We start from the raw sequence: 144,179 nt of genomic DNA, 5'->3' as shown, positions 1-144,179 counted from the left end.
TAAGATTTATTGTATGCTTATCCTTCATCAAATTAAATTGATGACAAGCAATGCATTTGGCATACTACTTATTCCCGTAGAAAGGATTAAGAGAGATATAGCGCAAACTTCAGAAGGTATTGATGGAACCACCGTTGGAATTTGGAAACAACGAATATTTTGATATGATAACGAAGGAAGTGAAATCTTGAACGAACCACCGTAAGAATTGAAAATGAAAGTAGCAAAGGCACAAATCATCGGGAAGAACTGGAAAATGAATGAAGATACTTGACAGTATTTAGATACAAGAGAACGAAGAGATCATGAACTGATTAGAGGATATTTGAACGATGCATGGGTAAGATTTAGAGAACGATAGCTACACGCTGAGAATGAAGAATTTTGAGGTGATGGCTCTGGAGAATCAAACTGAAAAGACTCTTGAAATGCCCCGGATGGGTGAAAAGAATTCTCATAATCGAAAGCAATTATGAGAGGATGGCATAACGCTAGAACCAGGAACCTTCAAGAGAACGGACCAAGATTTAGGAGAAATCCTTCTTCGGTCTTCAAATGTTGAGAATGATGATGAGAACCACCAAGAATTGTTGAGATACTCCGGGAGAATAAAAAAAGGAAGGGTTGAACCAAGGATGAAAAGAATTTGAAAACAATCTTGGAGAAGGCATGTGACTGATGGGATCCATTCTTACGTCACACTTAAAAAGAATTTAAGAATAACTCCGGAATAATTAGAAGAATCAGGTAAGATCCTGGGAAAATACCTGTGGGTTAGGGACCACTCAAAAGAAACATCATTGAAGGATTGCTTGAAATAGAGATTGCACCGCTAGAATTAAATGGCTTGAATGAGATAATAATCTCGAAAATAACTTGAACGGATTGAGAATGGAAACACGAATCTTCCAAGATATCTTTGCACTCCGGAACAAATGAATAGTGAGAGGTGAATGATTAAGAGGTACACCGGCATATGAAAACACTTGAAACAAGGAAGGGAATATGATCAACACTGAAAACTTGACTTGAATCCACCAGAGAAGAAAAAAGAATGAAGAATGATGAACTTGAAACTCCTGGCCAACTTCGTGATAATCACCGGGTAAGAACATTGATTGAAAAGAGTGAAGAGACTTCACATGAATAAATGGATACTTGATTAACATATATGAGTCCTTGAAGAAAAGGGTGGGAGGGTGGGGAAAACAAAGACAACTTGGGATGAACGAAACAAACACCGTTGAGAAAACTTAGAATTGATCTTGCGAATGTTGAAAAGGATCAGAACCACTTGAAGAGAAGCACGCCGGTTGGAAAAGAATTAACAAGACAACCTCGATGATCAAGAAGGATTATTATTCACATAGCAATATGAGAACACCATTTAGGAAAGGTATGGATTCAACATTTGACTTCGAAGCAACTCGAATACCACAAATAAAACAAAACAAAGGATTTGGCTTGCAGAATAAGCCGGAACAAACATATGATAGATATTCCGTCCGAAGTTTTCGTGGTGGGGCCCACACGGGCTCGAGTGTAGAGTACCATCATGTACAAGGCAGTGCACATGACATACGAAGTGTCCTCGAACCAGCATAGCCAAGGGTTCTTTAAGACACAACGAGACCACTGTAAAAACGACCGTGGAAAGGCGGACCACTAGACGTCGAACCCCAATCTCATATCATGCATCTGTCGAAAAGATATTCTAGGAGCTACTTGAATTCCCACCTATAAAACTCCCGAAACTTTCTGGTTATGCAATCTGGTGTTGGGGATACAGGGGAAGCAATATATCTCACCCAAAACTAACAATCCCTACATCCAAGATGTATCCATCCGTCAACACATAACCAAGAAACCTTCGAAAATCGTGTACCTCAACCTTCGAAAAGCATCCGTTATACGAGTTATGGCAATACTCCCGAACTCCCGCCCCAGTACTGGGTGGCGTCGAGGTTATCTCACCAACAATTGCATAAAAGAGATTTTCGATGTCGGCAAAACTCAGGTATTCTAGAACTGCAACGATAAAATTGTGACAACAACACCTCGGAGCTCAACTCCCCGGGTCACTGCCACATAAAAGACAGGAGGCACCAAGAACAATGTTCTCGTCACAAAACCATCGGAACGATTCCAAGATACCCACATGATCCTAAATTTTTTTAGTGAAATTTGAGGAGAGGAAAGTCAAAACATCTACGTCAAGAGACCTCACCAGAGCGACGAAGGGACTGAGGAGTAAAAAGAATCCTACTCTCCGACATATATAATCCTAAGACTCAAAACAGTTTTTTCTAGACTCAACAACGCTAGCAAACAATCAAGCAGGGGGCTCCTAAGTCGGGGATGGCTCTGATTACCAACTTGTAACACCCGCGATGCGGCTATATCTCCCACGTGTCGGAGCACGACTTAGAGGCATAACCGCATTGTGGTTTTGTCGCAAGAAGGGTCATCTTCACACAATCCCATGTAATGAACAACAATGGGATAAAGAGTTGGCTTACAATCGCCACTTCACACAATGAACATATAAATCATATATCATTCAGAGTACACACATAGTCCGACTACGGACGAAGCCAAAAGAAAATAAGATAACCCAACTGCTAGATCCCCGATCGTCCCAACTGGGCTCCACTACTGATCAACATGAAACGAAACATAGAAACGACCAAGGTCTTCGTTGAGCTCCCATCTGAGCTCGGTTGCATCACCTGCACTGGTATCATCGGCACCTACAACTGTTGTGATAGTATCTGGTGAGTCACGAGGACTCAGCAATCTCAAAACCCGCGAGATCAAGACTATTTAAGCTTATGGGAAAGGAAGGGGTAAAGTGGTGAGGTTGCAGCAGCGACTAAGCATATATGGTGGCTAATATGCGCAAATAAGAGCGAGAAGAGAAGCAAAGGAACGGTCGTGAAGCTAGCAATGATCAAGAGGTGATCCTGAACTCCTACTTACGTCAAACATAACCCAAAACCATGTTCACTTCCCAAAATCCGCCAAAAAGAGACCATCACGGCTACACACGCGGTTGATGCGTTTTAAATAAGTCAAGTGTCAAGTTCTCTACAACCGGACATTAACAAATTCCCATCTGCCACATAACCGCGGGCATGGCTCTCGAAAGTTTATACCCTGCCGGGGTGTCCCAACTTAGCCCATCACAAGCTCTCACGGTCAAAGAAGGATATTCCTTCTCCCAGGAAGACCCGATCAGACTCGGAATCCCGGTTTACAAGACATTTCGACAATGGTAAAACAAGACCAGCAAAGCCGCCCGATGTGCCAACAAATCCCGATAGGAGCTACACATATCTCGTTCTCAGGGCACACCGGATGAACACTACGTACCACTAAAACCAGACCTCAAGTTTCCCCGAGGTGGCGCTGCAAGTGGCTCTAGTTCGGACCAACACTCGGAGGAGCACTGGCCCGGGGGGGTAAAATAAAGATGACCCTTGAGTCTGCAGAACCCAAGGGAAAAAGGCTTAGGTAGGCAAATGGTAAAACCAATGTTGGGCCTTGCTGGAGGAGTTTTATTCAAAGCGAACTGTCAAGGGGGTCCCATAAATCACCCAACCGTGTAAGGAACGCAAAATCAAGGAACATAACACCGGTATGACGGAAACTAGGGCAGCAAGAGCGGAACAAAACACCAGGCATAAGGCCGAGTCTTCCACCCTTTACCAAGTATGTAGATGCATTAATTAAATAAGAGATATTGTGATATCCCAACATAATCCTGTCCATCATGGAGCAATCTTCAACTTCACCTGCAACTAACAACGCTATAAGAGGGCCTGAGCAAAGCGGTAACATAGCCAAACAACGGTTTGCTAGGAATGGTGAAAAGATTAGAGGCTGACATGGCAATATGGGAGGCATGGTAAACAAGTGATAGGTAGCGCAGCACAGCGATAGAACGAAGCAACTATCAAGCAAAGATAGAAGTGATATCGAGGGTAATGGTCATCTTGCCTGAGATCCCGCAAGGAAGAAGAACGAGTCCATGAAGAAGACAAACGGATGTAGTCGAACGAATCCTCACAATCGCAACATAACCGAAACTATCAAGGAGAATCGCAACCGGAAAGAAGCAAACATCATGGTGAACACACAAGCATAATCATGGCATGATGCACAATCAAATATGATGCATGTCCGGTTTAATGAGGCATGGCATGGCAAAGTGCAACAAACGATACTACAAGTTAAGTGGAGCTCAATATGCAACGAGTTGCATATTGACGAAACACCACATTCAAATATTTAGTTCTCTCTCGTTTAGGCTAACCAACAATATTAAATGTTGTCAAACATGGCAAGAGGTGAAACATAATTGAACTAACTATTTAGGCAAGTTTAAATGAGGCCGGAAACAACAAACAACAATTCCGGAAAATCCCCATATGTCATTTAGTAGTTTAAAGCAAACACAATTTTAAACATTTTAAATGTTGTTATCATGATGCGGATGACATATGCAAGTTATATGCAATTTTTTATGAAAATGTTGACATGAGCATGTTATGAAGCATTTGGTCACCATGGCGGAACGAAAGGGGTGCCACGGCAACGACAACAGAAATGGTGCCACGGCAACATTCCGGTCCCGATAACTTGGTTGAGATACCGATGTAAAAGAGAAGTGTGCGGATGTGTAGAACACGCAACAGATGGTGGGGTGCTCCCGACTACTGGGTTCCTATGGGTTAGTGGCATGGAAAAGAGTGACAAATCGGACACGGCACAAACACGGGCATCTCATACAACATGCAATCGTACACGGGCGATCGTCTCGGCGTTATACCTTTGAAGCATGCATTTCGAAGCGGATCGAGTTCGTCGAGGGAAGTAGTGGTACATGGGCCATAGTGGAAGTAGTCGTTCTCGTGGTGGTAGTGGAAGTAGTGGTTCACGGACATCGTGGAAGTAGTCGTTCATGGTGACGGTAGAGGTACTCGCGATCTTGGCGACGGTAGTTGTTCACGGGTCGTAGACGTTCGGGTTGAGGTACTTGGCGCATCTCGTTCTTGCCGATCCAAACAAAGTGAGACAAAAGGGGCTCGGGTAAATAGTGATGGTTGTCGTTCAAGCGTCTGATAAAGTGGTACTTGGCGGTCTTCAAAAAACACTGGTAGTCGCGGCAGGGGTTCTTGACGCATCCACAGAAGGGTCTTGGCGTCCTTGGCGGATGAAGACCGCGATGCGAGGTGGTGGCTTGGGGTCAAATGACCGAGGCAAGGTGGCGCAGGAAAGAGTCGACGGGGCGGCGCTCGCCGGAGTCGGGGCCGAAGGGGATGGATCGAGGGGCTCCTCCCCTGATGACAGAGCTGACGAGGCGGTGGCGCCGGGTAGACTTGGAGGCGGGCGAGGAGGTGACAGAGGCAGGGCTTGCCGGCAGCGTAGCAGCATGAGGACGGTGACGTCGTCCTGTAGGCACCCATGGCGGTTGCGAGCAACAAGGGTGCAGCGGCACGGCGCTGGAGCATGGGCTTGCCGGCTGGAGCGGCGGCGGGGTCGCGGGGCGAGGCGAGGTCGAAGAAGCAGGAGGGAGCAGGCATGACGCAGGGAGGCGCAGTTGGGGGAAGGCGCTCGGGGACGGAAGGAGCGGCACGGCTTTCATGGGAATCGGGCACGGCGCGCGGGAGGAGGTGGCGAGGCAGAGGAGGGGCACGGGTGCAGGCGACGGAGGGCCACCAGAGTTGGCCGCCCTGATGGGGTCAAGAGAGAGAGGCTGCGAGGGAGATGGGGATCGAACGAGGAGGTGGGGGGATCGAGCGTTGCGGGTGTGGCGGCGGGCACGGGAACGAGAGGGAGAGATGGGGAGGGGGGCTCGGGGCTAGGGTTATAGGTTTAGGTGGGCTGGATGGGCATGACGCAAATGGGCCGGCCTGGCTGCACGTTGCGGCTGGTCTCTCTCTCACTACTAAAAGAAAAGAAAAAAAAGCAGAGATTAAGAAAGAAAAGAAAGAGGGGTTAGGGGAAGAAGTTGGACGCAGATAGTTTTTTTCCGGACTCACAAAAATGTGCTTGTTCCGAGAAAATAGAAAAGGCCAGGATTGAAAGATTTGAATTCAACTCATTTGATTTAAAATTCAAATGATTTGAATAGGAAGTGAGGGTAGGGAAGGTCCAAAAATGTTCGGATTTTTGGTGGAGCTCCGGAATATGATGAAAGAATATATGGTAAGGTTGGAGACCAAGAATTAAGATAACAACGACATTGGGATAATTTGCAAGTGTGTTATGGTGATTTCCAAATTCAAGAAATATTTAATATAGCTCCCTAATATTGGGAGGATATGTTATAAAGAGAAGTCACCATTGTGAATATCCCTCGATTTAAATGGACCGAGGATCCATACAATTTATTTAGATGAGTTTTAAAATTAATGATATGATGGCATGATGACATGATGCAATGCAAATGAAGCTAAGAAAAATGCAACAAACAAAACAAATAACACGATGAAACTCATAGTAGCTGGAAGTCTTCTGGAGCGTCGGTCTCGGGGCGTTACACCCGGGTGCATATAGACAAGACCTACAGCTAGGGCTGGTTCTTCAGGAATATGCGAGCTAAGTGGGATCTTGCACAACCGGTGAATTTCAGGCCGCTAGAAGCTAATATGTACACTTTATAGTTTAATTGTTTGGGAGATTGGGAAATAGTCATGCAAGAGGGACCCTGGAATTTCCGGGGGAACGCTGTCATCATCTAACGACCCGAATCTGATAGCATTCGATGTCTCTGTGCTCACTATGCCCGTCCCTGGATCAACTTGCTAGCACACACAATACATATGAATATCAAACAACAAGTGCATCATTTACTATAACATATGATCTAGAAGTTAAAAAGTATTACAAACTCATAGTACATAACTAGCTTTACTCAATAATAACAGCGAAAATGTAGCATAAGCAAACGATGAGTCCCATCAAGGCCCACTGGCGAAATGCTGAGTGAAGACTCGCGACCCTACTATATCTCACTGATCATTTCAAAATCCTGCAACATGATAAGTTGCAACCACAAGGGTCAATACATTGAATGTATTGGCAAATCACACAATATGATATAGCAAACCAAAATCCACAAGCAAATTATGACAAACAAAACACTCAAGTTAGTTTGGAGAAGAAAGTCTTCACCTACCTCCACTACCTGAACTCACAACCATCTCTACTTTACTCGCCCAAGATAACCCAAAGATTCTAAATAAACATGACAAGAACTTTAGAAGTATCTCTCAAGTGCACTCTGTCAATGGCGCATTCTCTAGGAAGAATAGAGCGCTCTGCCAAGGATGCATTCACATGATTTAAGTTCCGAAAACTATACCTCGCCCCAAGTGCACTCTGTCAGTGGTGCATTCTCTAGGGACAATAGAGCGCTCTGCCAATGACGCATTCACCTGGTTAATAATCCCGAGCCTACGGATATAAACACTCACCACTTCCATGGATCACTCGACACATGTCCATGTCTACCATAGGAAGTAGATCACACCATCACATAACACAATTAATACCAAAACATGCCAACATGGGATACACATATCAGGCCAAATATATATCATAGCATAACCACACCTGCATAGCAGAATATAAGATGAGCATAATCAAAAATTGCAACTTGCCTTGAACGTTGTTGAAGTACTCTAACGCTCAATTCTGATCCGCTTCACACTCCGGACAATCTATACGTTTAATGAATGCACCGATAAATAAACATCGCTCACATAACACTAAAAATAAAGTCAGCAACAACAAATTCAAATCAAAACTTAAATAACAGGAGATAACATTAGGTATATCGTATCTACATGCTAGTAGGATCACAATGCAAAAAAGAATCAACTAATTTGGATCAACGGTTTGAAAAATATGGCCTCCAAAAGGTTAAATTAAAAATTGACAAAATTAAAATTTAAAAGTTTCAAAAATTTGATTGGATATGTGTTCCAGATATAGGGGATCATGATAAAGAATTTGGCATTGGTTTCATCAAATTTGGACAAACTACGCAAAAGTTATGAACGTTTGAAAAACAGGAACAAATCCACCCTTTTCTTATTTAAAACAAAATCATCGCCACATGGTGGGTTTCTACTCGTTTGGTTGTGTTCGCTACCGGGCCTAAACATCGAACGGTCACAAGATAAAGAAGAACCGTTCGGGAAACAAAAACAGATTATCTAATCTTGGTCGTTTAAAGAAGATCAAACGGACGACAGGGACTCATCGGAGAACAGAGGCTGGGGCGGCTAGAGTTGGATAAAACGGCGGTGTGGCGGCTCGGGCGGCGATGGTGGCGCCTGCTCCGGTGGTATCCAGACTCCTGCGGGTAGCGTACGGGACACTAAGCTCTTCTGCAGTCTCGAAGAAATCCTCAGCGGCGTCGGTGGCAAACGGGGTTGACGGCAGAGGATGGCTAGAGCTCGGGCAGTGGTTGTGATCTTTGGATCGAGGTCCTTGCGCTCGGTTCGGTACTCCCCTCTGCAGTACAGAGGATCAAGGGGATAGAGGAGATCAAGGAAAAATTAATAGGAGCAAGTGGAGGTGCTGGGACCCACTATAGGCGATGGAACTGTAGGGGATGTATCATAGTCCTTTCGATAAGTAAGAGTGTCGAAATCAACGAGGAGAAGAAGGAAATGACAAGCAGTTTTCAGTAAGGTATTCTCAGCAAGCACTGAAATTATCGGTAACAAATAGTTTTGTGATAAGGTAATTCGTAACGGGTAACAAGTAATGAAAGTAAATAAAGTGCAGCAAGGTAGCCCAATCCTTTTTGTAGCAAAGTACAAGCCTAGACAAATTCTTATATAGAGAAAAGCGCTCCCGAGGACACATGGGAATTATTGTCAAGCTAGTTTTCATCATGCTCATATGATTCGTGTTCGTTACTTTGATAATTTGATATGTGGGTGGACTGGTGCTTGGGTACTGCCCTTTCTTGGACAAGCATCCCACTTATGATTAACCCCTATTGCAAGCATCCGCAACTACAAAAGAAGTATTAAGGTAAACCTAACAATAGCATGAAACATGTGGATCCAAATCAGCCCCTTACGAAGCAACGCATAAACTAGGGTTTAAGCTTCTGTCACTCTAGCAACCCATCATCTACGTATTACTTCCCAATGCCTTCCTCTAGGCCCAAACAATGGTGAAGTGTCATGTAGTCGACGTTCACATAACACCACTAGAGGAGAGACAACATACATCTCATCAAAATTTCGAACGAATACCAAATTCACATGACTACTTATAGCAAGACTTCTCTCATGTCCTCAGGAACAAAGGTAACTACTCACAAATCATATTCATGTTCATAATCAGAGGGGTATTAATATGCATATAGGATCTGAACATATGATCTTCCACCGAATAAACCAACTTGCATAAACTACAATGAGTAATCAACACTACTAGCAACCCACGGGTACCAATCTGAGGTTTTGGGACAAAGATTGGATACAAGAGATGAACTAGGGTTTGAGAGGAGATGGTGCTGGTGAAGATGTTGATGGAGGTTGACCCCCTCCCGATGAGAGGATCGATGGTGATGACGATGATGATGATTTCCCCCTCCCGGAGGGATGTTTCCCCAGCAAAATATCTCCACTGAAGCCCTAGATTGGTTGCGCCTTGTGGCGGTGGTGTTTCGTCCCAAAAGCTTGCTTATGATTTTTTTTCCAGGGTAAAAGACTTCATATAGCAGACGATGGTCACCGGAAGGCTGTCAGGGGGCCCACGAGGCAGGGGGCGCGCCCAGGGGATAGGGCGCGCCCCCCACCCTCATGGACGGTGGGTGGCCCCCCTCTGGTATTTCTTTTGCTCAATATTTTTTATTAATTCCAAAAATGACTTTCGTGGAGTTTCAGGACTTTTGGAGTTGTGTAGAATAGGTCTCTAATATTTGCTCCTTTTCCAGCCCAGAATTCCAGCTGCCGGCATTCTCCCTCTTCATGTAAACCTGGTAAAATAAGAGAGAATAGGCATATGTATTGTGACATAACGTGTAATAACTGTCCATAATGCAATAAATATCGATATAAAAGGATGATGCAAAATGGACGTATCAACTCCCCCAAGCTTAGACCTCGCTTGTCCTCAAGCGAAAGTTGAAATCGAAAAATATGTCCACATGTTTAGAGATATAGGTGTCGATAAAATAAAATACAGACATGAGGGCATCATGATCATTCTTATAACAGCAACATACATATATTTTGTCATATGATTTCTTATGCTAAAGTAACAATCTATTCACAATGTCAAGTATGAATCAGAAACTTCATTAAGAACCAACAAACTATGATCTCGGTCATTGAAGCAATTGCAATTTATCATAACATCGGAAAGAGTCAATGTAAGATCTTTTCAGCAAGTCCACGTACTCAACCATCATTTAGCCTTTCACAATTGCTAACACTCACGCAATACTTATGGGTATGGAGTTTTAATCGGACATAGAGAAAGATAGGGGCTTATAGTGTTGCCTCCCAACCTTTTACCTCAATGGTAATGTCAACAATAATAGTTCATGCTAACTTACATCCAATTGGATATATATATATAAGGATCTTTCCAACACGAGGTGCTTGCCAAAGGATGAAATAAAAAGGAAAGGTGAAGATCACCATGACTCTTGCATAATGTATAAGACAAAAAAGTAAAAGATAGGCCTTTCGCAGAGGGAAGCAGAGGTTGTCATGTGCTTTTATGGTTGGATGCACGAAATCTTAATGCAAAAGAACGCCACTTTATATTGCCACTTGTGATACGAACCTTTATTATGCAGTCCGTTGCTTTTATTACTTCCATATCACAAGATCGTATAAAGCTTATTTTCTCCACACTAATAAGTCATACATATTTAGAAATCAATTTTTTATTCCATGCAACATGAGAACTTACTTGAAGGATCTTACTCAATCCATAGGTAGATATGGTGGACTATCATGGCAAAACTGGGTTTAAGGATATTTGGAAGCACAAGTAGTATCTCTACTTAGTGCAAGGAATTTGGCTAGCATGAGAGGGAAAGACAAGCTCAACATGTTGGATGGTCCATGACAATATACTTTATTTTGGATATAAGAAAACATAACCCATTACATTGTCTTCCTTGTCCAACATCAACTCTTTAGCATGTCATGTTTTAATGAGTGCTCAAAATCATAAAAGATGTCCAAGATAGTATATTTATATGTGAGAACCTCTCTTTCTTTATTACTTCCTATTAATTGCAACGATGGCCAAAACTATGTTTGCCAACTCTCAACAACTTTTATTCATCATACTCTTTATATGTGAAGTCATTACTCTCCATAAGATCAATATGATCTCTTTATTTCTTTTTATACTTCTTTTATTTTTATTCCCTCAAGATCATAGCAAGATAGCAAAGCCCTTGACTCAACACTAATCTTTATTATATATAGCTCACGGACTCGATTACATAGAGGGATCATAAAGCAAAACTCAAAACTAAATCAAATCAAAACTTTATTCTACTAGATCAAGATATTACTAAGAGGATCGAGCTAAGAAAAACGGTAAAGATAGGAGGGTGATGGTGATACGATGCCGGGGCACCTCCCCCAAGCTTGGCAGTTGCCAAGGGGAGTGCCCATACCCATGTGATTATGTCTCCTTCTTCGGAGGTAATGATGACGAAGTTGTTGATGATGTAGGTTTGTCGCCCGTCTTCCAAGGCATAGGCTCACCATCATGGAAAGATGATCGAGTCTCCGGGATCCTCAAATCTGCAGCCAAACTCATCCTCTTGAATCTGTATTCATACTCACAGTTTTGGTTTTGCAGGTCATAGATTTGGGCTTGGAGGTGCTCGATTTTCTCATGAATCTTGAAGATGGTCTCCCCAATGTTCTTGGTGTCCAGCTTGTGGTTGTTGGTGAACTCCGCGATCATCATCTGGTTGGCGTTGAGTCCGCGTTCCACCATCCCTTGGCACTTGAAAACTTGTTGTTCCATTGCTTCGAGTCTTGTCTCCATGCTTCTGGTCCTCCTTGGTCCCTCAACATCGCGGATGTGCAGCACCACCTCACACATCTCAATGGTTTGAGGGTGTTGCAGCATCTCCGCGAGGTAGGGGTTGATGACCTTCTCGAAGAACTTATCCTTGGGGGCACTTGAAGACGTCATGGTGATCTAGAGCTATCAGAAAAATAGCTCGAAACAAAGACAGAGGATATTTGCGTGATACGGTGGTCAAAACCTTCAGGAGATTATATAATGAATTTTTACCGACCGAAAGAAATATCATGCAAGAAAACGGAGTCCGGAGAGCACACGAGGTGCCCACGAGGCAGGGGGGCGCACCCAGGGGGTAGGGCGCGCCCTCGACCCTCGTGGATGCCTCACGTCCTTCCCGGACTGCTTCTTATTTTCCTATTTTCTTAAATATTCCAAAACGGAGAAAAAATGCTATTAGAACTGTTTAGGAGTCGGTTTACTTACCGTACCACATACCTATTCCTTTTTGGAGTCTGAAACATTCTGGAAAGTGTCCCTTATGTATTCCTCTGGGGTTACAGTTTTAATAGCATTAGTTTCAACATTTATAGGATTACCTGACATATAATGTTTGATCCTTTGACCGTTCACCACCTTCGGATTGGTGCCTTCGAAGTTGTTGATTTTTATGGCACCAAAACGATAGACCTCCTCAATAACGTAAGGCCCTTCCCATTTAGAGAGAATTTTTCGTGCAAAAAATCTTAAACAAGTGTTGAATAGCAACACATAATCACCTACATTAAACTCACGCTTTTGTATCCTTTTGTCATGCCATCTTTTAACTTTTTCTTTAAACAGTTTGGCATTCTCATAGGCTAGAGTTCTCCATTCATCAAGTGAGCTAATGTCAAATAACCTCTTCTCACTGGCAAGTTTGAAATCATAATTTAGCTCTTTAATGGCCCAATATGCCTTATGTTCAAGTTCGAGAGGTAAGTGACATGCTTTTCCATAAACCGTTTTATATGGAGACATACCCTTAGGATTTTTATATGCAGTTCTATAAGCCCATAATGCATCATCAAGTTTCTTGGACCAATTCTTTCTAGATCTATTAACAGTCTTTTGCAAAACCAATTTGAGCTCTCTATTGCCAAGTTCTACTTGGCCACTAGACTGTGGGTGATATGGAGATGCAATTCTATGATTAACATCATACATAGCAAGCATTTTACGGAAAGCACCGTGAATAAAGTGTGAACCACCATCAGTCATTAGGTATCTAGGGACTCCAAACCTCGGAAAAATAACTTCTTTAAGCATCTTAATAGAGGTGTTATGATCAACACTACTAGTTGGAATAGCTTCTACCCACTTAGTAACGTAATCAATAGCAACTAAAATATGTGTATACCCATTAGAGGAAGGAAACGGTCCCATATAATCAAAGCCCCAAACATCAAAAGGTTCAATAACAAGAGAATAATTCACAGGCATTTCTTGACGTCTACTAAATATTACCAATTCTTTGACATTCATCGCAAGACAAGACAAACTTACGGGCATCCTTGTAGAGAGTAGGCCAATAAAAACTGTATTTCAATACCTTATGTGCAGTTCTATCTCCAACGTGGTGTCCTCCATATGCTGAAAGTGCAACTATCCCTAGGTTGTTTTGGTAATTCATAACAACATATAGCTCATTGAGCTAATGCTATTCCAAGACATATATTTCAGGAAAGCTCAATGAATGGCATGGCATGGATGATGAAAGTGGATCCCTCAAAATATCAAGGATAAAGAATTAGCTCAAGCTCAAAAGCTCAAGACTCTTCTTTTTACATTTTAGTGATCCAAGAACACATTGAGTCTATAGGAAAAGCCAATACTATCAAGGAGGGATGAGGTGTTGCTTAATGAGCCTCTTGCTTCATGTGCTTAGTGATATGCTCAAAAACCCTCAACTACTTTCTAACATCCACATATGACCTAAACCTGAAGCCAAAATCGGTCACACCGATTCTTTCTATCCGGCGCCACCGAGTTCAGATGTCATAGCCACTGCCACAAACCCTAGGCAAATCGGTCTCACCGATAGGGATCTCGGTCTCACCGAGATGGGATTGTAATCTCTCTGTTTCCCTTCGTAACGTTTCGGTCTAACCGAAGTGAGCGATCGGTCCCACCGAGATTGCAATGTAAACTCTCTGTTTCCCTTTTGTCACATTTCGGTCTCACTGAAAAGAGCAAATTGGTCCCACCGAGTTTACCTGACCAACTCTCTGGTTAGCTAATTACCAAAACCGGTCTCACCGAGTTTGTGTAATCGGTCTCAACGAGATTACGTTATGTCCTAACCCTAACCATATCGGTCGTACCGAGTTGCATTTCGGTCCCACCGAAAATCCTAACGGTCACTAGGTTTACTAAATCGGTCTGACCGAGTTTGTTGATTCGGTCCCACCGAGATTGGTAAATTGTGTGTAATGGTTAGATTTTGTGTGGAGGCTATATATACCCCTCCACCTCCTCTTCATTCGTGGAGAGAGCCCTCAGAACAAACCTACACTTCCAACTTACCAGTTCTGAGAGAGAACCACCTACTCATGTGTTGAGACCAAGATATTCCATTCCTACCATATGAATCTTGATCTCTAGACTTCCACAAGTTGCTTTCCACTCAAATCTTCTTTCCACCAGATCCAAATCCTATGAGAGAGAGTTGAGTGTTGGGGAGACTATCATTTGAAGCACAAGAGCAAGGAGTTCATCATCAACGCACCATTTGTTACTTCTTGGAGAGTGGTGTCTCCTAGATTGGCTAGGTGTCACTTGGGAGCCTCCGACAAAGATTGTGGAGTTGAACCAAGGAGTTTGTAAGGGCAAGGAGATCGCCTACTTCGTGATGATCTACCGCTAGTGAGGCAAGTCCTTCGTGGGCGACGGCCATGGTGGGATAGACAAGGTTGCTTCTTCGTGGACCCTTCGTGGTTGGAGCCCTCCGTGGACTCGCGCAACCATTACCCTTCGTGGGTTGAAGTCTCCATCAACGTGGATGTACGATAGCACCACCTATAGGAACCACGCCAAAAACATCCGTGTCTCCAACTGCGTTTGAATCCTCCAAACCCTTCCCTTTACTTTCTTGCAAGTTGCATGCTTTAATTTCCTCTGCCTATATACTCTTTGCATGCTTTCTTGATTTGTGTGATGATTTCTTGACATGTCCAAAGTTGCTAAAATCTATCAAACTCTAAACTTGGGAAAAGGTTAATTTTTTAATTGGTCAAGTAGTCTAATCACCCCCCTCTAGACATACTCAAGGTCCTACAAGTGGTATCAGATCTTTGGTCTCCATTTTCTTTGATTTCCATAGCTTTTGATGGTCATATCCTTGGTTTCACAACCTAGGAGAGTATGGCGTCTAGCAAGGGAAATTATCACCGTAGAGGTCCTTACTTTGATGGAACTACTTTTGCTAGTTGGAATCATAAGATGAAAATGCATATTCTCGGACAAAACCCCGCCGTTTGGGCCATTATTTGTATTGGCTTGCAAGGTGAATTATTTGATGGGAGAGAGCCGAACCATGAAGCTAATGCGGAAGAATTGAAGATGCTGCAATACAACGCTCAAGCTTGTGATATCATCTTCAAAGGATTGTGCCCCGAAGAATTCAACAAAATCAGCCGTCTTGAGAATGCAAAGGAAATTTGGGACACTTTGATTGATATGCATGAAGGTACCGACTCCGTCAAGGAATCCAAGTTGGATGTGCTCCAAAGTCAGCTTGACAAGTTCAAAATGAAGGATGGTGAAGGTGTCGCTGAAATGTACTCTAGGCTTGCTCTTATCACAAATGAGATTGCCGGCTTAGGGAGTGAAGAGATGACCGACGGATTCATCATCAAGAAGATCCTAAGAGCATTGGATGGAAAATATGATACCTGTGCACATTTATTCAAATGATGCCCAATTACAAGAATCTCAAGCCAACGGAGGTCATTGGAAGAATTGTTGCTCATGAGATGTCACTCAAGGATAAGGAGGAACTTCACAACAAGTCAAGTGGTGCTTACAAAAACTCATGTGAAGCCCCCACATCATCAAGTGAGAAACAAACCTTCAATGAAGAATTGAGCTTAATGGTGAAGAATTTCAACAAATTCTACAAGAGTAGAAGCAAAGAAAGAAGCTCTAAGTCAAGGTCCTACAATGACAAAAGATCTTCCAGTCGAGATCGCAACTGCTACAATTGTGGGAGACCCGGACACTATTCCAATGAGTGTACGGCACCCTACAAAAGAAGAGAAGATTCTCCTAAAAGAAGAAGTAGAAGATAAGAATCACCACCAAGAGAGAGAAGGAGTAGAGATGATCGTTATGAACGAAGACCCTCACAGAGAAGCAAAGATTCAGAAAGGAAGGACAAGTCATCAAAGAGCTACACAAAACGAAGACATCAAGCTCATGTTGGTGAATGGGTATCCGGTTCCGACTCTGAACGTCACTCTGAGAGAAGCTATCACTCCGACTCCGAACATACTCAAGATCAAGGTGTTGCCGGTCTAGCACTTGTGGCAACCAACTCCTACGACATATTTGACTCACCAAATGAAGGAATTGGAAGATGCTTCATGGCCAAAGGTCCAAAGGTAACACATCTCGAGTATGTTGATTTCAATAGTGATGAAGATGACTTGTTAGGTGATGATGATTTACTTATTGACAACTCTAGTGATGAATACTATGATGAAACATCAATTAATCATGTTAAACAAGATAAAACGAATGACAATGATAAGGAGAAGATTGAGCTTATAACTAAAGAACTAAACACTCTTAAGTTACCTCATGAAACTATCTTCAAAAATCATCGAGAACTTTTAAGGACTCATGAGAAGTTACGCTTTGAAAAGCTCAATCTTGAGCAAGAGCATGAGTTCTTAAAGGCAATCAATGATGATCTTTGCAAGAAAATTTCTTCTTATATTGACAAGTGTTTACTCTTATCAACTTACATGCCTCAAGTCAAGTCTAGTAACAAGAACAAGAAAGATTCTTCCTCTAGTAATAACAATAACAATGCTAAATCAAATATTGTTGCTTCTAGTAGTTCTCTTGATTCCACTAATGATTCTCTTAGCCAAGTTACACTTGAGCAAGAAAACAACTTATTGAAGGGAATTATAGAGAAAGGTGTATATAAGAGCCTTGCCGGGAGTAAGCAATTCGAGGAAATTGTACGCAAGCAAGGAAGGCATCGGAAGAATCAAGGTGTTGGTTTTGAACGAAAGTTCAATGCCAATGGAGTTGAGTGGGAAGAAGATGAATACCCCAAGACGAAGTTTGCTCCTCAACAAGAGAAGTATGATCCTACTTCTTTCAAGGGAACACAAGCTCAAGATGATCTTCCACCACAAGACCAAAAAGGCAAAGACAAGCTTCAAGAGGAGATTGATGCATTTGAAGAAGCACCTAAGGCCTTGGTCAAGTGGGTTCCCAAGACTATGTCAAGTTCTACTTCATCAAGTACAACTACAACTCCAAGGATTCCCATCAAGATGATGTGGATCCCGAAGAAGAAGAACTAGAGAGTTCTTGAGGGTGACTCCGCCAACATTCTTCACTCATATCTTTATGGCAAGAACAAGTGCAATCAACTTTCACATCTTGCACTAGTTCAAGGAGTCACAAACCCTCATGTTGGCAAGGCAAGGACAAGGTAACCAAATGATTTCATGGACATCATCTTGTGTGTGCATCACTCTATGTCTATGGATATTCTTGTTTTGTTCCTTGTGGGACTAACCCGTGTAGGTATTGAAAGTGCAACTCACTCCAAAGGATTGCTCCAAAAGATCTACATCAACATTGAGCATCCACATCTTCAACACCTACATGAAGTCATCATCGACAAAACCCAAGGTTAGTTCATCCCTCTAAGGGGGGATCTCACATCTAGGGGGAGCTTAACTCTAAGAATTGAGTCAAAGCAACTCTAATGGTGTGAACACATCAATGCATTATGTAAAAGTCGTAACCCCACTTGAGCTTAAACGATGAGTATGACCTATGATCAAATGTTCTCATTTGACTCCTAAGTCAATATACTCATATATAGATGACCTAGTCATCGCCAATTGTTTGATAGATGCTAGAATTGGTTGTGCATGCTTTGCCACATATTTCATTTGTCACTTTATTGTGTGAGCATGCTGGTTGCATATTTTACTCATTCGAGGACATCCACTTGTTGTTTTGATTGATTGGTTTCCTTTTCTTTGGCCAAGTGGATGGACAAGAATGCCTAAGAACCTTCTCTAGGTATCTATGCTTTTCTCGTCTCAAACTCTATTCATGCTACATCACAAAATTTGATCAAGTCAGATTCGAACCACTCTGTGTGAGGAGCACTTGGAGTCCTCGATTCGTCATAGACTTGAACTTCCAAAACTTCTTTGTGATTCTCGGTCTGACCGATTCCTCCATTTCGGTCCCACCTAGATCACTAAGTCGATCTAGGTTTTCAATCTCGATGCAACCGACATGAACTTTTCGGTCACACCGAGTTGCTGTAACTGTTAACAGTTATGCATCTCGGTGCCACTGAGTTGCTCAACTCGGTCACACCGACAGTGTCGGGCTATATATAGTCACGAGCAAAAATTTGGAAATTCCTCCAAACCCCATCGCCCGCACGTAGCTTGCTCTGCCTACTAGGTCTACGGATCATCGACTTCGTCGCCAGCCGCCTCCTGTCGCTGGTCTCCGCCGCCGTCAATGGATTTCTTCTCCGCCGTTGCCGCCGTAGCGAGTTCACCACCGAACTAGGGTATGAACTCAATCACAGTGCTTTCCTCATCCGATTCTCAGCACATTGTGTTTGTAATGCATCTTGCCACAATTGAAACACTCCTATCCAGTCAATGTGATCCTTAGAATAGATGTGATTCGAAAATTTAGGGTTAGGTTTCCGCCGAAACCATCTCGGACCCACCGAGTTGAAAAACTCAGTCCCACCGATTTGGCTAACGCCATTGCACTAGTAAGTCTCAGTCTGACCGAGAATTACAAATCGGTGTGACCGATTTTAGAACTTTGTGAAACCCTAGCAGTCTCGGTGCCACCGAACGGTGACTTGGTCTGACCGAGATCACTAGTTTAGTTTCCAAACCTGCTTCGGTATCACCGAATTTGAAAATCGGTAGATCCGAAATGCTTTCTGTGGAAACTAAAACTAAGTTTTTAAATCATTCTTTTGCAAAAATCTCTGCATTTTGTGATGCTCATCCACTCTGTCTCAACTATAACTATTCACAGGGTCAGCAGTCAGTGATTTGCAGCATGTCAGACCATAGTGACAGTCAAAACAGGAAAGAAGAGCAAATTCACATGAGTGAGGGCACTAGTCCCTCAAGTACTTCAGATGAAGGGAGCAGAAGCACTCCAAGCAAATTGCCCAAAGCAGCCACCAGAGCTAGAAGGAAGAGAACCTCAGACTCAGAGGATGAGGACTATGTGGCAGCAGAAGATGAGGCTACTTCCAAGAAGGTAGTGCTCAAGAAGGTGCTCAGTTCAACTGCAGTAAAGCCAGGCATGAAGATCAAAAGGCCAGCAGGAAGGCAGCCAATGTCAAAAGCCAGAGGATCAACTCAAGTACCTGAGATGCCTGAAGAGCCAGCTACAAAAGGAAAGAAAAGGAAGGAAAGGGTCAAGAAGACCATGGCCAGAGTTGTTGGTCAACCTTCCATGATGGAAGAGGAAGAAGAGGTTGCTGCACCAGCACCAAAGGCACAGAAGCTTATGGGTGATGCAATAAAGTCAGGGGCTGCAACTTCAAAGCCCAAAGAAGCACCCAAAGCTGCCCCCAAGCCCAAGATTGCACCAAAGAGAAATACCAGGAGTATACCAGCAGCTGAGAAGAACAAGGCCCCAATGCCTGAGGTTGTTGCTGAGGAAGATGAAGAAGGGCAGGTCCTACGAAAGCTCAAACCCAAGATTCCAGACCACAATGATGCTCATCATGTGGCTGAGAACATGAAGATCGGGAAAGACTCAGGGTTGAGGCTATGGAGATTGTCTGATCCATATGCCACCAGGAGAAGGACTGCTGTAGATTACAGGTTCCACACCAAGGATCAGCAGGACTTCTATGAGACAATCTTGTTGGACAAGAAGCCTATAGTGTGTGATATGAGATGGGTCGACTGGACCTACATGAAGAAAAATGAAGAACACTATCCTGGAGTGCAAGACAGTTTCATTGCTTGTGGAGTTGTAGATTTTGTTGGGCAGAAGCTCACCCACTGGAATGATGAACTCATTATGCAATTCTACTCCACAGCACACTTCTATCCAGATGGCAGGATAGTTTGGATGTCTGAAGGAACAAGATATTAGTCAACCATAGAGGAATGGGCAAGTCTGATCAAAGCCCCAAAGGAGAGTGAAGATGATTTGGATGTATATGCCAAGAAGAAGATGGGACACAATTCTATGTCACATATGTACAAAGAGATCCCAGACAAAGCCCTTGAGACTTTCTCGTTTGGGTCAGTCCATTTTCTTCTGTCAGGGCTGCCTACGATCAACTGGATCTTAAGGCACACTCTTTTGCCCAAGTCAGGTGACCACAACATGATAAGAGGGCATGCAATTAACATGCTTCACATTTTTGATGTGCCCCAGAAATTCAAGGTCATGAGCCTTATGGTAGAAACCATTAAGAGGACTGCAGCAGATCAGAAGAGAAGTTGTGGATATGCCCCACAGATTCAGGAGTTGATTAACTCAAAGATGGGCACAGGAAAGTATCAATTGGATAAGGAACATTTTCCTCTCTATCCAGACTTTGAGGACAATCAAGTTGTCATGAATGAGAATAATCCATCATCAGTGCAATCTCAAGAGAAGAAGGAGAAAGCAAGGAAAGAGAAGGCTGCCGAGATGCCAACTCAAGAGGAGGCATCTGAGTATTTCTTGAAGAACAAACAGGAGCAGCTTGGTTACTTGATAGCATCAACATTAAGGATTGAGAAGGGGTTAGCCACCCTAACTCAAAACCAGGAGAGCCTGGAAAGGATCATGGAACAAAAATTCTATGATCTTGATGTCAAAGTAACTGAGATTCAGTCAGTTGTGGAGTAGCTGCAGGATGACATGCAGGAGAGGAAGGGCAAGAAAACAACAGATGCATTTGCCAGAGTGCCTAGAGCTCAGAGGTCAGCTGCAGTGCCTGTGACAGACTCAAGAGCTACATCATCTGCACCAGCTACAGCTCCTACAGCTCCAGGGCAACCAGCTCCAACACCAACTCCTCCAGCTCCCTCTACATCAACAGAAGTCTTCGTCCAAGGAGCCATCTCTACACCACCAACTGAATACCAAGCCTGAGAGACGATCTAGCACTATGCATTTTCTATGAACTTTTTGGTAACTTGTTGCCAAAGGGGGAGAAAAGTGTATAGATCATAGGCTTCGAGAGAGAGATTTGATGTTTTTTGTTCTCTCTTGTCTTCTTGGTTGAACTTGTTTGCTTTTGATTGCTTGAGATACTATGCATTACCTGTGAGACATTGATGATCATGTGTTTGATCATAAGCTACACTTATGCTTGATTATATGATATTATCTTACCTATCCCTATATGATCATTCACTTTGCTTGGTGATGAGTGCCTGTATTCAATCTTTATTATTTTGAGTGCTCCACCAAGATGTATGTGACATGGAACAGTAACCCATGAGCCTAATTCCTTGTGCATTTGCAGTCCAAACCAAATCTTAAAATATGCACAAATTTAGGGGGAGCTCTTGCTTATCACATACTTCTCAAAGCGACGATGTTTTTCAATCTTATTATCATTTGTCGAAGCTTTGATCTATATGTTGTCATCAATTACCAAAAAGGGGGAGATTGAAAGTGCAACTATCCCTAGGTGGTTTTGGTAATTCATAACAACATATAGCTCATTGAGCTAATGCTATTCCAAGACATATATTTCAGGAAAGCTCAATGAATGGCATGGCATGGATGATGAAAGTGGATCCCTCAAAATATCAAGGACAAAGGATTGGCTCAAGCTCAAAAGCTCAAGACTCTTCATTTTATATTTCAGTGATCCAAGATCACATTGAGTCTATAGGAAAAGCCAATACTATCAAGGAGGGTTGAGGTGTTGCTTAATGAGCCTCTTACTTCATGTGCTTAGTGATATGCTCCAAAACCCTCAACTACTTTCTCACATCCACATATGACCTAAACCTAAAGCCAAAATCGGTCACACCGATTCTTTCTATCCGGCGCCACCGAGTTCAGATGTCATAGCCACTGCCACAAACCCTAGGCAAATCGGTCTCACCGATAGGGATCTCGGTCTCACCGAGATGGGATTGTAATCTCTCTGTTTCCCTTCGTAACGTTTCGGTCTAACCGAAGTGAGCGATCGGTCCCACCGAGATTGCAATGTAAACTCTCTGTTTCCCTTTTGTAACATTTCGGTCTCACCGAAAAGAGCAAATCGGTCCCACCGAGTTTACCTGACCAACTCTCTGGTTAGCTCATTACCAAAATCGGTCTCACCGAGTTTGTGTAATCGGTCTCACCGAGATTACGTTATGCCCTAACCCTAACCATATCGGTCCTACCGAGTTGCATTTCGGTCCCACTGAAAATCCTAACGGTCACTAGGTTTACTAAATCGGTCTGACCGAGTTTGTTGATTCGGTCCCACCGAGATTGGTAAATTGTGTGTAACGGTTAGATTTTGTGTGGAGGCTATATATACCCCTCCACCTCCTCTTCATTCATGGAGAGAGCCATCAGAACAAACCTACACTTCCAACTTACCAGTTCTGAGAGAGAACCACCTACTCATGTGTTGAGGCCAAGATATTCCATTCCTACCATATGAATCTTGATCTCTAGCCTTCCCCAAGTTGCTTTCCACTCAAATCTTCTTTCCACCAGATCCAAATCCTATGAGAGAGAGTTGAGTGTTGGGGAGACTATCATTTGAAGCACAAGAGCAAGGAGTTCATCATCAACGCACCATTTGTTACTTCTTGGAGAGTGGTGTCTCCTAGATTGGCTAGGTGTCACTTGGGAGCCTCCGACAAAGATTGTGGAGTTGAACCAAGGAGTTTGTAAGGGCAAGGAGATCGCCTACTTCGTGAAGATCTACCGCTAGTGAGGCAAGTCCTTCGTGGGCGACGGCCATGGTGGGATAGACAAGGTTGCTTCTTTGTGGACTCTTCGTGGGTGGAGCCCTCCGTGGACTCGTGCAACCGTTACCCTTCGTGGGTTGAAGTCTCCATCAACGTGGATGTACGATAGCACCACCTATCGGAACCACGCCAAAAACATCCGTGTCTCCAACTGCGTTTGAATCCTCCAAACCCTTCCCTTTACTTTCTTGCAAGTTGCATGCTTTAATTTCCGCTACCTATATACTCTTTGCATGCTTGCTTGATTTATGTGATGATCGCTTGACTTGTCCAAAGTTGCTAAAATATGTCAAACTCTAAAATTGGGAAAAGGTTAAGTTTTTAATTGGTCAAGTAGTCTAATCACCCCCCCTCTAGACATACTTCATGGTCCTACATATGCCTCGGAGTGACACTTGTGTAGGATTTGTTCTGGTTCATGCTCAGGTACACAACGCCTAATTACACCATCTACTCCTTCTTTATAAAGGTGTGGGTCATCCCAGAAGTAATGTCTTAAATCATAGAAAAACTTTTTCTTTTGCTGGTATGTGAAACTAGGTGGTATAAATTTAGCAACAATGTAATTAGCATAATCAGCATACCATGGAGCAGTACGAGAAGCATTTATGACAGCTAATTGTTCATCTGGAAAGCTATCATCAATAGGTAGTGGGTCATCAAGAACATTCTCTAACCTAGACAAGTTGTCTGCAACGGGGTTCTCAGCTCCCTTTCTATCAATAATATGCAAATCAACTTCTTGTAGTAGGAGAACCCATCTAATAAGTCTAGGTTTACCATCTTTCTTTTCCATAAGATATTTAATAGCAGCATGATCAGTGTGAACAGTTACTTTAGAATCAACAATGTAAGGTCTAAACTTATCACAAGCAAATACAACTGCTAAAAATTCTTTTTCAGTAGTAGCATAATTTCTCTGGGCACTGTCTAGAGTTTTACTAGCATATTGAATAACATTTAATTTCTTATCAACTCTTTGTCCTAGAACATCACATACGTCATAATCACTAGCATTGCACATAATTTCAAAGGGTAAATTCCAATCAGGTGGCTGAACAATAGGTGTAGAAATCAAAGGTTTCTTAAGTATTTCAAATGCTTCTACACAATCATCATCCAAGAAAAAAGGGATATATTTTTGTAAGAGATTAGTCAGAGGCCTAGTAATTTTAGAGAAGTCCTTAATAAACCTCCTATAAAAACCGGCATGACCAAGGAAACTTCTTATACCTTTATTGTCCTTGGGACATGGCATCTTTTCAATAGCATCCACTTTAGCTTTATCAACTTCAATACCTCTTTCAGAAATTTTATGCCCCAAAACAATGCCTTCATTAGCCATAAAGTGCACTTTTCCCAATTCAAGACAAGACTAGTATCTTTGCATCTCTACAAAACTCGATCAAGGTTGCTCAAGCAATCATCAAAAGAGGATCGATAAACGGAGAAATCATCCATTAAAACCTCAACAATCTTTTCACAAAAGTCAGAGAATATAGCCATCGTGCATCTTTGAAAGGTAGCAGGTGCATTACATAAACCAAAAGGCATACGTCTATAAGCAAAAGTACTGAAAGGGCAAGTAAAAGTTGTCTTTTCTTGATCCTCTGCGGACACAGGTATTTGAGAGAAACCAGAGTAACCATCTAGAAAGGAAAATGTGTGTGTTTGGATAACCTTTCTAGCATTTGATCAATAAAAGGTAAAGGGTAATGATCTTTTTTAGTAGCTTTATTTAATTTGCGGAAATCAATTACCATCCTCTAACCTGTAACAATTCTTTGCGGGATCAATTCATCTTTATCATTAGGAACGACAGTAATACCTCCCTTCTTAGGGACACAATGGACATGACTTACCCACTGACTATCAGCAATGGGATAAATTATACCTGCCTCCAGGAGCTTTAGTATTTCCTTTCTTACCACTTCTTTCATCTTAGGATTTAACCGTCATTGGTGATCAATAACTGGTTTGACGTCTTTCTCCAATTTTATTTTGTGTTGGCATAGAGTGGGACTAATGCCCTTAAGATCATCAAGAGTATATCCAATAGTAGCACAGTGCTTCTTCAGAGTTTTCAATAATTTCTCTTATTCCTGCTCTGAAAGGTTAGCACTAATAATAACATGATATATCTTCTTTTCATCAAGATAAGCATATTTAAGAGTATCAGGTAATGGTTTAAGCTCAAACACGGGATCACCTTGGGTGGTGGAGGATCCCCTAGAATTTCAACAGGCAAGTTGTGTTTCAAAATAGGTCCCTGTTTAAAGAATACTTCATCCATATCCCTTCTTTCATTCATAAACATATCATTTTCATGGTCTAGCAAATATTGTTCTAAAGGATCATTAGGAGGCATGACAATAGAAGCAAGACCAATAATTTCATCCGTACTAGGCAATTATTTATCATGGGGTTGTCTACGAAATTTAGCAAAATTAAACTCATGAGACATATCCCCTAAACCAATAGTAACAACATACTTTTTGCAGTCTATCTTAGCATTAACAGTATTCAAGAACGGTCTACGAAATATGATGGGACAAAAGTCATTTTGTGGGGAACCAATAACAAGAAAATCAGCAGGATATTTAACTTTCCCACACAAGACTTCAACATCTCTAACAATCCCAATTGGTGAAATAGTATCTCTATTGGCAAGCTTAATTGTAACATCAATTTCTTCTATCTCAGCAGGTGCAATATCATGCATAATTTCTTTGTATAAGGAATGAGGTATTGCACTAGCACTAGCACCCATATCACATAAGCCATGATAACAATGATCTCCTATTTTAACAGAAATAACAGACATGGCTACAACAGGTCTATGTTTATTCTTAGTATCAGGTCTAGCAATTCTAGCAGCTTCATCACAGAAGTAAATAACATGCCCATCAATATTATCAGCCAAGAGATCTTTAACCATAGCAATACTAGCTTCAACTTTAATTTGCTCAGGTGGTGTAGGTGTTTTAGTATTACTCTTACGAACCACAGTTGAAGCTTTAGCATGATCCTTTATCCTAACAGGGAAAGGTGGTTTCCTAATATATGTAGTAGGAACAATAGGATCATTATAAGTGATAGTCTTTTCTTCAACTTTAATAGGTGCAACTACTTTTACTTCAATGGGAGGATTATATTTAAACCACTTCTCCTTAGGGAGGTCAACATGAGTAGCAAATGATTCACAGAAAGAAGCTATTATCTCTGAGTCAAGTCCATATTTAGTGCTAAATTCACGGAAAGCATCGGTATCCATAAAATATTTAACACAATCAAACCTAGATGTCATACCTGACTCCTTACCTTCGTTGAGATCCCAATCTTCGGAGTTGCATTTAATTCTTTCCAATAAATCCCATCTGAATTCAATAGTCTTCATCATAAAAGAACCACTACAAGAAGTATCGAGCATGGAGCGATTGTTAAGAGAAAGCCGAGCATAATTTTTTTGAATAATCATTTCTCTTGAGAGCTCATGATTGGGGCATGAATATAACATCGACTTAAGCCTCTCCCAAGCTTGAGCGATGCTTGTCGGCGTTCTGGGAACGGGGGTCCCCAGACTTGCCTGCATGTGGCCCGCAGCGTGGCTCAACAAGTGGCCCAGTACGGACCGTCTTCATCACCAAACACTCAAGACCCTCGCGAGGGGCCAAGCCTCGCAGGGCGGACGACACAAGGCCTCCTCAGGAGCGGCCTCATCAGGTAGGCTCGCGAGGGAGGCGGAGAGATCAAGGCGAGGGGTACCTCGCGAGGTTCCCATGACGCAAGCCATGACGACCAAGGCCAGGTGGGCGCCAGCCCATGCAGTGTCCTTGTTTCCTCTTTGGTGCCAAGGGGGCAAGCACAGGCGCGGAGTACCGATGCTTCAGGCAAAGGTTTCCATATTGGTGCAACAAGACCAAGACCTGTAGGACGACAGGATGGAGGTCATCGTGGAGCCCAAGACAGCGTCATCACCAGCACCTTTGACAGGCGAAGACCACCTTTAGTCAGGTTAGCTTGTACTAGTTGTCTCCTTTCAAAATGGTCATTGTTGGATCCCTTCCCGCTTGATATTTGGGAAGAGGACCAGGGCCTCTATAAATAGGGCTAGCCACCACAGTACACGGGGATCGAGTCCTTCCCAAGTAGAACACCCCACCAGCTCAAGAACACCTCTCCTCGCGAGGCTGTTCTTCCCTCGTACTGTTCACCATCAGCCCAAGAGGCAATCCACCACACCACACACAGGAGTAGGGTATTGCACCACAACGGTGGCCCGAACTTGTATAAATCTTGTGTCTCTTGTGTTGTGAGTTCATCGAGCTAGCTTAGAGATCGCAGTGGCTGAGGGCGTGTTTCAGTAGGGGGAAATCTTCGTGCGCACCCCAGTGTTCGAACCTTAAGGGTTTTGCTAGAACCCGATATCCGACATTTGGCGCACCAGGTAGGGGTGCGCCGAAATCTTCTTTGTGATGATCCGCGTCCCATCGCTTCGTCGCATCCATGTCGGACGCCCGACGAGCCCGCGCTGAGCGCCGGGCTGCTCTCACCGCTCGCGTCGCCCAGACGGCTCCTGTCAGCGGACCTCTTCGTCGTTCTCCGCCACCTTCCGCCAATGCCGCCACCGGCCCGGTGGGGAACAAGCAGCAAGCATCCTCGCTGCACCCCTCGCTGCGATGGGAAGGTCGCACCGCCACTCCGTCGCTGACCCCAGCTGGCTCGTCGTCCCACGCTCGTCGCGCTCCCACGGACGCGCAGGCCGTGCTGCTCCTGCATTATCGCCCCGTCGACGACCTCTACAAAGAATGCCTCGCTCGTTAGCGCCGTAGTGAGCTCTCCTGCGCCGTCCCTCTCGCTGCCTCGCCCTCAGGGAGCGCCTCCACCACCTCCACCCCAAGACGGCGCCCTGACTTCAAGGCGCGCGGCCCCTAGACGTGACCCACCGCATCCAGCGCCCGCGCAACAAGAAAGAAGCTACCAAGAAATCCCTCGACCTCAAGAAGGCGCCCCTGTGCTCCCTGCACCAACGCGAAAAGATCGCGCCCCTGCACCAGGACGACAAGCCCGCGTGCTGCCTCTAGCAGCGGCATGCGGTACCATCAAGAGCAAGCTTCGCATCAGCAAAGGGCCCCGGTGACCACAGCAGGCTGCCGCGCTTTCACTCCTGAGCTGCGTAGCGTCGCCTGGCCGGGCAAGTTCAAGTCGGACCTGCCTCCTCGCTACGACGGCACCCCCAACCCTGCAGAGTTCTTGTAGCTCTACGAGCTGAGCATCAAGGCGGCCATTGGAGACGAGAAGGTCATGGCGAACTGGTTTCCCATGGCACTCAAGGACGGGGCCCGCTCGTGGCTCCTGAACCTACCTCCTGCCTCAATCTCATCCTGGGACGAGATGCACAGCCGCTTCATCGCCAACTTCCAGGGCACTCGCGACCGCCCTCTGGCCGCGGGTGACCTGCGCTGCATCAGGCAACAACCTGGGGAGACCCTGCTGAAATACATCCAGCGCTTCAACAATGTCCGCCTCAAGATCCCCAAGGTGACGGACGAGGACATCATCTCTACATTCTCTGATGGTGTTCGTGATGTCAAGATGAAGGAGGAGCTCGCCATCCACGAGGAGTTATGCACATCCCTAGAGCTGTTCAATCTGGCGACCAAGTGCGCAAGAGCTGAGGAGGGACGCCTCTTCCTCCTCGAGCTTCCAGCTGCTGATCCGAAAGAAAAGAATACCAAGGCCAAGGACGTGAAGCGCAAGGGAGTAGCCGTGCTCGCGGCAGAGCCAGACATGAAGCGCGACAGGGACCAGCCGAAGTCGTCCAAGGCAGCTGACCATTCTGCGCCTACCACAACCTCCACACCCACAACACCAACGAGTGCCAGGAGCTCAGGGACGTTCGAGAAGGACGCTTTGGTCGACACCCTAAGCGCAACGACCGGGGCTATGACCGAGGAGGAGGACGTGGTGGAGGATGATGGGACGGCCGTGGCCCTCGCCAGGAGTGGCGTGACCGACCTAGTGAGGATCGCTAGCAGGACCAGCCTCGCGAGGGCGCCTGGAGGGATCAACCTCGCGAGGACCGCCCGCGGGGTAACGCAGGTCTTCCTCCTCTACCACCGCCGCCAAGAAGGAATGACGACCATCATCAGGACGAGGGGGCTGGGGGCTTCCAGGAGCCACGTGCTATTGCTTGCATCTTGGGCGGAGCTCAGGCCCCAGCCTCTCAGCGCATCTTCAAGCAGTTTTCTCGCGAGGTGAACGTAGTCCTCCCCAAGCTCAAGGCCACACGCCCGCTCAGCTGGTCCAAGTGCGCCATCACCTTCAGCTCGGCAGATCAACTCAAGTGCGCGGCAACTAGTGGCATCCTCCCGATGCTCTGTTCACCTATCATCAGCAACATGCAAGTCACCAGGACCCTCATCGATGGCGGCGCGGGGCTTAACATCCTGTCCGTGGAGATGTTCGACAACCTTCAAGTGCCATACGATCAACTCCAGCCTACCAAGCCTTTCTCAGGAGTTACTGATGGTTCCACCACTCTGATAGGGCAGGTCCGCCTCCCTGTCACCTTCGGATAGTGCGACAACTACCGCACCGAGCTCATCGACTTCGACGTTGCCCACATCCACCTGCCGTACAAAGCCATCCTCGGGTATCCAGCCCTGGCCAAGTTCATGGCGGTGACCCACCACGGCTACAATGTCCTCAAGATGCCAGGAAGTGGCAGAATCATCACGGTCCCCTGCAAAGAGAGAGATGCGGTGTGCTCCCTCGAGCGTGCCTTCCAAGCTGCATCAATCGAGGACCCGAACAGCAGGGGCGAGAACACTCTTGAGGCCATCCCCAAGAAGAAGAAGCAACCGCTCCGCACAAGGCCTCAGGAGGTCGGCATCTCGGGTGGTGCCACGTCAGGATCAGCGCCCATGCAAGGGGCGCCTCCTTCCATCGCATAGGAAGGCGCGCCCGGCACCCTCCTCGGTCAGGGCTCGGGGGTCTCTTCTGGAGGGCCTCAGACCTCGCCAACATCACAAGGGAGGCGCTCGGGCACCACTTGGAGGCGTGCTTCGTGGCACATTTCCCTCAGGAAGGCACAGGGCGTGGAACGCCCGACGTTCAGGAGTTCATTGCCAAGACCACTCAGGAGCTTCAGGAAGCAAGAGCCATGCGCGGCGACCGCCGCTTGCCTGGCGTGGCTCCCCATCCAGGCGAGGATGGTGGGCTGCGCGTTTGCGTCGATGTCCCAGGGCTCAACTGAGCCGCATCTCAGGAGCGCCTCTGGCCTTCACGCGTGGGATGCTGCGAGGGTCTGCCGCACAGCTACATCCGCATGCCTTTCGGCCTGCCAAACACAGCTACCACCTACCAGCGGGACCTGCGGAGCATTCTAGAGGCTTAGGAGGCCAGGCACCATGCGGTCCTAGCGGAGATGGAGACGGTCCTCAAGGAACAACCTAGACCCCCAGAGCCTCCTGAGGCTTAGGGCCCCGGTGGCTCATGAGGGACGACCTCTTCACCGCGCATCTCCAAGATGCACCAACACCCCCCCCATCTACAACGGTACCAGGTGACATCTCCCAAGTTCATTTCAGCTGGGAGCGCCCTCAGGGCTGCATCATTCCCAGGCCATGTGGGTCCGTCCCTGCGGCATGTATCCTTTTTCTTATATTTTTAGCTTACCTTGCTGGGGGCGCCCCTCGGGCTGCATCATCCCCAAGCCGCTCGGGCCTGACCCAGTGGCAGGTATCCATTCTGTGTTCACCTAAGCCGATTTTCCTTTCATGCCTAATCTGCTTGTGATTATCGCCCGCTCGATTGACGTCTACCACAGGAGCCGCCCACGCCGGCATGGTGCTTGTGCACGGGTCCGTCCCTGAAACGCCGACAAATCTGAGCGATTGAGCTCTGACCCGCGGCAGCCCCGCGCGCGTCACCTCACCTGGCCCTCAGTGCCCTCACCCTCCTCTCGGAGCAACCAAAGGCTAGCCGGCAATTGTAATGGCAACCCGTGCTTTTCTCGTGATGATTTACAGGAACCTCCTGAGGTCCACATCGGACGGCACCACGAGCTCCCTCTCTTTCCCATGCGATTCGCTCGCGCATTAAAAGGGGGGCTCCTAAGGATCGCGACTCAGGAGGTCTTACTGGCTCTCTAGCCCTCACCCCCTAGCCTTGACCACGGCATCACGACCTGGCATACCAGCGGCGGCTGAGCTCGCTCGAGGGCCGGGACCCGAGGACGTAGAGCACGAAGGAGAGTGTGGGGAAGAAAGCGGAGGCTCGCACGGGCCTAGCCTAGCTGCCCCACGGCCGCCGACGCACAAGTCTCGCGCAACGCAAAGGAACGACTCCAGACTACCGAGATAAGTCTTGCGCCTGGAAAAACTAGTCATTGCAATGCAAAATTCTCACTTGATGCGGCTCTGTGGCGGCAACGTTGCCTTCCTTTCTCACCTCTCGGCGGCTGCTTGCACGCTAAAGGGGACCTCTTGAGCATCGCGCCTTAGGGGATCTTACTGGACCTCGGGCCGCTCACCTCCTGGCCTTGACCACGTCATCGCGACCTGACATACCAGCGACTGTTGCAGCCTGCCTGGGGACCGGGACCTGTCAGCATAGAGCACCAAGTCATCGCGAGGTTAGAAAGGGGGAACCAAGCCGAGATAGAATGAGCACTCGCGCGATTTCATAATAACGATAACATCAGCAAAGGACATCGCAGACCCTTCTACATGCCCCCGTAGGGTGTTTTCTCGGTTCCTCACTGGGAACAAAAGACGAGAACTCTGAGGAGCCCTAACTACGCGTGCCTCTGTGGGCGACGCCATCATCAACAGTGGGCCACGGGAGACCGGCGCCAACCCCATCCAAATCAGCGGCGACGACGTCCCAATGCAGCTGCCTTGTGCCGGGCTCGGAGAGAGCTCAGGGGTACGTAGCTGTCGTAGCTCGTCTCCGGAGTCACGAAGGGCTCGAGAGAGTCACTGGACTCCCAAGCGCTGCTGCTGCTGCCGGAAGGGCCGTTGGAGGAGCGAACGGCGGGCTCGGCCCCCACCGCGTCGACCTCGTGACTGCCCCCTCCAGGGAAGCACTCCAGGCGGCAGCCTTCCGCGTCGAAGACCTTGAAGGAGAACAAGGAGGTGCCATCTTATTCAAAATGAATCATGAGGGCGCCCCCCGTTCGGCAGACCCGGGTGACTTCACCCCAGCCTCGGGTCATGAAGATCTTGCCAGTGGAGATGACTTTAACCTCTGCTCCGGTCGCTGGAGCACCACAATCGACATGCTCCAGCCAAAGCTTGAGAGGCCCCCTCGGCGGCATCTCGGTGGAGAAGAATGAAGGGAAGCGGATCCAGGTGCTTGGAGGCATCGCAGCATACAGCACGAGCTCGTGAGTGGAGTCCGCAACATGGACTCCAGGGGCGACGGCGCGCATCACCATGGTTCGACAACCGCTTCTATGGAGCCCTCGGCAGGGGTGCACTGGAGTAGTGGGTACCCAGGAGGTGGCCGATCGCACCAAGGCCTCGTCCTCTCTAGTCCCATGACCTCACCACGATTGTGGACCGGCCTCTTCTTCGGCAGGAGCGGACCGGGTCCATCTTGGGGAGCCTTCCCCTTCTCTTCGGCCGAGAATCTACGAATCAGAGCCATTGGCGTCAAGATTGGAGGTGGAGCGGGGGAGAAGAAGCAGGCGGAGCAAGAAGAGATGGGTGATGAGGGGCTCTCACCCATGCTCATTTCTAGCTCAAGGGAAGCCAACCGTCGACCTCCACGATCATAGGTAATGATAACCCTTTTGCATGCACCAGGGACTCGTCAAATCGGGCAGTTTTCAAGTCATCATGGGGAAGCGAAGATGCCCACGTCCAACAGTCGCCCTTTGGCTTTGCCGCTAAGCCAAGTCCGAGGGCGCCTTCGGCCCGGTGGCTACTGTCGGCGTTCTGGGAATGGGGGTCCCTAGACTTGCCTGCCTGCAGCCCGCGGCATGGCTCAACCAGTGGCCCAGTACGACCCGTCTTCATCAACCAAACACTCAAGACCCTCGCGAGGGGCCAAGCCTCGCGGGGGGACGACACAAGGCCTCCTCAGGAGCGGCCTCATCAGGCAGACTCGCGAGGGAGGCGGAGAGATCAAGGCGAGGGGTACTTCACGAGGTTCCCATGATGCAAGCCATGACGACCAAGGCCAGGCGGGCGCGAGCCCGTGGAGTGTCCTCATTTCCTCTTTGGTGCCAAGGGGGCAAGCGTAGGCACGGAGTACCGAGGCTTCAGGCAAAGGTTTCCTTATCGGTGCAACAAGACCAAGACCAGTAGGACGACATGACGGAGGTCATCATGGATCCCAAGACGGCGTCATCACCAGCACCTTTGACAGGCGAAGACTACCTTTAGTCAGGTTAGCTTGTACTAGTTGTCTTCTTTCAAAATGGTCGTTGTTGGATCCCTTCCCGCTCAATATTTGGGAAGAGGACCAGGGCCTCTATAAATAAGGCTAGCCACCACAGTAGACGGGGATCAAATCCTTCCCAAGTAGAACACCACACCAGCTCAAGAACAACTCTCCTCACGCGGCTGTTCTTCCCTCGTACTATTCACCATCTGCCCAAGAGGCACTCCACCACACCACACACAAGAGTAGGTTATTACACCACAACGGTGGCCCGAACCTGTATAAATCTCGTGTCTCTTGTGTTATGATTTCATCGAGCTAGCTTAGAGATCGTGGCGAGGCTGAGGGCGTGTTTCGGTAGGGGGAAATCTTCGTGCGCACCCAGTTGTTCGAATCTTAAGGGTTTTGCCGGAACCCGATATCCGACAATGCTTTCTCCTTCACGAGGCCAAAAATTATATATAATTACGATCACGATGAACAAGATGCATAGGATAAAACTTCTGATGAAATTCCAATTTCAAATGGTTGTAGTTCCATGATGCCATATCATCACATAACCTAAACCATGTAAATGCCTGTCCCTTCAAAGATAAAGGGAAGACCTTCTTCTTGATAACATCATCGGGCATACCTGCAAGCTTAAATAATCCACAAACTTCATCCACATATATTAGGTGTAAACTGGGATGCAATGTTCCATCTCTTGTAGAGGGATTAGCTAGCAGTTTCTCTATCATACCCGAAGGAATTTCAAAGTAAACATTTTCAGTAGGTTCAGTAGGTTGAGGAGCAACTCTTTGCTCTACTGGTCGGGTGAAGATACCCCGAACAAGCTCCTCAAAGGATTATGTTCCATAGTAACAAGTGACAGTAAATTTCAGCACACTATATAAATTTTTCCTTACCAAGTTCCACTCACCAAAGGCGCTTCACTCCCCGGCAACAGCGCCAGAAAAGAGTCTTGATGACCCACAAGTGTAGGGGGTCTATCGTAGTCCTTTCGATAAGTAAGAGTGTCGAACCCAACAAGGAGCAGAAGGAAATGACAAGCAGTTTTCAGTAAGGTATTCTCTGCAAGCACTAAAATTATCGGTAACAGATAGTTTTGTGACAAGGTAATTCGTAACGGGTAACAAGTAATGAAAAGTAAATAAAGTGCAGCAAGGTGTCCCAATCCTTTTTGTAGCAAAGGACAAGCCTGGACAAATTCTTATATAGAGAAAAGCGCTCCCGAGGACACATGGGAATTATCGTCAAGCTATTTTTCATCACGCTCATATGATTCACGTTCGTTACTTTGATAATTTGATATGTGGGTGGACCGGTGCTTGGGTACTGCCCTTTCTTGGACAAGCATCCCACTTATGATTAACCCCTATTGCAAGCATCCGCAACTACAAAAGAAGTATTAAGGTAAACCTAACCATATCATGAAACATGTGGATCCAAATCAGCCCCTTACGAAGCAACACATAAACTAGGGTTTAAGCTTCTGTCACTCTAGCAACCCATCATCTACTTATTACTTCCCAATGCCTTCCTCTAGGCCCAAACAATGGTGAAGTGTCATGTAGTCGACGTTCACATAACACCACTAGAGGAGAGACAACATACATCTCATCAAAATATCGAACGAATACCAAATTCACATGACTACTTATAGCAAGACTTCTCCCATGTCCTCAGGAACAAACGTAACTACTCACAAATCATATTCATGTTCATAATCAGAGGGGTATTAATATGCATATAGGATCTGAACATATGATCTTCCATCAAATAAACCAACTAGCATCAATTACAAGGAGTAATCAACACTGCTAGCAACCCACAGGTACCAATATGAGGTTTTGGGACAAAGATTGGATACAAGAGATGAACTAGGGTTTGAGAGGAGATGGTGCTGGTGAATATGTTGATGGCGATTGGCCCCCTCCCGATGAGAGGATCGATGGTGATGACGATGATGATGATTTTCCCCTCCCGGAGGGATGTTTCCCCGACAGAACAGCTCCGCCGGAGCCCTAGATTGGTTCCGCCAAGGTTCCGCCACGTGGCGGCGGTGTTTCATCCCGAAAGCTTGCTTATGATTTTTTTAGGGTAAAAGACTTCATATAGTAGAAGATGGTCACCGGAAGGCTGATAGGGGGCCCACGAGGCAGGGGGGCGCGCCCAGGGGGTAGGGTGCGCCCCCACCCTCGTGGATGATGGGTGACCCCCTTTGGTATTTCTTTCGCTCAGTATTTTTTATTAATTCCAAATATGACTTTTGTGGAGTTTCAGGACTTTTGGAGTTGTGCAGAATAGGTCTCTAACATTTGCTCCTTTTCCAGCCCAGAATTCCAGTTGTCGGCATTCTCCCTCTTCATGTAAACCTTGTAAAATAAGAGAGAATAGACATAAGTATTGTGACATAACGTGTAATAACAGTCCATAATGCAATAAATATCGGTATAAAAGTATGATGCAAAATGGACGTATCAGCGGGCGAGGGATAGCTGGGCCGCTGTGCAGCCCGGCCGCACACAGTGCGACTGGGGTTTGTTTTTTTTTAAAAAAAAAATCTACAGAAAGTAAATAAAGCTAAAAAAGTAAATTAAATCCTAGAAAAACACCAACTGCTACTATATAAAGTGAACAATTTTAACAACACAAATGCACTTTTGGAAAATGATTTTATGCAATAAAAGCACATAAAGAGCATTATACTAACAACTATAAAATAATTTTGAGTTTCTATAATTCCCAAAATAGTTTCTGTAAACTCCAGATAATATCATTAACATTTTCTAAATATAATTTATAGGGGAGAAGTCATATTATCTCCACTCCAAATATTTGCCTTAAGTTGGAAAACTCTTGGAATATTCAAAAACTTCAAATATGAATATAAATCATGTTGAAAAAGAATGATTCTATTTATATTCCAAATTTATAAAATTCGGGATGTTACAAATCTACCACTCTTAAAAAATGAATCTCGTACTCGAGATTCGAAGAGGCTAGAAAGAAAAGACTAGGGTTGGGGTATCCTTGAATATCCATTGTTCATCCGAGAGTGTGGAGTACTACCACGCTTAGAATTAGAGTCACCGGTCTTCAAAAATCTTACTTCATTGAGGAAATCCTACAGACATATGTCTTACACTCCTTTGAAATTTTGAATCCTGTATCAAAAGAGCAGTCTTCCCTAAACTGAAACTTCATGGCACACAGGTCTTGCACCAATGCTAAACAAATATCGGCGCTCTCATGGTGGTCATCAATAATGGTATTTGTAGAAAAGAGTCTTGGTTTATTCTCACCGTATAACCTACTATTGGCAACGACTGCCTTCTATAAGGGTCAAACGTCATACCATTCTAAGATTCAGGCTTAAAAACGTTGTGTCTCTACTATAGAAAGTCACTCTAGATTTACCATCCCACATAGCAAAAGCAAATAATAAGAGTAAGTCGGCATGGTGATCAATCCATTCCGCACCCACATCATTACCTTGTACATGGTTTAGTAAATCTCGTATTCTAACACTCGGGCATCCTCACAAACATTACAGAATATTTCTCTTGCTCACGAACTGGGTTTGGATAATTTCATTGGTTCTGCATGCCAAACCAAACAATCTAGCGTTCATTTCAACTATTAGGTTTACGTCAACTACTTTAAAACATATACTAACGAATTATAGCTTCCTCCAGGTTTCTTCCTTCAACAAGATTGTGCTTGCTTCTTGTCGGTTCTTGGCGCATGTGGTAAAACTTGGACTCATCACTGGGTTGCAGCATGTATTAGGATATAGAAAAAATAAAGACCTAGGGGGGAAACACTACCCATATGCTCCTGCTAGCAACAAAAACCAAACACTAAATTCACACAAGTCATACCACACAAACAAAACCTACAGGTAAGGTCATATCCACAAGAGATATGATCTCATCATACTACCGCAAAATCGTTTATCAGACACAAATTAGTAATGATGGTCTGTCAACTAAAACTCCTTAAATGACACTAAGATAATTCCGGTGGTCATATATATATTTGAAAAGTAAAGATATGAGTACAAGAGTATGAACTAATATGTAGACAACAAGTTGTAAAGTAAGTTTTTCACTCATATGGCTTTTCTAATCCATTTTCTAGGGTCACGACCTACAGTCAACACACTGATCTGATACCATCTGGAACGACCTGAATCTGATAAGATTCGATGTCTCTATGCTCATTGTGCTAGTCCCTGGATTGACTCGCTAGCACACACAATACATATGAATATCAAACAACGAGTGCATCATTTACTATAACGTATGATCCAGAAGTTATAAAGCATTACAAACTCATAGTACATAACTAGCTTTACTCAATAACAATAGCGGAAAAGGGTAATGTTTAACACCGGCGCGCCGGCCGAATCTTCGGCCGGTCTCGCGCGCGTCGTGTGATTAGAAGAAAAATCCAGCGCCTTTGTTCGCTCCTGTAGCATGGGACCCACGCACCGCTCTTTGCTCCATCCATCTTATCTCTTTCACCCGAGGTGCTCTCAGCCACTCCTTTTCCCCAGCACGCGGCATCATTTTTTCTCTCGCATCCTCTCTCCCATCGCCTTCTTCAGCTGACCACCGAAGTGCTGCGAGACCACCACCGGTGCCGGCGACGATGACCACCGATATGCGAGCAGAAGCTGGCCTGGTGGAGTTGCAACCGCGGCGACGGGAAGCTACAACCCCTAGTTGGCAGAGCTGCAACCGATGGTGGGTTGAGTTGCATTCGACGACGCCGCATCGACGGGGCAAGCTACAACCGACTGCTATGGGAGCTGCAGCCACCAGTGGCGGAGCTGCAACCATCGTCTGGCCAAGCTGCATCCAGCGGGGCGAAGCTGCGCCCCGCGGGTTCGCCGGTGCCGGAACCGTTGAGCCGTCGGTTGCCTCCAAGGTGTTTTTGCTGGAACCGGCATATTATTTTGCTGGAACTAGCTTGTTTTTTTGCTACAATCAACCTTGGAGCTCTTTCTTGCTAAATTTGTTTTTGCTGGAACTGGTTCATATTTTTGTTGGAAGCTAGTATTTCTTTTGCTACAACTACTGAAGCTTTTTTTCCTATCAAATTTATTTTGCTGGAACTAGAGCTTTTTTTGCTGGAACCTAGTAATATTTTGCTTCAACCGACCACTCGAGGATTTTGTTTGTTTTTCATAATTTTTGTTGTTGGACACCAAGATGCAAACCAACAGCCGCGGCAAGCCAGCGGCGGTGACGTCGGGGCATGCTGCAACCATGGCGAACCGCGAGCTGGAACCAGTCAGGAGGGCTGCAATCCATCATTGACCGCGCGCTGAGGGCCCCACTGGCGGTCATGATGCAATCCCGACGGCCACAGGTGGGGACCCCGCCGGAGCTCGTCGGCCACGGCCCCGACGGCGACAAGTCGAGGGGAGGGGAGGGGGCGATGCTCTGCGTGCGGAAGCATGGGGAACGGGGGGAAGACGACTGCAGGGGGCGTCAATTTTTTTTTGAGAGTGGGGGAGAGGGCGACAGATCTGACGGCTGTTAATGAATGAATCGGACGGGTGCGCTGCGACCGGCCCAAAATTGGGCCGGCGCACCGGCGCCTATCACTGGCCTAGCGGAAATGTAGCATAAGCAAACGATGAGTCCCATCAAGGCCCACTGGCAAAATGCTGAGTAAAGACTTGCGACCCTACTGTATCTCATTGATCATCTGAAAATCCTGCAACATGATAAGTTGCAGCCACAAGGGTCAATACATTGAATGTATTGGCAAATCACACAATATGATATAGCAAACCTACATCCACAAGCAAAGTATGACAAACAAAACACACAAGTTAGTTTGGAGAAGAAAGTCTTCAGCTACCTCCACTACTTGAACTCACAACCGTCTCTACTTTACTCGCCCAAGATAACCCAAAGATTCTAAATAAACTTGACAAGAACTTCAGAAGTATCTCTCAAGTGCGCTCTGTCAATGGTGCATTCTCTAGGAATAATAGAGCGCTTTGCCAAAGACGCATTCACCTGATTTAAGTTCTGAAAATTGTACCTCGCCTCAAGTGCGCTATGTGAGTGGCACATTCTCTAGGACAATAGAGTGCTCTGCCAATGACACATTCACCTGGTTAATAATCCCGAGCCTACAGCTATAAACACTCACCACTTCCATGGATCACTCGACACATGCCCACGTCTACCATAGCAAGTTGATCACACTATCTCATAACACAATTAATACCAAAACATGACAACACGGGATACACATATCAGTCCAAATATATATCATAACATAACCACACCTGCATAGCAGAATATAAGATGAGCATAATCAAAAAGTGCAACTTGCCTTGAACGGTGTTGACGTACTCTAACGCTCAATTCTGATCCGCTTCACACTTCGGACAATCTATACGTTTAATGAATGCACCGATAAATAAACAGTGCTCACATAACACTAAAAATAAATTCAACAACGAGAAATTCAAATCAAAACTTAAATAACAAGAGATAACATTAGGTATATCTTATGTACATGCTAGTAGGACCACAATGCAAAAAGAATCAACTAATTTGGATCGACGTTTGAAAAATATGGCCTCCAAAAAATTTAATTCAAATTAGAGCAAATGAAAAGTTAAAAGTTTCAAAAATTAGATTGGATATGTGTTCCAGATAGAGGGGATCATGATAAATAATTTGACGTTGGTTTCATCAAATTTGGACAAACTATGCAAAAGTTATCAAGGTTTGAAAAACAGGGACAAATCTGCCCTTTTCTTATTTAAAACAAAATCATTGCCACGTGGTGGGTTTCTGCTGTTTCGGTTCTGTTCGCTGCGGGGTCTAAACAGCAAACGGTCACAAGATAAAGAAAAACGGTTTGAAAAAAAAAACAGATTATCTAATCTTGGTCGTTTAGAGAAGATCGGACGGATGACAGGGACTCACCGGAGAACAGAGGCTGGGGCGGCCAGAGTTGGACAAAACGGCGGCGCGGTGGCTCGGGTGGCGATGGTGGCGCCTGCTCCGGTGGTCTCCAGACTCCTGCGGGTAGCGTATAGGACGCGGAGCTCTGCTGCGGTCTCGAAGAAATCCTCAGCGGCGTCGGTGGCGAACGGGGTTGACGGCAGAGGATGGCTGGAGCTCGGGCGGTGGTTGTGATCTTCGGATCGAGGTCCTTGCCCTCGGTTCGGTACTCCCCTGTGCGGTACAGAGGGTCAAGGGGATAGAGAAGATCAAGGCAAAATTAACAGGAGCAAGTGGAGGTGCTGGGATCCACTATAGGCGACGGAAACGACGACGACGGAGGTCAGCAGCGGTGGAACTCCGGCGAGGTCGCGAAATCAACCTAGGGCACGGGAGTCTGTGATTTTGGCAAAATATTCGGACAAGCCGGACGTGGGGAGTATATATATGGAGGTGGGAGTGCAAAGGATCGATCGAATCGATCGATTCGATCTCGGTTTGGTTTCGGTAGCTACAGTGTCCGTGATGAACACGAGTGCGTTGGAGGAGATGACAAGCGGGACCCGAAGTCAGCGGGGGAGAGAAAACAAAATAAAGAAGGAGAGGACTGCGGGATGTGCGCTGCTCACTAAGCCAAAATTGGCCGCCGGCCTGCTAGCGGCTGCGTGCACTGCGCGCGCGGGCGAGGGATAGCTGGGCCGCTGTCCAGCCCGGCTGCACACAGTGCGACTGGGTTTTTTGTTTTTTTAGAAAATTGCTACAGAAAGTAAATAAAGCTAAAAAAAGTAAATTAAATCCTAGAAAAACACCGGAACACACAATAAAACATTACTGCCACAGTATAAAACCGTGAGCATTTTTAACAACACAAATGCATTTTTGGAAAATAATTTATGCTATAAAAGCACATAAAGAGCATTATACTAACAACTATAAAATAATTTTGATTTTCTAAAATCCCAAAATAGTTTCTGTAAACTCCAGATAATATCATTAACATTTTCTAAATATAATTTATAGGGGAGAAGTCGTATTATCTCCACTCCAAATATTTGCCTTAAGTGGGAAAACTCTTTGGATATTCAGAAAATTCAAATATGCATAGAAATCATGTTGGAAAAGAATGATCCTATTTACATTCCAAATTTAGAAACTTCGGGATGTTACACATCATCACACCCTTTGACGGTTTGACCCAACCAACCAAAGTGAAGCTAGACATTATGGATATTTGGATCCAAATCCATGATGTTCCTGAACTTTTTGCACACCTAATTTCATCACTGGCCCCGAGAGTGGGAGACGTGCTTCATGCTAAGAATGCTTATTATGATTTTGCTGGCAACTTTTACCGCGTTTGGGCCATGATCAATGTCTACAAGCCCTTGAAGAACTCAGTCTCGCTAATTAGAGGCGGGAGAGACAAATATACATGGTTAAGTATGAGCCTATCCCGGACTGGTGCACGGTGTGTGGACATTTGGGCCATACATATAAGGAGCATGGGGATGACATCCACCCTAAATCTCCTCTAGTTTTCAGAGATCTCAGGGCTCATGGACGATGAGAGTTGGGCGAGGCCCCGGTGCATGATGCGGTCGTCGTGGAGGCAGAAGAGGCAGCCGTGGTGATAACCGTGATGCTGGAAGAGGAACTTACAGAAGTGAAAAATACAGGGAAGAAGAGATTCAGGTTGAGTCGGAGGATGACATGCTCACTGATGAACTAAGCAGGAAGAGGGTAGAAAGAGCTGAGGCGACTTCAACAGTGAATTTGGGAAAGGACAAGCAAGTCAAAGAGGTCTGGAAAACGAGTTGGTTGTAGTCCCTTTTGATGCCAATGTTGTTAGCCCTCTACCCATGAGAGACCCAAAGCGTACCAAGAGGGGAGGAGATGAAGGAGATGCTTGAAATAATTTGGTGAAAAACTTGGCGGGCTCCTTCGAGGAGCGCCGCCCAGCCGAATGAGTACATTATGTTGGAACTGTCACGGAGTGGGCAGTGCGGCAACATTTCAAGAACTTTGCGAATTCACGAGGAAGTTTGCCCCTACCCTTTTATGTTTTGTTGAAACACAAATAGAAGGGTCCAGGGTAGAATCTTTAGCAAGTACTTTGGGTTACGATAAAGCATATGCAGTGGATAGTCAAGGTAGAAGCGGAGGGTTATGTTTGTTTGGAATAATGAAATAAAAGTTGATGTTTTGGGTTATTCTTGTTATCATCTCGATGTGTCAATCGAGGAACCTGGTCAGGATATGCGGAGAATGACTTGTGTATATGGTGAGGCTCAGACCCACCTGAGACACCAAACATGGACAGTGTTGAAAAATTTAAGCACTTTTAGCTCTCTGTCGTGGTTATGTATCGGTGATTTCAACAAGGTGCTACGTCCGAACAAGCACGAGGGGATCAGCCAACGAAGCAATGCTCAGATACATGATTTTCACGATACGACGGATGTGTGCATGTTGATGGATATTGGTATAAAGGGAGGTTCTGGGCTTTTGAGAAGAAGGTGGACGAGGGAACCTACACTAAGTGCAGACTCGATCGGGCGCTAGTTAACCCCCAGTGGTTAGCTCGTTTTCTGTCGGCAAGCCTGGAACATCAAATGGCGACGACATCTGATCATGGGCCAATCCTTATATATTTTGGCAGAGATATAGACACAAAACCAGCACGTTCGTTTAGGTATGAGGCTATGTGGGAAAAACATGATGGTTTTGGAGCAATGGTGAATACATAATGGCTAGCATCGGGCCCATGTGAGAGCGTCCAACAGTTGCATGATAAGCTAGTTACTGTCTCCAGAGGTATAACCAAATGGAGTAAGAACTCGTTTGGTAGCATCGGGAAGGAAATAAGGGAGCTAAAACAAAAACTTGAGGAACTGCGTGGGGACCAGATGTCTGCTAGAACTACGTCGGTATTTCCTCAAAGAGGAAGGGATGATGCAGTATAGCGACGGTAGGTATTTACTTCAGTGATGAGACCAAGGTTATCGAACCAGTAGGAGAACCTCCTCACACCATGTAAACATCACCTGCACACAAATAACAAATACTCGCAACCCGACGTGTTAAAGGGGTTGTCCATCCCTTTCGGGTACGGAGCCTCAAGTAGGCAAATAACGTGAGGTAAAAAGTGGTAGATAGGATAAATAGATCACAGAACAACTAAATTGCAGCAAGGTATTTTTTTATTTTTAGTTTAATAGATCTGAAAATAAATGCAAGAGGAAATAAATCGCAAAGGCAAATATGATGAAAAGAGACCCAGGGGCCGTAGGTTTCACTAGTGGCTTATCTCGAGAAAAATAGCAAATGGTGGGAAAACAATTACTGTTGGACAATTGATAGAACTTCAAATAATTATGACGATATCTAGGCAACGATCATTATATAGGCATCATGTCCAAGATTAGTAGACCGACTCCTGCCTGCATCTACTATTATTACTCCACACATCGACCGCTATCCAACATGCATCTAGTGTATTAAGTTCATGAGAAAACAGAAGAATGCAATAAGAACGATGACATGATGTAGATGAGATATGTTTATCTATTGCGGCAGATATAGATCTCATCTTGTTATCCTTAATAACAACGATACATACGTGTTGGTTCCCCTTCTGTCACTGGGATCAAGCACCGTAAGATCGAACCCACTACAAAGTACCTATTCACATTGCAAGATAAATAGATCAAGTTGGCCAAACAAAACCCAAATATCGGAGAAGAAATACGAGGCTATAAGCAATCATGCATATAAGAGATCAAAGAAGACTCAAATAACTTTCTTAGATAAAAACATAGATCTGATCATAAACTCAAAGTTCATTGGATCCCAACAAACACACCGTCAAAGGACTTACATCATATGGATCTCCAAGAGACCATTATATTGATAATCAAGAGAGAGAGAGAGAGGAAGCCATCTAGCTACTAACTACGGACCCATAGGTCTACAAAGAACTACTCACGCATCATAGGAGAGGCACCAATGGAAGTGGTGAACCCCTCCAAGACGGTGTCTAGATTGGATCTGGTGGTTCTGGACTTTGCAGCAGCTGGATCAATATTTCGACGACTCCCCTAGGGTTTCTGGAATATTGTGGTATTTATAGAGCAAAGAGGCGGTTCGGAGGGCACCCGAGGTGGGCACAACCCACCAGGGCGCGCCCTGGTGGGTGCTGCTCCCCTTGAGCAGCCCCTCAGGTGCTTCCTTGGCCCATTGGCCTTCTTCTGGCCCAAAAAAGTTCCTCCAGGAGTTGCTTTGTGTTTGGACTCCGTTTGATATTGATTTCCTGTGTAAAAAACATGCAGAAAAAAGCAACTGGCACTGGGCACTATGTCAATAGGTTAGTACCAAAAAATGATATAAAATGACTATAAAATGATTGTAAAACATCCAAGAATGATAATATAACAGCATGGAACAATAAAAAAATTATAGATACGTTGGAGACGTATCAGCATCCCCAAGCTTAATTCCTGCTCGTCCTTGAGTAGGTAAATAATAAAAACAGAATTTTTTATGTGGAATGCTGCCTAACATGTTCATCACATTCTTTTCTTTATAGCATGGACATATGGACTTTTATATGATTCAAAGCAATAGTCTAGTTTTGACATGAAGACTTTAATACTCAAGCATACCAACAAGCAACCATGTCTTTCAAAATATCAACACTAAAGCAAGTTATCCCTAGCCCATCATGCTCAATCACTGATCCATTCATGAAACACACTCGAATATTAGCTACACCCAATGCTCAAATACGATCATAGTGCCCCTTAGTTGGTGCTTTATAAGAGAGGATGTAGACTCAAATCCAAAATAAAAATTGCATAAGTAAAAGAAAGGCCCTCGTGGAGGGAAGTAGTGATTTGTAGAGGTGCCAGAGCTCAAAGCTTAAATTGAGAGATAAAATTATTTTTGAGAGGCATACTTTTCCTACCAACGAAAACGACTTGGAGCATCCCAACACTTTCCATGCTAGATACATCATAGGCGGTTCCCAAACAGAAAATAAAGTTTATTCCTTTTTCCATCATAACTTTCACTTTCCATGGCTAGCCGTATCCACGGCTGCCCTGCATACCAACGCTTTCCAAGGAATTTATTATTTGACAACATAAAGTAAATTTATTTATTCATTTCGGGACTGGGCATCCCTAGTACCTTTGTCGTACTCTCGTGCAATGACAAGTGAATAAACACTCATCGTGAGAATAACACATCTAGTATGGAAAATATTGGCTACCCTTTACCGCCTCGCGAGTAGTAGAGCACACAAAAGAGAAATTTATTTTAAACATTAGAGATGGCACATGCAAATTTGCTTAGAACGACATGGAAATACCGCATATAGGTAGGTATAGTGGACTCATAAGGCAAAATTGGTTTAAAGGGTTTTGGATGCACAAGTAGTAATCATACTTAGTGCAAAATGAAGGCTAGCAAAAAGATTGAGAAGTGACCAACCAAAAAGAAACAATCTCGTACCCAAGCATTAAGCATAAGTAACACCGAATAATGCACCATAAGTAGGATATAAATTTCATTGCATAACTATTGACTTTCGTGCTTGCATAGGGAATCACAAACCTTAACATTAATATTCTTACCAAAGCACAATTACTCATCAACATTACTCACATATTATATCGTCATATCTCAAAACCATTACTAAGAATCAAGTTTATTTTGTCCAATGATCTTCATGAAAGTTTTTATTATATCCTCCTTTGATATCTATCACTTTGGAACTATTTTCATATGCTGCTTTTGATAAGCTCAAACAAATATAAGTTAAGATCATGAGCATAACTTTTTTCATTCTCTCAAAATAATCTAAGTGAAGCAAGAGAGAATTTCTTAAAAATTTACTAACTCCCAAATAAATCTAAGTGAAGCATGAGATCATTTCTTCAAAATTAACAAGCACACCGTACCTACCCAAAAACCCTTAAATCCAAATCTTATTTTCAAGTGTCCACCATACCTACCTAAGGATTGAGCATGATCCTTCAAGTAAGTTGTCATCGGTGCAATAAGGCAATAAAAATTGCTCCTAAAAGTGTTAGATCATTTAGTGTAAGAGAAAACCGAGCGTTGTATGTACTTGTGATAGCAAAGAATAAAAGCGGCAGACTACATAATAAAGGTTGTTATCATAAGGGGCAATATAACATGACATTCTTTTGCACTAAGGGGTTGAGCATATAAACAAATAAGCGCATGGCAACCTCTGCTTCCCTCTGTGAAGGGCCTATCTTTTACTTTTATGTATTTACTTTTATGCAAAGAGTCAAAGTTTTTCTCTCTATTCCTTTTTATTTTTCTCCTTTGGGAAGCATCATGTGGTGTGGAAAGATCTAGGCACATACGTCCAGTTGAATATGGGTAGCATGAGTTATTATTGTTGACATCACCCAAAGGTGAATACGTTGGGAGGCAAAATTATAAGCCCCTATCTTTCAATGTGTCTGGTTGAAACGTTTTGCTCATGCGTATGCGGTGAGTGTTAGCAATCATAGAAGATTATAAGATGGTTGAGTATGTGGAGCTCTTACTTAGACTATGTTGAATAAGTTGAATTGCAATTGCTTCGTGACTGAGAACATATGTTGTTGAGTTTCAAGAGAGTTTACTGTTTGAACCTTAACATGTGAATTGGTTGCTACTATAACATGAGAAGTTTTATAAGAAAGAATTGATGTTATGATGCTAGAAAAAGTGATTGATATTATCATTGATCAAACCTATGCACTTTGCTAGCATTCACACTTCATAAATTATTTCTTTTATCATTTACATACTCGAGGACGAGTAGGAATTAAGCTTGGGGATGTTGATACGTCTCCAACGTATCTATAATTTATGAAGTATTCATGCTAATATATTATCATTCTTGGATGTTTTACAATCATTTTATAGCAACTTTATATCATTTTTTGGGACTAACCTATTGACCCAGTGCCCAGTGACAGTTGCTATCTTTTGCTTGTTTTTACATCGCAGGAAATCAATATCAAATGGAGTCCAAACACCGCGTAACTTTTTGGAGATTTTTTATGGACCAGAAGGAACCCAATGGGCCTGAGCTGCACCTGGGGGGTGCCCCGAGGGGGGCACAACCCACCAGGACACGCTAGGGCCCCCTGGCGTGCCCAGTTGGGTTGTGCCCACCTCGGTGGCCTCCCGCACCCCCTCTTTGCACTATAAATTCCCAAATATTCCAAAACCCTTCGGGGTAGCCCTAAATCAGAAGTTCCGTCACTGCAAAGTCTCTGTATCCGAGAAAACCAATCTAGACCCCATTCTGGCACACTGCCGGAGGGGGGAATCATCTCCGGTGGCCATCTTCATCATCCCGGCGGCCACCACGATGAGGAGGGAGTAGTCCACCCTCGGGGCCGAGGGTTTGTACCAGTAGCTATGTCTTTATCTCTCTCTCTCTCTCTCGTGATCTATATCATGGGCTTTGTTAATATAGTCGGACCATATGATGTTTCTCCCCTCTATACTCTTGATATGATGAATTGAATCTTTACTCTTCAAAGTTTTGTCTTGTCAGATTGAATATTCAGAGATGAGAACACATGATATATGTCTTACAATATGAATACTTGAGGTGACAATGAGGTATCTTATTGATTCACTTGATATGTGTTATGGCATTCAACTCACGGATTCCCGCGGTGATATTGGGGTAATCTATGCATAGGGGTTGATGCACGTTTTTCTCCAACGGAAACTTTGGGGTCTCTTTATAGTTCTTTGTGTGGATTGAGTATTATGAATATGAATTTTCTTTGGTGTTATTCTAGTACGAACTCTAGGATAGATCGAACAGAAAAATAGCTTTGTGTTATTTTAGTACGAACTCTTGAATAGATCGAACGGAAAGAATAGTTTTGAGGTGGTTTTGTGACCTACAAACAATTCCTATCTTTTGTTCTCTGCTAATAGAAACTCAGGAGTGATTCTTTATTGCACTTTGAGAGATAATCATATAATCCAACTATGTTAGCATTGTTGAGAGGTTGCACTAGAGAAAGTACGAACCCTAGGCCTCATTTTTAAGCATTGCAACACCGTTTTTGTGCCCGTTTACTATTTGCTACCTTGCTATTTTTATTTATTCAGATTATAAAAATATATTTCTACCATCCATATTACACTTTTATCACCATCTCTTCGCCGAACTAGTGCACCTATACAATTGGACATTGTATTGGGTGTGTTGGGGACACAAGAGATTTCTTGTATTTGGTTGCAGGGTCATTTGAGAGAGACCATCTTCATCCTACACCTCTCACGGATTGATAAACCTTAGGTCATCCACTTGAGGGAAAATTGCTACTTTCCTACAAAACTCTGCGCTTGGAGGCCCAACACGTGTCTACAAGAATAAAGTTGCGTAGTAGACGTCATTCCCCACTAAGGCACGGGGACCAGATGGATTTCCTGCCCAGTTCTATCAGAAACACTGGGATGTATGGGGAGAGAAGGTGACGAATGTTGTTCTCAGGATTGTGAGAGGGGAGGAGAGTCCTGAATGCATTAATGAAACCATATTAGTTCTTATACTGAAGGTGAACAATACCACTCTACTTTCTCAATTTAGGCCTATCAATTTACGTGCTATACAAAATTGCATCAAAAGTGGTCGCCAATAGGCTGAAGTAGGTATTACTAGACATCATCTCTCAGGAGAGTCGGCTTTTGTTCTAGGAAGGTTGATAACACACAATATTATATGTGCTTACGAGTGCTTACATTTTATGAAACGGAACAAGTCAAAGAACAACATCTTCGGTGCTCTCAAATTGGATATGATGAAAGTCTATGATAGATTAGAGTGGGGCTACTTTGAGGCCATCATGAGTAAGTTGGGTTTTGCACAAGGTTGGATTGACATTGTCATGAATATGATATCCAGCGTTTCTTTCTCAGTACTTTTTAATGGAGTCAGACTTGAAAGTTTCAAACCATCCAGAGGACTTCGGCAGGGATATCCAATCTCCCCTTACCTTTTCTTGATTACAGCAGAGGGCCTTTCATGCCTCCTGAAATCCAGTTCTTAGTCATCATCATTGGCGGGTATCAAGGTGGCACCAACGGCCCCAGCCGCAAACCATATTCTTTTTGCAGATGACAACTTGTTGCTATTCAAGGCTAGTGTGGAGGGTGCAGAGCAAGTATCAAACCTACTGGGCACTTACTGTGGGGCATCTGGACAAAAAGTTAACAATGCAAAGTCATCTATGGTATTCAGCAAGGGATGTCCTCAAATAGTTAGAGATGGAGTCAAGACAAAACTTCAGGTACATAATGAAGCTCTTAGTGATCATTACCTGGGTATGCCAACATAAGTGGGGCATTCGAAAATGGCACCTTCAAATACCTGAGGGATAGAGTATGGGAGAAAGTGAAAGGATGGATGGGAAAACTACTATCTGCAGTAGGTAAGGAGGTATTTATAAAAGCAGTGGCACAAGCCATTCCGGTCTATTCTATGTCTTGTTTCGGGCTCCCTAGAGGTCTGTGTGTGAGTGTCACGTCAATTATCAGTCAGTTTTGGTGGAGGAGCAAGAGAGGGAAGCGCAAGCCGGCATGGGTAGCTTGGGATACAATGACAATGCCTAAATACATGGGAGGCATGGGATTTCGTGACCTAGAGTTATTCAACTTGTCTCTGTACAAGCATGGAGGGTGATGGAAGATCCAGATTCTTTGAGCGCACAAATTCTGAAGGCAGCATACTTCCCTGACCTATCCCTCTTGGAGGCAAAGTTGGGATCCCATCCCTCACAGATTTGGAGAGGCATACTCGACGGGAGAGATATTGTTGCACAAGGAATTATCAGGCGGATAGGAGACAATGAAAATACTGATATCTAGAATCACAATTGGATCCCTAGAGAGGGTTGTAGGAGGTCGATCACATCCTTGATGCCAGACCCGCCTAGGCGAGTTTCAAAACTAATAGAAGCAACAACAACTTCATGGACAGTTGAGCTCGTGAGGGAAGTTTTCACAACCTTTGATGTAGATTCAACTCTTCGTTACCACTGTGCACACGCTGGGTAGCTGATTACTAGGCATGGGCCGAGGAGACTCGTGGGAACTTCTTTGTCAGTTCGACCTACCGTATGCTACTCCGGACCAAGCTCAACCGAGAGGCCTGGCTAGAGGGCCGTGAGGGAACATCCAATGTTGGTGCGGACAGTACTGAATGGAAATCACTATGGAAATTGAAGGTTCCATCAAAACTCAGGGTTTTCTTGTGGTGGTTGGCAAAGAATTCCACCCCGCCGGGTGCAATTTTGCGTCGACGTAACATGGCTACGACACCGGCATGCAATCTCTGCGGAGTCCACAATTCCTGGAAACATGCGTTACTAGACTGTCCAATGTCTAGGAGCACATGGGCGCTATCATCTGAAGCAATTTTGGACCAGCTGAGCATCATCCAAGTTGACAGCGCCGAGGAATGGATCTTTGCTATGGGGAGAGCGTTATCTTCAGATGATTTTTTCAGATTAGTAACGACCCTATGGGCCATATGGGGTGCCCGACGCAAGGGGATTTATGAAGACATCTACAAGAGCCCACATGCCATCCATGGTTTATTTAGTGCTTATCTGGGTGAGCTCCAAGGTTTATCTCAGAAGCATGAGTCTCTACAACCTGCTGCTCCGAGGAGTTCGAGTTGGATTGCACCTCCTAAACATCATATGAAGCTCAACATAGATGCGGCGGTGGGCAATCGAGGCCAATATGGTGCTGTTGGAACCATATGCAGAAGCATCGGCAAAGCTTTCTTGGGCGCGTCAGCTATTGTCTTCGCAAGTTAGGGAAACCCCCTATCACTTGAAGCTTTGGCAATTCGGGAAGTCTTGGCTCTAGCCTAGGACCTGAACTTACAACACATATATCTAACTTCAGATTGCAAGGGAATGGTAGAGGAGTTTCACTCGAGAAGTGGTTCAACTTATGGTGCAATTATTAGGAGATCAAGATGATGTTATCATCTTTTATTTCTTGTAACATAATTTACGAATTTAGGAGCTCTAATGTAGAGGCTCACAATCTAGCGAAGCATGCTTTAAAGTTAGAGTCGGGCCGTCATGTTTGGTTAGGCCAGCCGGTCGACATTCCCTTCGTCCCTGTAAACATTGCGACGGATTAAACAAAGGCCTCGTGAGATTGTCTAAAAAAGTGCAATTTATGAATTTGGACATCTAGTTTTGGGGTTTGTTAAAAAATAGTAACATTTTCAAAAAAAAAATCCTAGATGGAGGCAAGGGAGTGGCTTGCGATCAAGCTATCTGAACTCCATCCGGCTACTTAGTACAGAGACATTCTTTGTGACCCACAATTTGATGATTCAGATCGGGCAAAGATCATTACAGTAATGTGGTCGATATGGACATCTCGGAATAATATCACTCATGAAAAAACTAGTACGGATCCATCCCAGTCCATGAAGATGACCAGGGAAACACTTGCGCTACTTGATATTACAATTGGGCACGCCAAAATCTTACCTGGACATGGGCGGCGTCAACCTGAAGCGGGGTGGAAAAAAATTAATACCGATGCTAGTATTTCTTCTAACGCACATATGGCAGGTATGGGAGGAGTTGCTCGATCCTCGACCACTTCCCCCGGAGCCTAGAGCAAGCCATGTTTGGGTGTCACCGATCATCTGGCAATGGCGATTCGGGAAGGTGTGATATTTGCTCAACTACTGGGCTTTACGCGAGTGGTCATTGAAATTGTAGTTTAGAGGTGGTTAACCTCTGGAACTCAAGCCGTTCTTCGCGCTCAATCATAGCGCCAATTTTGTTAGACATAGAAGGGTTAGCTTCTAGTTTTAATTCCTTTTTGATTCAGCATCTAATGAGACAATCCAATTTTCTAGCTCACCTGTGTGCACAACATGCATGCACTCAGGAGGTGCCTGACTGTTGGATGGACTCCCCTCCGAGCTTCCTGGTTACCAGCCTAATGGCTAATCATGCCGAAGCTATTTTATCCGAATAAAGCCCTTCAATTACTGCCAAAAAATATATCTCATGAAGCGGTTTCTAATCAAATTTTTACGAACATTTTCTTAAAAGATGAATCGTTTTCTAAAACACAAAACAAGCAGTTTTGGAAAATGTGAACATTGTTTGAAATTTTGAACGTGTCTGAAAATTTCAAACATTTTTTAAAAATTGAAAAAATGTTATTTTTCGAAAAATATTGAACACGTGTTTAAAAAAAAGATCAATGTAAATTTAAAAAGGTTCAGCGTATATTGAAAAGAAGTACACCATATGTTAAAAAAGTTCAGTGTGTATTAGAAAAAGTTTATCTTATAATTATTAAAAGTTCATCCTATATGGCGAAATGTTCAATGTATATTACAAAAATATTTCGTGCATATTAAAAAAATTGAACATATATTAATAATTTTTTCATCCTGTATTAAAAAATGTTCACCATGTATTAGAAAAAGTGAAAAAAAGTGTTGACTGTCTATCTAAAAAAAAGTTAAGCGTAGATTGCAAAAGACTATAAAATGAAAATATGCAAAAAGGGAAAAAAAAGGAAACCAGAAGAAATCTGAAAAAAGAAACGGGAAATAAAAATAAAATAAAAACAATCACACGCTGAAAAAAGAAACTGAAAAAATAAACAGAAGAAAAAGGCCGGGGACTGGAGGCTCGCTTCAAGGGTGCTGCGTATTTTTATTTGGGACAACGTATATTTGTTCTCTACAAGTTAGACTACAGGATTTTAATTATGGTGGCTTGATGTCAACAGACACGACCTAGGCGACTAGTGTTTTCGCTGGTCCGCCGCCGGCCGCCTCCTTGGCGGCGGCGCGGGACCGGCATCCGCTGTCCCAGGTCGGCGTCGCGTGGCGTTGTCGCTGGTTTATCTGTCTCCACTACGATATTATGACCGCTTAGGTCGTCGTAGTAGATTAGTTTCTCTGCTCAGCCGGTTTTGATCGGAGGAGCATACCGTGCATTGTTTTTTGAGATTCTGGTGGGGAAGTGGCGCTCTAGCGCTTCATAGATTGGATGCGGTGAATTGTTTAGGTGCTGTGGCAATTTATCTTGGTGGAGTTGGATCGGAGGACCGCCAAGAGCAATGAGACACATAGCCTAGAATTGTCGTGGGATGCTCTCAAACACGGCAATTCGAGAGCTCCTTGAGATGCAGGAGCGAGAGAGAGCAAGTGTGATTTTTTCTGTCTGAGTCACACTTGAATAAAGCTAAGGCAGATGATCTACGGATTCGATTGGGTTTTGATTTCATGTATCAATCTGAAAGTGATGGCAAGGCAGGGGGCCTTGTGTTATTCTATGAAAGATTACGATGTGGTCCTGAATTATAAATCGGCCAATTTTATAGATGTTTTATTTATGGCCGATGATGTGGTAGACTGGAGATTGACATGATTCTATGGTGTTCCGGCATGGGATCAGCGTTCTTTATCTTGGCAGTTCTTGCATGAGCTCCATGCAAAAGGATCACATCCCTGGGTGGTCTATGGAGACTTTAATGAGATCATGTTTGCTTCAGAGAAGGAGGGAGGTAATGCTAGGTCTAATAGTATGATGCAAGCTTTCCGTGATTGCCTCTTGGACTGTGGCCTGGAAGACCTAGGCTACAAGGGTGATTGCTTTACATGGCAAAGAGGAGAGATTCGGGAGAGGTTGGACAGAGCTGTTGCTAACCAAGCATGGCTACAGAAGTTTCCCTTATCTGCAGTTACTAATGCTGAACATGTCCACTCAGATCACCGGCCACTGATTCTTGATACTGAATATGAGGAAGCTATTCGTTTTGTCAGCCCGGCAGGTGTCCGGCATTTTGAGGCGAGATGGGTTCAAGAGGAAACTGTTAATGAGATAGTCAAATCGGCATGGGACCGAGCAAAGGCAGCAGGTATTGGACCCTCTCTTGCTGACAGGACCAAGGCTGTCCATGCGAACCTCCATGATTGGGATCGCAATGTTCTCAAAAGCCCAAAGAAGCGCATAAGGAAGCTAAAGAAAGAACTGGAGAAACTTTGCTCAGGACCAAACACTTCAGAGTCTCGGGCTAGGCTAAGGGAGGTGCAAGTACTGTTGGAAAATCTGATGGATCAAGAGGAATTATATTGGATACAGAGAGGGAGGGCTAATTGGTTATTGCATGGAGACCGTAATACATCATACTTCCACAATGCAGTAAAACTAGGGAAAAAAGAAATCAAATTAAGAAATTATTGGATGAGTTGGGTGTATGGCATGAAGGTACGGATCAGCTCAAATCTCATGTCACTTCCTACTTCGCTAATCTCTTTACATCTGAGGTGTTGGATCCAGATTCGGTGATTTTGTCTCGAGTTAAAAAATGTGTTACCCAGGAGATGAATGATGCCCTCTTGAAACCTTATACAACAGATGAGGTTCGCAAGGCTCTGTTTGATATCGGTGACCTCAAGGCCCCAGGGCCAGATGGTTTTCATGCTATTTTCTATAAGCGATTCTGGCCAATGTTAGGCGATGATCTGGTAATGGAGGTCCTAGTTGCTGTTAATTCTTGTAACATATCGGAAGGATGGAATGACACAACTATCGTTATGATTCCAAAGGTTAAAGATCCATAGAAGGTCACACAATTTAGACCCATAAGCCTATGTAATGTGGTTTATAAGGTAATCTCAAAAATGCTCGCAACCCGTCTTAAACTTATTCTTCCAGAAGTAATCAACCCTACACAGAGTGCCTTTGTACCAGGATGGTTAATTACGGATAATGTGCTTGTTGCATATGAGAGTTTCCATGTTATTAAAACAAACGTGTGGGCAAGGAGGGTCTGTGTGCCGTAAAGTTGGATATGCAAAAGGCATATGACAGAATTGAATGGGTCTTCTTGCATAATATACTGTTAAAACTAGGGTTCCACGCCAATTGGGTTGATTTGGTTATGCAGTGTGTGACCTCGGTTGAGTATCGTATTCGTTTAAATTCTGATGTGACAGAAAGCTTTAAACCCAGTAGAGGTCTGCGACAGGGAGATCCACTTTCCCCATATTTGTTTTTGTTGTGCACTGAACTTACTTCGTTATTTAACCATGCTGAAGAAACAGGTTTGTTGGAAGGGGTCAAAGTGTGCAGGGATGCCCCCACTGTTTCAAATCTGCTTTTTGCTGACGATTCATTGATATTAATGAAGGCAAATTCTTCTAATGCAATTGCGTTGAAGAACATACTAGACACATACTGCACAACATCAGGTCAGAAAGTGAGTGTTGAAAAGTCTAGTATTTATTTTAGTCCAAACACAAGCGTTGAAGAAAGGGTACAAATTTGTAACATCTTGAATATCATGACGGAAGCATTGAACGATAAGTATCTTGGCCTACCAACTCATGTGGGATTGGATAAAATGGATACCTTCCAGTACTTGATTGATCGTATATGGCAAAGAGTAAACGGTTGGAAAGAGAGACAACTCTCAGCAGGTGGAAAAGAGGTGCTCCTTAAAGCAGTTGTTCAGTCTATACCATCGTATGCAATGCCGGTCTTCAAAATTCCCAAACAAATGTGCAAGGGAATAACTGACGTGATGTCGCATTACTGGTGGGGAGATGGGGATGTTCAGAGGAGAATGCATTGGTTTGCATGGTGGAAAATGTGTGTTCCTAAACGACAAGTAGGTATGGGTTTCAGAGACATCCATTGTTTTAATCTTGCTCTTTTGGCAAAGCAGGCCTGGAGACTAATTGAAAACCCGGACTCCCTGTGTGCACGTATTTTGAGAGCAAAGTACTTTCCTGATGGTGATCTGTTAAATTGCAAGTTGAAAAAGAATTCCTCCTACACTTGGCAGAGCATTATGCAAGGGGTGAATACCCTGAAACATGGATACATTTGGAGAGTAGGGGATGGTGAAAAAATAAATATTTGGAGGGATGCATGGATTCCTAACTCACCATCCAGAATGATTATTACCCCAAGGGGTAACCAGTTACTATCAAAGGTGAGTGATTTAATTGATCCAGCTACAGGTCAGTGGGATGTGCCACTTGTGGAGCAAACCTTCTGGCCGATTGATGTGGAACGGGTCCTTTCTTTACCACTACCCACACATGATATGAGTGATTTTGTAGCATGGAGTTTGAATAAACATGGAATTTTTACAGTGAAATCAGCCTACCATGCTCTATGGTACTACCAGCATGGCCGTAAATTGTAGAGGACAGATGGTTTGGGCGCCACTAGTGCTAACCCAACATGGCAAAAGGTTTGGAAACTGAATTGTCCGGCAAAAGTTAAAATTTTTCGTTGGAGAACCTTACATGGAACGCTGCCATGCAATGTGGTTCTTGCTAATAGACACATCCTAGTCCGGCCGACGTGTCCTGCATGTAAGCAAGGAGCAGAAGATGTGTTTCATTTACTCTTTCGATGCCATAAGGCCAGAGAGGTTTGGCAGCAGTTGGGGCTAGAGGATGTTATACGCCATGCATGTTGGGTAGACCGAGCAGGAGAGGAGATTCAATCATACTTAATTAATTTACCAGCACAAGAAGCGGCCGTGCTGGGAGTGAAAAACTTCCATGACTTGATGTCCACTTGCTGCTGGTACCTATGGTGGGAGAGGAGAAAGCTTGTGCACAATGAGCCGGTGCAAGATGCGAAGAGAGTTGCGCTAACGGTATGTGCTTTAGCAGCTAACTATGCTATTTCATGTGATCCAAAGGCCTCGTTAAAGAGGGGAGGTTGGTGCAAACCCCCTAGTGGATATGTCAAGTTAAATGTTGATGCGGCCTTTGATTGGGATTTGCTTCAGGGGGTGATGGGAGCAGTCATCCGAGATGATAGAGGACATATGGTTGTAGCTGGAAACAAGCTCATTGATTCCTGTTATGATGTACTAACTGCTGAGGCAATGGCTCTGAAGTTTGTGTTGAATATAACACTCACAGCTGGGTGCAATAGACTGATTGTCAACTCGGATAATCTGGAACTTATGGAAATAATAAATAAGGATGGCCAATATGCTGGAGATGCCACGGCCATTGTTGATGATTGTTATCATCTGGCTTGTGAATTTAGCTCTATTGTCTTCGAATTTTGCCCCAGAGAGTCGAATGTGGTTGCACATGAACTAGCTAGGATTGCTAAAAGTTCGCTTTGTAATGAGTGGTTAGATAATGCTCCTTCTGAGCTTCTTCCCCTACTACTTAAAGATGTAAGCCTGATCACGAATGAATAGAGGAAGTAAAGTTGTCAAAAAAAATTCTCTACAAGTTAGACCCATCTAATCACATACCATGTGTCTCTACATATCTTGATGCACAACGGCGGAGCTATGTAGCCTTGGGGGGGGGTGCTGTGGCCCCCCCAATATTGAAGCAACTTGTGAAGAAAATATTTACTGTGAGGGTTTAGATGAGAAATATTTTAGCTTTTGCCTCCCCCCCCCCCCCCCCACTCATATTTTACCATTCGCCCCCAGCCAATTCTGTCTAGCTCCGCCACTGTTGATGCACCCATTCTTCTCCGATGCTCCTCACTAGTTTCTTTTGTCAGTGAAATCACCGCCAACCCCTAGCCGGCACCACCCATCTACTTAGTACTCCCGCGCACGACCCGGTCAAAATCATAGACAACCAGCCATCGATCACCACAATCGCCTCTAGGAGTTTCAATCCAAGGAACTTAGAGGCCGTTTGGGAACTCTCCGCTCCATAACTCCGCTGCGAAGCAGAGCGACATCCAGTGAAATTTTGGCGAGCGGCAAAATGGTCGCTCCGCTCCCTAGCGAGGGAGTAGAGTATTATCGAACACATCCTTAGTAAGTACGATATGGTAAAAAAATCAAGGCATATCTAGAAGGAAGAGTAAAAATGCAATACCAGTCCTTCGTTTCCTGATCGATCTACCAGTGCAGTAGTGCTGACACACTTCAAAGAACATTCCAAGTTTGCACATCACATGCATGCCCGACAATTATTGTTGGTGGAGATCACGTCCTCCTGACGCTTCACGCATTCACGGATATATACATGCTAAGAGTATTTTTGATAGATGATGCAAATTTAAAGATGCAAAACTATGAGATGTAAAATTTACATAATCAAAAAATACATTTTACATCTTTAAAAAAGAGAGCTCCAACCGATAATGTATATTTGGTGATGTAAAATTTAATCTAACAGACGATGTAAATTTGAAGATGTAAAACGGCCGGCGGCCGCGCGGCAGAGGCGCATGGATGCGCCGGAGATGGCGGGGCGGGGCCACAGCAGCGGTAGCCCGGCTGACCTTCATCTCGGAGCGCGAGCAGCAGCACGTCATCGTCAGCCATGACCAACGCCAGATCCGGGCGGCAGCAGAGCCCCGTGAGCCGAGCTCGTGCCATGGCGGCCAGCCTTGAGCAGCTGCAGGCCTCCCTGGCGCACCCTTGAGCAGTAGCAGCCCTCCTCAGCGCGCCCTTGAGCAGCTGCAGGCCTCCTCTGCTCGCAATGCGGCGGATGGCCGGATTCGGGCGGCGGGGATGGTTGGTGGCGAACTAGAATGGGTAGTGGAGGCGCCGGAGCTGGCCGGGGCGGCGGGTGGTGCCCGAGCTGGCCGGAATCGGTCAGCAGCGGTGGCGGTGACGGGAAGGGGATTGGGCAGTTGGGAACTTTCATGGTGTCGGTTGGATTGGCGCGCGACTGCCTGTTTTGCATCTGGATTTACATCTCTTGTGCTTGGTAATGTAAATGTGTACCGTGAAATGTTGTATTTTACATCTTTTGAAGGCGGAGGTGTAAAAAAATAATTGCATCTACATCATCTGTTGAAGATCGGGTTTTTGTGCCTCAAAAATGTATAAGTTGATTATTTTTACATCTACATCATCTATTAAAAATGTTCTTACTCATGTACGTGTTCGTCGTCACGCCTGTACATGTTGCCAAAAGTGTGAACATTCAATTGGGAATGCCAGCTAATTAGGGCATCTTCAAGACAGACCCGCAGACCGGCCGCATACTCCAGACCGCGCTGTTCGAATCGCAGAAGCCGTTCAACGCGGGCTTGTACTGAACCGTGCGCGTGTTTGACATATTTTTGTACTTCCTCCGTTCCAAAATAAGTGACTCGACTTTGTACTAGCTTTAGTACAAAGTTAGTACAATATTAAGTCACTTATTTTGGGACGGAGGGAGTACATGATTTAGTAAATGAAATTATTCTGGGAAAAATAATGAATTTCCTAAGTGCACAACCTTCTCCTCATGTGTGTGTTTAGTGATGGAACTATACATACCCCTACGTGCATGCCCTTAGCGCATGTTCACGTACTAATTACTATTGCATGCCCATAGGAGTACGTGTTTACGCACTAGCACTTGTACATACTGCCAGGCCAGGTCTAACGTGGCCGAATACCCGTGCCGGGCTGCCGGGTACATGTGTATGTACTAGAATACTTGCATACACAGGCTGTTGCTCTCGCGCTCCCCAGGTCGCTCCCGTGGGCGGCCAGGGAGCGAACCCTGCCGCCGCCGCTCAGTCTCGGCCGTCCGCTCCTCCCCTCGCCGCCGCCGGCAGACGTTGCCGGGCGAAGCCCGCGCAGCTCGGCGGCGGTGGGGTCTTCCTCACCTCCGGCTCGGGCGGGGGCGGCGCAGGCCGTCCGCTCCGGCGGGAGCTCGACGCGGAGCTCGCGCGGATCTGGCGGGGGTGGCCGTGGTCGGGCGGCGTGGCGTGGGCGCGCAAGGCGCGGCGTGCGGCAGGGCTCTCCTCGTCTGGCGGCAGGCGCTCGAGGTGGGGGAGGCTCGATTCCCTTTCTACTGCGCATCTCGGCGGCTCCAGGCGGGACGGTGGCCTTGGCAGCGGCGCCGGTAGGCCTTCGGGGCTCGGCCCCGTGGCTCTTCTCCGGCTTGCCGATCTATAGCAGCGTCTCTCGCGGGTGGCAGCCGCGGTTTGCTTCGTCGGCGGGCTCCGGTTTCGGCCGGACGCCCATCTTCGGAGCGTCGGGGTGGGTGCGGCCCTCCCCTTCCTGCTACGAGGGGCTCGTCTTCGCAATGGCTGGCAGCGTGCCGGCCTTTGGAGGTCTCTGTGCTGTTGCAGCGGCGGTGGGATGCCAGATCTGGTCGTTTTCTGCCGGACCGGGCTCGGCGGCGTCTTGGCCGTCGGCGAGGTATGTGGTGGCTTCTACTTGATCATGGCGCGATGACTTCGTGGGAGGTGTGCGGGTCAGCGGTGCGGTGCTTCGCGTGTGGGTGTGGTGTTGGGAGGTGCTTCGGGCGAAAGCTTGCCGGATCTTGCCGGTCGGCGGCGTCGGCGTCCGCGGACGTCGTGTCACCTCCTTGGAGGCGCCGCCGTGGAGTCCACCCCCTGCACACCCTCGGTTCCAGCTTTTCGGGTGAAAGCCTAAGGCCATGTCAGGTCGGACGACAGCGTCGACATCGTCGCTTTCTTCTTTGGGGTGTCGTCTTGAAGAGCTTTGGATCCCGTTTGCGCGCTACATGGGCTGGACACTCGCGGCATTGCGGTCGGCAGGTGTGCGTCCGGCAATGGTGATGTGGCGCAACTTCTTGTGTGGCAACGATGGTGGCTTCAGGCGGAGTTGGGCTGTTGCTGGGCTTTGGTAGTCGGTCTCATCCGGCGTGTTCGAGGGGCTGCCGAGCCTCACTTGTCTTCCTGAAGTCGGAGCTGCAGAAGAGGTGCTTCCGCGGTGACGATGACATGAGACGGGTGGTCGGTTCCGGCGCTGGCTCGGCGCAGGTCCAGCGCTTTCCCCCTGCAATGCTCATCGCCAGAGTCGGAGTTGTCTGGTCTTCGGCGCGTGCGGTGGACTGTTTGGTGCTGTCCGGCGCAAGCCTCGACCCTCGTTTATGGTGAGAGCTCCATCGGTGGTCGTTGATGGTGGAGTCGGAGTCGCCCCGGCGGAGGTGTGACGACGATGACACCAGATTGCTACCTCGACGTTTTTCTCCTCGACGGCGTGTGTGCGTTCTTGTGTGGGTTGCCAGGTCGCCCGGGATGTCCTATGTGGGCATGTTGTAACGGTTTTCGCCCGGTTTTCCGTTAAATTAACCGGACAATTCTCTTCTTCTTTATTAATGAGATGAGGCAAAACTTTTGCCTCCGTTTCAAAAAAAGAATACTTGCATACTGGCTGGCCATACGTATATACATATCCAAATGCCTATGTAATGTATGTGTGCATGCGTACCAATGCGTACACGGGTATGCGGCCGGCGGCCAGCGGCGAGCTAGGCTCAGACTTTGCCAAAGTGGTCACATTCCGGTTGCAGACACGTTCAAGCGACCCAAGTACACGAATGTTTTTGTTGTGCTTTGTTACGCAGCTTTGCTGATCGACGAGCCAATTGACTTGGACGAAGGGTTGAAGCACCAGCGTGATTATTTTAAACATATCGTCATCTATATCTCGTCCAAGAAAATCGTAACAAGAAAACGGCTAACTCTCTTGCCTAATAGAGGACTCACGTACGGGCACTAGGGGGGATCGATTTCACGAGCCAGCCACCAGGGAGGCACGCCAAGAGAACTCACGTCGGGATCCGTGAAGGACTCGCGCATTGGGGAAGGGGGACGGGAGAACCATCTCTCTCACGCACTTGCAAGGACTCGGCGACACACGTCGGTAGACTCGGCGCAATCTAGCGCGCCCCCTTCTACCTACACCATCGGCGGCGTCTGAGGGAGACTCCGCCGCATCGTGAGGCCTTACCTGCCCTCGTCTCACCGGTTCATGAAGGCGCCATGGGTTGTCCGGGACTCACCGACATGCATCGTTCGACTCAACGCCATCTAGTGCGCCATCCCTTCTACCTACACTACCGGCGGTGCCTGGGCAAGGCTCCGCCGCATGGCGAGATTTCTCTCCCCGGTCTATGGAGGGGTCATGGGCTGGCCGGGACTCGGAGACATGGTCCGTTCGACATGCTGGCGGCGGCGTGGCGCTCGATGAGTCACGACGACTCGTCGTAGCCATGAAGACGACACGATGCTCGACGAGTCACGATGACTCGTCGTAACTATGGCGGCGAAGGCATCATCCGGTTTGACCCGGGACACGCTTAGGCGCATCTCGCGGCTTCCCTCATTAGTAGAAAAAACCCCATTTGTCCCGGTTCGTGAGGGCCATTTGTCCCGATTCCCGAAACAGGATTAAAGGGTTGTTACTAAAGCCCTGTCCCTTTAGTCCGGTTCGACCAGGAACCAGGACAGATAGGGCTCCACGTGACCGCTGCCGCTTGCCCAGGCAAGGGGGTCTTTTGTCCCGGTTGGTGCCACCAAGCGGGACCAAAAGGCTTCCACTTGTTAGCATTTTAGGAGCTGAATTTTCTGTTTTTTTTCTAAAGAGGGGGGGGGGGGTTGTAGGGTTAATTTAGGGGTTTCATATATTGTGTTAGCTAGCTAATAGAGAGAAGTGCCCTCTCTTATCTCCATGCTTGGTCGACGCTACGTATAGAGATGACTCGACACGCTAGCTAGCTAGTAAGCAAATGAAGGAAACTATTAAGTACAGAAAGATTGTCGTGAACATATACAGAGAGAAGTGATCGACCTCTCCTTCTCTCCGAGAGATTGGTCGAACAACAAGTTTTCGTATATCTTACCGACGGTACTAGCTATATATATGTGTGTGTAAGATCTCTTACAATACCCTAACATATGAACTCAACTTCCACATGCATGGTGGTATTCTCCGGCTTTATTGATGACATGGTCAAGAAAGAATCCAGCCAATTCCTCTTGAATTGCTCGCATGTAATCTTGGGACGAGGCTCCTCTGACGTACTGCAGGGTGCAGTTGGGCCACTGACAGGTGGGCCCGAAAGCAAGTTGGCCCACCTGTCAGTGACCCAACTGCACCCTGCAGTACGTCAGGGGAGCCGAGTCCGTAATCTTGTGGTAGGAGTTCATTCCGCATCTCCCACATCTAATTTGAATAAGGGACTCAATACATATATATGAATGAAACTCAACAGAAATGATGGTAATAAAATAAACTTGTGAATATTTTTGCTTACGCACTTCATATTGTCTTTTAGAGTAGCCCCGCCTATTCTTGGCCGTCGCTTTGTAGATGAACTCGCAGACGTAGTATCCGTAGTAATTATTCCCGGGTTCCTGCCACAAGCACTTTACGAGAAATAGAGGTCAATCAAACTGATAATGAAGCCTTATAAATGGCATTGATGAAAGTACCTAGAATAAATGGGAGATGCGCGGAACTAGCTAGCTAGTAGTACTCACTTTTGGGAATTTCCATCGCAGATCCCGCGGCAGTCCTGAAACTTGTGCGGTGAATACTTTCCAAACCCTCTGAGACAAAGAAAACAATTACTTGATATCATGAAATGAACAAAGTTGCCGATATGGTGTGATAATGATCGATTCAACTTACTTCTCGAGCATTTTAGGCATGTCCGCATATTCCCCGCGATCTTTTCGTCTCGAGTCTAAGACGCTTATGAGTCCCTGGTCAAGCTTAATCTCTAGGAGGATATAGTGGAAACTGCGCATGCATGCATATAACTCATCAATTACATTAATTACTATAACGTCAAGTAATAATTAAGGGAAACTGAATATGCACAAGACAGTAACACTCACTTGAAGTTGTAAGGAAAGAGTATTGTATCTTTGTTTTGATTTATTACCAACGATCATAGCAAGTTCTCCTCGGTTTCTTTGGCATGAAATTTAGCCATAAATTCATCTATGAGATTTGTGTTAATGAACCCAATATCATACATTTCAGCTTTTCTGCATTCGACGATCTTCAATCTGCATAACATAGTGAGGATAATTATATATACATACAATGAAAGAGCTGAGCTATATATAGAGACTTAATGACAGAAGTAGTACTTACAGACAGTAGCAAGTGACCGTTAATTTATCGAGGGCCTTTAAATTGAAAAACTGGAAGAACTCCTCAAATGGAACAGACAACTCCTCAATTCCAATGAGGTCGTGTTGATCCTGTTTTAACTTTCAGCGTCAAAGTATCGATTTTCTTCCGAGCTGACTGCTTTCTGCAGGTTTCCATGTACCAATCATGAAATCTTCGCATCATCGTTGTTAGAGTAGTTCCATCTTTGATGAGAGGCTTCCTGTACTCGTATTTGAATTCATCCACCTCCATTATATCAAAATGTACATCGTCGTAATCTCAAGGATTGGTATCGGGCAAGATCCCCGGATGATTAGCGACGATATCGCTAGAAACCTTGAGCGGGGGCACGGTTGGTTCGCTTGTTCACCGAGCTGGGGAATTTTTTCCCAGTTCTTCGTTCTTGTAACCTTTTGTCACTGCAAGTACTTCCTGACCGCTGTGACGCCCGGGTAATTAAGCTACAGTAATCCCCACTAATGATGCCACATCACCTCGGTTACTGTTGACGAATCTCGCGTTAGTTCGAAACCGATTCAAATTCAAGTTCAAAATCAGGCAAACGATAAAACTTTTCAAATATTAAAACTAAAGTGTTCGGAGTGAACCAAATATTGCATAGATAATTATGATGGGAAAACCGCACATTTATAAAATGTTTAAATACTATGAGATAAATAAAACAGTAGCAAAGAGATTAATTAAATACCTTTTATAATTAATAAAATGTCAAACTAAGTTATTTGGGGTCTAGATTTATTTTTGTGACTATGGACTAAGTTGAAATACTAAGTGTATATTTTACTAAATTAAAATGCAACTAAAATAAATAAAGAAAGAAATAATAAATGAAAACAGCAAACAAACAAAAGAAAAAAAAAAGGGAAAAGAGAGAAAGCCCCCCCCCCCCACTGGGCTTCGGCCCAGCAGGCCGGCCCGTTCGGCCACCAGGAGGCCCACCCCATTCCCCCTTATCTCCCCGAGCGACCGAACCCTAGCCCGGTCCACCCCCACTGCTCCCGCACGAACTCCACTCCCCCTCGATCCCCTTCTCCCCCACCGATCTGGATCGGGATCGGCCCCGACCCCGTCGACCCCGACGCCCAGCGCTCGCCGCCGCCCGACGCCGCCTCGCCGTTGGATGCCGGAGCGCTCCCCCACCGGCCTGCTTCTCCAACGGCGCCCCGACCCCATCGACCCCGATGCCCGCAACTCCCCCGAACGGCGCCGCTTCCCCCGTCGCCGGCAACATTGCCGCCACGACCCCGACGCCAGCGCCACCCGGATCGCCACCTCCCCGACCCCGTTGCTGGACTGGCCCCGTCTTCCTCCCTCGACGGCCCGCCTCCGTCGTCGTCCCCGTCGCCCTCCTCGCGCCTCGCTGCCTCGTTCCCTGCGTTCCCCTGTGAGCCGCCGTCTCCCCTCCTCCCTCTCTGCTTCTGCAGTCCCCGCCGCTCGCCGCATCCGTCCCTGGCCTCGGCGCGCGTCCTCGCCCTCCCCGAGTTGCCTTTTCGCACGCGCGACGCGCCCGCGCTCCCGGCGCTGGGCCCGTCCGGCGCCGTGCTCGTCCGGCCCTGGCCACGCCGTGATGCCCTCGCCTCGCCTTGCTCTTGCACGTGCCCACCACGGCCCCGCACCGGTCACGCCCGCTCCGCTGTCGCCGGCAGCCTGCGGCCTCGCCCCGGCGCGTCCTGCATTCGGGCAACGCCACGCCTGGGGCAACGCCCGCACCCGCTGAGTCCTGGCGCCCGTTACCCGTACCCTTGCGCCCGCTTAGGCCCTTGGGGCCAATGACAGCCGGGGCCCCAAACCCCAGCCCCAGAACGATTATAGAAAAAAAAAGAATTAAAAATATATATATAATAAATAAATAATTAATAATAAAATTAATTAATTAATTAATTAATTAACTAATTAATTAACTTATCTAATCTTGTTTAGTTTAACTAATTAGGATTAATTAACCTAATAAATAGTTACCCTAATTGTTAATTAGCTAAACAATCCCTAACAGGTGGGACCCACCTGTCAGGTTGACCAAGTCAACTGCTGACGTCATGCTGACATCATGCTGACGTCAGCAAATACTGTTTTGGATAATGTTGAATTTAAATAAATAATTAAAATCAGAAAATGATTAAATCTTTAGAAAATCATATCTTTTAATCCGTAACTCGGATTAAAATATTTTCAACACGAAAGTTGCTCAGAACGACGAGACGATTCCGGATACGCAGTCCGTTCGTCCGCCACACACCCCTAACCTATCGAACTCGCAACTTTTCCCCTCCGGCTCCTCTGCCCGAAAACACGAAACACCGGGAATACTTTCCCGGATGTTTTCCCCCTTCACCGGTATCACCTACTACCGCGTTAGGGCACACCGAACACCGCGTATTGCCTTGTTATATTTTGTGATGCTTTGTTTGCTCTGTATTCATTATTTCTTCCCCCTCTTCTCTCCGGTAGACTACGAGATCGACGCTGCTGCTGACCAGTTCGACTACGGAGTTGACGACTCCTCTCTCTTGCCAGAGCAACCAGGCAAGCCCCCCCCTTGATCACCAGATATCGCCTACTCTTCTCTACACTGCTTGCATTAGAGTAGTTTAGCATGTTACTGCTTTCCGTTAATCCTATTCTGATGCATAGCCTGGCATTGTCGCTACATCTGTTGATACCTTACCTGCAATCCTAAATGCTTAGTATAGGATGCTAGTTTATCATCATTGGCCCTACATTCTTGTCAGTCTGCCTTGCTATACTATCGGGCCGTGATCACTTGGGAGGTGATCACGGGTATATACTACATACATACATACTATACAGATGGTGACTAAAGTCGGGTCAGCTCATTGAGTACCCGCAGGTGATTCTGACGAGGGGGCTGAAAGGACAGGTGGCTCCATCCCGGTAGAGGTGGGCCTGGGTTCCCGACGGCCCTCGACTGTTACTTTGTGGCGGAGCGACAGGGCAGGTTGAGACCACCTAGGAGACAGGTGGGCCTGGCCCTGTTCGGCGTTCGCGGATACTTAACACGCTTAACGAGATCTTGGTATTTGATCCGAGTCTGGCTACGAGCCTATACGCACTAACCATCTACGTGGGAGTAGTTATGGGTATCCCGACGTCGTGGTATCAGCCGAAGCACTTCAGACGTCAGCGACGGAGCGGCGCGCGCCGAATTGGACTGGAACGCCACTAGGCTAGGTCTGCTTTCGGCCGCCCACGCAACGTGCAGGTGTGCTCAGGGCGATGGGCCCAGACCCCTGCGCGCTTAGGTTTAGACCGGCGTGCTGGCCTCTCTGTTTTGCCTAGGTGGGGCTGCGACGTGTTGATCTTCCGCGGCCGGGCATGACCCAGGAAAGTGTGTCCGGCCAAATGGGATCGAGCGTGTTGGGCTATGTGGTGCACCCCTGCAGGGAAGTTAATCTATTCGAATAGCCGTGATCTTCGGTAACAGGACGACTTGGAGTTGTACCTTGACCTTATGACAACTAGAACCGGATACATAATAAAACACACCCTTCCAAGTTCCACAGACAACCCGGTGATCGCTTTTCCGCAGGGCGACGAGGAGAGGATCGCCGGGTAGGGTTATGCTATGCGATGCCACTTGGAGATGCTGCTTGGATATGCTACTTGAAGATACTACTTGGAGGACTTCAATCTACTCTCTCCTACATGCTGCAAGACGGAGGCTGCCAGAAGCGTAGTCTTCGACAGGATTAGCTATCCCCCTTTTATTCTGGCATTCTGCAGTTCAGTCCACTGATATGGCCTCCTTACACATATACCCATCCATATGTAGTTTAGTTCCTTGCTTGCGAGTACTTTGGATGAGTACTCACGGTTGCTTTCTCCCCCCTTTTTCCCCCTTTCCTTCTTCCTGGTTGTCGCAACCAGATGCTGGAGTCTAGGAGCCAGACGCCACCGTCGACGACGACCCCTACTACACCGGAGGTGCCTACTACTACGTGCTGCCCGCTGACGACGACCTGGAGTAGTTTAGGAGGATCCCAGGCAGGAGGCCTGCGCCTCTTTCGATCTGTATCCCAGTTTGTGCTAGCCTTCTTAAGGCAAACTTGTTTAACTTATGTCTGTACTCAGATATTGTTGCTTCCCCTGACTCGTCTATGATCGAGCACTTGTATTCGAGCCCTCGAGGCCCCTGGCTTGTATTATGATGCTTGTATGACTTATTTTATTTGTAGAGTTGTGTTGTGATATCTTCCCGTGAGTCCCTGATCTTGATCGTACACATTTGCGTGCATGATTAGTGTACGATTAAATCGGGGGCGTCACAAGTTGGTATTAGAGCCGACTGCCTGTAGGAATCCCCCTTCCAACTCCTTGGCCGAAGTCGAGTCTAGACTTTACAAAACTTTTACTAATCTGGCTGTGCGGCCCATGGGCCCACGTCGCCATTGGGTGGTATTAGGATCTTTTACTCCTCGACCTTTACTCTGGGACTCTGAACTCTCTTCTACTCGGGTTAAACGATTTCTACTAAAATCTGACTTTAGGTTCTCGAAAATACTTTCTCCCGGAGAGCCCCTTCAGTCCAGGTGATCGCCGACTGCACCAGAAGATTTCGAAGTTACTCGCCGAAACTCTTTTGAGACCTTGTGTCCGTTGCTTTTGCAATTCGCTACCATCGTAATATCCCTATGGATAAATACATACACTTGACGTTCTTACTTTTATTCCCAGTTGATCTTGTTATTACAAGATACCCCGAAATTCTCTCTATTGATCCGAGAATATCTTGTGTCTACTGTCTTGCAATTCCTTGTCACCTGAATACCCCTATGGATAATTCTCGCACTTGTCGAGTATCCGCTTATCCCCAGTTGTTCATGTGTTTCACAAAAGTCTTCAAAATACTATTCGATCTTCCGAAAATTCTCTGGAGCCTTTGGCTCTTGAAATTCTTGCTTGCTTGCATTATGGTTAATCCCATAAGTCTCGTAGTCATATTGACATTCCTTGTCATTATCATTTTGAGTCTGTTGACTCAATATGTTTGTGAATACCCGCAATCATCTTTGATCCTTATAGATTACCTTTCTCACTGAGCTGCCATTCTTTTAACTGGAATTGGTTCTCAACAAATCCAATTGTCATTGATTGTACCCCTAAGTCTATTCAGCTTATCCATTCTTGATCAGAGCATTTTCTCCTGATCCCTTGATTTGAAAATCATAATTACTTTGCTAATTAAGCGTTGAACTATTCAGCTGTTCTATAAATCGATGCATTTGCAATCTTTCTTCCTCTGATTGGGTATCGATACTCATATCAGCCCCATTGTGGATCGCCATATCCACTGTTGGATTATTATCCGACAGTGTCCTTCATAATTAGTCGCTTTGTGAGTTCTTTCTCCGATACATAATGCCTTTGGTAAATTGTATCCTTTCCTTTTGTCAACCATGCTCTGCTTTCGAGTTGGTGATATTTACCCTTGAAGCTTATGTTATATGATCGTAAGAAGCCCTGATGGGATTGAACCAACGCCTTACCTCACCGGTGTGAACCCGAAAGATTTCACGAGTCATACTTATCTGGTATTGCACCAGGTAAAACTTTCAACAACTATTGTCATCTTCGAAATACGAGAGGTGAATGGAAGGTTATGCATTGGAGAAGTGGGAGTCGACCTTGAACTTTGTGTTCATGCCCATGGACACGATGTAGATCTTGTTATTAAAGCTTCTCTTAAATTAATTACTCCTTTGGTATAAGCTCCTCTTATATCTAGGATCTGGCCTTTTGCAATCGTGGTTCCGACCATGATTGTTCTTCTTTGATCTCATTTCTCGGACAAGTCAAAATAATTGTCTTCTATGGATCAATACACCAGTCCAACCTTTACTTTGATCTTGTGTCGGGTATTACCCCCCCTGTATCTCGAGATTATCATGGAACAGCATAACTTCTTATGAGTTCTTCATCAAGTGCTACCTTCCCACTGAATCCAATTTTTCACGGGCTCTGAGTTATTAAACACTCAAAGACACCGATAACTGAACCGAGTCTGCATTACGGTTCAACGACACTTGATAATCTTCTTTAAGTACGAGTTTGTACCCGATCACATCATTCCTAGCCTGATCGGCTATATCATTATCTTGCTAAATTTTAACTGTGCTACCCGGTCCTTCTTCTCGGAGCACAATTTTCGACGATGAATTAACCTTACGTCGATCCTCATCGGCATATCATTTCGCCTTGAACAACAAGCTTGGTTTCGAGTTTGTGTCGTACCCTTGGTTCCAATAACCTTTCACTTCATCATTACTTTGACTTGATGTTGTCGCCGATCGATTACATCTTCCTGAACTCTCTCGACAAAGGTGTCGTGATCATCAACATTCCGAGCTCATCCAGGATATCAATTGAATTTATGATGAGAAATACCATCCTTGCCCTCGATGAATTGTATTATCATCGACCACTTTATTGCCTTCCGTTCAACACAAGTTGTTCGTGTTTTGTGTAAACCTTGGGATCCCTGCTACCCAGCAGTTGATCTTCCTTACCTCGGAAGTATTACCATCTCCTTTTGTCAAGGGTGTGGTGAGAATTTCACCACCTCTTAAGAATTCTTGATATCATAATACTTCTTGCCATCTTCGTTCATTCCTTGGCCCCCGTATTGTTTTCAACCGGAATACCGACAATTGAGCTATGTCGTGTGAATTCAAAACTTCTAGCAAGCCTCTTGCTTTGAAGTGAAATTCTTAGACTATCGATTATTGAATCACCATTCCGACGTCGGTCGTGCAACCCAGCCCATACTTCGGGTGCACCTTTCAACCAATGGTTAAATGTGTATGTTTTCCTCGAGCATACATCATTATGCCATTTGAGCTGACAAATGTCATCTTCTTGTTCACATTATCGTGGAAATCCATCCGTTTGGAATTCTCGATGAATTGTCGCTGAGTCCATCAGCCACCTTCTCATCCCCTCTGTGGTTTAAGGATGAACTATTGCTTCAAGAACCCGCTCCCGTAGTTCGTTTCCTGAGAATCTTGAAATGCCACTTCGTCTATTTGTGTTGCACCTTTTCTTCTCGGACATCCTGAGTCTGAGGTATCATGACACCAATCGGATCTGAATCTCGGTCAGATATGATGGTTGGGACAACTTTCCAAGAGTTATGGTGATGATCCTTTGATGACCCGGTAGCATGATGTCATGCCTAGCACCCCCCCCCCCCCCGGCTGGAGGACCTATCATTATAGATTCCTTTTCAGCAGGGTTATCCATTCGTCCATGAGGAAATTGTAATACTGTTACTACAAGTTATTCCCGATGGATCCTTCGTGATTCCAAAGTCTGATCTTCACCTGAAGACCATGTCAATGCTATCTCGAAGCATGTCTGTGGTACTCTGATTTTCAACAAGAACATTCGAAGCCCAATGCTAAATGTTTCTTGCTCAATTATCCAAACACCGTGGTAGGGGTAACGTCATGAAATTCTCTCCCCTCACCGAGAGAATTTTCTACGTTATATACTATCGTGGATATCATGCTCTGCTTGTCCTTGGGAAGGATATGCCCTTGAAATATGTGTTTAAACACATTTTCCTTTCCATTGTTCTGTTTAATATGATAATCATATTTTACTTTCCATTGGTTGTTTGAACCTTTCTTGGGAGATATATAATCTAAGCAGTGATAATCCCCTGCTTAGGTAAGCACCTCGTTGTACCACTCTGTAAGTAAGACCCTATTACTATTGTTGATGACATTCCGGTAACCACCAATGGACGAGAACCTTGCCTATTGGCCCGCCTCGTTCAACGAGCAGGAAAATGGTTCTCTTCGTCCCTCGCCCTTGGTATCGACGTTGTTACCGACCTAACTGACAGGTTATTCTCTGGCATGCCTTGCTATCATAACCGTGCAAGATGTCACCGCTCTCTCAACGTTTAACCCACATGGTGGGCCCATAACCCACAGTTCCACAGGATCAAAACCTGACTCTCCTGTACAGCCCTGTTACTAATGGTTATTTCCCACGCTTGGCTTCATATTTAATTCACGGGCCACCTTCCTAATGCTCTATTCTGGTATCGGACACAATACTTATTCCCGTTGCTCTGAACCCCTTTCGCACCCTGTTTCAGACAATGAACGATTGCCTATCCGCTTGAAACTTCTTATCGCACTGTCTTACTTTACTCTCGATGTGTGTCATTTGTTCAACTCGAGAGATACTCATAAGTTCATTCTTGGGATACCCCCAGATGATTTTCCCTTATAACACCCTTGCATTGTAGAGCTACCCCTTACCTATTCGTAAGCACGATGGAGTTCACGAAGAAATGGTGACAAGTTTATCATGATGCACCGGAATAAAGGATTGAAGACATCAACGAAAGGAACTAACTTCTTCGAGAAGATCCGTTAGAATATCCTAACCAGAACTTTCCCCTTACTCCCCTCTTAAATCTCGGGACGAGATTTCTTGTAGTGGAGGAGAATTGTGACGCCCGGGTAATTAAGCTACAGTAATCCCCACTAATGATGCCACATCACCTCGGTTACTGTTGACGAATCTCGTGTTAGTTCGAAACCGATTCAAATTCAAGTTCAAAATCAGGCAAACGATAAAACTTTTCAAATATTAAAACTAAAGTGTTCGGAGTGAACCAAATATTGCATAGATAATTATGATGGGAAAACCGCACATTTATAAAATGTTTAAATACTATGAGATAAATAAAACAGTAGCAAAGAGATTAATTAAATACCTTTTATAATTAATAAAATGTCAAACTAAGTTATTTGGGGTCTAGATTTATTTTTGTGACTATGGACTAAGTTGAAATACTAAGTGTATATTTTACTAAATTAAAATGCAACTAAAATAAATAAAGAAAGAAATAATAAATGAAAACAGCAAACAAACAAAAGAAAAAAAAAGGGAAAAGAGAGAAAGGCCCCCCCCCACTGGGCTTCGGCCCAGCAGGCCGGCCCGTTCGGCCACCAGGAGGCCCACCCCATTCCCCCTTATCTCCCCGAGCGACCGAACCCTAGCCCGGTCCACCCCCACTGCTCCCGCACGAACTCCACTCCCCCTCGATCCCCTTCTCCCCCCACCGATCTGGATCGGGATCGGCCCCGATCCCGTCGACCCCGACGCCCAGCGCTCGCCGCCGCCCGACGCCGCCTCGCCGTTGGATGCCGGAGCGCTCCCCCACCGGCCTGCTTCTCCAACGGCGCCCCGACCCCATCGACCCCGATGCCCGCAACTCCCCCGAACGGCGCCGCTTCCCCCGTCGCCGGCAACATTGCCGCCACGACCCCGACGCCAGCGCCACCCGGATCGCCACCTCCCCGACCCCGTTGCTGGACTGGCCCGTCTTCCTCCCTCGACGGCCCGCCTCCGTCGTCGTCCACGTCGCCCTCCTCGCGCCTCGCTGCCTCGTTCCCTGCGTTCCCCTGTGAGCCGCCGTCTCCCCTCCTCCCTCTCTGCTTCTGCAGTCCCCGCCGCTCGCCGCATCCGTCCCTGGCCTCGGCGCGCGTCCTCGCCCTCCCCGAGTTGCCTTTTCGCACGCGCGACGCGCCCGCGCTCCCGGCGCTGGGCCCGTCCGGCGCCGTGCTCGTCCGGCCCTGGCCACGCCGTGATGCCCTCGCCTCGCCTTGCTCTTGCACGTGCCCACCACGGCCCCGCACCGGTCACGCCCGCTCCGCTGTCGCCGGCAGCCTGCGGCCTCGCCCCGGCGCGTCCTGCATTCGGGCAACGCCACGCCTGGGGCAACGCCCGCACCCGCTGAGTCCTGGCGCCCGTTACCCGTACCCTTGCGCCCGCTTAGGCCCTTGGGGCCAATGACAGCCGGGGCCCCAAACCCCAGCCCCAGAACGATTATAGAAAAAAAAAAGAATTAAAAATATATATATAATAAATAAATAATTAATAATAAAATTAATTAATTAATTAATTAATTAATTAACTAATTAATTAACTTATCTAATCTTGTTTAGTTTAACTAATTAGGATTAATTAACCTAATAAATAGTTACCCTAATTGTTAATTAGCTAAACAATCCCTAACAGGTGGGACCCACCTGTCAGGTTGACCAAGTCAACTGCTGACGTCATGCTGACATCATGCTGACGTCAGCAAATACTGTTTTGGATAATGTTGAATTTAAATAAATAATTAAAATCAGAAAATGATTAAATCTTTAGAAAATCATATCTTTTAATCCGTAACTCGGATTAAAATATTTTCAACACGAAAGTTGCTCAGAACGACGAGACGATTCCGGATACGCAGTCCGTTCGTCCGCCACACACCCCTAACCTATCGAACTCGCAACTTTTCCCCTCCGGCTCCTCTGCCCGAAAACACGAAACACCGGGAATACTTTCCCGGATGTTTTCCCCCTTCACCGGTATCACCTACTACCGCGTTAGGGCACACCGAACACCGCGTATTGCCTTGTTATATTTTGTGATGCTTTGTTTGCTCTGTATTCATTATTTCTTCCCCCTCTTCTCTCCGGTAGACTACGAGATCGACGCTGCTGCTGACCAGTTCGACTACGGAGTTGACGACTCCTCTCTCTTGCCAGAGCAACCAGGCAAGCCCCCCCCTTGATCACCAGATATCGCCTACTCTTCTCTACACTGCTTGCATTAGAGTAGTTTAGCATGTTACTGCTTTCCGTTAATCCTATTCTGATGCATAGCCTGGCATTGTCGCTACATCTGTTGATACCTTACCTGCAATCCTAAATGCTTAGTATAGGATGCTAGTTTATCATCATTGGCCCTACATTCTTGTCAGTCTGCCTTGCTATACTATCGGGCCGTGATCACTTGGGAGGTGATCACGGGTATATACTACATACATACATACTATACAGATGGTGACTAAAGTCGGGTCAGCTCATTGAGTACCCGCAGGTGATTCTGACGAGGGGGCTGAAAGGACAGGTGGCTCCATCCCGGTAGAGGTGGGCCTGGGTTCCCGACGGCCCTCGACTGTTACTTTGTGGCGGAGCGACAGGGCAGGTTGAGACCACCTAGGAGACAGGTGGGCCTGGCCCTGTTCGGCGTTCGCGGATACTTAACACGCTTAACGAGATCTTGGTATTTGATCCGAGTCTGGCTACGAGCCTATACGCACTAACCATCTACGTGGGAGTAGTTATGGGTATCCCGACGTCGTGGTATCAGCCGAAGCACTTCAGACGTCAGCGACGGAGCGGCGCGCGCCGAATTGGACTGGAACGCCACTAGGCTAGGTCTGCTTTTGGCCGCCCACGCAACGTGCAGGTGTGCTCAGGGCGATGGGCCCAGACCCCTGCGCGCTTAGGTTTAGACCGGCGTGCTGGCCTCTCTGTTTTGCCTAGGTGGGGCTGCGACGTGTTGATCTTCCGCGGCCGGGCATGACCCAGGAAAGTGTGTCCGGCCAAATGGGATCGAGCGTGTTGGGCTATGTGGTGCACCCCTGCAGGGAAGTTAATATATTCGAATAGCCGTGATCTTCGGTAACAGGACGACTTGGAGTTGTACCTTGACCTTATGACAACTAGAACCGGATACATAATAAAACACACCCTTCCAAGTTCCACAGACAACCCGGTGATCGCTTTTCCGCAGGGCGACGAGGAGAGGATCGCCGGGTAGGGTTATGCTATGCGATGCCACTTGGAGATGCTGCTTGGATATGCTACTTGAAGATACTACTTGGAGGACTTCAATCTACTCTCTCCTACATGCTGCAAGACGGAGGCTGCCAGAAGCGTAGTCTTCGACAGGATTAGCTATCCCCCTTTTATTCTGGCATTCTGCAGTTCAGTCCACTGATATGGCCTCCTTACACATATACCCATGCATATGTAGTTTAGTTCCTTGCTTGCGAGTACTTTGGATGAGTACTCACGGTTGCTTTCTCCCCCCCTTTTCCCCCTTTCCTTCTTCCTGGTTGTCGCAACCAGATGCTGGAGTCTAGGAGCCAGACGCCACCGTCGACGACGACCCCTACTACACCGGAGGTGCCTACTACTACGTGCTGCCCGCTGACGACGACCTGGAGTAGTTTAGGAGGATCCCAGGCAGGAGGCCTGCGCCTCTTTCGATCTGTATCCCAGTTTGTGCTAGCCTTCTTAAGGCAAACTTGTTTAACTTATGTCTGTTCTCAGATATTGTTGCTTCCGCTGACTCGTCTATGATCGAGCACTTGTATTCGAGCCCTCGAGGCCCCTGGCTTGTATTATGATGCTTGTATGACTTATTTTATTTGTAGAGTTGTGTTGTGATATCTTCCCGTGAGTCCCTGATCTTGATCGTACACATTTGCGTGCATGATTAGTGTACGATTAAATCGGGGGCGTCACAACCGCTTTGCTTCCTTATATGTCTTTTCAGTAATGCGCTCATAGTTGGTTTGCGGCGGAAACGGTGGTGGTCGCTGCAGGGCATCCAAAGTGTGCTTCGTTTTCACCGGATCTATCTTCTCCTCTGGAGGTGGATGTCTTAGCTCTTTGTGTTGCGAAGTAGTCCTTCACTTGGGCTTGACAGATCTCCTCATTTTCCTTCTCGGTCATCTCGTATGGTAACTTCTCTGGAGTCTTGAGAGATGGACCGAATCTGTATTTCCTCCCGCCTGTACTGCTAGATGCCGGAGCAGGCCGAGCGGCTGCGGCTTTCTTCTTTAGTTGCTTACGAGGCAGAGGAGAAGGACTGCGACGCACCGGAGCAGCCGGAGGGGCGGCGGTTCTCTTCCGTCCTTGCTGACGAGGCGGAGAAGGAGGATGCTGGCTGGTCAGGCACGCCGGTGCAGGCGGAGAAGGAGGCAGAGTGCCGCCACATGTCGGAGAAGGAGATGGAGTGCCCTGATCACTCGCAGGAGGAGCCGACAGAGGAGGAGGTGGAGTGCCCTGACTCGCCGGAGGAGGAGGAGGAGGCAGAGGCGTCCAGTTCGGAAGGTTGATGAGCTCCTTCCGCCATAGGCATGGAGTCTTCAAAGCAGAACCCAGCCGAGTCTCCCCTTCACCGGTAGGGTGGTCAAGCACGAGCTCCTCAAATCCCTCCATTATTTTTTCCACCGTCACCCTAGCATATCCTTCTGGAATTGGACGGCAGTGAAAAGTTGCGCCGGGTTTAGGAGGTCGAACAGAGCCGACAGCCACCTTGACTTTGTACTTCTGCCATTGCATCATAAGGTGGCAATGTTGAGACTCAGTGATAGCATCCATGGGGTAGCTAGCAGGAGCCGTGAAGACAGGCTCCACCTGAAGCAGCTCGGTGGAAGCCACGCTGCTTCTCCGCTGAGATGGCGAGGTAGCTTCGGCACGTCGCTTGCTTCGAACTGCATCTCGTTCCTCTAGCTTCTGTACCCTTGCGTGCAGCTCCTGTAGTTCTCTCTGCTCCACCTTCCTCCTCCTCTCTTGGCATTTGTAACCGCCTGCGTTCAGAAACCCAGCCTTCTATGGAACGGAGCCTGGCATGCCTCATGTCCGTCCAGGGTGCTCAGGATTCCCGAGGGCCATTAAGAGCTCGTCCTTCTCTCTGTCTGGAACGAATGTCCCTTCTTGCGCTGCATTAATATAGTGTCGAAGCTTCGTGAGGGGTATTCGCAGTTGCTCCCTCGTCCAAATGCACTTCCCTGTTACAGGGTCCAAGGTTCCGCCAACCCCGAAGAACCAAGTCTGGCAACGGTCTGGCCAGTTCAATGTCTCTGGTTCGACCCCTTTATCAAGCAGGTCGTTCTCAACCTTGGCCCACAATGGTCGAGCTTTGAGGTAGCCACCTGACCCCGTGCGATGGTGATGCTCCTTCTTTGCAGAATTTATCTTGTTTATTGCTGACATCTTCTTACTCCTCTCCGATGTCTTGTTGGCCACAAATGCATCCCATTGATCTCTGAGCTTCTCAAATCGGCCGACGGATTCTGGTGTCTTGTTTTTGTCGACAAACTTTGCTTTCAGCTCATTCTTCCACCTCCTGAATAGATCTGCCATCTTCTTGAACGCAAAGGACTTGATCATTGGCTCCTTAACTAGATTCTCCGGATCCTCCTCTTCTGGTAGGGTGAAATTTACCTTCAGCACTTTCCAAAGATAATTTTTCTGTATATCTTTGACAAAAGAAACTTGAAGCTCTTCATCCTTAGGCTGATTCCATAGCTCGATGCTGATCGGGATCATGTCCCTAACAAGAACCCCGCACTGAGCAGTAAATGCCTCCTTGGTTCGGAGGGGTTCAATTGGTTGGCCATCGCGCGCGATTGCTGTGATCGTGAACCTTTCATTTGAGCGCAACTTTTTCTTCGGGCCTCGTCTCTTTACCGAAGTTGTGCTCGATCCGGAGGGCTAGAAATAAGAAGAAAGACGATAGTTAATATGTATAGATACCAAAACAATGAATGCATCAATTAGCTAGGCAGCACATGCTTAATTAATATATATACCTGGCCGGACTCTGTTCGGTCACCGGAGCCATCATCACGGCCTCCTTCTTGCACCGGCATTCGGTCACCGGAGCCATCATAATCATGTCCTTCCTCCTTCGTTGTTCGATAACCGTAGCCTACTTATTCACCCTCTCCTTCCAGACCATCGGTTTCGTTGAGATACGACATGAAATCAGCGCCGGCTGCGATTATGTCCCCCAACACCTGTTCTGCTTCCTTGTCTCAGCCGTGCTCCATAGTTTCTACAAATATTACAACATGACAATTATTATACAAACATGACAGATAGATATATTAGTGGCAAATATAGACCTAGCTATAGCTATTCACAAAAAGGAATTATATTATTTAATGGCCACGATGCTTCTCTAGGGTTTGGGGTGGCCTCGGCAACGCTTAAAGGGTTCGGGGTGGCCTCGACGACAACGCTCCTTTAACTTGATAAAGGAGGGGGTATATCGACAACGACGACATACATACATGGAAAAAAATGTTATCGGGGAGGGGGTATATCGACCCCCCCTCATGTCAAAGTTATCGGGGAGGGGGGTATCGACCCCCCCTCATGTTGAATATATGTTGAATTCTCGAGAGAGTTAGGAACCGAAGGGGGACTCCTCCCCCCTCACGTCCGATGAGTTTTTACTCCGTCTCTCCCATGAAACATTCATCGAACAAACTTAATATGAGTTTTAACAGAAAACATTCATCGAACAAAATTACAAGAGGAAAAATTGACCAAGTTTTCATATATCATCATCATCATCTACTACAAAAAAATGACATATTCTTTACATATGAACATACAAACATTTGCATATTCGACAATAATATCACCAAAAAAATTCTATGAACCCTCGAACCTCGACCCTCGACCCTAGAACCCTCGAACCCTCAAACCCTCGACCCCTCAACCCTCGAACCCTCGACGACCCTCGAACCCTCGACCCCTCGACCCCTATTCCTGCTCATGTCGAAGTTATCGAGGAGGGTCTATATCGACCCCCCCCCCCTCATGTCGAGGTTATCGGGGAGGTGGTATATCGACAATGACATACCCGATAAAGAAAAAAAAGAAAAAAAGAGGAGAAGAAGAAAGGAATAGAGGTGAAGAAGAGTGAAGAAGATTTTTTTTAGAAATTACTCTTTTTTTTTCTTCACCTCTATTCCTTTCTTCTTCTCCTCTTTTTTTATCTTCGTATTTATTCCTCATTAACAACCTAAATAAAAAATTAATACATATATAAAAAAACATCATATGCACAAAAACACATCATATGACCCCCCACTCCCCTCATGTCGAAGTTATCAGGGAGGGGGTATATCGACTCCCACCCCCCTCATGTCGAAGTTGTCGGGGAGGGGGTATATTGACCCCCACCCCCTAGTATACATATGAACAAAATTTTAATCTAATAAAAAAATAAAAAAATAGAGCCGGGGCGGCGCGACGGCTCACAGCAGGGGCGGCTGGCGACGGCAATGGCGATAGCGATAGCAACAACGGTGGCGGCAAGGGCACCGGCATGTAGGGGCGGGTAGCGGGCAGGGGCTCAGGCACGAGGCAGGGGCCGGCGCGATGACAGTGTGCTCGGGGGCAGGGGCGGCGCAACGACGGGCGCGGGCAACAGCGACGATGGGCATGTGCGACGGTGACAGCGACAACGACAGCGACGAGGAGCAGGGGCGGCATGATGACGGGCGCGAGCGATGATATGGTCGGGGGCAGGGGCGGCGCGATGACGGGCGTGGGCGACGGCGGGCGCGAGCGACGATGACGGTCACGACGGGCGCGGGCGACGGCGACGAGGAGCAGGGCGTCGGGGCAGAGGGCGGCGTCTACGGCGGGGATAATGAGAAACTGCTGAAAATTTGCAAAGTGTTGGCTTATATAGCACGAGTATTAGTCCCGGTTGGTGCCACCAACCGGGACCAAAGCCCCCCTTTAGTCCCGGTTGGTGCCACCAACCAAGACTAAAGGGTGGCATTGGTCCCGGTTGGTGCTACCAACCGGGAACAAAGGCCTCGTGCTGCCCGTGGCCAAAACTTTAGTCCCACCTTGCTAGTTGAGAGGGGCGCACAATGGTTTATAAGCCCCACTGCCGCACCCCTCTCGAGCTCCTCTCGATTGAAGGCTTACAGGCCTAATTGTCACTGCTATGCCTGTTGGGCCTACTGGGCCTTCTGCGGGCCTGAATCCTGGCCTATCGTATGGTTTCTAGTCGTATTTAGGCCGTACTAGCTCAGTAGGTCACATTTTTTTCTCTGTTTTTTGCATTATTTATTTTCTTTTGTTCTTTGCTTTATTTTTTAGTTCCTTTTGCTTTTAGGTAATAAAAATTATAAACTTTTTGTTAGTGCCATTTGTTTTCCAGTTTGAATAGTTTAAATTTGAATTTTTTGAAATTTGTGTGCATCACTAGTTTTTGAATAACTTTACTATAAACTTAGATATTGAAGTGATTCTTTTTCCTGCTGTTTAATATTACTGTATTTTATCATTATATTCAAAAACATATTTTGCTATTTTAGTTTCTAACAGAAAATTCTTTATGATAATTCTTTTTGCTATTAAAGTTTGTAACAAAAAAATTCTTTATGAAAATTCTTTTTTCTTTTAATGCTTTGAACAGAAAATATGTTGATAATTTTAGTTGCATAAATTTTAGTTTCAATAATACTAGAGGTTTTATAAAAGTTTATTTTGTTTTTACTTATTTATTAAAGTTTATTTTGTTTCCACTTATTTATTTTCTTTTCTTTTTTGCTTTTTATTTATTTTGTGAAAATTCTTTCTTTTTTGCTTTATTTATTTTATTTTGTTTCTACTTACTATTGCTATTTTTATTTATTTTATTATAGTTTATTTATTTTACTTTATTAAAGTTTATTTTGTTTCTACTTATTTATGAAAGTTTTTCTCTTTCTTCTTATTTATTTTATTTTGTTTCTACTTATTTATTTTGTTTTCTTTTTTTTCTTTTTTATTTATTTTATGAAAATTCTTTTTTGCTTTTAATGTTTTACACACAAAAGCCCTCTTCCCTGGCTGGTTCACTGGTCCCGGTTTGTGGCTTGACTCGGTACTAAAGACCACCCTTTGGTCCCGGCTCAGGCCACCAACCGGGACCAATGGTGGTGGGCCAGGAGCGAGGCCCATTGGTCCCGCTTCGTCCCAACAACCGGGACCAAATGGGCGAGACGACCTAGGTCCAATACCCCCACGAGGCCCGGCAGGCCCCTGGCCTCACGAACCGGGACCAATGGGCCCATGGGTCCCGGTTCGTGACTGGACCGGGACTAATGGGCTCACCTGGCCCGAACGAAAGCCCTGTTTTCTACTAGTGCCTCTTCGTCGACACGAACACGTGTCACATGTCCTAGGGTCCGCCCATGTCTAGCGGCTCCCGGTACGGATGCATCTGCCATAGAGGCGGACTCGGCATCACCATCGACACTCCGTGTCGGTGACGCGCGCGCATTGACGTGCGGCTCATGTGCCATCGCCAACCACACTGAGTGGCACAAGGTGGCAACTTCCTCCTCTATTGGCGGCAGTGTATGCGGTCATCGACGGATGTGTGCACTCCATGCCCCGCATGTCCATCCGTCCCTTTTTCTCCTTTCAAATCTACTCCCGTGGGGCATATCCCTCGCACACCCGGCAAAGCTACAAAGCCATCAATATGTTGGAAATATGCCCTAGAGGCAATAATAATTTTTTATTATCATATTTCCTGTTCATGATAATTGTTTCTTATTCATACTTGTTGTGAATAGTCACTGCAGGCGTCCTAGCGAAAGGACTTAGTCGTGGAGCAATCGCAACTAGGTTAGCTTAAAGGGGTTAAACGAGACAAAGGACACAGGAGTTTATACTGGTTTGGCCCCTTGGGTGAAGGTAAAGGCTTAATCCAGTTTGAGGTGGTATTGCTTATGTATTGATTACCAGGGAGCGAATCCGCTTGACCTAGCTTTCGATCTATTGTTTCTTACCCTGAACCGCCGCCGGGTCGTCCCTTTATATACACAGGTTGACGCCCAACGGCTGACGGAGTCTCGGCCGGCTCATAGACAATGTGTCCGGCTAGGTGACTACCTATACATGACTTATAATACAAGTTTTACACATATGGCGGTTTATTCTATGGGCCTTAAGTCGCCCTTGGGCCTTGGGCCCTTATCTTGAACCGCCATCTTCGATATCCTTGTGGGCTTCATATGATGAATCGCCATAGGTATAACCCGGCCCCTCCTGGGCGGGTCATACCTAACAGTTATATCTCCAACATTAGGCCCCAGATTGATTTGAACTTGTTCATGTCAATCTTCAACACTTAGGAAAAATCCTCCTTTCTTCATTTGTGCGAGAATTCATAACCCGCCATGATGTCATCTCCTGGAATTGCGATAACCCGCCATGACATCACCTGTCATTAATTCACACAATATCCAATATATCTCAACGGATCTTTATCTTAATAGCCATCCCGAGAATCGAGGCGCCCGAGCAGTTGGATAACCATGTTTTTTGGCCTCCTCGTTTTTCGCGCCCATCCGTTACCTTTCCTTATAAATAGGGTCGAAGGGCCCCTTCTCATTCTCCCCCCTTTCCTTTGTCTTCCTCCTCTCACGACTCTCCTGCCGCTCGAGCTCCACCGCCGCCATGAAGCTCATTGTCTGCCCCGTCCTCGTTCGCTGCATCAACCTGATTCTGACCAGGAAAACACTGGTGCTCCATTGCAGTCTGATCTGCATCTGTAAGTTTTCCCCCTTCCATGATCCAGAACGCATTAGGGTTTCAGTAGTTCGTCATGTTCTTCATAGTTCTTCATAGTTCTTGTTTTAGATTCGAGTATACCTGTTAGGACCTGCGGAACCTGTTTCCCTTCCTATTGCTGTATCAAAGCCTGCTTCGCAGATGCATAGATGTCCCCCTTGTACTAGTTCTTCTGCTGTTGTAATGCTTTAGGTTTTTGATTTATTTTCTTTTTTCACACAGCGCCGAATCCAAATTTATAATTGTAATCTGTGAAACCTGTTTGTCTGGGACTTAGTAAAATTTTCTTCCTGATAAACCAACTTGGTCATGGCGGCTTATACCACCGGCTATAGTTAAATTCAATGCTCAACAGATTTCTCATTTGATATACATCAAACTGCTTATGGCGGCTTACATAGCCCGGTGTAACTAGTCATATACCATTAGGCCCCTTTTTAAGCCACCATTCTGAATATATGATGTAATACTTTCCCACCGGGTTAATTTTGAACCGGCAAACTTGTTCTTTTCCTTTTTAGGCTTGTTTCTTTGCAATGGCCCCAAAGACAGCCACTTCCTGTAACTGGGTTCCTTCCATTGTCACTGAGAACACACTCTAGGACTTTGTGAAAACCGGCTATTTGCCAAAGAAGTCTGTTCTGCATTACCGCGCTCATAAGCCGGAAGAGGAGAAACCTCAACCAAAAGATGATGAACTCATTGTCTTTACCGATCACATGAACCGGGGCTTCTCACCGCCCGACTCTAAATTCTTCCGGGACATTCTGCACTTTTTCAACCTTCATCCTCAGGACATCGGACCCAATTCCGTGTCAAATATATGCAATTTTCAAGTGTTTTGTGAGGTGTACCTTCAAGAGGAGCCTAGTGTGGAGTTATTCAGAGAGTACTTTTATTTGAACCGCCAGAACGAGTACTCCAACGGACTCAACTTGGAACTTGGTGGGATCTCAATCCAACGACGGAGAGATGCTATATTCCCTTATGCGCGCCTGCCGAGTCATCCCAAGGATTGGAACCAAACATGGTTCTACTTCAAGGATACTTCTCCGGCTGATGAGAACTGGCTGCCTGGCTTTCGCGCCCTGCGTCTTGAATCAAATCATCCTCTCCCTGACAAGCTGACAGCTGTTGAACGCAAAAGACTCGCCCCTAGCATTGCTAAGGTTAAGGCTTTGTTGAGAAATGGCTTGACTGACATTGACTTAGTTTGATGCTGGGTTTCATGGCGGGTCATTCCCTTAAGTCGCCGCTCCAGCTTAATGTGCACTTACACTGGTGCCAAAAAGGATCCATTGTGCCACAACTCCGAGGATTTAACTAACGACGCCATCAACGAGATGACAAAGTCTCTTCTGCATGAAAGCCTGGTAGACTGCAGCAAGGTGGGCCTAAGCCCTTTCTGCAAATCTAACCTGGCACCAGAAGTAAGCCGCCAAATTACTTATTTTATCTTCATCCTTAATATTTTGTTTTAACTCAACATTTGACAATTTTGACAGGCTAATGATGACTTCTAGAAGGAATGTGATCATGAAGCTGCCAAAAGGGCCAGGAAGGCCAAGAAAGCCGCCAAGAGAACCACTAAGAAGAAGGGAAAGAAACCCAGTGCTTCGGAGATGCTTGAACTGGACGACAGCTCTGAGTCGGAGGTAGCCCTTGACTCTCTTGGCTCCTTTTTCAACCATCTTATTGACATTGATAACATCAAGATGACACGGGGACCAGTCAAGCAATCGAAGAAGAGGCAACTATCATTTCCCCCGACTCCGAGCCCTTGCAAAGATAGAAAATTTGAAGAGTAACCCAAAAAGTAAGATTTTCACACCCCTTAGCTCATCTGGATCCTGACTTTCTTTTGAAGCAACAGCAACACGAGAGCCGGCGACAGAATCGGACTAGCAAGGATGAAGAATTATCCTCCGGCTTACCAAACACTCCGAAAAAGCGTCGAAATGAGGTCACCCCCAACTTAAACTCTTTTTATCCTTTGGCCGGTCTCATCCGCCAACCGCTCAATTCTTCCGACTTAAATTATCAGGAAACATCTCGTTCCTCTTCCTGCAACTCAACTCAATCTCATCTGCCGACTTTGAAGACTGCTCCTGGGTAATAACAATTATTTATTCTCTCATTATGCTTCTTGATACTTATACTGACCTTTCATGACTCATACAGTGGAAAAGCCAAACCCAGCAAGAAGGCAAAGGTGAATAAGCCGGTCGAAGACCCAAAAGTCAGTGAACCGGAGCAACAAACTGTAGCGCCTGAGGCCTCTGTCCCTCAATCGTCTGAGCCGGTTCTTGACATTCCACCAGTGACTCCTGACCCGCCTATCAATCAAGCCAGCGATGACCCTTTGAATCCTGAAGTCTCAAGCCCTGTTAAGATGGCTGGCGCACAAGATGATCATGTAGTGATCACCAATACCGGCTTTAGAGAGCCGGGAAGACCCACTGACCTGGCCAAGCACTCCGCCAAGGAAGAACATATTGAACATCGCAAAGTGAGATTTGATGTTGCCATTTATTCTCGGGTGAGCATTGGTGAAATATATTCTTGTTTTCTTAGTCAAGTACACAGCAGCCGTGAACTTGAAGTTGACATGGTGAAACAGATGCACCAAAAATTTGAGGTATGAGCATCCTTTCAGCCCCCAAGTCTACTATTTATGATGAATTTGAATATGCTATAGACTTGATTACCATGAGCATAAATAATAACCTTTGAAAGAATCCTTCAAAATCCGGCTTAAATCATCCGGTTTAAAATAAATCAGTAATGATTAACACTGAATCCGTAGCCCCCAAGGGCCGGTTTAATCAGCATGGATGAGCTGGTCCTTCATACTCTTGAAAGCAGTACTTACTTGTGTAGTTCTCTTGAGCCGGCTGTGACCGTTTGTAGCATAAATGGGTTATTGCAAAGTTATAACATGACAAGCAATATGCATTAGCCCCCTAGTGCCAAGTACTCTTGCTCGCAAAGTTCTTGGGACTTATTCACATAAACCATTGCTTGAATAATTTTCCTGCAGTCATTAGCCCCCAAGTGCCAAGTGTTATTACTTGCAAAAGGCTTGGGACTTCATGTTTTTAGTTAAGTTTGAATTATGATTTTGATCCGGTGTATGTGCAGATCACCACTGCGCAACTTCACTCAGAGCTGTCTAACTTGAAGACTCGTCTAGATCTGCAAGAATCTGAAACCCAGAAGGCGAACTCAAAGTTTGAATTATGTGTGGCTGAATCAGAAAAACTAAAGACCGGCTTTGAAGTCGAGAAAAGTGACTCGGCTAAAGAGAAGATTTCCTTGACACAACGGGCTGAAAAGGCGGAAAGGGCTCTTGAGGAGGTGAGCACGGATCTTTCCGGCTTAAAACATCATGTGTCTCAGATGGTTTCGGCTATCTTTGGTAAGTCGTCGTATGATTGTTAAATTTGATTATCTTCCTTGATGATATGAACCGCCTTGAATCCATTCATGATTATTATGCAGGCCCCAGGAGCACCAATCTCAACCAGGATATGCTTGTGAAGCTGAAGGCGGTTTATACGCTAGTGGAGCAGCTTTATACTAGGGTTCAACGCACGTTGGCCACAATATCTCCCTCTAACCAAGCCCCCACTCTCTTGGTTGACGTGTTGAGGAAGCTTTCCATTCTGCCTGAGAGGTCTAGTGAGATGAAGCAATCATCTACAAGAGCCGGAGCTGTCACTGCTTTAAGCCGGGCCAAAGCATAGCTACCAGAGCTAGACCCGGCCGATATATCTATCGGGTATCCAAGCTTTAAGGAAGACGGCACCCCTTTTGACAAGAAAGACTTTTCCACCTGCGTGAAGAACATATGTCCCTTGGCCAGTCTGATTGCCAATGAAACAGACCTCAGCAAATATCAGCCGGCTTATGACTTGGAAAATCAGAAGACGCCAACGCCGTCTTACAAAGTGAACGACTTAATTCCCCCAATCCATAAGCACACTTTTGCTCCTGAAGTTCACCCGTCCGAGCTTATTGATGATGAGGCTGAATTCCAAGCCTTAAATGGCATTGACTAGTCATCACCAACCTTCCAGGAAGTAGAACGGGACGAAGAAGCAGAGAGGGATGATCTGGAAGCGTCAGGCCATCAGAGTCAAGAAGATTGATCCGCTGGGTGGTTCATATTTGTGATCTTCTGAAAAACAGTTAATCATTTTGACTCTTTGAGTCATGTAATAGGGTAGCAATAACTTTGCTCTGCCGTGCCATCATGCACGTTTTGTGTTGTGCTCAACACTATTAAGCCACCACTTTATAATTATCCTTTTGGACTTATCATGATGTTGACTGGTGCAGATGAAAATTTTGCATTATCCTGCACACAAGTAGATCGCAATATCCCTTGGCGGGTTACCGCAGCGCAGGTCATAATACCTCAGATATAACCACTGATGCTTAAAACAGTTATAGATAAGGATGGTTGAACCCGAATTTAGACATAATAATAACAATGTCATACCTGTGATATTAAATCGTACTATCGGTTTACGATACCTATGCAGTAAGGGTGAGCACCCAAAGCTTGTAGAAGCCAATACTTCCAAGTGTTTGATATCATCATGTATGGGCGACTTGTCGCCTTTCATTAAGCCGGGTAATAGAAACCACGAGTATGCTTCAAATATGATCTGTAAATTTGAAGGCTACATGGCCGGATTCACTTTAAACCAAAAGGCAAGATAGTATCAAGAATAATCGAAAAAAATCTTCAAAAGATCAAGCCAAATGAAAAAAGCGAGGCTATGCTTCGAATACAAGCAGGAAGTCGGACCATAAGGGTTGATGCCTATGTTTCGAATATGACCAGGAAGCCCCCGAATGGTTTTTGGCATTGCGCCGATCAAAGGGGTACCGACAACTATGATTCGAATACGATCAGGAGGCCCCACAGTGACCATAATGATTAATGGCTATGATTCGAATACAATCAGGAAGCCGGACCAAGAGGGTTAACGGCTATGATTCAAATACGACCAAGCCCCCAAGTGGGTTATGATGTTTAACGGCTATGGTTCGAATACGACCAGGAAGCCGGACCAAGAGGGTTAATGGATATGATTCAAATACGACCAAGCCCCCAAATGATCAAAGTGTTTAACGACTATGGTTCGAATACGACCAGGAAGACGGACCAAAAGGGTTAACAACTATGATTCGAATACGACCAAGCCCCCAAGTGATCAAAGTGTTTAACGGCTATGGTTCGAATACGATCAAGCCCCCTAGTGATCAAAGCATTTAACGTCTATGATTCAAATACGATCAAGAAATCACATCAAAAGGGTTAACAGCTATGATTCGAATACGATCAAGCCCCCTAGTGATCTTGAAATGATGATAAAGAAGACTCATTATTGAAGATGAAAATGGCAGAGGCCCTGCTTTATCAGGGATGCCAACTTTATTATAATCATCATAATATATACATTGTCAAAATATGTACATCATAAGAGCCGGTGGCTCAAGTGTAGTAAGGCCGAAGATGAGCAATATTCCATGGTCGGCGGGTCTCCTCCTCCGACTTGCGTGAGTCCTTGTGATCTCGAATATCGACAAGGTAATATGACCCGTTGTTCAAGTTCTTCTGATCACAAAGGTTCCTTCCCAAGGTGGAGATAACTTGTGCATATCAGTTTGATCCTGGATGAGCCGGAGCACCAAATCACCTTCTTGAAAGGTTCTGGACTTAACCTGGCGTCTATTGTCGGAGTAATGGGCCACGGGTAGCCTAACCCGAGTCCCTGAACCTTTCAAGACTTTGGGCCGACCGCGTCCCACGACACTACAGAATGAAGCACCGCCTTATGGTGGCCGGCTCGTTTAGCGGTCGGCTGCCAGAAGACGGCCAAGCACCAGCAGACGGCGCCAAGGTGAGCCGACTCCTAGCAGACGGCCTTTGGAGAGGCCGTCTCCTAGCAGGAAGCCCCCGGCGCCCTCAGAGTCTGCGCCACTCATCAAGAGGACAAGACAGGATGAGGCTACAATGAAGCCCATCACCCACAAATCCTGGGCTCGGCATGGCCACACTGCCCCGTACAGGCGGAGATCTCCGCACGACGCGGCACTGTTGCCACTCTACCCTTGATGTCACCCCTGTCAGGTGGGGCCTGCTCCCACGATGTCCTGTTGATACGTCTCCAACGTAACTATAATTTTTTATTGTTCCATGCTATTATATTACCTGTTTTGGATGTGTATGGGCTTTACTTTACACTTTTATATCATTTTTGGGACTAACCTACTAACTGGAGGCCCATCCTGTATTGCTATTTTTTTGCCTATTTCAGTATATCGAAGAAAAGGAATATCAAACGGAGTCCAAACGGAATGAAACCTTCGGGAGCGTGAGTTTTGGAACGAACGTGATCCAGAGGACTTGGAGTGCAAGTCAAGAAGCAATCGAGGAAGCCACGAGGGTGGAGCCCCCCCTATAGGGCGCGCCCCCTATCTCGTGGGCCCCTTGGGCGTCCACCGACGTACTTCTTCCTCCTATATATACACATATACCCCGAAACCATCAAGGGTGCCACCGAAGAAATATTTCCGCCACCGTAACCTTCTGTATCCGCGAGATCCCAGCTTGAAGCCGTCGCCGGCGTTCTGCCGGAGGGGGAATCCACCACGGAGGGCTTCTACATCAACACCATAGCCCTTCCGATGAGTTGTGAGTAGTTTACCTCAGACCTTCGGGTCCATAGTTATTAGCTAGATGGCTTCTTCTCTCTTTTTGGATCTCAATACCATGTTCTCCTCCTCTCTTGTGGAGATCTATTCGATGTAACTCTTTTTGCGGTGTGTTTGTTGAGATCCAATGAATTGTGGGTTTATGATCAAGTTTATCTATGAGAAATATTTGAATCTCCTCTGAATTCTTTTATGTGTGATTGGGTTATCTTTGCAAGTCTCTTCGAATTATCTGTTTGGTTTGGCCTACTAGATTGATCTTTCTTGCCATGTGAGAAGTGCTTAGCTTTGGGTTCAATCTTGCGGTGTCCTTTCCCAGGGGCAGCAAGGCACGTATTGTATTGTTGCCATCGAGGATAAAAAGATGGGGTTTATATCATATTGCATGAGTTTATCCCTCTACACCATTTCATGTTTCTTAAAGCGTTACTCTGTTCTTATGAACTTAATACTCTAGATGCATGCTGGATAGCGGGTGATGTGTGGAGTAATAGTAGTAGATGCAGGCAGGAGTCGGTCTACGTGTTGCGGACGTGATGCCTATATACATGATCATGCCTAGATAATCTCATAATTATTCGCTTTTCTATCAATTGCTCGACAGTAATTTGTTCACCCACCTTAATACTTATGCTATCTTGAGAGAAGCCTCAAGTGAAACCTATGGCCCCCGGGTCTATCTTCTATCATATACACTTTCAATCTACTTTTATTTGCATCTTTACTTTTGTAATCTATATCACAAAATACCAAAAATATATTTATCTTATTATATTATCTCTATCAGATCTCACTTTCGCAAGTGGTCGTGAAGGGATTGACAACCCCTTTATCGCGTTGGTTGCGAGTTCTTTGTTTGTTTGTGTAGGTTCGTGGGACTTGTGAGGAGCCTCCTACTGGATTGGTACCTTGGTTCTCAAAAACTGAGGGAAATACTTACGCTACTATGCTGCATCACCGTTTCCTCTTCAAGGAAAACCAATGCAAGCTCAAGACGTAACAAGAAGGATTTCTGGCACCATTGACGGGGAGGTCTTCGCTCAAGTCAAGACATACCAAGTACCCATCACAAACTCATCTCCCTCGCATTTACATTATTTGCCATTTGCCTCTCGTTTTCCTCTCCCCCACTTCACCCTTGTCGTTTTATTCGCCCTCTCTTTCCCAATCTCCTCTCTTTTTTGCTTGCCTTTTTCTCTCCCTCTTTCGCTTGCCCTTTTTCTCTTTGCTTGAGTGTTGGATTACTTGTCGCCATGGCACAAGATAATACCAAATTGTGTGATTTTTCCAATACAAATAATAATGATTTCCTTAGTACTCCGATTGCTCCTCTTAATGATGTTGAGTCTTGTGAAATCAATGCTGCTTTGCCGAATCTTGTTATGAAAGATCAATTCTTCGGCCTTCCTAGCGAATATGCCGCTACCCATTTGAACAACTTTGTTGATTTGTGTGAGATGCAAAAGAAAAAAGATACGGATAATGATATTGTTAAATTGAAGTTATTTCCGTTTTCACTTAGAGATCGTGCTAAAGTTTGGTTTCCGTCTTTGCCTAAAAATAATATTGATTCTTGGAACGAGTGCAAAGATGCTTTTATCTCCAAGTATTTTCCTCCCGCTAAGATCATCTCGCTTAGGAATGATATTATGAATTTTAAACAACTTGATCATGAGCATGTTGCCCAATCTTGGGAAAGAATGAAATTGATGATTCGCAATTGCCCTACTCATGGTTTAAATTTGTGGATGATCATACAAAACTTTTATGCCGAATTGAATTTTGATTCTAGAAACCTTTTAGATTCGATCACGGGAGGCACATTTATGGAAATCATCTTAGAAGATGCTACAAAACTTCTTGATAATATTATGGCTAATTATTCTCAATGGCACACTGAACGATCTACTAGTAAAAAAGTGCATGCTATAGAAGAAATTAATGTTTTGAGTGGAAAGATGGATGAACTTATGAGACTATTTGCTACTAAGAGTGCTTCTATTGATCCCAATGATATGCCTATATCTACCTTTATTGAGAATAATAATGAATCCATGGATGTGAACTTTGTTGGTAGGAATAATTTTGGTAACAATGCTTATAGAGGAAACTTTAACTCTAGACCGTTCCCTAGTAATTCCTCTAATAATTATGGAAATTCCTACAATAATTCTTATGGTAATTTTAATAAGATGCCCTCTGATTTTTAAAATAGTGTGAAAGAATTTATGATCTCTCAAAAGAATTTTAATGCCTTGCTTGAAGAAAAATTGCTTAAAGTTAATGATTTGGCTAGGAACGTTGATAGACTTTCGCTCGATGTTGATTCTTTGAAACTTAGATCTACACCTCCTAAGAATGATATCAATGTGTCTCTCAAAGCTATGAGAAGTTCCATTGACGAGTGCAAAGAAAGAACCGCTAGATTGCTTGCTAAGAAAGATTGTTTTGTTAAAGCGTGTTCTTCTAGTTTCCATGAAAATAATGATGAAGATCTTAAAGTTATTGATGTGTCCCCTATTAGATCTTTGTTTTGCAATATTAATCTTGATAATAATGGGACTTGAAGTGAATCAACTTTGGTTAAAAAGCATTCCGATAATTTGGAGTTTTTAGATCTTGATGCTAAAATTGGTAAAAATGGGATTGGAGAGGTCAAGACTTTAAATAGCATCGAACCCACTATATCAGATTTCAAGGAATTTGATTATGATAATTGTTCTTTAGAGAGTTGTATTTTCTTGTTGCAATTCGTTGTTAATTCTCCTCATGCTTATAGTCAAAATAAAGCCTTTACCAAACATATTGTTTATGCCTTGATGCAATCTTTTGATGAAAAACTTAATTTGGAAGTTTCTATACCTAGAAAACTTAATGATGAGTGGGAACCTACTATAAAGATTAAGATTAAAGATTATGAGTGTTTTGCTCTATGTGATTTGGGTGCTAGTGTTTCCACGATTCCGGAAACTTTATGTGACATTCTAGGTTTCCATGATCTTGATGATTGCTCTTTAAATTTGCACCTCGCGGATTCCACCATTAAAAAGCCAATGGGAAGGATCAATGTTGTTTTCATTGTTGCAAATAGAAATTTGGTGCCTGTTGATTTTATCGTTCTTGATATAGATTGCAATCTTTCTTGTCCTATTATTCTTGGTAGACCTTTCCTTAGAACGATTGGCGCGATTATTGATATGAAGGAAGGGAATATTATATTCCAATTTTCATTAAGGAAAGGCATGGAACACTTTCCAAGAAATAAAATCAAATTACCTTATGAATCTATCATGCGAGCTACTTATTATTCAAGTGCTAAAGATGACACTAGTTAGATCTATCCTTGCTTTTATGCCTAGCTTGGGGCGTTAAACAATAGCGCTAGTTGGGAGGTAACTCAATTTTATTTGTGTTCTTTGTTTTTGTTCATGTTTAGTAATAAATTTTGCATCTACTTTCTGTTTAGATGTGTTTTCTTGTTTTATTTAGTGTTTGTGCCAAGTAGAACCTATAGGATAACCTATGATATGAGGTAATTTGATTCTGCTCAAAAACAGAAACTTTGCACTCACGAGAAAAAATGCAATAAATCACAGAAACGTGCTTTTGTGTTTATTATTTTTGCTGTAGATCAATAGACAATTTTTTTAGCACTTCCTATTTTGGTAGGATTTTTGGAGTTCCAGAAGTAACCGAAAGTTACAGATTGCTACATTCTGTTCTGTTTTTGACAGATTCTGCCTTTCGTGTGTTGTTTGATTATTTTGATGCATCTATGGCTAGTATTAAGTGGTATGAACCATAGAGAACTTGGAATACAGTAGGTTTAACACCAATATAAATAAATAATGAGTTCATTACAGTACCTTATGTGGTGGTTTCTCTTTCTTTCACTAATGGAGCTTATGAGATTTCCTGTTTAGTTTTGTGTTGTGAAGTTTTCAAGTTTTGGGTAAAGATTTGATGGACTATGGAATAAGGAGTGGCAAGAGCCTAAGCTTTGGGATGCCCATGGCACCCCAAGATATTCAAGAATTGCCAAAAGCCTAAGCTTGGGTATGCCTCGGGAAGGCATCCCCTCTTTCATCTTCGTTCGTTGGTAACTTTACTTGGAGCTATATTTTTGTTCACCACATGATATGTGTTTTGCTTGGAGCGTCGTGTATGATATTAGTCTTTGCTTTTTAGTTTACCACAATCATCGTTGCTGTACACACCTTTTGGGAGAAGCCTACTTGATTGAAATTTATTAGAATACTATATGTGCTTCACTTATATCCTTTGAGCTAGATAATTTTTGCTCTAGTGCTTCACTTATATCTTTTAGAGCACGGTGGTGGATTAATTTTGAAGAAATTGTTTATCTCTCATGCTTCACTTATATTATTTTGAGAGTCTCTTAGAACAACATGGTATTTACTATGGTTATAAAATTGGTCCTAGAATGGTAGGCATCCAAGTTGGGTATAATAAAAACTATCATAGGAAGTGAATTGGATGCTATGATCAATTTGATACTTGATAATTGTTTTGAGATATGGAGGTAGTGATATTAAAGTCATGCTAGTTTGGTGATTATGAATTTAAAGAATGCTTGTGTTGAAGTTAGCAAGTCGCGTAGCTGAAAGTGCAACTATCCCTAGGTGGTTTTGGTAATTCATAACAACATATAGCTCATTGAGCTAATGCTATTCCAAGACATATATTTCAGGAAAGCTCAATGAATGGCATGGCATGGATGATGAAAGTGGATCCCTCAAAATATCAAGGACAAAGGATTGGCTCAAGCTCAAAAGCTCAAGACTCTTCATTTTATATTTCAGTGATCCAAGATCACATTGAGTCTATAGGAAAAGCCAATACTATCAAGGAGGGATGAGGTGTTTCTTAATGAGCCTCTTGCTTCATGTGCTTAGTGATATGCTCCAAAACCCTCAACTACTTTCTCACATCCATATTTGACCTAAACCTAAAGCCCAAATCGGTCACACCAATTATTTCTATCCGGTGCCACCGAGTTCAAATGTCATAGCCACTGCCACAAACCCTAGGCAAATCGGTCTCACCAATAGGGATCTCGGTCTCACCGAGATGGGATTGTAATCTCTCTGTTTCCCTTCGTAATGTTTCGGTCTAACCGAAGTGAGCGATCGGTCCCACCGAGATTGCAATGTAAACTCTCTGTTTCCCTTTTGTAACATTTCGGTCTCACCGAAAAGAGCAAATCGGTCCCACCGAGTTTACCTAACCAACTCTCTGGTTAGCTAATTACCAAAATAGGTCCCACCGAGTTTGTGTAATCGGTCTCACCGAGATTACGTTATGCCCTAACCCTAACCATATCGGTCCTACCGAGTTGCATTTCGGTCCCACCGAAAATCCTAACGGTCACTAGGTTTACTAAATCGGTCTGACCGAGTTTGTTGATTCGGTCCCACCGAGATTGGTAAATTGTGTGTAACGGTTTGATTTTGTGTGGAGGCTATATATACCCCTCCACCTCCTCTTCATTCGTGGAGAGAGCCATCAGAACAAACCTACACTTCCAACTTACCAGTTCTGAGAGAGAACCACCTACTCATGTGTTGAGGCCAAGATATTCCATTCCTACCATATGAATCTTGATCTCTAGCCTTCCCCAAGTTGCTTTCCACTCAAATCTTCTTTCCACCAGATCCAAATCCTATGAGAGAGAGTTGAGTGTTGGGGAGACTATCATTTGAAGCACAAGAGCAAGGAGTTCATCATCAACACACCATTTGTTACTTCTTGGAGAGTGGTGTCTCCTAGATTGGCTAGGTGTCACTTGGGAGCCTCCGACAAAGATTGTGGAGTTGAACCAAGGAGTTTGTAAGGGCAAGGAGATCGCCTACTTCGTGAAGATCTACCGCTAGTGAGGCAAGTCCTTCATGGGCGATGGCATGGTGGGATAGACAAGGTTGCTTCTTCGTGGACCCTTCTTGGGTGGAGCCCTCCGTGGACTCGCGCAACCGTTACCCTTCGTGGGTTGAAGTCTCCATCAACGTGGATGTACGATAGCACGACCTATCAGAACCACGCCAAAAACATCCGTGTCTCCAACAGCGTTTGAATCCTCCAAACCCTTCCCTTTACTTTCTTGCAACTTGCATGCTTTAATTTCTGCTGCCTATATACTCTTTGCATGCTTGCTTGATTTGTGTGATGATTGCTTGACTTGTCCAAAGATTGCTAAAATCTGCCAAACTCTAAAATTGGGAAAAGGTTAAGTTTTTAATTGGTCAAGTAGTCTAATCACCCCCCTCTAGACATACTTCAAGGTCCTACAAGTGGTATCAGAGCTTTGGTCTCCATTTGCTTTGATTTCCATAGCTTTTGGTGGTCATAGCCTTGGTTTCACAACCTAGGAGAGTATGGCGTCTAGAGAGGGAAATTATCACCGTAGAGGTCCTTACTTTGATGGAACTAATTTTGCCAGTTGGAAACATAAGATGAAAATGCATATTCTCGGACATAACCCCGCCGTTTGGGCTATTATTTGTATTGGCTTGCAAGGTGAATTCTTTGATGGGAGAGAGCCGTGAAGCTAATGCGGAAGAATTGAAGATGCTGCAATACAACGCTCAAGCTTGTGATATCATCTTCAACGGATTGTGCCCCGAAGAATTCAACAAAATCAGCCGTCTTGAGAATGCAAAGGAAATTTGGGACACTTTGATTGATATGCATGAAGGTACCGACTCCGTCAAGGAATCCAAGTTGATTGTCCTCCAAAGTCAGCTTGACAAGTTCAAAATGAAAGATGGTGAAGGTGTCGCTGAAATGTACTCTAGGCTTGCTCTTATCACAAATGAGATTGCCCGCTTAGGGAGTGAAGAGATGACCGACAGATTCATCATCAAGAAGATCAGCATTGGATGGAAAATATGATACCGTGTGCACATTGATTCAAATGATGCCCAATTACAAGAATCTCAAGCCAACGAAGGTCATTGGTAGAATTGTTGCTCATGAGATGTCACTCAAGGATAAGGAGGAACTTCACAACAAGTAAAGTGGTGCTTACAAAGCCTCATGTGAAGACCCCACATCATCAAGTGAGAAACAAACCTTCAATGAAGAATTGAGCTTAATGGTGAAGAATTTCAACAAATTCTACAAGAGTAGAAGCAAAGAAAGAAGCTCTAAGTCAAGGTCCCACAATGACAAAAGATCTTCCAGTCGAGAGCGCAACTGCTACAATTGTGGGAGACCCGGACACTATCCAATGAGTGTACGACACCCTACAAAAGAAGAGAAGATTCTCCTAAAAGAAGAAGTAGAAGAGAAAAATCACCACCAAGAGAGAGAAGGAGTAGAGATGATCGTTATGAACGAAGACCCTCACGGAGAAGCAAAGATTCGGAAAGGAAGGACAAGTCATCAAAGATCTACACAAAACGAAGACATCAAGCTCATGTTGGTGAATGGGTATCCGGTTCCGACTCTGAACATCACTCCGAGAGAAGCTATCACTCCGACTCCGAACATACTCAAGATGAAGGTGTTGCTGGTCTAGAACTCGTGACAACCAACTCCTATGACATATTTGACTCACCAAATGAAGGAATTGGAAGATGCTTCATGGCCAAAGGTCCAAAGGTAACACATCCCGAGTATGTTGATTTCAATAGTGATGAATATGACTTGCTAGGTGATGATGATTTACTTGTTGACAACTCTAGTGATGAATACTATGATGAAACATCAATTAATCATGCTAAACAAGATAAAAAGAATGACAATGATAAGGAGAAGATTGAGCTTCTAACTAAAGAACTAAACACTCTTAAGTTAGCTCATGAAACTATCTTCGAGAATCATCGAGAACTTTTAAGAGCTCATGAGAAGTTACGCTTTGAAAAGCTCAATCTTGAGCAAGAGCATGAGTTCTTAAAAGCAATCAATGATGATCTTCGCAAGAAAAGTTCTTGTTATATTGTCAAGCGTTTACTCTTATCCACTTACATGCCTCAAGTCAAGTCTAGTAACAAGAACAAGAAAGATTCTTCCTCTAGCAGTAGCAATAACAATGCTAAATCAAATATTGTTGCTTCTAGTAGTTCTCTTGATTCCACTAATGATTCTCTTAAGCAAGTTACACTTGAGCAAGAAAATAGCTTATTGAAGGGAATTATAGAGAAAGGTGTATACAAGAGTCTTGCCGGGAGTAAGCAATTCGAGGAAATTGTACGCAAGCAAGGAAGGCACCGGAAGAATCAAGGTGTTGGTTTTGAACAAAAGTTCAATGCCAATGGAGTTGAGTGGGAAGAAGATCAATACCCCAAGACGAAGTTTGTTCCTCAACAAGAGAAGTATGATCCTACTTCTTTCAAGGGAACACAAGCTCAAGATGATCTTCCACCACAAGACCACAAAGGCAAGGACAAGCTTCAAGAGGAGATTGATGCATTTGAAGAAGCACCTAAGGCCTTGGTCAAGTGGGTTCCCAAGACTACATCAAGTTCTACTTCATCAAGTACAACCACAACTCCAAGGATTCCCAACAAGATGATGTGGATCCCGAAGAAGAAGAATTGAAGAGTTCTTGAGGGTGACTCTGCCAACATTCTTCACTCATATCATTATGGCAAGAGCAAGTGCAATCAACTTCCACATCTTGCACTAGTTCAAGGAGTCACAAACCCTCATTGTCGGTGTCAAAACCGGCGGATCTCGGGTAGGGGGTCCCGAACTGTGCGTCTAGGCGGATGGTAACAGGAGACAAGGGACACGATGTTTTACCCAGGTTCGGGCCCTCTTGATGGAGGTAAAACCCTACGTCCTGCTTGATTGATATTGATATTGTGGATGTTTACAAGAGTGGATCTACCACGAGATCAAGGAGGCTAAACCCTAGAAGCTAGCCTATGGTATGATTGTAATGGTTGTTGTTGTGTCCTACGGACTAGAGCCATCCGGTTTATATAGACACCGGAGAGGGCTAGGGTTACATAGAGTCGGTTACAATGGTAGGAGATCTACGTATCCGTATCGCCAAGCTTGCCTTCCACGCCAAGGAAAGTCCCATCCGGACACGGGACGAAGTCTTCAATCGTGTATCTTCATAGTCTTGGAGTCCGGTCGATGATGATAGTCCGGCCGATGATAGTTCGGCCGATGATGGTAGTCCGGCTATCCGGACACCCCTAATCCGGGACTCCCTCAGTAGCCCCCGAACCAGGCTTCAATGACGATAAGTCCAGCATGTGTGTAGTCTTCGGCGTTGCAAGGCGGGTTCTCCTTCAAGTTCTACATACCTGCCGAACAGTGTCCGGCTTCCTCATCAATGTTGCGCGTCTTGGCTTCCACGCCCAATAATGGCCTTCTTCGACGCGTCGCGCGAATGTAAAAAGCCAGGGTGTCTTTTATGTTTTACCCCCTAGTTATGCGAATAATCTGCCTATAAGGGAGGCAAGAATCCAGATCCAAATCACCATCTTCCTCCCGCAAATACTCATCGGAGCGCTTTCGACCAAGAATCCATTCCATCATGGACCGTCAACGCGGCTCCTCTTCTCGCGCTCCCAGCCCTTTGCCAGGAGATTGGAGGAGATGCTCTGTTCCGCACAACGAGCTGGTGAAGCTCCAAGCGGGGGGATATCTCCCTCCGGCCTTCATGGTTCCGGTTCGAGCCGGGCTGGCTACCTACAAAGGTGGGAAGCAAGCAGAGGTTACCCCAAATCCCAACAAAGGGGAGCGGGTATGCTTCGTCCCCTATCTAATAAGGGGGCTCGGATTTCCTGTACATCGATTCCTCCGCGGGCTCCTGGAGTTCTACGGACTCCAGCTTCATCACCTCACGCCCTCCTCAATCCTGCATATTGCGGGTTACGTAGCTCTTTGCGAGCTATTCCTGGGCGTCGAGCCCCACTTCGCGCTGTGGAAGAGGTTGTTCTACCTTGTACCCCGCTCTCACGAGGGGTCCATATATCAAGTGGGCGGTGCCGAAATATGGCGCATTGCCGGGACCGGATATCCATCCGGAACCCCTAAGAAGGCGTCTGAAGACTGGCCTTCGGAATGGTTTTATATAGAAGACGCTCTGCTGCCGGACCCTGTTCGGATCGGCCTCCCGGAGTTCAGCAATGCTTCTCTGAAGAAACGCCTCAGTTGGCGTCCGCGGAGGCCCCAACTGGAGGAAGACAAGAGCGTCCATTATTTGATGGGCCGAATAAGGTTACTGGCCCATGCCGGGTTGACCATGATTGGAGTCATGGCAACATGCATTATGCGGGGGGTGCAGCCACTACAATACAGTGGCCACCCCATGTGGGATTTCAACGGGGAGGACGATGCCACCCGTCATGGCCGCAAAGGGCCGAATTCGGTCGAAGATCTGGTGACGATCCTGTCCGGCCTGTATAAGGGGGAGAAGGAGGATTTCCTTCGGACGAACCCGTTAAATGGGTTCTCCATGAATAATCCCCGGCCTTGGGTAAGCGAACACTCTGCGTGCCCGACCCATGCTTTTTGAAACTTAAGTTTCTTATATTGTGTTCTTCTTTCGACGCAGGAGCTGCGCCGGATTGTGGAGGACATGCTAAGTCCAGCTCCGCAACCCGAGGATCCAGAGAGATCCCGGGATCCGGCCTCCGAAGAGGATCCGTACATAATTGTGGAGCTAATCTACTGGGTGTTCCACCAGCTCAGCATGGACAATGCTTTAGTCGCCATCACGGCCGACTATCCCGGACTATATCCGGCTTCCCAGGTGATTGCGACCGAAGTCCTGACACTGTCATTCCTTCCTTGCTTATTTCTGACCACCGTATACGATGGCGCTGTGCAGGAGGCGCCCCTAGGGCGAGAAGCCGAGCCCGCGGTGGCTGGCCAACAAAGGCCAGTCCGGACCAGTAGACGGAAGAGGAGCGCGGCGCGGACTGAAACGTCGCCGCAAAGGTGTAGCTCACAATTCATTATTTAGAGCAACGTTCCTAGGAAGCATTTGAGTGCTCATGAGTTTTGTAGGGAAAAAAGCGTCTGCCGGACTGCGGGCGTGGAGGTTGCCAATCCAACCTCTACCAGCCAGGCTCCAGCACCTGGTCTGGAGGGGGAGGTGAGCGCAAGGCGCGAGCTGGACGTTCCTCCGACGGAGGATGCCGACAGACTATCCGCCACCAAGTCTGAGGTGGAGAGTGCCTTGAATCACAGGCGCTGCCGGACAGTATTTCGTGACGCGTGCTTCTCCCCCGAGGCGTTGAATGCCTTTAACGCGGGGGACGTGCACCTTCGTGCTGCTCAAGATGGTTTTACCAGAGCCACGGAGCAGTATGTAAAAGACATACGGGTAAGAGAATTTAATATTTGTATATGCCAGTAGCCCCCGAGACTTAAAGTAGTTATATTAACTGATTTAAGGATCATATGAAACGTAGGATCTTACCGAGAAGAATACCCAACTGTCTCAGGAGCTGCAAGAGTGCAAGGCCCAACTTGAGGCCGCACTCTCTGGCGCAGGAGGAAACGCAGGGACCTCTCCTGGTAACGCATTATTTTAGAAAGATAAGTAGCGTTTGGCCTTTGCGCAAGTCTAAAAATGACGTTGCAGGTGCTTCCGGACAAGATCCGGACAGGCAAGAACTTCTGCGCCAACTAAAGGCCGGCGAGAGGGTGCTGCATAAGGTGCAGCATGAAAGGAACAAGCTCCAGGATGCCCATGCCCAGCTTGGAGAAGAGCTGAAAGGCGTTCGGGCCGAGCTGTCGAGCTCCGTTAAGGAGAATCAGCGGCTTCGTCGCGGCATCTATAGTAAGTGCTTGAGCGAACTCCTTTGAAAAGAAGAGTTCGGCGAGGAAGTCAATTTGACAGAATATGTCTGCAGGTATGCTCACAGGTCGCCCTGCGGAGGAGATGCCCGTATCAACGGGTGATCAACTTCCTGAATTGTTGCAACTGATCGAACGAGTTCGGCAGGCAATGAGCGGCGTCATCCAGGCTTTATGGCCAGCCTTCTCCTTACCCGAGGGTCTTGGGGAGCTTACGAAGAAGCTGCAGGGAGTGCGGCAGCGCTTCCATTTATGGAAGATTTTGGCCTACCGCCAAGGTGCCAGGGAGGCCTGGGCCATGGTAAAGACGCGGTACAAGAAGGCGGATCCCAACCACATGGCCGAAGTTGGACCTGTGGGGCCCGATGGGAAGGAGATTCCTGTGAGTTTAGTATACGGCCAAGTAGAGTTGGCCGCTAAATTTTCCCAACAGGACTGTAAATTAGACAACCTGTTAGACGGGATTGAGGAAGAATACAATCAGTCGATTTGACAATGTATTATAAAATGACATATAAAATGCCTTCTAGCCGGATTGTAGATCGTTTGTCTTTGCCGACCTTTTCGCTTCGACCTCGGGACCCTAGAGTCCGAAGTGTGTCCGAATACCTTCTCGGTTATGAAACAACCGGGGTATGCATGGAGACCAGGCGTAGGGGTCATTAGTGCTTTATCAGATAAGTGCCCAACTAGTTATGTTATATTACATGGGTAGTAAGAAACATCTTCCAGGGAGAATAGTTCCATTGAGGGTTCCTTTCCTCTGGGGGTGGCATGCCCTAAAGTGCATGTCCGGACTGTGAAAAAAGCAAAAAAACATCTGGGGGCAGATAAATAAGTGGATAAAAATCATCTTTTAAGTCACCGACCGAATATTCCCTTAAGAACGCTAGCTTTCTGCTTCACCCAGTCTGAGGTACACATCCGGCTGACCCCGCAGTAACAATCACAGAGGTGCTCCCTTTACCTCCTAGCCAAACAATCGAGAACGTAGGGGTAAGCACAGGAGCCAGGCAACCCAGCTTGGCCAAAACTTAAGTCATATCGATGCATATAATGGTGAATAAAAGGTACATGTGGAGGCCTGACACATGTGCTGGGCATGAAGCCCTTATAATTAAGCTTCTGGTAAAGAAGCCCCCAGGTATAATGAGTGCGGATAGCACATCAATTGCGCGTGAACGTTGCGCAAGTAGGCCCTTTAAGGCTTGGATGAATAGGGTTGAGAAGAAAAAGATAAACAAAAGACAGCTGAAGTAAAAAAAATTGGACAGGGGAAAGGGACGAACTCTTAGTCCGGCGCTAGGCATAGAATCTTCGGAGGCGGGCTGCGTTCCATGGGTTCGGCTCGAGTCGGTTATCCGATGCATTTTGTAGACGGTACGCTCCGCCGGTTAGGACTTGATCGATGATGAAGGGGCCTTCCCATTTGGGCTTGAGCTTGTCCTTTTTCTTGTCCGGCAGGCGTAGAACCAGTTCGCCAACGTTGTAAGTCTTGGCCCGTACTTCTCTGCTTTGGTATCTTCGAGCCTGCTGCTGATAGAATGCGGAACGAGCCTTGGTGACGTCGCGTTCTTCCTCCAATGCGTCCAAGTTGTCCTGCCGATCCAACTCGGCTTCTCTTTCTTCGTACATGCGCACTCGAGGTGAGTCATGAATTATGTCGCAGGGCAAAACTGCTTCTGCGCCGTATACCATAAAAAATGGTGTGAATCCGGTAGTACGGTTAGGCGTTGTCCGCAGCCCCCAGAGTACGGAGTCGAGCTCCTCTACCCAGTGCGTGTCAGATTTCGTAAGGGACTGCACTAGTCTGGGTTTGATGCCGCTCATTATTAGACCATTTGCTCGTTCCACTTGACCGTTGGTTTGAGGATGATAGACTGAAGCATAATCGAGCTTGATGCCCATATTTTTGCACCATGATTTAACCTCATCGGCCGTGAAGTTCGTGCCGTTATCAGTGATGATGCTGTGGGGACACCATAACGGTGTACTACCCCGGATATAAAATCTATCACTGGTCCGGACTCTGCCGTTTTAACTGGCTTGGCCTCTATCCATTTGGTGAATTTATCCACCATGACCAATAGGTACCTTTGCTTGTGGGTTCCCCCTTTAAGTGGTCCAACCATGTCAAGCCCCCAGACCGCGAACGGCCAGGTAATGGGTATAGTTTTGAGGGCAGTGGGTGGCATATGGCTCTGATTAGCAAAGAGCTGACAACCGACGCATCTTTGGACTAAGTCCTGAGCATCTGCTCGGGCCGTCGGCCAATAAAATCCTGTACGGAATGCCTTTCCTACAAGGGCCCGAGCTGCGGCGTGGTGTCCGCCTAGTCCGGCATGAATTTCAGCCAGGAGGTTTCGCCCTTCCTCTTCGGAGATACACCTTTGAAGGACTCCGGTTGTGCTTTTCTTATAAAGTTCTCCCTCATAGACCTTGTAGGCTTTAGATCGCCGGACAATGCAGCGGGCCTCATTTTGGTCTTCGGGAAGCTCCTGTCTAAGCAAGTAGGAGAGGAATGGTTCTGTCCACGGGGCAATTACTGCCATTATGTCGTGGGCTGAAGGTGTTATGTCATCGGCTGGATCGCCAGTTGGTGCGGCTTGTTCCGGTTTGTTATTTCCGGACTCCTCTTCCCATAGTACGGATGGCTTGAAGAGCCGTTCCAGGAAGATGTTAGGAGGGACAGCATCGCGTTTTGCGCCAATGCGTGCCAGTACGTCGGCTGCTTGGTTATTATCCCGGGCTACGTGATGGAATTCAAGTCCTTCAAACCGGGCTGACATTTTTAGGACAACGTTGCGATATGCTGCCATTTTCGGATCTTTGGCGTCAAAGTCTCCGTTTATTTGGGATATTGCGAGGTTTGAATCCCCGCGCACCTCTAGGCGTTGAATGCCCATGGAGATTGCCATCCGGAGACCATGTAAAAGGGCCTCGTATTCGGCTGCGTTGTTGGAGTCCGTGTACATTATCTGAAGTACGTATTGGACTGTGTCCCCGGTCGGGGATGTCAATACGACGCCAGGCCCCAATCCGGCTAACATTTTAGAGCCATCGAAGTGCATAATCCAATTGGAGTATGCGCCGTACTCTTTAGGGAGTTCGGCTTCGGTCCATTCAGCGACAAAGTCAGCCAAAACTTGTGACTTTATAGCTCGCCGAGGTTTGTAAGTTATATCAAATGGTAAGAGCTCAATGGCCCATTTTGCAATCCTGCCCGTCGCGTCGCGGTTGTTTATAATGTCGTTAAGTGGTACTTCAGAGGCCACTGTTATCGAACACTCTTGAAAGTAGTGTCGGAGCTTCCGGGATGCCATGAACACCGCGTATGCTATCTTCTGATAGTGCGGGTAACGGGACTTGCAGGGGGTTAACACAGTGGATACGTAGTATACTGGTTTTTGAAGAGGGAATTTATGCCCTTCTGTCTCTCGTTCGACGACGAGTACCGCGCTTACAACTTGATGCGTTGTTGCGATGTATAACAACATTGGTTCGCCCAGGTTGGGCGCAGCCAGGACCGGATTTGTTGCCAATATGGCCTTTATTTCTTCGAGTCCGGCGGTGGCAGCATCCGTCCACTCGAAGTGGTCGGTGCGCCTAAGGAGGCGATAGAGGGGCAATGCCTTTTCTCCTAGACGGGAGATAAAGCGGCTTAGAGCCACCACGCATCCAGTCAATTTTTGTATTTGCTTGAGGTCTTTTGGGATATCTAGCTGTGATAGAGCTCGGATCTTGGCTGGGTTTGCTTCAATTCCTCTACCGGATACGATGAAGCCCAGCAGCTTTCCAGCTGGTACGCCGAAAACGCATTTTTCCGGATTCAGCTTGATGTCATATGCTCTGAGGTTGTCGAATGTGAGCCTCAAGTCGTCTACTAGAGTTTCGACGTGTTTAGTTTTGACGACTACGTCCTCTACATATGCCTCTACTATTTTGCCGATCTGGGTAGCCAGACATGTCTGAATCATGCGCTGATATGTTGCACCGGCGTTTTTATGTCCGAAGGGCATCGTGTTGAAGCAGAATGGTCCATATGGAGTAATGAATGCCGTTGCGGCTTGATCCGCTTCTGCCATCTTGATTTGATGATAGCCGGAGTATGCGTCCAGGAAGCACAATGAGTCGTGCCCTGCAGTGGCATCGATGATTTGGTCGATGCGGGGGAGGGGGAAGTGATCCTTTGGGTAGGCTTTATTTAGGTCTTTGAAATCGACACATAGGCGCCAGGATTTGTCCTTCTTTGGTACCATTACCAGGTTTGCTAGCCAATCCGGATGTTTGATGTCTCTGATGAATCCGGCTTCCAATAGTTTGGCTAGCTCTTCTCCCATTGCCTGTATTTTGGGTTCGGAAAATCGTCGAAGAGCCTGTTTGACTGGCTTGAATCCTTTTAGGATGTTTAGGCTGTGTTCTGCCAATCTACGTGGGATTCCAGGCATATCCGAGGGGTGCCAGGCAAAAATGTCCCAATTTTCCTGAAGGAATTCTCGCAGTGTGGCGTCTACATCAGGGTTCAATTGTGCCCCGATGGAGGCCGTCTTTGTCGGGTCCGTTGGGTGGACCTGGAATTTTACTATTTCATCTGCTGGTTTAAAGGAGGTGGACTTGGATCTCTTATCGAGTATCACATCGTCCCTATTCACCGTAGAGCGCAGCGCGGTGAGTTCCTCTGCCGCTAGGGCTTCGGATAGTGCCTCTAAGGCTAATGCGGCTGTCTTGTTTTCGGTGCGGAGTGCTATGTCCGGATCACTAACGAGAGTGATTATTCCGCCGGGCCCAGGCATTTTGAGCTTCATGTACCCGTAATGGGGTACGGCTTGAAAAATTGTGAATGCCTCTCGTCCTAATATGGCGTGATATCCGCTGTTGAACGGGGCCACTTGGAACGTGACTTCTTCGGATCTGTAATTGTCCGGCGAGCCGAATACCACATCGAGTGTGATTTTTCCTGTGCAGCGCGCCTCCCGGCTAGGGATTATTCCTCTAAAGGTTGTGCTACTTCGCTCAATGCGGCTCTAGTCTATTTCCATTTTTTGAAGGGTTTCCTCGTAGATGAGGTTTAATCCGCTGCCGCCATCCATGAGGACTTTTGTAAGTCGAAAACCGTCCACTATTGGACTAAGTACCAGTGCGGCTGGAGCTCGGGCTGTTCGGAATTTAGGTTCGTCGCTGGCGTTGAAGGTGATGGATGTGTCGCTCCATGGATTGGTTGTTGCTACTTGGTAGACTTCGGCGAGGCTGCGGATTGTTCGTTTCCGCATATTATTTGATGCGAAAGTCTCGAAGACTGTTGATACCGTACCGATGTTGTTGGAGTGGTTTTCCGGGGCTAGAAGCTCCCCTCCACTTTTGGCCACCTGTCGTAATATCCAACATGCTCGAAGGCTATGTGTTGGGACGGCGCCTTCTGTACTGTGAATTTTACAGGGTCCGCTAAGCCATCCCTCCAGTACGGTTCTGTGCCCTTTATGGGGTTTTTGCTTTTTGGTTTTTGTATCTGGTGCCTGAGTGTAATGCACCCTTTTGTGGCGGACTAGGGTTGTATTTGGGGCCGGATTGTCCCAAAACTTATTTTCGGTTGTTCGGAAACTCTCCATCGCACAGTACTTTTGTACTATGGACGCCAGGTCGGCGAAGCGTGTAATTTCACGACGGCTGACGGCGTTCAAGATTCCCTCGTCCGTGCAATTATTGCAAAAAATTGAGATTGCGTTTTCCTATCGGCAGTCCTTTATCCTGTCCATAACCAGGAGGAATCTGGCCCAGTAGTGATGTACTGTCTCAGCGGGCTCTTGCCGGATTAGAGATAGATCGCATATGTCTGGGCGGGTGGGTGGAATTAAGTCCGGAACCCTACCCATCTTAAGGCTCGAAGGCCGAGAAGTTTCCAAATTTGGAAGCTTGGATTGCTGGACATTGTCCAACGAGTCTGGTCCGATGCCTGACTCTAAGTTCAGTGCTTGATCGAAGTCTGTCCCTCCGCGGAAATCCGGCATGGGGAGTTCGGGAGCCCGGACATGACTAGTTTTCAATGCAGGAGAAGAGTCGCCGCATTGTTCCTCTACCACTGCAACGTGGTGGGTGACCTGGGGAGAGTTAATCTCTCTCAGATCAGTTTTAAGCCCAATCTGATTGTAGTCTGTAGCGACTCCCAGGGCGGCGATGCAATCCAAGAGCTCGTTTACGGACGAGAGCTCTATTGGATCCAGCCGCTCGGCGAATTCCGAGCTGACGTGAAGATTGCTTTTGATGACTTGAGAGGTCATTGTCGAAGCGGTGGCCGGACAGGTGGTCATAAGAAAACCACCAAGCCGGATAGTTTGGCCGGCGGCCAAGGCTCCTTTGGCGAAAATACCGTCCTTGAAGACGGGAGGAGGCATCCTTCCTATCGGTGACGGCACAGAGGAACTCTCAATGAAAGCACCAATGTCGGTGTCAAAACCGGCGGATCTCGGGTAGGGGGTCCCGAACTGTGCGTCTAGGTGGATGGTAATAGGAGACAAGGGACACGATGTTTTACCCAGGTTCGGGCCCTCTTGATGGAGGTAAAACCCTACATCCTGCTTGATTGATATTGATATTGTGGATGTTTACAAGAGTGGATCTACCACGAGATCAAGGAGGCTAAACCCTAGAAGCTAGCCTATGGTATGATTGTAATGGTTGTTGTTGTGTCCTACGGACTAGAGCCATCCGGTTTATATAGACACCGGAGAGGGCTAGGGTTACATAGAGTCGGTTACAATGGTAGAAGATCTACGTATCCGTATCGCCAAGCTTGCCTTCCACGCCAAGGAAAGTCCCATCCGGACACGGGACGAAGTCTTCAATCTTGTATCTTCATAGTCTTGGAGTCCGGTCGATGATGATAGTCCGGCCGATGATAGTTCGGCCGATGATGGTAGTCCGGCTATCCGGACACCCCCTAATCCGGGACTCCCTCACTCATGTTGGTAAGGCAAGGGACAAGGTAACCAAATGATTTCATGGACATCATCTTGTGTGTGCATCACTCTATGTCTATGGATATTCTTGTTTTATTCCTTGTGGGACTAACCCATGTAGGTATGTTGAAAGTGCAACTCACTCCAAAAGATTGCTCCAAATGATCTACATCAACATTGAGCACTCACATCTTCAACACCTACATGAAGTCATCATCGACAAAACCCAAGGTTAGTTCATCCCTCCAAGGGGGGATCTCACATATAGAGGGAGCTTAACTCTAAGAATTGAGTCAAAGCAACTCTAATGGTGTGAACACATCAATGCATTATGTAAAAGTCGTAACCCCACTTGAGCTTAAACGATGAGTATGACCTATGATCAAATGTTCTCATTTGACTCCTAAGTCAATATACTCATATATAGATGACCTACTCATCGCCAATTGTTTGATAGATGCTAGAATTGGTTGTGCATGCTTTGCCACATATTTCATTTGTCACTTTATTGTGTGAGCATGCTGGTTGCATATTTTACTCATTCAAGGACATCCACTTGTTGTTTTGATTGATTGGTTTCCTTTTCTTTGGCCAAGTGGATGGACAAGAATGCCTAAGAACCTTCTCTATCTATCTATGATTTTCTTGTCTCAAACTCTATTCATGCTACATCACAAAATTTGATCAAGTCAGATTCGAACCACTCTGTGTGAGGAGCACTCAGAGTCCCTGATTTGTCATAGACTTAAACTTCCAAAACTTCTTTGTGATTTTCGGTCTGACCGATTCCTCCATTTCGGTCATACCGAGATTACTAAGTCGATCTAGGTTTTCAATCTCGGTGCAACCGATATGAACTTTTTGGTCACACCAAGTTGCTATAACTTTTAACAGTTATGCATCTCGGTGCCACCGAGTTGTTCAACTCGGTCACACCGACAGTGTCGGGCTATATATACTCATGGGAAAATTTTGGAAAACCTTCTCCGAAACTCCTCGCCCGCGCGTAGCTCGCTCTGCCTACTAGGTCTACGGATTGTCGACTTTGTCGCTAGCCGCCTCCTGTCGTTGGTCTCCACCGCCGTCAACGGATTTCTTCTCCGCCGTTGCCGCCATAGCGAGGTCACCACCGAACTAGGGTATGAACTCGATCACAGTGCTTTCCTCGTCTGATTCTCAGCACATTGTGTCCGTATTGCATCTTGCTACGATTGAGACACTCCCATCCAGTCAATGTAATCCTTAGAATAGATGTGATTCGAAAATTTAGGGTTAGGTTTCCGCCGAAACCATCTCGGACCCACCGAGTTGAAAAACTCGGTCCCACCGATTTGGCTAACGCCATTGCACTAGTAAGTCTCGGTCTGACCGAGAATTACAAATCGGTGTGATCGATTTTAGAACTTTGTGAAACCCTAGCAGGCTCGGTGCCACTAAACTGTGACTCGGTCTGACCGAGTTCACTAGTTTAGGTTCCAAAACTGCTTCGATATCACCGAGTTTGAAAATCGATAGATCCGAAATGCTTTGTGTGGAAACTAAAACTAAGTTTTTGAATCATTCTTTTGCAAAAATCTCTGCATTTTGTGATGCTCATCCACTCTATCTCATCTATAACTATTCATAGGGTCAGCAGTCAGTGATTTGCAGCATGTCAGACCAAAGTGATAGTCAGAACAAAGCAGCAGAGCAGATTCACATGAGTGAGGGCACTAGTCCCTCAAGTACTTCATATGAAGGCAGCAGAAGCACTCCAAGCAATTTGCCCAAAGCAGCCACAAGAGCAAGAAGGAAGAGAACCTCAGACTCAGAGGATGAGGACTATGTGGCAGCAGAAGATGAGGCTACTTCCAAGAAGGTAGTGCTCAAGAAGGTGCTTAGTTCAACTGAAGTAAAGCCAGGCATGAAGATCAAAAGGCCAGCAGGAAGACAGCCAATGTCTAAAGCCAGAGCATCAACTCAAGTACCTGAAAAGCCTGAAGAGCCAGCTGCAGAAGGAAAGAAAAGGAAGGAAAGGGTCAAGAAGACCATGTCCAGAGTTGTTGGTCAACCTTCCATGATGGAAGAGGAAGAAGAGGTTGCTGAACCAGCACCAAAGGCACAGAAGCTTATGGGTGATGCTATAAAGTCAGGGGCTGCAACATCAAAGCCCAAAGAAGCACCCAAAGCTGCCCCAAGCCCAAGATTGCACCAAAGAGAAGTACCAGGAGTATACCAGCAGCTGAGAAGAACAAGGCTCCAATGCCTGATATTGCTGCTGAGGAAGATGAAGAAGGGAAGATCTTAAGGAAGCTCAAACCCAAGATTCCAGACCACAATGATGCTCATCCTGTGGCTGAGAACATGAATATCAGGAAAGACTCAGGGTTGAGGCTATGGAGACTGTCTGGTCCATATGCCACCAGGTGAAGGACTGCTGTAGATTGCAGGTTCCACACCAAGGAGCAGCAGGACTTCTATGAGACAATCTTGTTGGACAAGAAGCCCATAGTGTGTGATATGAGGTGGGTCGACTGGACCTACATGAAGGAAAATGAAGAACACTATCCTGGAGTGCAAGACAGTTTCATTGCTTGTGGAGTTGCAGATTTTGTTGGGCGGAAGCTCACCAACTGGAATGATGAACTCATTATGCAATTCTACTCCACAACACATTTCTATCCAGATGGCAGGATAGTTTGGATGTCTGAAGGAACAAGATACCAGTCAACCATAGAGGAATGGGCAAGTCTGATCAAAGCCCCAAAGGAGAGTGAAGATGACTTGGATGTATATGCCAAGAAGAAGATGGGACACAATACTATGTCACATATGTACAAAGAGATCCCAGACAAAGCCCTTGAGATTTTCTCGTTTGGGTCAGTCCATTTTCTTCTGTCAGGGCTGCCTATGATCAACTGGATCTTAAGGCACACTCTTTTGCCCAAATCAGGTGACCACAACATGATAAGAGGGCATGCAATTAACTTGCTTCACATTTTTGAAGGGCCCCAGAAATTCAAGGTCATGAGCCTTATGGTTGAAACCATTAAGAGGACTGCAGCAGATCAGAAGAGAAGTTGTGGATATGCCCCACAGATTTAGGAGTTGATTAACTCAAAGATGGGCACAGGAAAATATCAGTTGGATAAAGAACATTTTGCTCTCTGTCCAGACTTTGAGGACAATCAAGTTGTCATGAATGATAATGAACCATCATCAGTGCAAGCTCAAGAGAAGAAGGAAAAAGCAAGGAAAGAGAAGGCTGCCAAGATGCCAACTCAAGCAGAGGCATCTGAGTATTTCTTGAAGAACAAACAAGAGCAGCTTGGTTACTTGATAGCATCAACACTGAGGATTGAGAAGGGGTTGGCCACCCTAACTCAAAACCAGGAGAGCCTGGAAAGAATCATGGAACAAAAATTCTATGATCTTGATGTCAAAGTAATTGAGATTCAGTCAGTTGTGGAGCAGCTGCAGGATGACATGCAGGAGAGGAAGGGCAGGACCACTACAGATGCATTTGCCAGAGTGCCTAGAGCTCAGAGGTCAGCTGTAGTGCCTGTGACAGACACTAGAGCCACATCATCTACACCAGCTATAGCTCCTACAGCTCCAGTGCAACCAGCTCCAGCACCAACCCCTCCAGCTCCCTCTACATCAACTGAACTCTTCATCCAAGGAGCCATCTCTACACCACCAACGTAAGGCCAAGCCTGAGAGACGATCTAGCACTATGCATTTTCTATGAACTTTTTGGTAACTTGTTGCCAAAGGGGGAGAAAAATGTATAGATCATAGGCTTCGAGACAGAGATTTGCTGTTTTTTGTTCTCTCTTGTCTTCTTGGTTGAACTTGTTTGCTTTTGATTGCTTGAGATACAATGCAATTACCTGTGAGACATTGATGATCATGTGTTTGATCATAAGCTACACTTATGCATGTTTGATGATATTATCTTACCTATCCTTATATGATCATTCACTTTGCTTGGTGATGAGTGCATGTATTTAATCTTTGTTATGTTGAGCGCTCCACCAAGATGTATGTGACATGGAAGAGTAACCCATGTGTCAGGACCCCGACTCAATGCCACATCGATCTAGCATGTAACACCTCATATCACTTTGCGGCCTCACGCACGATATCCCCACGGGTGTCGCCTTACCTTTGTCCGGGACCGTTTGCGCCTTTTGGCACACGTATATGACAGTGTCGCTAGCATCCATATGATAAGGAGTCCGGGCTGACATGGCTAGTCGTAAACCCAAAGTGGCACAAACTTACAGGGACAGGCATCCATGACCCAGCATCGAACGTGTCGGTCATCAGCGAGTGAATCCAGGCTGCAGCACTGGGCTAACAGGACTCCGGTGAACCGGGCTGTAGCGGGCTAACAGGACTCCGGTATTCATCGCGTGACATTTCCCCGAAGGGACAGACACAGGAACGAAGAAGGACACATGCCGGCCAGCCTAAGTGTTCCGGAGCAGTAGCAAGCTACCAGGGCTCAGTAGGAAACACTAGGAGACATTTCCCGGTAAGAGAGACTACTAAGGATAAACAACTAGATAGTCAGATCCCACACATAGCAATACACATTACACGTACGCATAACATGCAAGTATGTGCTGTACAACATGGCATCACAGCATAACTCAACAACTCATATAGATAAGGCTCAGAAGAGCCATCATAGCATTATTACAAACAGGGGTCACATGACCCAACATTCAGAGCAATCAAGCAACAAACGGAAGCATTACATGTCTGAGTACAGACATCTATAAATGAAAAAGGCTGAAAGCCTGACTATCTACAATGTCCGATCAAGATCGTAGCTGAGGTACAAGCTACTTGTCGAAGTCCATGAGAACACTAGTAAGACCGAAGTCTCCGCTGCAAAAACATAAATAAAGCAACATGAGTACAAAGGTACTCAGCAAGACTTACATCAGATCCTATCATACATGCATTTGTATCAAGAGGGTAATGTGGGGTTTAGTTGCAGCAAGCCAGCTTTGACTCTGTGGCTATCCTGTTCTACGACTACCAGAACTCTTGAGGTGAGACAACGTACACGAGTCCACTAATCACCACACAATACACTACTATGGATTCATCCCCGTCTCCCTACGAGAAGGCCATCCATAGCACTCACACTTGTCTTGAGCATTTTATAGTATCCACTTCAAGTTGTCTATGTACCATGTAAGCATCTAAGAAGTCCATAACCGCGGACCCGGCTATTCGAATAGATCATGTTAACCCTGCAGGGGTGTACTTCTTCACACACGCTCTCGCCACTTACCGCCATGTACACGTTATGTATCTCGGCAACCTTCAAGCGGAAGCCTGGCGAGGGTGTCGGCCACGACCTGACTAACCACACAAGACTCTAGCCCAGGTTTATCGCCTATTCGGGTTCCATCCGCAAGGAGATCCGGCCGGGGTGTCGCTCACGGCCCCAAACGATGTGAGCAGGGTTCCCGAGCCCACCATCCGGGTGCCACTCGGTACACCAGGCCACGTGTGCCTAGTCTGTCCCAAGCCCACCCTGCCGGGTGCCACTTGGTAGAAAAATAGCACTACCTACAAACACCAGAAACTAGTTGCGACTCCTGGACAGAGATCAAGTCGGTTAATAAGTCGAGAGGGCTTGGAGCGCCCGGAGCCCAATGTGTGGTAGTATCGAGTCATTGGACAACATACATAGAACTCGGTGCTTAAGGACGGTTCCAGTGAGACAACCCACCATGTACTCCTACATGGCCTCTCACCACTACCTTTACCAAATCGTGTTCACACACTTCACTCTCAGCATCAGAACATATCGTAACACTCCAATTCATTCCCAATGAACCAGACCTGACACAACTCTAAGCAATAGCAGGCATAGCATGGTAGGAACACAACATGGCTCAATCAACTCCTACACATGCTAGTGGGTTTCAACTATTTACTGTGGTAATGACAGGTCATGCAGAGGAATGGGTTCAACTACCGCAGCACAAAGTAGCAGATGAATCGTTGTTGTCCTAATGCAATAACTGAGAGCAGGAGAGAGAGAGTAGGATTGTATCGGAATGAACAAGGGGGGTTTGCTTGCCTGGTAAATCAACAAGGGAGGCACTGCTTCATAGACAGGTACTCTGGAACGGCTCCGGAGCAGGACCTATCGAGAAGGAACGGTGCCGGCAATCAATACACAATCATATGCAACAATATGATGCATGAACATGGCATGAAGATTTGATGTTGTGTGAGCTAATGCAACTAGTAATCATTTGGTTTGAAATCCATTTGAACCCAAAAGCTCAAATGCACTTCCAAAGTAGGCTCTTATATATGCCATAATGTGTTTTCCCATATTCAGCATGTATAAGTTGGTTTGTCATGCATGAGACTAGTACAGATGGATAGAATACATTTTTCTGATAATTTTTCATATATAAATTATTTTAATCTGAGCTACGGTTGAATTGATATGAATTTTTGAAGTTTAAATCAATTTCTGGAATTTCCTGAATTATTTTAATTCCAGAAAAGATATATTGCGCCAGCATGACGTCAGCACGATGTCAGCAGTCAACGGCGGCTGACTGGGGTCAAACCTGACGTGTGGGGCCCACATGTCAGTGACAGGGGGTTAAATAGGGTTAGTTTAATCCTAATTAAAAAGGTTAGTGGCGCTGGGGCCCACTGTCAGTGTCATGGTTAAATAACAGAGGTTAATTAAATTGAAACTAATCCTGAACTAGAATTAGCAGGGACGGGCCCCACTTGTAATTGAGCCAGGGGAGGTCAAACCCCCTAGTCAACTGGGGCAAACACGCCGGCGTTTAGCCGCCGCCGGCAGCAAACGCGGCGGAGGGCGCGGGATTGCCACTCCGGCGCCCAATCGAGCAGCGGAGGGCACGCGCGGGAAGCTGGGGCTCGCGCGCATCCACTGGTGCCCTCCGTTTCACCGGAGACGGCCTAAATCGACGGCGGTGACCACTTGGGCGGCGGCCGGAGTTCGGGCGCGAGCGGGATCAGGCTGCGGGGCACGGGGAGGCCACCTGAGGGGCTCGGTGGCACCCTCGTGGCACCGGGAGCACGATGGGGTGCTCGGTTTGGGCGGAGGCGGCCGAGACGACGACGGCGGCATGGACGGCGGCGGGAAGCTTCGGTCGTGGTGGGGAAAGGGCTACGGCGTGCGGGTGACCAAGCGGGGAGGGGGAAACGGTGGCGGAGCTCACCGCGGTTGCAGCGGGCGTCGAAACGGGCTCGGGGACGTCCTGCGTGCGGCGAATCGACGGCGGTGGTGGTCGGAGTCCGAGGTGGAAGACGACGGCGACGGCGGCTCCACAGGGCGTCCGGCGTCTTGTGGCTTGACGGAGGAGACGAGGAAGTCGTGGCGGAGCTTCTGCGCGTGTCGGATAGGCGAGGGGAGGCCGGTGGCCGCGGCAACGGCGAGCGGCGGCGGTGATGGCGCTCGGGTGTGCGAGGGAGAGAGTAGGGGGAGAGAAGGAGGGCGAGGGAGAGTGCAAGAGAGGTCGGGGTGGCTGCGTGGCGTCTCCGGGGCATCCAGACGAGGAGGGAAGAGGGCAGGCAGGCAGGGAGGCTGGTGGCGTGGCGCGGCGGAGCGCGCGCGCGTCGGGCACGCGCCCACCCCCTGTCGAGGACGAAGACGACAGAGGAGGGGGGCCAGTGGGCTGGGCCGGCGCTGGCTGCTGGGCCGGCCAGGCCGCACAGGAGTTGGGCCGCAGGTAAGTTTCTCCTTTTTATTTCTTTTCTAATTTTTCTGACAGATGTTTTGATTTAATTAAAATACTAAATCATTTTATCACCCTATGCCAATTTTTGCAGGAGCTAACTATAGTAATCCAGAGCTCCTTAATAAATGGCATAGTTTTTGGACCATATTTTATATATATAACAATATATATCCAAGGCAAATAATTATCGGATTAATCCAAATGGCCAAAATTAAATATCCATGAGCTCCTAAAATATTTGTTAGAATTTTACCTCTGACCAATATTTTCAGAGAGCAACATGAACATTTCCTTGGACCTTTTTGGAACAATTTTTATTTGGGTCATTTCAGAGATGATTCTGAGGGTTTCACAAATCCTCATTTCAAAATTAAATGGAATTTAAACATGATGCACAAATGACTAGCTAGTCTAGGTCATACCAGACTAGGGATGTGACAACTCGCCCCCACTTGAAAGAATCTCGTCCCGAGATTCAGGGGTTGACGGAAAGAAAGCGGGGTACTCCAGTCGAAGACGATCTTCTCGCTCCCAAGTAGCTTCTCTCTCGGAATGATGAGACCACTGAACTTTGAGAAACTTGATGTTCTGACGTCGGGTAACACGCTCTGCTTGATCAAGAATGCGAACCGGGTACTCTCGGTATGTCAGGTTATCTTGGAGATCAAGCGTTTCGTGGTCCACTCCACGGATGGGATCCGAGAAGCAACACCTGAGTTGAGAGACGTGGAAGACATCATGAACTCGAGAAAGATGTGGGGGTAGTTCCAACTGGTAGGCAACCTCTCCTCGTTTAGCGAGAATGCGAAAAGGACCAATGTAACGAGGAGCCAACTTGCCCTTGATACCGAAGCGATGGGTACCCTTCAAAGGAGTAACCCGAAGGTAAGCTTGGTCGCCAATTTCATAAGTCATATCCTTATGATGACGATCGTACTGGCTCTTTTGACGAGACTGGGCTGTTTTCAAATTCTCACGAATGATGCGAACTTGCTCTTCTGCCTCCTGGATCATGTCCGGTCCAAAGAATTGTCTTTCACCGGTTTCTGACCAGTTCAAAGGTGTTCGACATCTTCGTCCATAGAGAACCTCAAAAGGAGCTTTCTTGAGGCTGGATTGATAGCTATTGTTATAAGCAAACTCGGCAAAAGGAAGACATTTCTCCTAATCCATACCGAATGAGATAACGCAAGCTCTAAGCATGTCTTCGAGAATTTGGTTGACCCGTTCCACCTGACCACTCGACTGAGGGTGGAAAGCGGTACTGAAGGAAAGATGGGTTCCCATGGCGGTTTGGAAACTCTCCCAGAAATGAGAAGTGAAAAGACTGCCACGGTCTGAATTGATCTCTAGTGGAACACCATGAAGTGACACTATTCGAGAAATGTATAAGTCAGCAAGCTGACTAGCAGTGATACTCTCTCGAACAGGAAGGAAGTGAGCCACTTTGGAAAGACGATCAATGACTACGAAGATAGCGTTATTCCCTCTCTTGGTCCTGGGAAAGCCGGTGATGAAGTCCATACCAACTTTATCCCATTTCCATTCAGGAATAGCTAAAGGCTGAAGGGTGCCAGCAGGCCTTTGATGCTCTGCCTTAACACGACGACATACGTCACAATTAGCAACGAAGTCGGCAATTTCTCTCTTCATCCTAGTCCACCAGAACCTCTGGCGTAGGTCCTGATACATCTTAGTGCTACCGAGATGAATCGTGAGAGGAGATTCATGCGCCTCCTTAAGAATCAATTGTCGCAGATGTTGATTCTTGGGAACCACCAAGCGATTCTCAAAGAAAACAACACCACGATCATCCATAGAGAAACATCCACCAACTCCCTTCTTAATGTTTCTCTTGATCCGAGAAATTCCTGTGTCTTGCTTTTGAGCAGCGACAATCCGATCTTCAAGATCAGGTTTCGCCACCAAGGTAGAAAGGAATCCGTGAGGAGCAATGTGAAGATTAAGCTTACAGAATTCCTCATGGAGAAGTGGTTGGCCTTGCTGCAACATGAGATTGTTGCAATAGGATTTACGGCTTAGAGCATCAGCCATGACATTGGCTTTGCCTGGGGTGTAGGTAATCCCTAGATCATAATCTGTGATTAACTCCAACCAACGTCTTTGCCTAAGGTTCAGATCCGGTTGGGTGAAGATATACTTGAGACTCTGGTGATCGGTGTAGATCTCGCAATGTTTACCAAGAAGGTAATGTCGCCAGGTCTTGAGTGCATATACTACGGCTGCAAGCTCTAGATCATGTGTAGGATAGTTATCCTCATGTGGATGCAACTGTCGAGATGCATAGGCAATCACATGACGATCCTGCATAAGAATGCAACCTAGTCCCTGTCGTGAGGCGTCACAATAGATAACAAAGTCCTTTGTGAAATCCGGTGGCACAAGTATGGGAGCAGAAGTCAGGCGTCTTTTCAGTTCCTGAAAACTGTACTCACACTGTGGGGACCACTCAAACTTTTTATCTTTCTTGAGAAGTTCTGTGAGGGGTTTGGCTACTTTGGAGAAATTTTCCACAAAGCGGCGACAATAGCTGGCTAGACCAAGGAAGCTCCTAACTTGTTTAACGGTTTCAGGTGGAGTCCAATCGAGAACGGCCTTAACTCTCTCGGGGTTGACAGCAATGCCCTTACCAGAGATTACGTGGCCTAGGTAGGTCACTTCTGGCAACCAAAATTCACACTTGGAGAACTTGGCATAAAGGCGGTGCTCTCTGAGTTTTTCTAAAACAAGTCTAAGATGTTCGGCATGCTCTTCCTCGTTCTTCGAGTAAATAAGAATATCATTGAGGTAAACCACGACGAACTTATCTAAGTACTCCATGAAGATCGAGTTCATCAAGCGGGAGAAAGTAGCTGGAGCATTGGTTAGACCAAAGGACATGACGGTGTACTCGTACTGACCATAACGAGTGACAAAGGCTGTCTTGGGAATGTCCCCGTTTCTGATCTTGATTTGGTGGTATCCTAACCTCAAATCCATCTTGGAGAAGACTGAGTATCCAGCGAGCTGATCATACAGGTCGTTGATCCTGGGGAGCGGATACTTGTTCTTTATCGTGACCAAATTAACGGGACGATAATCTACAACCATCCGGTCCGTACCATCCTTCTTCTTGACGAAGAGGATGGGGCAAGCCCAAGGAGAAGAACTAGGACGGATGAAACCCTTTTGCAAGGACTCATCAAGTTGTTTCTTAAGCTCGGCTAGTTCTAAGGGTGCCATCTTGTAAGGTCTTCTGGAGATTGGAGCAGTTCCTGGAATAAGATCTATGACGAACTCTACATCTCTGTCAGGTGGAACACCTGGCAGTTCCTCTGGAAAGACATCCGGAAAGTCACGGACTACCGGGATATCTTCAAGGTCTGGAAGAGGGCTGGCATTAAGAGAATAGAGCTGACGCTTTGCAACTCTAGTGGAGACAGTGACTATCTTGCCAGATGGGTGTGTAAGCTGAACAGATCTGGTGTAACAATCAATCTTGGCATGATGAGCTGTCATCCAGTCCATACCCAAGATGATGTTAATATCTGAGGACTTGAGGGCTACAAGTGATGCCAGGAATACAAGTCTATCAACAAGGATTTCATTACCATAGCTGATTCTGGTGGTCTGCCATCTAGACCCTGGGGTTTGGATTTCAAGCGGAGTTGGCATATCACAAAATGACATGTCGTGCAAACGAGCATAGCCTTCAGAAATGAAGGAGTGAGATGCTACAGTATCGAATAGAACTGATGCTGGGTGACAATTGACAAGGAGTGTACCAAGAACGACATCCGGATCATCATGAGCGTCTTTAGCTGAGACGTGATGCACACGTCCACGTTTGGTGGGAGCTGACTTGGCACTGATCGTCTTGCTCGATGGCTTAACACAGCCAACAGTCCTCTTGGGCTCGGGGTGGAGCATAACTAGTCTGAGAGCAGTCACGTGCATAGTGTCCTGGCTTCCTGCATGTGAAGCAAGTCCCTGAGGTTGGACGTGGACCCGCACTGACAAGCGGTCTACCAGTAGGCCTGGGTGAAACATATGACTGAGCTGGGGAAGGCACCACATAAGATGGTCTCGGTGCATATCCGGAAGGAAGAGCGGAGTTTGGAACCCAAATCCGGCGCTTCTGGGAACTAGAGCCAGAGGAAGATCCCAAATCACGGGCGTGCTTACGAGACTCCTCGTAGGTGAGCTGAGCTGTCTCTGCATTGATGGCCTTGTTTACAAGAGCTTGGAATGTATCACAATGATGCAGGTGGAGATCACAATGCAACTTGGGGTTGAGACCCTTCCGGAACCTAGCTTGCTTCTTGGCGTCCGTGGACACTTCTTCTGTGGCATAGCGGGCGAGGTTCTCAAACTCTCTACTATAAGCATCAACAGCCATCTAACTCTGGGTGAGACTATAGAACTCTTCTCTCTTGCGATCGATGAGGGCTTCAGGAATGTGATGCTCGCGAAAAGCCTCAGTGAAATCTCTCCAGGTAGGATTCTGGCCAGCTGGAAGCATAGCCTCATAGTTCTGCCACCAAAAACTAGCAGGACCTTCCAGGTGGTATGTGGCATAGGTGACCTTGTCATCTTCAGCTACGTTCGCGGAATGCAGCTTATGAGTGATGCTACGGAGCCAGTCATCTGCATCGAGTGGCTCGATGGAATGATGAAAGGTAGGTGGGTGCAAGCGAATGAAGTCATGAATGGTCGCAGACTTATTGGACTGATGTGCGGTGTTCTCCTTGATACGTGCCAACAGACGGTTAGACTCACGCTTGTTCCTCTCCATTTCTAACATGAACTCTGTCAACGAAGGCGGGTCGGGAGGATCCTCATCCCTACCATCTCCATGGTTCTGGCTACGAATAATAGAACTTGATGACATCCTGAGAAACGAAACCAGGGACGGAGTCAGCATCAACTATAGACTGTAGAATGTAGGACAAGGAATTAGTATCTCTCGAACTCCTAGGGAAAATTCCGGTAGCATAACGGCAGTAAAATGCTCAGAATGAGACATCCTACTAAAAATGGGGTGGTAACATACTCATCAGCATTACTCAAGGTTCTGAGATCATACTAAACAGACTACACCGGAAATACTCAAAACTGGGGTATGACTCTGATCAACCAACCCTATGGGACTACGGAGTAGTAACACGTGATCCTGATAGACGGAAGAGAAAGCCTAGTTCCTTAACCCCGTAGGAAAGATAGGATGACTCAGATCAGAAGGCCATGAGGTATAAGGAGTAAAAAGAGCCTTACGTTCCTTCCCACAATCAATTCCCTTATATAACTAAAGAATTTCTAGACTCAACTTCGACCAGTTTGGCTTGGTAATCGTACAGGCAGTCAGGCTCTGATACCAAGGCTGTCAGGACCCCGACTCAATGCCACATCGATCTAGCATGTAACACCTCATATCACTTTGCGGCCTCACGCACGGTATCCCCACGGGTGTCGCCTTACCTTTGTCCGGGACCGTTTGCGCCTTTTGGCACACGTATATGATAGTGTCGCTAGCATCCATATGATAAGGAGTCCGGGCTGACATGGCTAGTCGTAAACCCAAAGTGGCACAAACTTACAGGGACAGGCATCCATGACCCAGCATCGAACGTGTTGGTCATCAGCGAGTGAATCCAGGCTGCAGCACTGGGCTAACAGGACTCCGGTGAACCGGGCTGTAGCGGGCTAACAGGACTCCGGTATTCATCGCGTGACATTTCCCCGAAGGGACAGACACAGGATCGAAGAAGGACACATGCCGGCCATCCTAAGTGTTCCGGAGCAGTAGCAAGCTACCAGGGCTCAGTAGAAGCACTAGGAGACATTTCCCGGTAAGAGAGACTACTAAGGATAAACAACTAGATAGTCAGATCCCACACATAGCAATACACATTACACATACGCATAACATGCAAGTATGTGTTGTACAACATGGCATCACAGCATAACTCAACAACTCATATAGATAGAGGCTCAGAAGAGCCATCATAGCATTATTACAAACAGGGGTCACATGACCCAACATTCAGAGCAATCAAGCAACAAACGGAAGCAATACATGTCTGAGTACAGACATCTATAAATGAAAAGGGCTGAAAGCTTGACTATCTACAACATCCGATGAAGATCGTAGCTGAGGTACTAGCTACTAGTCGAAGTCCATGAGAACACTAGTAAGACCGAAGTCTCCGCTGCAAAAACATAAATAAAGCAACATGAGTACAAAGGTACTCAGCAAGACTTACATCAGATCCTATCATACATGCATTTGTATCAAGAGAGTGATGTGGAGTTTAGTTGCAGCAAGCCAGCTTTGACTCTGTGGCTATCCTGTTATACGGCTACAAGAAACTCTTGAGGTGAGACAACGTACACGAGTCCACTAATCACCACACAATACACTACTATGGATTCATCCCCGTCTCCCTACGAGAAGGCCATCCATAGCACTCACACTTGTCTTGAGCATTTTATAGTATCCACTTCAAGTTGTCTATGTACCATGTAAGCATCCAAGAAGTCCATAACCGCGGACCCGGCTATTCGAATAGATTATGTTAACCCTGCAGGGGTGTACTTCCTCACACACGCTCTCGCCACTTACCGCCATGTACACGTTATGTATCTCGGCAACCTTCAAGCGGAAGCCTGGCGAGGGTGTCGGCCACGACCTGACTAACCACACAAGACTCTAACCCAGGTTTATCGCCTATTCAGGTTCCATCCGCAAGGAGATCCGGCGGGGGTGTCGCTCATGGCCCCAAATGATGTGTGCAGGGTTCCCGAGCCCACCATCCGGGTGCCACTCGGTACACCAGGCCACGTGTGCCTAGTCTGTCCTAAGCCCACCCTGCCGGGTGCCACTTGGTAGAAAAATAGCACTACCTACAAACACCAGAAACTAGTTGCGACTCCTGGACAGAGATCAAGTCGGTTAATAAGTCGAGAGGGCTTGGAGCGCCCGAAGCCCAATGTGTGGTAGTATCGAGTCATTGGACAACATACATAGAACTCGGTGCTTAAGGACGGTTCCAGTGAGACAACCCACCATGTACTCCTACATGGCCTCTCACCACTACCTTTACCAAATCGTGTTCACACACTTCACTCTCAGCATCAGAACATATCGTAACACTCCAATTCATTCCCAATGAACCAGACCTGACACAACTCTAAGCAATAGCAGGCATAGCATGGTAGGAACACAACATGGCTCAATCAACTCCTACACATGCTAGTGGGTTTCAACTATTTACTATGGCAATGACAGGTCATGCAGAGGAATGGGTTCAACTACCGCAGCACAAAGTAGCAGATGAATCGTTGTTGTCCTAATGCAATAACTGAGAGCAGGAGAGAGAGAGTAGGATTGTATCGGAATGAACAAGGGGGGTTTGCTTGCCTGGTAAATCAACAAGGGAGGCACTGCTTCATAGACAGGTACTCTGGAACGGCTCCGGAGCAGGACCTATCGAGAAGGAACGGTGCCGGCAATCAATACACAATCATATGCAACAATATGATGCATGAACATGGCATGAAGATGTGATGTTGTGTGAGCTAATGCAACTAGTAATCATTTGGTTTGAAATCCATTTGAACCCAAAAGCTCAAATGCACTTCCAAAGTAGGCTCTTATATATGCCATAATGTGTTTTCCCATATTCAGCATGTATAAGTTGGTTTGTCATGCATGAGACTAGTACAGATGGATAGAATACATTTTTCTGATAATTTTTCATATATAAATTATTTTAATCTGAGCTACGGTTGAATTGATATGAATTTTTGAAGTTTAAATCAATTTCTGGAATTTCCTGAATTATTTTAATTCCAGAAAATATATATTGCGCCAGCATGACGTCAGCAGTCAACTGCGGCTGACTGGGGTCAAACCTAATGTGTGGGGCCCACATGTCAGTGACAGGGGGTTAAACAGGGTTAGTTTAATCCTAATTAAAAAGGTTAGTGGCGCTGGGGCCCACTGTCAGTGTCATGGTTAAATAACAGAGGTTAATTAAATTTAAACTAATCCTAAACTAGAATTAGCAGGGACAGGCCCCACTTGTCATTGAGGCAGGGGAGGTCAAACCCCCTGGTCAACTAGGGCTAACACGCCGGCGTTTAGCCGCCGGCGGCAGCAAACGCGGCGGAGGGCGCGGGATTGCCACTCCGGCGCCCAATCGAGCAGCGGAGGGCACGCGCGGGAAGCTGGGGCTCGCGCGCATCCACTGGTGCCCTCCGTTTCACCGGAGACGGCCTAAATCGACGGCGGCGACCACTTGGGCGGCGGCCGGAGTTCGGGCGCGAGCGGGATCGGGCTGCGGGGCACGGGGAGGCCACCTGAGGGGCTCGGTGGCACCCTCGTGGCACCGGGAGCACGATGGGGTGCTCGGTTTGGGCGGAGGCAGCCGAGACGATGACGGCGGCATAGACGGCGGCGGGAAGCTTCGGCCGTGGTGGGGAAAGGGCTACGGCATGCGGGTGACCAAGCAAGGAGGGGGATACGATGGCGGAGCTCACCGCGGTTGCAGCGGGCGTCGAAACGGGCTCGGGGACGTCCTGCGTGCGGCGAATCGATGGCGGTGGTGGTCGGAGCCCGAGGTGGAAGACGACGGCGACGGCGGCTCCACAGGGCGTCCGGCGTCTTGTGGCTTGACGGAGGAGACGAGGAAGTCGTGGCGGAGCTTCTGCGCGTGTCAGATAGGCGAGGGGAGGCCGGTGGCCGCGGCAACGGCGAGCGGTGGTGGTGATGGCGCTCGGGTGTGCGAGGGAGAGAGCAGGGGGAGAGAAGGAGGGCGAGGGAGAGTGCGAGAGAGGTCGGGGTGGCTGCGTGGCGTCTCCGGGGCATCCAGACGAGGAGGGGAGAGGGCAGGCAGGCAGGGAGGCTGGTGGCGTGGCACGGCGGAGCGCGCGCGCGTCGGGCACGCGCCCACCCCCTGTCGAGGACGAAGACGACAGAGGAGGGGGGCCAGTGGGCTGGGCCGGCGCTGGCTGCTGGGCCGGCCAGGCCGCACAGGAGCTGGGCCGCAGGTAAGTTTCTCCTTTTTATTTCTTTTCTAATTTTTCTGACATATGTTTTGATTTAATTAAAATACTAAATCATTTTATCACCCTATGCCAATTTTTGCAGGAGCTAACTATAGTAATCCAGAGCTCCTTAATAAATGGCATAGTTTTTTGACCATATTTTATATATATATATAACGATATATATCCAAGGCAAATAATTATCGGATTAATCCAAATGGCCAAAATTAAATATCCATGAGCTCCTAAAATATTTGTTAGAATTTTACCTCTGACCAATATTTTCAGAGAGCAACATGAACATTTCCTTGGACCTTTTTGGAACAATTTTTATTTGGGTCATTTCAGAGATGATTCTGAGGGTTTCACAAATCCTCATTTCAAAATTAAATGGAATTTAAACATGATGCACAAATGACTAGCTAGTCTAGGTCATACCAGACTAGGGATGTGACACCATGAGCCTAATTCCTTGTGCATTTGCAGTCCAAAGCAAATCTTAAACTATGCACAAATTTAGGGGGAGCTCTTGCTTATCACATACTTCTCAAAGTGACGATGTTTTTTCAATCTTATTATCATATGTTGAAGCTTTGATCTATATGTTGTAATCAATTACCAAAAAGGGGGAGATTGAAAGTGCAACTATCCCTAGGTGGTTTTGGTAATTCATAACAACATATAGCTCATTGAGCTAATGCTATTCCAAGACATATATTTCAGGAAAGCTCAATGAATGGCATGGCATGGATGATGAAAGTGGATCCCTCAAAGTATCAAGGACAAAGGATTGGCTCAAGCTCAAAAGCTCAAGCCTCTTCATTTTATATTTCAGTGATCCAAGATCACATTGAGTCTATAGGAAAAGCCAATACTATCAAGGAGGGATGAGGTGTTGCTTAATGAGCCTCTTGCTTCATGTGCTTAGTGATATGCTCCAAAACCCTCAACTACTTTCTCACATCCACATTTGACCTAAACCTAAAGCCCAAATCGGTCACACTGATTCTTTCTATCCGGCACCACCGAGTTCAAATGTCATAGCCACTGCCACAAACCCTAGGCAAATCGGTCTCACCGATAGGGATCTCGGTCTCACCGAGATGGGATTGTAATCTCTCTGTTTCCCTTCGTAATGTTTCGGTCTAACCGAAGTGAGCAATCGGTCCCACCGAGATTGCAATGTAAACTCTCTGTTTCCCTTTTGTAACATTTCGGTCTCACCGAAAAGAGCAAATCGGTCCCACCGAGTTTACCTGACCAACTCTCTGGTTAGCTAATTACCAAAATCGGTCCCACCGAGTTTGTGTAATCGGTCTCACCAGATTATGTTATGCCCTAACCCTAACCATATCGGTCCTACCGAGTTGCATTTCGGTCCCACCGAAAATCCTAATGGTCACTAGGTTTACTAAATCGGTCTGACCGAGTTTGTTGATTCGGTCCCACCAAGATTGGTAAATTGTGTGTAACGGTTAGATTTTGTGTGGAGGCTATATATACCCCTCCACCTCCTCTTCATTCGTGGAGAGAGCCATCAGAACAAACCTACACTTTCAACTTACCAGTTCTGAGCGAGAACCACCTACTCATGTGTTGAGGCCAAGATATTCCATTCCTACCATATGAATCTTGATCTCTAGCCTTCCCCAAGTTGATTTCCACTCAAATCTTCTTTCCACCAGATCCAAATCCTATGAGAGAGAGTTGAGTGTTGGGGAGACTATCATTTGAAGCACAAGAGCAAGGAGTTCATCATCAACGCACCATTTGTTACTTCTTGGAGAGTGGTGTCTCCTAGATTGGCTAGGTGTCACTTGGGAGCCTCCGACAAAGATTGTGGAGTTGAACCAAGGAGTTTGTAAGGGCAAGGAGATTGCCTACTTCGTGAAGATCTACCGCTAGTGAGGCAAGTCCTTCGTGGGCGATGGCCATGGTGGGATAGACAAGGTTGCTTCTTCGTGGACCCTTCTTGGGTTGAAGTCTCCATCAACGTGGATGTACGATAGCACCACCTGTCGGAACCACGCCAAAAACATCCGTGTCTCCAACTGCGTTTGAATCCTCCAAACCCTTCCCTTTACTTTCTTGCAAGTTGCATGTTTTAAGTTCCGCTGCCTATATACTCTTTGCATGCTTGCTTGATTTGTGTGATGATTGCTTGACTTGTCCAAAGATTGCTAAAGTCTGCCAAACTTTAAAATTGGGAAAAGGTTAATCTTTTAATTGGTCAAGTAGTCTAATCACCCCCCCTCTAGACATACTTCAAGGTCCTACAGTAGCATGCACGTATGGTTAAAGTTGTGTAACAAATTTGAAACATGAAGTGTCCTTGGATTGTGCATCCTTATGAGTTGCGGTCGGGGACGAGCGATGGTCTTTTCCTACCAATCTATCCCTCTAGGAGCATGCGCGTAGTGCCTGGTTTTTGATGACTTCTAAATTTTTGCAATAAGTATATGAGTTCTTTTGACTAATGTTGAGTCCATGGATTATACGCACTTTTACCTTTCCATCATTGCTAGCCTCTTCGGTACCGTGCATTTCCCTTTCTCATCTTGAGAGTTGGTGCAAACTTCGCCGGTGCATCCAAACAATGTGATATGATACATTCTATCACACATAAACCTCCTTATATCTTCCTCAAAACAGCCACCATACCTACCTATTTATGGCATTTCCATAGCCATTCCAAGATATATTGCCATGCAACTTTCCACCGTTCCGTTTATTATTATGACACGCACTACTTTTGTCATATTGCCATTGCATGATCATGTAGTTGACATAGTATTTGTGGCAAAGACACCATGCATAATTTTTTATACATGTCGCTCTTGATTCATTGCACCATCCCGGTACACCACCGGAGGCATTCATATAGAGTCATATCTTGTTCTAGTTTCGAGTTGTAATTCATGTGTTGTAATCAATAAAAGTGTGATGATCATCATTAGAGCATTGTCCCCAAAGAAAAAAAAAGAAAGGCCAAAAGAAAAAAAAGGCCAAAGAAAAAAAAAGAAAAGAAGAAAAAAAGAAAAAAAGGAATAAAATAAAAAGGGGGCAATGTTACTATCTCTTTTCCACACTTGTGCTTCAAAGTAGCACCATGCTCTTCATATAGTGAGTGTCATATTTTGTGCTTCAAAGTAGCACCATGTTCTTCATATAGAAAGTCTCATATGTTGTCACTTTCATATACTAGTGGGAATTTTTCATTATAGAACTTGGCTTGTATATTCCTACGATGGGCTTCCTCAAATGCCCTAGGTCTTCGTGAGCAAGCAAGTTGGATGCACACCCACTAATTTTCTTTTGTTGAGCTTTCATTCATAGCTCTAGTGCATCCGTTGCATGGCAATCCCTACACCTCATGTTGACATCAATTGATGGGCATCTCCATAGCCCGTTGATTATCCTCGTCAATGTGAGACTTTCTCTTTTTTTGTCTTCTCCACACAATCCCCATCATTATTCTATTCCACCCATAGCGCTATATCCATGGCTCAGGCTCATGTATTGCATGAAGGTTGAAAAAGTTTGAGATTATTTAAGTATGAAAAAATTGCTTGGCTTGTCATCGGGGGTGTAGAATTTGGGAACATTTTTGTGTGATGAAAATGAAGCATAACCTAACTATATGATTTTGTAGGGATGAACTTACTTTAGCCATGTTATTTTGAGAAGACATGATTACTTTTATTAGTATGCTTGAAGTATTACTATTTCTTATGTCAATATGAACTTTTATTTTGAATCATTTGGATCTGAACATTCATGCCACAATAAAGAGAAATACATTGAGGATTATGCTAGGTAGCATTCCACATCAAAAATTCTGTTTTTATCATTTACCTACTCGAGGACAAGCAGGAATTAAGCTTGGGGATGCTTGATACGTCTCCAACGTATCTATAATTTTTGATTGTTCCATGATATTACATTACCTGTTTTGGATGTTTATGGGCTTTACTTTACACTTTTATATCATTTTTGGGACTAACCTACTAACCGGAGGCCCAGCCCGTATTGCTATTTTTTTGTGCCTATTTCAGTATATCAAAGAAAAGGAATATCAAACGGAGTCCAAATGGAATGAAACCTTTGGGAGCGTGATTTTTGGAACGAACGTGATCCAAAGGACTTGGAGTGCAAGTCAAGAAGCAATCGAGGAAGCCACGAGGGTGGAGGGCGCCCCCCCTATAGGGCGCGCCCCCTGTCTCGTGGGCCCCTCGGGCGTCCACCGACGTACTTCTTCCTCCAATATATACCCATATACCCCGAAACCATCAAGGGAGCCACCGAAGAAATATTTCCGCCACCGTAACCTTCTGTATCAGCGAGATCCCATCTTGGAGCCGTCGCCGGCGTTCTGCCGGAGAGGGGAATCCACTACGGAGGGCTTCTACAGCAACACCATAGCTCTTCTGATGAGTTGTGAGTAGTTTACCTCAGACCTTCGGGTCCATAGTTATTAGCTAGATGGCTTCTTCTCTCTTTTTTGATCTCAATACCATGTTCTCCCCCTCTCTTGTGGAGATCTATTCGATGTAACTCTTTTTGCGGTGTGTTTGTTGAGATCCGATGAATTGTGGGTTTATGATCAAGTTTATCTATGAGAAATATTTGAATCTCCTCTGAATTCTTTTATGTGTGATTGAGTTATCTTTGCAAGTCTTTTCGAATTATCGGTTTGGTTTGGCCTACTAGATTGATCTTTCTTGCCATGGGATAAGTGCTTAGCTTTGGGTTCAATCTTGCGGTGTCCTTTCCCAGTGACAACAGGAGCAGCAAGGCACGTATTGTATTGTTGCCATCGAGGATAAAAAGATGGGGTTTATATCATATTGCATGAGTTTATCCCTCTACATCATGTCATCTTTCATAAAGCGTTAATTTGTTCTTATGAACTTAATACTCTAGATGCATGCTGGATAGCGGTCGATGTGTGGAGTAATAGTAGTAGATGTAGGCAGGAGTCGGTCTACTTGTTGCGGACGTGTCCAAAATTATCAAAATTATCACGATGGAAGTGTCCACTTCCGTGATGATAAATCGCACGTCACAGAAGTGCTTTCGTCAAGGGTGCCGACATGTGGCATCCACTGTAACGGAACGCCATTCAGCTATCGGGTCCGATTTTGGATCCGATAACCCGTTAACAACCTCGACTAATGGGGATTTTCCACGTGTAAGATCATCATTGGCTGGAGGAAACACGTGTCGGCTCACCGTTGGGACAGATGTCATCCACTCATTGGACCGAAGGCGCCTATGATACATCGACACATGGCACGGCCCAACAAAGGCCCATTCCTGTGAAAAGGTCGGCCCGTTTGACTTGGTCAAAAGGTGGCGGCCCGGCCCACGGAAAGCCTGTTAACGGCCTGTTCGCATATAGCCCATTTACAGCCCGCTAACACAGGGCCTGTTACGACCTCTCCGAATTAGGCCTAGTAGCGTCATCTGGGCCGGCCAATATGATTCCAGTCCATTTTAACTTCCGGTCCATGTGTGGCCCATGACTTCTTTCGGCCCATATGAGGCCCTTTGTAACTCTTGGCCCATTAATGGCCCGTTGTAAAACTGGCCCTAATGAACAGTGTATCACTTTATACCCATTAACGGCCCGTTATTCCGTTGGGCCGTTTCCAACCCAAGTTATCTTTCGGCCTTCTCAGGGCCCATTGGTTCTTGGGCTCATTTGCAGCATTCAGTTACATACGGCCCATTACTGTCATTTTCTGCTTGTGGGCCAAATTCAGCCCGTCGTTGCAGTCGGCCCGTTTGTGGACCGTTAATACATTGGGCCGTTTTCATGTAAAAAAACCGTTGGTCTATTTTCATAGACTTATCAAATACGGCCTATTAACGGCCCGTTATGGTCCATGAATAGTATGACCCTTGATTGGAGGAATGACGATACGCCCCGTAGAAGGCCCATGGATCCTACGGCCCGTATGAGGCCCATGGATCATACGGCCCATAGAAGGCCAGTGGATCGCACGGCCCGTAGAAGGCCCATGGACCCTACGGCCCGTAGAAGGCCCATGGACCCTACGGCCCGTAGAAAGCCCATGAATCCTAAGGCCCGTAGAAGGCCCGTATAGAAGGCCAATGGATCCTATGGCCCGTATAGAAGGCCAATGGATCCTACGGCCGGAAGAAAGCCCATGGAACATACGGCCTGCAGGAGGCCCATGGTTACAACAGTCCATGTGTTGCCATGATTATTTTGGCCTAGTTACCAAAAATAGGCTATTGTGGCCACTATAAAAACACAGAAAAAGAACTGCAGTGACTACAAGCAAACAACTAAACAAGACAATAAGGAAATAAATAAGCAAGCAATAAACGCTAGCCTATTACCGCTATTACACATATTACATCCACTGGGCATCAAAGTTCGCCACCAGTGCAAATATAGGGAACAAAGCAGCATATTACATACACTGGCCATCAAAATTGGCCACCAGTGCAAATAAACGCGGTAGCAAAACACGAGCATAATTGAAACAACTTCAGAAGAGCTTAAGAAATGTTATCCTGGGTATCCACCATGCTGGCAATAAGCTTAGCAAGCTTATTAGCTTTGTCCTGTTTGGCGCTAAAATCCTCCAACGCTTGCTGTTGCACTAGAAAGTATGCATCTGAATGCTCCAGGGACTTCCGCGGTCCTTCCGCTTCTTGTTGCAGCACAGCTGATCGATGTCTTTCAGCTTGTAGTTGAGACTCAAGAAACCGAACTGATTCAGACAATGAGTTTGAATAGCTTGTGCAAGCGGTAGTGGCCAGTAACTCGAACACTAAACCAAGACAAGACTTTGGGGTTGTCTCGTTGTCTTCAAGATAGTCTTCCTTAGCTGTTTTATCAGCTTTGTTGGAGACCAACAAGGATGTGTCACTATCCTGAACCTTATCTGCATTACTTCCTTTACCATTGCTTAATAAGGCACTCTTCCCCAATATTCTGTCAGCATTCTAAAAGAATAAACAAGTAGACACATAACAAGTTTAGCATGTACTAGTATATGAAACTCATTTTGGTGAACCAGTTCATTAGTAAGGTGGACAAGATTAAACTACCAAGTCTTGTATTGCCAAGTACAAGTACATAATAAAAGCATGAAACAAACATATATCTATGTCCTATGGTCACTCCATTGTTTTGCCAAATCAAAATAGAGACACACTTCAAATCATATCAGTTCAAGACAAAGCAACAGTGAAAGAATACAAAGCGTGGGAAACTACACGGCACAACAAGATTTCAGATGGGTACCACGGGTCTACATGTACAACAACACTATTGGCTCTGTTGTGATGCTAGTAATGTGCATGATATGCAAGTCAACTGTACACACAATTGAAATTGAAATCAACAGAGCTATTGATAAGAGCAAACCTGTTAAAGAAACATGCGTGAACATACCTGCTGTGCCATTGGAGTTTCGATTGGATCCTTCAATTTAAAAATAAGTTTGTATGAGTAAATATAGTGATACAAGAGCAAAGCAATCATAGTTAAAAAAGGCGCGCCTAAGCGAGCGCTTAAGCGTGCCTAGGCTCTAGGCGTTGGCAAAACGCATTGCGCATAACTATGCTTAATCTGTGCATAACTGCGCATAAGCATGCGCTTTGGTCAGTAAAGCGCAAGGCAGTGGCAAAACACACAATTAACGCCTAGCGCTTTTTTGAACTATGATAGCAATGGAATCTTAAATTAGAACAGTTGTTCTTCAGGTTTAGGCACTTGTTCTACATGAACAGAGTACAGTAAGACACAAGAATATAATACTTAAAAATAGAAAATGAGCTCATAGACCTTACCACATTCTTGGTTCGGGACCAGTACAGAAAAGGCGTTCCCAGTCATCGTCTAGTAAATGTGTCTCAGGAGAACGTAAGGGAATTTGATGAGTTTCTTTGCCGGTGAAGTACATTTTCTTCAGGTAATTCCAATACTGCGACCAAGCATTCTTGAAGATAGCAGAGGTATTAGCACAGGTTACCTCATCCCGAGTTTCCAAATCGGCCCTTCTTTATAGAGAAAAATGGGGAAATTTGCTGTATTATAACCATCATGGAAGTAGGATGTATGGGAGGAAGCAAAGTAATTGCCATGAATAACATTACTTACACATAACACCTAGACAAACACCTGCAACTAGCATTTTCCTTCATCTTCAGTATAATATTTCCAAGATGGGAAGATGCGCACATACGATTTAACAACATCAAATGCGATAGATGCGAAACTACGACTAGCTGGTTGTGCTTCCTCCACAGGAATAGGCATACTAACTGGTGGAGTTGGGGTTCGCCATGATAGTACTGGCCCTTTGGGCACTGGAGCTGCCTTACTAACTGCTCTTGTTTGGGAGCTCTGTGGTGGAGATGGTGCTGTGTCAACAGGAACTGGGTTAATATCGGCTGGGGTTGGGGTTAGATTGGGTGAAGCTGGTTCTCTGTCCATCGCAGTAGGGGTACAATCTGCGAGAGTTTGGGTTATGTGTGGTAGGGCTGGTTCTTGTGCATGTACAACCGGGGTTCTATCTCCACCAAGAGGTAGCACTATTTTACTTGAAGACTGTGTTTTTAGTCCACTAGATACTGGCATCACCCGCTCCAATTCAAATGGCTGATAAACAGGAAACATAGTTGAATGTACAGACATTGTATGAGAGACAGATGCAATAGATAGTGTGGAAAAAAGAGGGCATGAAATAGTTGACATGTATATTGTTTAACTAAAACGGATAGCATGAAATAATTTCACATATATGATGTCTATCTAAACTGGATAGCATAGCATAACATAATTCAAAGATATGATGAATAACAAAACATGATCGCATGACATAATTCACCTACATGTTATCTAAGTAATCAGGATCGCATCATTTAATTCACATATGTGATTTATATGCTAAACAGAGGGCATTCGATATGATGTCTGAACTAAGAACATGGTGTTGAATATTGTGTATATGATGTCTAAACTATGCAATGCAAGACACCATATGCATGATATGAGCAGTATAACCGTGCCAAGTTAGAGCATACACCTCGGTGGGGGAATATGACTAGTCATCTATCTCTGAATCCATCTCTGAGGAGCTATCGGGACCCAACAAGAGATCTTCTTCGACAGGTAGCACTGTCTGCTCTAAAGGCCTTGTTTTCACTCCAGATTTTTCCATCTCCCACCCAAATGGATGATTCACAGGAAGAGTAGTTTAATGTACAAACATTGTCGACAAATGGAAATGTAATGAAGAAAAGGATGGGCAAGATATTATTTAAATATATGATGCCTGGTTATACAGGATGGCATTGCACATTTCACATATATTATGGATGGCTAAAAGACATGAGACTGCATAATTCCCATATATGATATAGAAACTAAACAGGTGCATCATAGAACATGTCTAAACTAAGCAGATGACATATATGATGTCAAAAGTAGGCACTTCAAGGCAACATATGCATGATATGACTAACATCATCATGCCAAGGTAGAGCAAACACCTTGGGGGTAAATAGGAGTGGTCAGCGGCGTCTGAATCCGCCTCAGAACAGATATTTTCCTCTGGATTACAATCTGGAGAGGGGTGGGGAGGGTTTGCCATTGAACCCACCATGGAGCGATGACTGCATGACATTGTATTGCCGCGCAAAACTCTTCTCTTTTTCTCTACATGTTCATCATGACTGTGTACAATACCTGACATGCATACGAAAAAAATATGGTGAGATTATGTAAGGAGAGCATGCAGAAATTTAGAGTGATAGTAACAACCAGTGGATGGATCCAAAAATAATGATAGCAGGCTGATGATTGCCTTAATTTAATAAAAAGATAGATGATGATTGCTTTACTATTTGTTTCCCACCCAAGATGAACAACATAGGCATACCCTAGGTGAACCCGATATTAGACAGACAGACTATTCATTGCTGCCTCGATATGTGCCCCACAACTAATTTAGAACTCAAGTTTGAACATTAATTTGAACCTGACTCAAGTTAGAATACTATTCTGCCACTAATGCACTTCGTCCTGTTTTCATGCATAGGATTTTGAAAAGTAGGTCCAGGTGGATGTTCTGCTTCATTCCTTTCAACAAAATGCAGGTATAATTGAATAGTAGAGTGCCATTGGAAAATTCCCTATTGCTATGTTTTTCCGTTGAACCAAAATAGCCCTAATGGATCGATATGAATGTATAGTAATAAGTGATGCAACAAGTGTACAACCTCTTTGCCGTAGCCGTGTAGACCTCAGGATCATTGGGTTGGTCGCTGAAGCGGTTGAGGCAGAGGTGGCTGTCGGAGGTGTGGAGGAAGATCTGAGGAATCTGTAGACAGCGTCGAGGGCACTGCTCTGTTGTGATGGATCATTCTGTCGTTGGAGCAGCTCCGGTGAGCCGTACGACGTCAAGGCCGAAGTAGCACATGTCGGATTGCGGGTTCCGGCAGACCCTCTAGATTCGAACACTGGGGTGCGCGCGGAGATTTAGCCCTCTGCCTACCTGCTCCCCACCGCCTCGCTATGAACTAAGCAATCAAAGGGACAACACAAGAGACACATGATTTATACTGGTTCAGGCCACCATTGTAGTGTAATACCCTACTCCAGTGTGCGTGCGGTGGATTTCCTCTTCGGCTAATGATGAACAGTACAAGGAAGAACAGCCTCGCGAGGGTCTGTTCTTGGCTGGTGCGATGAACTACTAGGGGAGGTCAGTCGCTCTCTCTACTAGGTTCTAGGTGGGGATCCGATTGATTTCTCCATCCCCCTCCCTTGTGGGTGGCTAGTCCTATTTATAGGCAAAGGCCCTGGGCCTCTTCCCAAATATTGAGTGGGAAGGGCGCCAACAATTGGCCATTTTGAAGGGGAACATCTAGTACGCTTATCCTGACTAAAGTTGGTCCTCGCCAGCCAAAGGCTCTGGTGGTGACGTTGGATTGGGCTCCACGATGACTTCCATCCTGCCGTTCTGCTGGTCTTGGTCTTGTTGCACCGAAGTGGATGCCTTTGCTTGATGCTCTTGCCTGCGCTTGCCCCCTTTGCACCAAAGAGGAAAGAAGGACACTGCGGGCTGGCGCCCGCCTGGTGCCCTTGGTCGTCATGGCTTGCGTCATGGGCACCTCACGAGGTACCCTGCCTTGATCTCTCCACCTCCTCGCGAGCCAGCCTAACGAGGCCGTGCCTGAGGAAGCCTCCTGTCGTCCTCCCCGCGAGGCTTAGCCCCTCGCGAGGGTCTTGAGCTCATGTTGATGAAGATGGGCCATGCTGGGTCGCCCCTTGAGCCATGCTGCAAGCTGCAGGCAGGCAAGTCTGGGGACCCCCGTTCCCAGAACACCGACAGTAGCCTCCGGGCCCAAGGCGCGCCCGGACTTGGCTGAGCAGAGAGGCGAAAGGGCAAGCACGAAGCGCCGCGGGCCCTAACAGTCTGCGGCCTCGGGCGCCGCATGGCAGTTGATTGGACGTGGGCGGCTCCGCTCCCCCACGATGCCTCGGCAACTGCGCGAACTGACAAGTCCCTGCATGCAAAGCGGGTCATGATTACCTGTGATCATGGTGGCCGATGGTTGGCCTCCTATGGCTTTAAGTACGGGGCGGCGCTTGCCCCCCTAATCCATTCCCCCTTGCTTCTCCTTCTTCTTCATGGCTCCGCCCAAGAGGTTCTCGGCTGTAGAGAAAGGAAAGGCCCGCCAGGTGGGGCCTGACCTTCCTCTGCCCAAGCGTGGTCGAGGCCGTCCTCGCAAACTCTCAGCGACTCCCACGGTGGCTCCCCGCGGCCGCGGAGGCGATCTCTCGCACGGTGACGGGGGTAGGCCGCCACTGGGGGCGCGCTGTGGCCGTGCGACCTTCTAGGACGCGCTCCCACTCGGCGGAGGTTCTGCCGGAGTTCGATGTGTGGTCGGCAGAACCGGCCAGCACACGGCTCCAACTTCCTCGCTTCCTCTTAGACGAGCTTCCGGCCGGCGCCCCGGGCGGCCTCTGGCTTCAGGCGGACGGTTGCTGCAGCCGAGCCTCCCAGGCTTCACTGGAGGTCTCTGCAGCCGGCAGCTTGGCCTTGACCCGCGGCTGGCAAACATTTGCCCGCGCGCGCGGCCTAAGCCGGTGGTGCACCCTGCACTTTAAGTTCGACGGTGATGCCACCCTCTACGTGAGGATGTTTGGGGAAGACAGTCGCCGCGCTGGGTGCTGCCCTGAGAACGACGCCCACGGCCATGGGCCCTGCCCCAGTGATGGTGAAGACGACAGCACGCACATGGTGGGCAGCGCCCGTGGCTTGTCAAGCTTCGACGGCTCTCCTTCGAGCAGCGACTCCTCCAGCGATGGCCGCAATCAGCCTCCTCGTCGCCGCGCCCGCTTGGAGGTAGGTAGCGGGTCCACCCGCCATCGCGCCTCGGTGAAGCACGAGATGGAGTCTCCCTGAGCTCCTGAGGCAGTTCGAGCCTTGCGAGGTGGTGTCGGGCGAGTCGTGCCTATTTTGTTCCTTTTCCCTTTCCTGCGCAAAGAGACAATAGTGTAGGGCCCCACGAGGGTGTGCTTGGACTATCACTGTTAATTATCATACTGTTTCCGCTATTCTGGTATTGTGCCTTCGTGCCGCACGCCTGCATACAGAAATTACTTAGCTTGGGGGTGGGTCCTGCCGTAATCCTCGCTTCCCGAAGCCGAGGCCTCGTCGAACGCTTCACATCCTGCGAGAGTCAGTCTGGAGAAGTAGTTCCCGGCCTCAGCTGCGGAGGCGACCGACCCAGGTCATGTGTTTGCGTCGCGGTGTCCGTGGGGCACGGACTGGAGGGGTGCTCCTGAGCGGACCTGGGTAGGGAAGCTTCGAACAAAAGGGGCAGAAAACACTCACGAGGGCGCCCGCGTTGCTCCCTCGTGAGACTTGTGCGAGAGAGAAATCGGGGCAGGAGAGCGAAACAGGCAAAGAGTCACAAGCCAAAGACGACAACAGCTTCAATAAAATCTCGAATGGGGATGAACAAGCCAACTACAGAAAGCAAATGAGAAAAGCCGCATCCGGCACCTAATCTAGTCTTCGACGTCTTCTCACCATGCGGAGCTAAGTGCTGCCACTGGGCATGGGAGGGAGCCCCAGGGCCTGAGGCCGGCGCTCCTGAGACTCCGGGGCGTGTACAGCTCCACTCATTATTATGTGAGAGTGTCACGAGCGGCGAGCTTCATAGGCATTGGCCTTCTTCACAGGCCCCGGGCCTTTCTCGTGAGGGCAGACTTCACAGGTGTTCGCCTTCTTCACAGGCTCCGGGCCTTTCTCGTGAGGACAGACTTCACAGGCATTCGCCTTCTTCACAGGCTCGGGGCCTTTTCCAAAACGCAACGGCTTCACAGGCATTCGCCTTCTTCACAGGCTCGGGGCCTTTTCCAAAATGCAACGGCTTCACCGGCATTCGCCTTCTTCACAGGCTCGGGGCCTTTTCCAAAACACAACAGCTTCACAGGCATTCGCCTTCTTCACAGGCTCGGGGCCTTTTCCAAAACGCAATGGCTTCACAGGCATTCGCCTTCTTCACAGGCTCGGGGCCTTTTCCAAAACGCAACAGCTTCACAGGCATTCGCCTTCTTCACAGGCTCGGGGCCTTTTCCAAAACGCAACAGCTTCACAGGCATTCTCCTTCTTCACATGATCGGAGCCTTTTCAAGGGTAAAACCTCCGGAGGTGCTGGATGTTCCACGCGTTCTGGATGGGCACCCCCTCCTGAGTCTCCAGGCGCGCGGAGCCGGGCCTGGAAACATGAACAACCTTCAACGGGCCCTCCCACATGGGAGAGAGCTTATGCAGTCCCTCCCTCGAGAGGACCCGCCTGAGCACGAGGTCTCCTACCTCGAGTGTCCTGGGGCGGATGTTGCGGCAGTGGTATCGTCGTAGCGCTTGTTGGTATCTTGCTGCTTGGAGCGCGGCTTCCCGGCGACGCTCCTCCCCCAGCACGAGGAACGTCCCCCGCATGGCGTCCTGCTATGCCTCGTCGAACGCCAGGACCCGCGCGGAGCAACGTCTGACCTCGTGGGGGAGGACTGCTTCAGCTCCATAGACCAGGAAGAATGGGGTTTCGCCGGTTGGCTTGGTCGTGGTTGTGCGGATGGTCCACAACACGGACTGAAGCTCGTCATACCAACCTCGGCCGCAGGCCTCCCACTTCTTCTTGAATGTCCTGGTTTTGAGGCCCCTTAGGACCTCCGCGTTGGCCCGCTCGGCCTGACCGTTGCTCTAGGGGTGCGCCACTGCGTAACATATCTGCATTCCAAGGTTAGCACAGTATGTTTTGAAGAGATTACTGGTGAACTGTGAACTGTTGTCGGTGATGATGCAGTTTGGTACCCCGAACCGGCTCACGATGCCCTTGATGAACTTGACCTCAGACCCTGCGGGGATGGTGCGGACAGCTTCCACTTCAGTCCACTTAGTGAACTTGTCCACGATGACATAGAGGTAACGATAGCCCCCTGGCGCTCGAGGAAATGGGCCCAGGATGTCCAGCCCCCAGACTGCGAATGGCCATGAGAGGGGTATAGTTTGCAGACCCCCAGCCGGCTGATGGATCTGCTTGGTGTGGAACTGTCAGGCCTCGCAAGCCTTCACCAGTTCGACAGCATCATTGAGAGCAGTTGGCCAATAGAATCCACTGCGAAATGCCTTGCCAACGAGGGTTCGCAACGATGAATGATGCCCACAGTCTCCACCGTGTATATCCGCTAGTAGTTCCTTCCCTTGCTCCTTGGAGATGCAGCGCAGGGACACATCATTTGGTCGCCTTCGGTAGAACTCCCCATCCCTGATGCAGTATGCCGTGGCCTGCCGCGCCATGCGCTCCGCTTCCTCCTCCTTCTCTGGCAAGATCCCTTGTGTCAAATAGCTCCGGAGCTTCGTGATCTAGCACCCCTCCTGAGGCTCCATTGTCAAGAGCAGTCGTGCCCCTGAGGCCGGGCCACAGGCCTGGGCTCCCGAGGCTGGTGGCTAGGGGAGCTCCTCCCGAGGCTGCTCCACGCTTGATAGTGATGGCGTGGCCGAGGGCTTGAAGAGCCGCTCTTAGAAGACGCCAGGCTCCTGAGGCAGTCGCCTGGATAATCATTTGGCGATGTCGTCGGCCTCCTGGTTGGTTGCCCCTGCATTGCGCAACCTGAACGGCATGCACGTGTAGCAATACACCCCACACAGGGTTAGAAAGGCTGTTTTCTCAACATATTCTACCGCCATCTTGATCTGGTGATACCCAGAGAAGGCATCCAAGAAACACAACAAGTCGCACCCGGCGGTGGAGTCGACGATCTGATCGATGCGGGGGAGCGGGAACGGATCTTGCTGGCAGGCTTTGTTGAGATTGGTGAAGTCGATGCACATACGTTCCTTTCCTCCTTTCATTGGGACAACGACTGGGTTGGCCAACCAATCCGGGTATCAGACCTCGCGAATGACCCCTGCAGCTTCCAGCTTGCGGGTTTCTTGAATGATGAAAGCCTGCTTTTCTGTGGACTGCCGTCTTGCCTTCTGCTTCACGGGTCGGACATTGGGGCACACATTGAGATGGTGCTCGATTACACCCCTTGGGATCCCCGTCAGCTGATCGGGCTCCCATGCGAATACCTTCTTGTTCTTATGCAAGAACTTGACCAGGGCCTCCTCCTGCTCGGGCTCGAGGTTGGCGCCTATGGTGAAGGTGGCATCAGTGGATCCGTCCTCGTCAACCAACATCTGCTTGGTTTCTGCCTTGTCTTGGGTGAACAACTGCTTCTTCTTGGTCGGCGCAGCCCCCTTGGGCTCAGGGGCGTCCGAGTCGGCGGGCTGCACCGACGCCGCCATCTTGAAGGCGATCTTGAGCACTTGCAGCGCATCCCCGGTGTCTCCGCACACGGTGAGGACGCCGCTGCTCCCGGGCATTTTCATGAGATTATATGTCGGGTGGGTCGCAGCCATAAACCGGGCCAGCGCCGGGTAGCCGAGGATGGCGTTGTATGGGAGGCCGATGGGGGCGATGTCGAAGTCGATTAGCTCCGTGCGGAAGTTGTCGTAGGTGCCGAAGGTTACCGGGAGGCGGATCTGCCCCAGGGAGCTAGAGGTCCTGCCCCCGACACCCAAGAAAGGCCGGCCGGGCCGAAGCCGCTCCAGCGGTATGTGGAGGAGGCTGAAGGCTTCAATTGAGAGCACGCTGAGGCCCGAGCCGCCGTCAATGAGAGTCCTGGTGACGGCCACCTGGCAGATGGTGGGAGTGCACAGCATCGGGAGCGCGCCTGAGCAGGCTGAATTGGAGGGGTGGTCCCTTGAGCTGAAGGCCAGATCGGCCTCGGGCGCCGACGGACCTGAGGGAGGCCCCTGCCGCATGGAGACGGCGCCGACCTGGCGGAGGAATGGCTTGACGTGGCAGCTCGAAGGTGGAGACTGCAAGCCGCCCAGGAGGGCCGCGACGACCGGAGCGGGCGGCGCCGCTCATCGCAGGGCGAGTCGTGGTGTTGGCGGAGAGCGGGTCGGCGGAAGGAAAAGCCCCGGTGCACCCCTACCTGGCGCGCCAAATTTCGGATTGCGGGTTCCGGCAGACCCTCTAGATTCGAACACTGGGGTGCGTGCGGAGATTTAGCCCTCTGCCTACCTGCTCCCCATCGCCTCGCTATGAACTAAGCAATCAAAGGGACAACACAAGAGACACAGGATTTATACTGGTTCAGGCCACCATTGTGGTGTAATACCCTACTCCAGTGTGTGTGTGGTGGATTGCCTCTTGGGCTAATGATGAACAGTACAACAAAGAACAGCCTCGCAAGGGTCTGTTCTTGGCTGGTGCGATGAACTGCTAGGGGAGTTCAGTCGCTCTCTCTACTGGGTTCTAGGTGGGGATCCGATTGATTTCTCCGTCCCCCTCCCTTGTGGGTGGCTAGTCCTATTTATAGGCAAAGGCCCTGGGCCTCTTCCCAAATATTGAGCGGGAAGGGCGCCAACAATTGGCCATTTTGAAGGAGAACATCTAGTACGCTTATCCTGACTAAAGTTGGTCCTCGCCTGCCAAAGGCTCTGGTGGTGACGCCGGCTTGGACTCCACAATGACTTCCATCCTGCCGTTCTGCTGGTCTTGGTCTTATTGCACCGAACTGGATGCCTTTGCTTGATGCTCTTGCCTACGTTTGCCCCCTTTGCACCAAAGAGGAAAGAAGGACACTGTGCGGGCTGGCGCCCGCCTGGCGCCCTTGGTCGTCATGGCTTGCGTCATGGGCACCTCACGAGGTACCTTGCCTTGATCTCTCCGCCTCCTCGCGAGCCAGCCTAACGAGGCCGTGCCTGAGGAAGCCTCCTGTCGTCCGCCCCGCGAGGCTTGGCCCCTCGCGAGGGTCTTGAGCTCGTGTTGATGAAGATGGGCCATGCTGGGCCGCTCCTTGAGCCACGCCGCAGGCCGCAGGCAGGCAAGTCTGGGGACCCCCGTTCCCAGAACGCCGACAGCACAAGACAGACATCATCAATCTCAAGTGGGATTCTAATAGCATATCCAATAGATGATGTAAAATTGATGTAAAATTTACAGCACCAAAAACCACCTAACTACAATAGATGAGGTAAAAACTGTTGACTCTGAACTTAATTGTCGAAACTAAAATTTGTGGAATCTGAATGTTACTGTCAAAACTGAACGCAATGGTAGCAGAGAGGCACTTGGCATGTAGTTTAGGAAGGGTCTGCAGTTCATCTTCAACCTGCACCCCGCCACCACTGGCCGAACCGCCGACCCTAGTGCCGCCTCGCCGCCCCGAAACAACTCCCCACGCCACCCCGGCCAGCCCTCTAGGCCCCTCGCCCCCCACCCTGAACCCCAAGATAGATAGTGGGGTACCTCTCTGGCGAGCCCCCATCCCCGCTGCGGGTGGTTCTTCCTTAACTCCCTAAAAATCGACTGACCCAAAAGTCGATTCAGTCGACTAAAGTGTGGCTAAATCGGAGTAGAGCAGCATGACGAGCGAGGGGGAGAGCTGCAGCAGCAGCGCGAGCGAACGAGCGAGAGCCGGAGCAACAGCAACTGGGCGAGCGAGTGATCGAGCGAGAGCCGGAGCAGCAACAGCAGATCCGGCTGGTATGGACACCGTCGCCGAAGGGGCCTCACACTGGGGGAGACCCGC

This window comes from Triticum aestivum, chromosome 7B (assembly GCF_018294505.1).
Source record: "Triticum aestivum cultivar Chinese Spring chromosome 7B, IWGSC CS RefSeq v2.1, whole genome shotgun sequence".
NCBI classification, from domain to species: domain Eukaryota; kingdom Viridiplantae; phylum Streptophyta; class Magnoliopsida; order Poales; family Poaceae; genus Triticum; species Triticum aestivum.
This window is presented reverse-complemented; position numbering follows the sequence as displayed.